This window comes from Engystomops pustulosus, chromosome 8, assembly GCF_040894005.1.
Source record: "Engystomops pustulosus chromosome 8, aEngPut4.maternal, whole genome shotgun sequence".
NCBI lineage: Eukaryota > Metazoa > Chordata > Amphibia > Anura > Leptodactylidae > Engystomops > Engystomops pustulosus.
The window spans coordinates 102,816,840-102,938,446 of NC_092418.1; the positions used below are offsets into that span (position 1 = coordinate 102,816,840).

Genomic DNA, 121,607 nt, shown 5'->3' on the forward strand with positions numbered 1-121,607 from the left:
GGAATTTGTGAAAACCCCAGGTTAAGACACTTTAACCTAAAACCCACTGAAAAAGCCAATATACAAATACAATGCGTTTTTCAAGGATGCAAAAGCCTAATGAAAAAGACGCAACAAAAACGCAGCTTGTGTCTACCCAAAATCAGATCCCAGAAGACCAACAGAGAACAACCCATTTTGGAGGCTACTATAGTCTGTTTCGTAAGGTTTGGCTGCGCCTCATCCACCCACTTTAGGGCGCGTTCACGTGTTGCGTTTGCAGACGTAGACAAAACCGCGCCCACCGGGGCGGTCTGTGGTACGATCGCATCGGCTTTCTATGGAAACGCCTGCGATCGGGTACGAGCCGCCGGTGTTTTGCGTTAAATTATGCAGAACACCGGTGGCTCGTTCCCGTTCGCAGGCGTTTCCATAGAAACGCCGATGCGATCGGACCGCGGACCGCCCCGGTGGACGCGGTTTTGTCTGCGTTTGCAAACGCAATGTGGGACAGCGCCCTAAGGGGCGGCTTAGAAAAGTCCGCATATTTTTGGACTGGGATTTACCTGCATTTGCTATTTCCAGAAACTGAGGACTGTCCTAGCAAAGTCAGAACCGTGACATTCCCTACAAGCAGCACAATGGGGCTCATTTACTAAGGGTCAGAACGCCGCACTTTCGTTGGGTTTCCAAATATTTTGGCGCACACGACCGGATTTTGGCGCATCGTCGCCGGCTTGCACGAGACAGAAATCAGGGGAATGGCCGTCGGACAACCCGACGGATTCGGACAAACAGGAATTTAAAAAAGGATTTGTGTCACAGGGCGCGTTCACACGTTGCGCTTTGGTTGCGTTTTCATTGCGTTTTAAACCGCATTACAACAGCTGAGGAGAGGTGATTTGCCTAATTACATTAGCTCAGCTGTTGTAATGCGTTTTAAAACGCAATGAAAACGCAACCAAAGCGCAACGTGTGAACGCGCCCACAAGATCATGCACGTACATGCACCAGGAAGAAGCAGGTGAACTTCGGCGGACCTCAGCGCAGCAGCGACACATGCAGGATATCGGACGCACGATGTTAGTGAATCGCGCCGGACACGAATCCTCGTTGGACAACGCACCGCGGGATCGCGTCGGGATCGGGTAAGTAAATCTGCCCCAATATGTCCCCCCTTATATGTCCCCCCACTGCATGATGCAGGACCCCCGCTCTGGCATCACTTTGCTCTTGGTCTATATTCACACACTGCAGATGCAGAAGTTTTATGACCGCTGCTTTCATTGAATAGGGGTTTCTAGAAATCCTCGTCTCAGAAATCTGCTGCGTGTGAACAGTCACTTGTACAGACGTCACGCGGCTACAATGTTGCAATGTTTATGTACTGGAGTCTTTGTTTCTATTCTGGTTCCATGTTGTCACCTCTGTCCCCTGACATGCCACAGGTGACTCACTCTATTGTATGTGGCCAGTGCAGGGGCCACAGGGTTGGGCAGCCCCATGATAGGAGCCCAGGAGCTCCCAGCTCTGCAGACACACAGTGACAGATAACCAGCTCTGAGCAAGGAGTGGTTTTCTTAAGGTCGTCCAAGTTCAGAGTCACATTCACATTCCTTCCCCCAAGTATTGAGGACCCCTAATCCTTCGTCTCCCCCTCCATTAATTACTAGTGCCAGCATCACACAGGGATCTACTCTCCCCCTCTCTGGGGGTCTTCATGACACCCCCCCCCAAGTCCTGCACCACCTTAAGAGCAGCGATCTAAGAGCCTAGCTTGTGGACGAGTCCATTGTGTCCAGGAGGGGGGGGAGAATTGTGTGTTTTCTGCTCTCACTGCACACATTTGTTGTATAAGTTGGGGGAAACCTTCCTAAAAAAATTCAAAGGAGGTTTTATGTCATAAATAGCAAGAAATGAGGAGATGAGTGCTGGTTTTTGTGGAGAAGAGAAGGGGTGTCAGAGGGTCCCCCCTATCAGCTTCTATTTTTAGCATCAGCTGTTGCAATATAAAGAATGGTGAGGATAGCCTGGGAGCAGTGCAGAGGCTCCAGCAGCAGGAGGACCAGGGGGCATAGAGCCCTCCAGCCTGGCACAGCATGAAGTGAGGGGCACACATCTGGTGAGTACACTGGCATCCAGCCTGGTGCCCACTGGGGGCACCCCATAGCTGTAGATGGCATCTCCATCAGGATTTAACCCTCCTCCTGCCAGGCCTGACTCCAGGAAGTGGCACAGGGGTCCTGAGACCACCAGAGGAGGGGGCTGCAGAGATGGAGAAGTGTCTGATACTAGACAGCAAGTATTGCACTGGGAAGCTGCTGTCCAGGCATACAGGGGTTAACGTCTTCCAAAACCTTCAGTGTGTGGTGGTCCTGAGACCACTAGGCCCAGAAGCATCTGATATGATGAGGCTGCTGTCCAAGCATCACTCAAAGGCTTCCCAGTACCCCCAAACCAGGGGTGTGATGCTAGACTGCAATGATGAATCTGCTGTCGAGGCATGCAGGGGTTAATGACCCTTAAAGGGTTACTAGATATAGGGATAAGCTCTGTAGAGCTGGTGGGGGGGGGGGGGAACATGTGTTAACTTGGGGGGGCAAACTATCTTTTGGGTGTGATTCCCCTGAACTTGGGGCCATGAAGAGTGAATAGGGGCAACTAATGGGTTAATATTGACCGGAGGGTCTTAGCCCCCTTAACCTAAAACCATAAAAGGGGAATTTGGTGTATGTGGTGATTAAAGGGTTAGTAGCGATTAGATTTCTTTGCGGTCCGATTCGTTGGCGTCTTCTGGTTTTCATAAACTTCACGTCAGGATTACGGGAAATTTGATTTTTTTTCTTTTTTTTTTCACACGTGAAAGTCGTCAATGACTTCTCCGGCGTACGAGGACCTGTCCTCACAGCAGTTTACATGGGACTGCCGCTTTCATCAGGTTTGCTACAATGTTTGATCACATGGCAACATTTTTGTGTAATATTTTGGAACTTCCTTTATGATGCCCCTCCCCCCCCCCCCCCCCACCTCCATCCTGTACAATGTAGAAGGATCTGTGCCCCAGGGCAGGATGGGACTTGTAGTGCTTCATGATGGGTCTTGGTGCTGCTGTAGCTCAGGGATCGGTGCCAGGTCCGGTGATGAGTGAGATCACTGGTGGTTACAGGATGATGAGACAAATATCTTTCACCCGTCGCCTCCGATTTCAACATTTCTACTTTGCCCAAAAAGTAACGAGCTTTCTGGTGAAATCTTCTGCAGGAAGGTTCTCGTGTGCAGTGAATGTTGAACTATTCCTTTGCTTTCTGCTGGACAATTATAACTTTATTATGGTCCAATAAGATGATATTAAAGCTTCAGAACAAGACGCTATATGATCCAGAATCTCCCAGTGCTGCTGCGCCTCCGCTGCCCATATTCTATTCCCATCCTGCAGTACCAGGCACAACCAATGGACAGGTGTGGCGCTGTTTTTCATTCCTTAAATCAAAAGGGGTTTCCAGGAATATGAATCAATGGTCCATCCATGAACCATCACTTGGTGGGGGTTCAGATCTGCAGGACCTTTACAAATCCAATGACCGGGAGGCTCTTCAGGATCTGCAGGACCTTGTCTGAACCCTCAATGATCACCCACTGATGACCAATGGCTGATATTCTTTTCTTTGTGCTCCCTCCAAGAATATAAAGATCTGTCATCCCATCCCTGTCCAGCACAGAACAGGTTAAAAAGACACAACTAAGAAACATTGGAGTTTGTCCGGCACGGCAGTAATCTTGGGAAAATCCTCTCCAGAATCCTGAAATATTCACTTGTTCAGGGTCGGATAAACCGAAGTTATGTAACAAGATCTGCAGATTATATCATTACTCACTTTATATCATATGACATGGGGGCGGGGGTGCTACAGAGGGGCAGAGGGAAGATTTAGCTGATCCATCAGAACTTTGTTTAAATTCCCCTTTTATATACAGTACCCCCATCATCACCCAGCCCCCAACACTAGCTCTGCACCTACATACACAATCTAATGCTGATCCTGTTATACCCCAGAGCTGCACTCACTATTCTGCTGCTGGTGCAGTCACTGTGCACATACATGACATTACTTATCCTGCACTGATCCTGAGTTACATCCTGTATTATACCCCAGAGCTGCACTCACTATTCTGCTGCTGGTGCAGTCACTGTGTACATACATGACATTACTTATCCTGCACTGATCCTGAGTTACATCCTGTATTATACCCCAGAGCTGCACTCACTATTCTGCTGCTGGTGCAGTCCCTGTGTACATACATGACATTACTTATCCTGCACTGATCCTGAGTTACATACTGTATTATACCCCAGAGCTGCACTCACTATTCTGCTGCTGGTGCAGTCACTGTACATACACTGTGTGTGGAAGTCTATTTGGGATGGCTGAGGTTTTGTTAGTTGTATCTATTCTAGACAGTCCGTGAGATAAAACTTAAGCAGAGCAAATCTCTCTCCTGTTTTACTAGTTTGTTACAATGTATCAGTAAGGGAATAATCTCTCTGAATTATCTTCCCAACACTTCTTATTCTGGATATCCTGACCATAGTGACTTTGGGGTCCAGTAGTGACTGAGATGTAGCCGTCCCTTTTGATTCTGGAGGGACCCCACCACATGAGTATCCGGGGGGAGGGGGGGGGGCAGCATCCTCCCAGTATATGTGCGGTGAGATCCGGATGCTGGAGCGGAGTTTGCCATCTCCATGGTGATATCATCAGTAGCACACAAGAGGGTATTCCTGGTCTCCTTCCCTGCAGAGAATGTAACGGTGAAGTGGTGGGGTTGTGGTGCCCACGGAGGGAGATGCTCCCAGAATAATCAATATACTGTATAAAATCCAGCAGGAAGGCAATGGTTTCAGAAGTACAGATTTATAAGAGGACCAGCTTCTATCAAATCCAGTGCAGCCCCCCCTCCAATGCAACTCTGTCCTATGATGTCATCACTACTTGTACTCAGATATGTGATGTCATCACTGCACTTTATTAAAGGGCAACCCACAACTTAAAGGGGCCAGTATAGGTGAAGGGTAGTGGCTTTGCAGCTGGTTATATAGGATTCTAGTTGCATATAATTTCCCTCCCTATCCCTGGAGTTTTGGCCCTTGTGGTTGTCGTTCTTTCTCCCTTCTCTAAGGCTAGTGCTGGGTGTGGGCCTTGGGGTTGGCGCTGCCAGGCAGAGGCTCATCATTCCCTGCATAGCAGCTGCACCCTCCTACAGTCCTAGGCAGTAAGGTAATCCATGTCAGCAGCAAACCATCTATAACTATGTTCAGCCGATTTCCCCCCTGGTGCAGCAAATAAGATTGACTCATGTGCTATAACCCTATAGACCATGGTGGGAGTTGCACGTATGTAATTCCTATAGTGAAGTTTATCAAATATTAAACCTTTCCTGCCCGTGGCACTTATGAAGGATTCTTCCCCCCCCCCCCCCCCCTTAGTGCGTCCCAGATATAAATCTGGCATTAACTGCAGTCACTGTATTCTGGGTAAAACCACTGGACGGCTTGGCGCCAAGCTGCGCACCCTTGGCAGCTGCAGCACCTCCTAATCTGAGATGCAGATGTGGCATCATTGGGGCAGACATCAGTAATCCGCGGGATGATTGGGCCGGCGCCGAGCAGATGGCTCTGGACCTGGCTCAGCTCTTGGGATTCAGAGCAAGAGACGCGGCGCCTGCAGACGGCACATTTTTTAAATTATCAGCTCTTCTGGTGAATAAAGCCACAAATCTATATACACAGGAGGCACCAAAATCTAATTCGACGTGATCAGAAATCCACAGGTTAAAGGGAAACCATCAGCAGCGGTGACCATACAGACTGCAGCCAGTGTATTGTCCCTGGAGATCTGTGATATATGGCTTTCTATTCCAGGATTGTCGCTCCTCACGCTGCTGTGCTCTCTGCTTTCTGAGAAATAGTTCATAAACTTTTGCATGATCAACTATTCAAATCCAAGGGGAAAGGATGTATAGCACAGCAGTGTGAGGACATGTCCCAGGACAATGCTGGAATATAAATCTATACATCACAGTCCTGCTGCTACTAACATACACAAGGCACTGGTTACATGTCTCTCCAGGGACAGAACATAACACTGGTTGCAGTCTGCATGGTGACATCCTGCTGACAGTTTCCCACAGAACGCTATGATGGATCCTGTGTATAAGTGCAGTCAGGGAATGTGTTGGCAGCTGGTAGAGGGGCGGCTGTGCCATGTGGCCTCTTCTACGTCTCCACGCAGAGCAGGCGAGGGTTAACATTCTGCATCTCGCTAACAGACAGCAATTAGCGCCATTTTCTCCGTCATCCATCAGAACATCGCGCACTCTGAGATCTCATTAACATTCGCGCAGCTGAAAGGCGCGTGACGGCGATGTGCAGATCTGTGCCACGTCGCTGGGAGCCTGGATATCGGGATCCAGAGGCCTCCAGGCACCGCCAAGGATCATGGGAGAGAATAAAGGGGAACTCCAGCCCCTGTGCAAGAAGATACAAAGGGGATGGAAAGTAATCAGACCCCTCTCAATTTTACACTTGTGTTTTTTGTTTTGTTGTTTTTTTCTTATTTATTAAACAAGAACCTGGAATCGCCCCCGGTGATGAGTATTCGGCCCCCGGTGATGAGTATTCGGCCCCCGGTGATGAGTATCCGGCCCCCGGTGATGAGTATCCGGCCCCTTTGCTCAGTGATGAGTAGCAGCTTTGGAGCTGGTGCAGCCTGGAGTCTTCTTGGGAAGATGCTACAAGTTGGTGGAGCCCATTTTCCAGTCTCTCCACAGATGCTCCTTTGGGTTTAAGTCCGGGCTCTGGTTGGGCCGGTCAGGAATAGTCAGAGATGTTCTGAAGCCTCTGCTGTATTATTTTAGCTTCTGCTTAGGGTCATTGTCTTGTTGGAAGGTTTGGAGCAGTCTGAGGTAGAGAGCATCTGGAAGAGATTCTCATCCAGGATCTCTTTGTATTTGGCCGCATTAATCTCTCCTTACATTACACTTGATGGTCCTGTCCCCCCCCATATCCTGATGCTGCCCCCCATGTGTCACTGCTGGGATTGTATTTGGCAGGTGATAAGCGGCACCGGGTTTTCTCCACCGCTTAGAATTTACACCAAAAAGTGCAATCTTCATCTCATCAGAGCAGAGAATCTTATTCCTCATAGTCCGGATCCTTCATGTGTTTTGCACACTGTATGCGGCTTTCATATGTCTTATATGGAAGAGAAACTTCCAGACTCTGCCATAAAGCCCCGACTGCTGGAGGCTGCAGTGATAGGAGACTCCAATCTCCCTGCTGCATCACTGGAGCTCAGCCACAGGGATTGTGGGGGTCGTCTTTTTACCTCTCACCAAGGCTCTTCTCCAACCATTGCTTAGATGGCCAGGTCCAGGAAGATTTGGGGTCGTCCCAAACTTCTTCCATTTTAGGATTATAGAGGCCACTGTGCTTTTAGGAACCTTGAATGTTGTAGAAATTCTTTAGTAGCCTTGGCCAGATCTGTGCCTTGCCATAATTATGTCTCTGAGCTCCTTGGGCAGTTCCTTAGACCTCATGATTCTCATGTGCTCTGACATACACTGTGAGCCCTTATATAGACAGGTGTGCGCCTTTCCTAATAAAGTCATTTTTTTTACTAGATTGGAGCAGAGTGCACATTAATGAGCAAATAAAAACTTTTTTAATCTTGTCAATTGGCTGTAGTGAAAAATTTGGATATGTGCCAGGTAGGGACATGATTTGTAATCTGCTTATAGTTATCTGCAAAATTACAGAACTCGCAGTATTTAGCTATGTTGGTGTATATTTGGATAACAAGACAGGAGGTATTGACACACTACCAATACACCTTCATTTTTTTCAGTGAAGGATTTGTGGTGATCAGCTTACTTATTCAGAAGCTGCTATGTAGTAAGCCTTCACCCCAGCAGCAGAATAGTGAGTGCAGCTCTGGAGTATAATACAGGATGTAACTCAGGATCAGTAATGTCATGTATGTACACAGTGACTGCACCAGCAGCAGAATAGTGAGTGCATCTCTTGGATATAATACATGCTGCCTGTTGTATATGTTGGTACGGTGCAGTGATATGTTCCCTCTATCTTGGGTTTCTCTCTCTAGATGAGATCTAGAATACTTATTTGTTTCGTGCAATAAAATCATGGACTTGCTTGATGGTCCATTAGCAGTGTCACTGGTTGGTGGATCGGTGAGGGGTGTAAATGGTCCATTAACAATTCATAGTATTTTTCTTCCCCCTCCCAGTTGCTCCTCTGGCGTCCTGCACGAACACTCTGGATCTTTCAGCTATTTCATTCTTAAGTCATGAATCGGAAGTGAATTAGGCCATTTCACGCTGGCAGCTGCTGAGCCACATAATACCGCACTCTAACGCAGATTTAAATGGAACCTGGCACCGTGGAAAGTGATGGGAAGGATCCGTAATCTAGGAAACTGCAGTAATAGTCCCAACAATTCCTGGATGTGAAAAGCTCGGGGGGTGGAAAAATCTTAATTTTTAACCATTTTCACTACCATGATATAACTACTATAATACTGCCCCCTATGTACAGGAATATAACTACTATAATACTCTGCTGGTGCAGTCACTGTGTACATACATGACATTACTTATCCTGTACTGATCCTGAGTTACATCCTGTATTATACTCCAGAGCTGCACTCACTATTCTGCTGCTGGTGCAGTCACTGTGTACATACATGACATTACTTATCCTGTACTGATCCTGAGTTACATCCTGTATTATACTCCGGAGCTGCACTCACTATTCTGCTGCTGGTGCAGTCACTGTGTACATACATGACATTACTTATCCTGTACTGATCCTGAGTTACATCCTGTATTATACCCCAGAGCTGCACTCACTATTCTGCTGCTGGTGCAGTCACTGTGTACATACATGACATTACTTATCCTGTACTGATCCTGAGTTACATCCTGTATTATACTCCAGAGCTGCACTCACTATTCTGCTTACATTGGGGTGTAATATTATTGTAGTTAAATTCTTGCACATAGGTGGCAGTATTATAGTAACAGTCGGTGTGGATTTGGATATTAGTGCGCCCCCTTAATCAGGGTCTTGATCTGGGGTTAGTGCTGCAGCGCTGAATACTGTGGTACATGGTGTAGGCTGATCATAGTCTAAACCTGATGACAGCTGTTGCCTCCACTTTTGAGGTCTTTGCTCCTCTGGAGGTTGGAGTCTGTCTGTCTGTTTTCTGCAATGTGGTCTCAGATTTTTTTTCAGCTAGCAGAGGGTTAAGATTCTGCAGCTATAATTTGCCTTTTGTGGGGGGTGTATAATGGGATAAGGCAATTTAGACATCACACGTTGCCACAGATACAAGAATTGCTTCTCTGGAAATGTGCATGTGAAGAATTTCTGATGGTCTCTGTGGAATTGAGCCCGGCACAATCATTGCTGGCACATTAACCCTTGTGGAGCCGGTCACTGTCTACCCTAACCATACAGTGATGGTGGGATGGCCTCCTGGAGATGTTATCAGACCTCACACATTATCGGTCTGATAGACGTGTGCTCAGCAGCCTCGGGACGATGACCCCCCCCCCCCCCCATGTGATGCTGACCGTCCTCTTGGTGGCCCAGGGGACAATCTTAACTCATTAGTGAGGATTTTACCTACATTCAGCCTCATAAGGATATAATTATCTTCTCGATGATTTCTCTAGTCTTCCTTCATGGCTCATTAATGGGTCGGATGTTGACCTACAATGTAGTTGCCCGGTTTGCACTGACTCATAGCATTTTGCTTACTCCTCCACCTTTTCTATGGTGCGTCCCCTTAACTGTGCAGTAAATATTACCAGGTGCTTGTCCTTGTGTAACCATTTAGTGACCCCTTGTTTTCCCCCTGACCTTTTATAACCTGGGTTAGTAGTCCCCCTATGTGGTAATGCTGCAGCTTGTACCCTTATTACTGGGTTAGAGGAGTTCTCTGTATCTTGGGGTCCCGGCGTGACACTTCAGCTCAAGGATCTCTGATTTACGTAACATTGACCCTTTCTGTCTTCCACATTTGTAATGGATGGTTTTTGTCTCTGTAGGAAAGGCATTGAGGACAAGATGGCTACCAGCGCGGTGCTGAGCGATAACCTGCCCACCTACAAGTTGGTGGTGGTGGGTGATGGCGGTGTCGGGAAGAGCGCCCTCACCATCCAGTTCTTCCAGAAGATCTTTGTCCCAGATTATGACCCCACCATAGAGGACTCCTACCTGAAGCACACTGAGATTGATGGGCAGTGGGCTATCCTGGACGGTGAGGACATGATCACATGGTTACACCCAGCTTTCCCACTGCCCTGACTGGTAAATCTGCCTTAGGTGGCAGAACTGCGGCTGCAGGAATAATGGCAGCACAATGTCTGTGAAAGATCTGCATATTCCAGAATTTGACCATTTTTAATTAAGATAATTGGTAAAACCTGTCATAAACGGATGCGTTTTTTTAACGGACTGCTTGAAAAGACCAAAAAACGGGTTCAAAACGCCAGGTGTGACATGACCCTAAGATTCAAATCTAGTTGGCAAGATTTTGTTTGCAGGTTTGGCTGTGTGTGCAAAGTTTTCACTCTTGCTGGGAAGTGGTAGTGCATATTTGGCAGTGATGGCTTTGGATGTGACTAGGGTATTAATCTTGCATCCTTGTATATACTCCCCCCATACAGTGTGGCCCGCGGTCATGGAGGCTGTCAGTTTCCGTTGCATCCTCCTCCCCCAGACGCTGTCAGTCGCTCTCGTCACTGCGCTGAAATGCGGCCTGACAACTCTACTCGTTGGTTTACTCTTCCTGCCCTGAAATCGGATCTGACAACTGCTGCTAACGGCTTACATAGAACTCCTGCTACCTGTGCGGACATCTGATGGAGTAGATATTTGGGATTGCCTAGGGTTCTCCATAGTCACATCCCAGACCTCTACAATCTGTGGTTTGTGATGAGGTCTCATCGACGCCCAATAAAATACGAGCTCAAACCTCTATCTGTGGCCATGACCCAATACAACATCTAACCAATGTTCTCCTGAGATAGTGGGGTCATCAGAGGAGACAATAAACCATCACACTGCCCAAGTCACGTCATCAAGGGCCTCCTGTCCCATGAGTGCCTTCAGAAATCCTGCTATACCCGGCCTGATGGAGAGGCTTAAGCCGTCCTGAAAGCTTGTAAAATCTTGCCTTTTAATGGCTAAACTAAAATATATCCCACTCTCTAGAAGGTGAAAGCAATGGGGATTGATACAAATCTCCTGTGCTTAAAGGGGTTTTCCATGGAGTGTAAAGGATAGACCATCCATAATAACACATTGGACCCCCTCCAATCCAGGGGATTGACCATTCCCAGTTCAGTTTTTTGTTAGGGTGATGCCACATATGGCGTTTTGAACCCGTTTTTGGTCCGCTTTTAAGCAGTCCGTTAAACGCATGCGTTTTTTGAAAAACGCATCCATTTTTGACAAGTTTTAACCAATTATCTTAATTAAAACTGGTCACACAGATGTATTTTCAAAAACGCATGCGTTTTTGGGCGGACTGCTTAAAAACTGACCAAAAAATGGGTTCAGAACGGCACCTGTGGCATCACCCTTAATCTTTATCCACTTATATACTAGACTTGTAACAAACTGATTCAACTGGACATATTACAAATAATCAAGATTAATATATTGAGATACATTTTAGGCTTTGTGGGTGGAACTCTCACATTTTCTATTATTTCTTCCACTCCAGCATATAATAGGAAATCCTCTGCTGGCTGTGATCCTTATAGCCACAGACTAATACATTGTAACAAGCTCAGAATGTGCCCTAATAATACAATGTTTTCCCTCTTGATGTCAGTGAGTTCAGCACTGAAGGGGTGAAGTCCTCTGTACATTATAAGCCGTCTGTGCCAAGATCCTGTCGCTTTCACATTTGCGAGTTCTCCTTTTTATCGCAGCCACTCCTTTTAGACGTCATCTCAAGTCCGGCCGCACCCACCCGGCAGCGGTGACCTGTGCGGGCAGGCAAAGGGCTGCTGATTGTGTAACTACTAGAGGATATTGGGATATGATCCACCTGCAGCCGTACAGGGAGCTGCAGATCACAACCTCACCCGCCGCTCCTGAGAATGGAGGGCACTGGGGGGAATCTGGTATTAAAGATTAAGCCAATTCAGTTGCAATAAGCAATATAGCCTGTGGACGGGAATGGCGCTGTTTTACGTCAGGAGGTTTGGTGAACCCTTTGACATAATGGCCAAGATTTTAGGTCATGGCCTTAGATCTGCGGTGATTTCTTCCCCCAGTGCTGGACACCGCCGGGCAGGAGGAGTTCAGCGCCATGCGGGAGCAGTATATGAGAACTGGTGACGGCTTCCTCATCGTGTACTCCGTGACGGACAAGGCGAGCTTCGAACACGTGGATCGATTTCATCAACTTATCCTCAGGGTCAAAGACCGGTGAGAACGAGAGTCAGATGATATTTTATGCCCCCCTCTCCCCGGGATGAAATGGCTGATAACGGAGAACAATTTGGAGTGCATGTAGAGTTCCCATTTCCCGTTTAATTCAGGTTGAGCTGACTTTTTCTTTTTTTTTTTTTTTCTCCCCAGAGAATCGTTCCCCATGATTTTGGTGGCAAATAAAGTTGATCTGATGCATTTAAGGAAAATTTCGAGTGAACAAGGGAAGGAGATGGCGGTAAAGCACAACGTAGGTGCTAAAACACAGTGACGACACTGACCATGTGACTGTCTCCCACCTGCTGGTTGACGTTTCTCTATAAGCCCCTCCCCTTTGACAATGTGTAGTAGGATTAGTAATCAGTAAATCTACTCTAAAACTTGTTCTGTTTGCACTTCAGATTCCATATATTGAAACAAGCGCCAAGGATCCACCTCAGAATGTGGACAAAGCCTTCCACGACCTGGTCCGGGTCATCAGGTGAGAGGCCATGACAGACAGTACTGCCCCATCTCCCTCATTCTTTATACTGCAGCGCTCACATAGAGAAGCAGCCATGTTATATATCACATTAATACATGACTAATACCACAGCCAAGCTGAGGGATTTGGTAATTCTGGGGACCCTAGAAAAGATATGTGCCCCCACAGCTCTGCTTGGCTCTAGTCTTGAATGGCAAAGCTTGATGTTGCCAGTTATGTGCCCCTCACCCCTGACCTTTGAGCCCTATGTATCTGCTTATGTTCCTTATTGGGTGCAGTAGCATCCTACATACAGGTGATGCCACATTGTATCCACTTGTTTACATTTTTTCTTCCTTTTGTTACATTGTATCGCAGGCAGCAGATCCCAGAGAAAAATCAGAGACGGAAGAAGAACACTAAGTGGCGAGCTGACCGCGGGACGGGCATCCACAGGCGATTCTGCGTGATCTTGTGACACCTGGGCAAAGCGAGCTGAGCATGAACACTGCCTGTCCTGTACCCGCAGCTACCCCCGGCTAGGGGGCTGCCTCATCCAATACTTGATGCTGGACCACAAGGTCCATGCAGTGCGTCGCGCCTGCTCCTCGCGCAGATGGTGGCCCGTATTGCCAGTACCCACGGATCGCGGGGCACAGACTGAGAGGCGACGCCCCTCCCCCCACTTGTCGGAGTCTAGATGTATTTATTCCTGTATAATGTGGTACTTTTTTTTTCTTGTAATTTTTATGGCAGGAATGACAGTGATGCCATTTGGGCAGGTCGGAGGACCTGGTGTTAACCACTGCATTGCCAAGGAGCCCACCGCTGCTGGTCTTAAAGTGCCAGGACACAAATTTTTTTTAAGTTGCACTTTTTTAGGTATTTGTACTTTTCTCCGATGCGGCACACGCGATCATACACCCTGGAGCATGGGGACAGCAGGACAATGCCTCTCACCCCGGTGCTGTGTTACCAGGGCTCAGCCGCCATTCTGAACTTTCTCTCTAGGGAACTGGACCACTGCAGGATTTGGTTTTTGTACTTTTTCTTTTTTACCTGCATTTTCCTTAGTGCTTCACGGATAATTCATCGGAAAAATTTCTTTTATATATCTTGTGACTCTCTGGTGCTTACCCAATCTCCTGCAAGCCATAGGTCAATCCTGAAAGGGTTAACCAGCCCATCTGAAATGAATCAGAATTTTAGGGAGGGAGAATACATTCCAGTTGGCGGGGAACCCCAGACAATGTGTCAAACCCTGGAAAGAGGCCAAAGTGAGGCCGGGAGGAATGAGAAAGGCCCTTGTCTTTCCGCAGGACTTGTCGAGTTATAGCGAAACATTGATCTGATGGGAGGAGCCAAGCGCTGGGAAAAGCGACCGCCAAGGGATACGAAACAGCTCATGTCACTTTTTTTTTTTCCTTGTGAATGTATTAACTTATTTCTAGGGGAATAAAACCGTAGAAACATCCACAACGGGAAGTGTCGCTGCTAATTCCACATCCAAGGGGTCAGGCGGGGTCACATATTTATAGAATAGAACTAATACAAAATCCACAAGGGAACGATGAGAATCTGCAACTAACAACTTCCTGAGAAACACTTGAGAATTATAATACAACAGTTATGTATAATAGCAGTTAGCGGGCAGTATTATAGTAGTTATATTCCTGTACATAGGAGGCAGTATTATAGTAGTTCTATTCTTGTACATAGGGGGCAGTATTATAGTAGTTATATTCTTGTACATAGGGGGCAGTATTATAGTAGTTATATTCCTGTACAGAGGGGGCAGTATTATAGTAGTTATATTCCTGTGCATAGGAGGCAGTATTGTAGTAGTTATATTCCTGTGCATAGGGGGCAGTATTGTAGTAGTTATATTCCTGTAAATAGGAGGCAGTATTATAGTAGTTATATTCTTGTACATAGGGGGCAGTATTATAGTAGTTATATTCCTGTACATAGGGGGCAGTATTATAGTAGTTATATTCTTGTACATAGGGGGGCAGTATTATAGTAGTTATATTCTTGTACATAGGGGGGCAGTATTATAGTAGTTATATTCTTGTACATAGGGGGGCAGTATTATAGTAGTTATATTCTTGTACATAGGGGGGCAGTATTATAGTAGTTATATTCTTGTACATAGGGGGGCAGTATTATAGTAGTTATATTCTTGTACATAGGGGGGCAGTATTATAGTAGTTATATTCTTGTACATAGGGGGGCAGTATTATAGTAGTTATATTCTTGTACATAGGGGGGCAGTATTATAGTAGTTATATTCTTGTACATAGGGGGGCAGTATTATAGTAGTTATATTCTTGTACATAGGGGGGCAGTATTATAGTAGTTATATTCTTGTACATAGGGGGCAGTATTATAGTAGTTATATTCTTGTACATAGGGGGCAGTATTATAGTAGTTATATTCTTGTACATAGGAGGGCAGTATTATAGTAGTTATATTCTTGTACATAGGAGGTATGCAGAGAGGATTCTAAATTTTTATTCTTAGGTGTTCTCACTACAGCAAATGTTTGTATGATGAAAAATACAATTTTGCAATATACTTTCTGTATCAATTCCTCATGGTTCTCCGGATCTCTGCTTGCTGTCATTCTATAGAAAGCTTCATTGTTTACTTCCAGTGGATAGAAATATGTCCATGGTCACACAGGTACACGGCTCGTTAGAATCCTAGAGAGTAATTAGGGCTGTGTTATATAACGAGCCGCGCACCTGTGTGACCACGTACAGATTTCTGTCCAGTGGAAATAAACATAGAAGCTTTCTATAGAATGACAGCAAGCAGAGATCTAGAAAATGGAATTGATAGGGGAAAATATTTGAAAATTATAGAACTTTTAATTATTCAAACAATATCCATTACTTGCTGAAATGGGACAACCACTTTTAAAGGACATCTACCACCAGGCTGTATGCAAATAAGCCTGAGGGGCTCCATTAATACCTATGGAGCCTCTCAGGCTCATTTGCATACAGTCCTTCAGCCTGGTGGTAGATTCTCTTTTAGGTCTTTCTGCTTTATCTTGCAGGAGGATCCAGTTTCTATGTACCTGTTGGTTGGGGTTAGAACATGTCTCTGGTGTGTATGATATTGCGTCTTGTCCGGTTGTGGATATTACATGTACATGGATGTGGTTGTTGTGCAGTAAGGTCCCAGGAGGAAGTTTGGGGTAGCTTCAGAATTTTTTTTTTTAATTGAGTTTTTCTGTCACTTACTGGGGGCATAAATAATACCGCACGCCGTGCACAGAGGATACAGGTTCATCTATCTGTAATGTTTAGGGCCCTCCGGGGAGCCGTCCTGTCTGCAGGGCTCTACATGGAAGATGCTTGTTACCTCTCTGACCCTCATCCTGTTACTAGTAATCAATGCTGTGAGGGGATGTTCTGTAACACTGGAGCAAGGGTCAGAGGCTGTATCACACTACCGGATTAGATACAGCTCCTCAGACTATCTCCTAATAATCTCTGTATAGCGTCATCATATTTACAGATTCTCTGGATCATATGCAAATGGAACAATATTCATATGGAACAATGGGAGTGAGGGCCATGATCACAAGAGCTTACAGTCTGGAGATGAAAGGGGGGGGTGGCGCAAGGCAACAGTTTATAAGGATGGGGGGGGGTGACCCAAGAGCTTACAGTCTATAAGGATGGGGGGGGGGGGGTGACCCAAGAGCTTACAGTCTATAAGGATGGGGGGGGTGACCCAAGAGCTTACAGTCTATGAGGATGAGGGGGTGACACAAGAGTTTACAGTCTATGAGGATGAGGGGGGGGGTGACCTGAGAGCTTACAGTCTATGAGGATGAGGGGGTGACACAAGAGGTATATGAGCTTGTATAATGGTCCATCTATTCTTTAAAAAGGAATGGAATAAAATTTAATAACTGGTCGCATCTTATATACAAAGTGTGACTGCAAAGAAGCCTGGAACTTGGTACCTGGATAACAGACAGGAGAAGTACTCAGAATTGGTTAATGAAGAGAGGGTTAAAGTCTCATTCAGTTATGGAGTATGAGAGCTCTGCCTTAAATGTTTTTTTAAGAGCATGATAGTCCAGGGAAGGGCATTCCTGAGAATTGGTGCAGCCCAGGAGAAGTCCTGGAGACATCAGTGGGAGATTCAAATTAAGGAAGGTGCTCTGTACTCTCTGCAGCCATTGTTATGTATTGTCCCTGGAGAGATGTGTAATCAGACCTCACACTGCTGTGCTCTGTGCTCTCTGAAGCCATTGTTATGTATTGTCCCTGAAGAGATGTGTAATCAGACCTCACACTGCTGTGCTCTGTGCTCTCTGCAGCCAGTGTTATGTATTGTCCCTGGAGAGGTGTGTAATCAGACCTCACACTGCTGTGATCTGTGCTCTCTGAAGCCATTGTTATGTATTGTCCCTGGAGAGATGTGTAATCAGACCTCACACTGCTGTGCCCTGCGCTCTCTGCAGCCAGTGTTATGTATTGTCCCTGGAGAGATGTGTAGTCAGACCTCACACTGCTGTGCTCTCTGAAGCCAGTGTTATGTATTGTCCCTGGAGAGATGTGTAATCAGACCTCTCACTGCTGTGCTCTGTACTCTCTGCAGATAGTGCTGTGTATTGACCCTGGAGAGATGTGTAATCAGACCTCACACTGCTGTGATCTGTGCTCTCTGCAGCCATTGTTATGTATTGTCCCTGGAGAGATGTGTAATCAGACCTCACACTGCTGTGCTCTGTGCTCTCTGAAGCCATTGTTATGTATTGTCCCTGAAGAGATGTGTAATCAGACCTCATACTGCTGTGCTGTGTGCTCTCTGCAGCCAGTGTTATGTATTGTCCCTGGAGAGATGTGTAATCAGACCTCACACTGCTGTGATCTGTGCTCTCTGAAGCCATTGTTATGTATTGTCCCTGGAGAGATGTGTAATCAGACCTCACACTGCTGTGCCCTGCGCTCTCTGCAGCCAGTGTTATGTATTGTCCCTGGAGAGATGTGTAGTCAGACCTCACACTGCTGTGCTCTCTGAAGCCAGTGTTATGTATTGTCCCTGGAGAGATGTGTAATCAGACCTCTCACTGCTGTGCTCTGTACTCTCTGCAGATAGTGCTGTGTATTGACCCTGGAGAGATGTGTAATCAGACCTCACACTGCTGTGATCTGTGCTCTCTGCAGCCAGTGTTATGTATTGTCCCTGAAGAGATGTGTAATCAGACCTCACACTGCTGTGCTCTGTGCTCTCTGCAGCCAGTGTTATGTACTGCTCTTGGAGAGATGTGTAATCAGACCTTTGTTTATGTTAGTAGCAGCAGGACTGTGATATAAGCATTTATATTCCAGAATTGTAGCTTTTCAAAGTACACTGGTGGTTACCCTAACACAGTTGTGCTTTGTCCATTGAACCTCTCATCTGTAACTGCTGTAGTATACAACCAGAAGCCTGCCACAACTTTTACCAAAAAAAAAGGGTTAAGTGTGTGGACACTCCATCTCCGGGGACATTACCTAACACTGGCTGTGGGGTTAGATATTCCTCAGCTTAGATACTGACTTTGCTTATAATATAAAATATGCCAGGATTTGATCCATCAGAACAGGATAGACTTAGATACACAATTTGGTGAGGTGGAAATATCTGTTCTATCTTTATCCCTCAGGCTTCTCTGGCCCTGGGATATTTGCTGACAAGGAGGGACATTTGCAGGTCCAGAATCATTCACTTCTCTGTCTAGTTGCATCCCTTTAGTCTATTACATTCACTTTCTCTCGTTGTGACAGATGTAGCAGAGCTGAGAGTGCTCTCACTTCACCCGTAACATCATTTATTAATATTACAGACTATTCACAGCAATCAGGATAAATGGGGGTGGAATGTGCCCCCCGAATCCTTCCTGTGAATGAGCCATTGTGTGCTCTATCCATGTCTCTAGGGGGCAGGATGATCCAAGGATCCCCAGAGCATTTCTCTATAGGATTGTATCAAGGAATATCAATATTTGACGTCTGACGTCTCCCTGTAAAGTCTGGATACTGTGGACAGCACTGGAGCACAGGCTGCACAATAACCTCTTGAGCCGCGCTACCAGCTCTCATATCATGGGGGTCAGAGGAGTCTACAAGTTATTCCGCACAAGTGTAATGTGCCCCCATAAGGTGAATGTCCCAGCAAGACCCCGTGATTCTCATAACCAAGTATAATGCAGGATAGAAGCGGCCCCTGCTAAAGCAATGAGCACCCCCTACTGGTCTTAAAGGCAAACTACACCAAATACAGTAGCTCTTCACACCTGCTACACAACATTGATGAGATGGGTTATTATAAGAATGTGGGACAGCTTATCCTCCTTAGAAAGCAATGAATAATGAGCAGAAAGGAGAAGGAACATGCCCTAAGTTACCATCAGCAGAGATCTAACTGGGCCCCAATGTAAAATTATGTATTAAATATAGCAATAGTCTCTGTATGGGGAAGAGAGAACTTACAGATATCCCTATGTTCACATGGTGCATTAGACATGCGTTTTAAAAACATGTGAACACAGTCTAAGGCTCCTGGGTCTAGGTGCATCTATACCCTCTGCACCCCCTAGGGCAGTGATGGCAAACCTTTTAGAGACTGAGTGCCCAACGTGCAAACCAGAACCCACTTATTTATAGCAAAGTGCCAACACAGCTATTCTAGCATTAAATTATTAAAATCTTCTTGCCCCGTGCTATACCACAGCTTTCAGCGGTGCTGAGGACACCAATATAATTGACAGAAGGTGGGAAAATTCAGATTGCCATTGGAACTTCCCAATGAACAGGAAGAATTGTGGGGCCAAGAGCAGAAGCTTCAATGGCTCCAATGATAATTTGACCCTGTCCACACCTTCTCTTCCTGCAGTCTCATATATAGACCCAGATGCTTCACATCCTGTGCTACCTGGACAAGTCTATGCTGGGGCAACAGCCCGAGTGCCCACTGAGAGGGCTCAGAGTGCCACCTCTGGCACCCGTGCCATAGGTTCGCCACCACTGCCCTAGGGCTATGCCAATCCAGTTCCAGCTTGTCTGTGTCTCCCCAACATGGACATGTCCCAGGCAATGCACTGATGCACAGTCACCATCTCTGTCCTCTGCAGGACTCAGGTATCCTGGTTCATAAGACTCATATCAAAAAATGGCTTGAATCCAAACTAATTTGAAAATAATACAAAAACTTTTATTATTGTAATACATAGACACACTAACATTTAAAAACACTAAAAACAGCACAAACAAATGTTGTGTTGTGTACAGTGCATGGCAATAACATGCTCTGAACTTTCTCCCCCTCTATTTGCAAATCTTGAGGCACCAAGCAGAGATTTACTGAGATTTGCAAATAGAGGGGGAGAAAGTTCAGAGCATGTTATTGCCATGCACTGTACACAACACAACATTTGTTTGTGCTGTTTTTAGTGTTTTTAAATGTTAGTGTGTCTATGTATTACAATAATAAAAGTTTTTGTATTATTTTCAAATTAGTTTGGATTCAAGCCATTTTTTGAATACACATCCAACTTTCTTGTCTCAAAAAAAAAAATTTCCAAATATCGGGATGTGAGTCTTACAGAGTTGCTTATATCTAAGACTCATATCACACATGGCGTTTTGAACCTGTTTTTAAGCAGTCTGTCCAAAAACGCATGCGTTTTTGACCAGTTTTAACCCCTTAACGCTCTGCGCCGTAGCTCTACGGCGCAGAGGTATAGGGAAAGTATGAAGAGGGCTCACGGGCTGAGTCCTCTTCATACAAGGGTGGGGGTTGTTGCAAATTGCAGCAAACCCTCAGCGTTAATAACCGTGGTCAGTGCCTGCACCAGGCGTGGGCGCCGCCATCTTTATTCCGATCGCCGCGCCCCCGAACGTCATCGGGGGGGGCGGCGATCGGTTGCCATGGTAGCCTCCGGTCTTCGTTTGACCCGAGGCTGAATGGCTTCTGCAGATTCGTTACAATGAGCCAGTGGCTCATTGTAATGAATGAGCCTCAAAAATGCCATATATTGCAATACAGAAGTATTGCAATATATGGTAGGAACGATCTGACCATCCAGGGTTAATGTACCCAATGGTCTAAGAATTAGTGAAAAAAAAAGTTTAAAAAAAAAAAAATTAATTAAATATTAAAAATTCTAATCACCCCCCTTTCCCTAGAACTGATATAAAACATAATAAACAGTAAAAATCACAGACACATTAGGTATCGCCGCGTCCCAAAATGCCCGATCTATCAAAATATAAAAACGGTTACGGCCAGCGGTGACCTCCGAGGCGGGAAAAGGCGCCCAAATGTCCGAAATGCGACTTTTACATCTTTTTACATCACATAAAAAATGGAATAAAAAATGATCAAAATGTCGCACAGACCTCAAAATGGTAGCAATGAAAACGTCGGCTCATTTCGCAAAAAATGACCCCTCACACAGCTCCGTGCACCAAAGTATGAAAAAGTTATTAGCGTCAGAAGATGGCAAAAAAAAATTTTCTTTTTTTTACACATTTGTTTAATTTTTGAAAATGTATTAAAACACAATAAAACCTATATAAATTTGGTATCAGCGCGATCACACCGAACCAAAGAATAAAGCTGAGGTGTTATTTTGAGAGCACAGTCAAAGTCGTAAAAACTGAGCCCACAAGAACGTGACGCATGTGCGTTTTTTTTTTCAATTTTTCCACATTTGGAATTTTTTTTCAGCTTCGCAGTACTTGGCATGTTAAAATAAATAACATTACGGGAAAGTAAAATTTGTTATGCACAAAATTAGCCCTCACACAGGTCTGTACACGTAAAAATGAAAAAGTTATGGATTTTTGAAGGGGGAGAGCGAGAAATGAGCGAAAAAACCCTGCGTTCTTAAGGGGTTAATTAAGATAATTGGTAAAACCTGTCAAAAACGGATGCGTTTTTTAACGGACTGCTTTTTTTCCCCCGGTATATACAGCTGTATTTTGGCCATAAATACAGGATGTTCTTCACACTAATGAGCACTTATGGCATAGTATCCGTATAAATGGGCTGGCAAATATAAGGCTGTATTACCCAACGTAATTGGGTAATGCTACACATATATCCGTCCGTTTTTATATGTTTGTGTGCATGAGGCCAAGAGGTGAAGATCAGAGGGTCACTCACGGTGCGGACGCCATAGATATTAATATACAAACCTACTAAAGTTTTCTGCAATCAGTGCAACTCATGTATGTGAGATTTATAGTGGACCCCCCCCCCCCAAAAAAAAAAAAAAAAATCAGTCATGAATAGGTAATAAATATTCCAACTCGTAGGCACCACATAGAGATATTGTCCAGGATTAGAGAAACTTGACAGCGCCACCCCTGTCCATGGCACTAGTCTGGTATTGCAGCTCCCTTGTAATAAATATGATTGAGCCGTAATACCAGACACAACCCGTGGACATCGGTGGCGCTGTTTATAGATGGAAGGAGCCATGTTTCTATCATCCTAATCGTGAAATGTGATTACATCATACATCTATTCATAGTGTATTACCACGGACATTAAAGGAACTTTTCTGTTTTTGGAAAAACTCTTAAAGGGAACTAGGTATGTGATTAAAAAATGCCCACAATTTCATCTGATACACCTCATACACTGGACTGGACGTGACTAACACATCACATAAACTACAATGCACTGATTGTATAAAACATTGTATAAAACAATGGATACTATAAACTTCATACATCACATCACTGATACATTGTATAAAACAATGGATACTATAAACCTCATACATCACATCACTGATACATTGTATAACTTACACTCATACATCGTATACTACACAACAGTGAATAACACATCATGTGGCTGCGCTGATACATTGTATAATTTATGTACACACTCTGTCTCCTCTCTATTACGTCACCGGAGCGCGGCATCAGTGGAACGCAAGATTTTACGACTGCTTCCCGGCATCGCTTGACGGCCGCAGTTTCTGCACATGTGTTGGAGGTCAGTGCCGGTCTGGGGGACGTGAAAGTCACGATATCGGCAGAGTATTATCGCGATAGTAGTTTAGGCTCTAGAGACAGGACATCTACTGCCGTCTACACGCTGCCGGGGTTATATAGAGATGTAGTCGGGTCCTTAGCTTGTGCCCCCACCTCCCCAGCCTCTATATACTGCAGTGCACTGATGTATCCTGTGCCCCCACCTCCCCAGTCCCTATATACTGCAGTGCACTGATGTATCCTGTGCCCCCCCTCCGCCTCTATGTACTGCAGTGCACTGATGTATCCTGTGCCCCCCCCCCCCTCGCCTCTATATACTGCAGTGCACTGATGTATCCTGTGCCCCCACCTCCCCAGTCCCTATATACTGCAGTGCACTGATGTATCCTGTGCCCCCCCTCCGCCTCTATATACTGCAGTGCACTGATGTATCCTGTGCGCCCCCCCCCGCCTCTATATACTGCAGTGCACTGATGTATCCTGTGCCCCCCGCCTCTATATACTGCAGTGCACTGATGTATCCTGTGCCCCCCGCCTCTATATACTGCAGTGCACTGATGTATCCTGTGCCCCCCGCCTCTATATACTGCAGTGCACTGATGTATCCTGTGCCCCCCGCCTCTATATACTTCAGTGCACTGATGTATCCTGTGCCCCCCCCCCCCCTCTATATACTGCAGTGCACTGATGTATCCTGTACCCCCCACCTCCTGTGCCTCTATATACCAGAGCTTTATTTGATGTCAGTGTGGTGTTCCCCAGACCAGTCTCCTGCTGGATCTTGTGCCACTCTAGAGTGGGCGCCAATAGCCCCCCAGGATCACTGGCCCCCTATATGAGTGTGTGCAATGTTACATCCAGTTATAATAGCGTCCTCTTCTCTGGTTGTCAGGTTGTCGGAGCATGGCGTTGCCCCTCTTCTTGAAGTTTTGTGTCTTCACTCGGCAGCATCGGGGGAAGCTTCTTGGGGCGTCTTCCCTCGGACTCTTCACAGTGAACCTCTCCTACCACATTTTCCCGGAGCAGACCTTCAGACGCTTGTACCAGAGCTGGTCTAAGGGCGAGCCGGCGCCCCTCACTGCCAAACTGCGGGACCTGTTCAGCGACATCCTGGAGGAGACACGTCTGGGCTCTTCAGGGTTCACCCCCTTTGCCGCATACGGCTTTCAGCCGGTCAGTGCTGGGGTCCCGAGGCTCCCCGGTGGATGCTTGATCGGAATTCCTGCAAATTATAACAGCACGGAGGAGGACGGAGCCGGGACCAGTGACCGCCTTCTGGTGATCAATGGGCAGGAGGTGGACTGGGCCAGCGAGCCGGGGGCCGCTCTACGAGACACCCTGACCTTATCAGCAAATGCCCAAAAATTCTCCCTGGCCCGGGAAGCCATTCACGCCCAGACCTGTGGCCCCATTCTGCAGGCGTCAGTGGCCCCGGTCTGCTTAGCCGGGGTCTGCGTCTCCAGTGTGGGCATCAAGCAGCTGCTCGGTCTGTACGCGGGGCCCATCTTACTGAGGGGGGTCTTCAATGCCCTGGCGGTCCTCCTGGGATTTACAGGTTACTTCTTATCCTACGATGCTGTCAGTCAGTGGCTGGACTACCGGTCAGATAGGAAAGCGGCCGCAGTCTCTAAGGCTTATGCCCAGGGTGGGCTGGAGTTCTATGAGAAGATACTGGCCCGTAATAGGCTATTGCGGGGGATTATGGGTAAACAGGGTGAGACCATGTATGCTCCAAGCGGCAACCTCTTCCCCAAAAATAAACTGAGGCTAAAGCACGCGCCTTACACCTCCCGGAGAGACCAGATCCTCCACGTCCTGGAGCAGCAGCAGGAGTGACCAGCAGATAAGGGTGCTGGAAAACGTTATCCAGAAACGGACCCTGGTATCATCCAGTGACTAGTGAGTAACCAGAACTGTTCCCAGGATCCACTGCTCTCCTGGACCACCGGGTCGTCATAGTCCTATTGAGAGGGACAGATGTGGCCCCTGTCTGAGGTCTCAGCATTGCTCCACTGGTCTCATGAGATTCTCCTCTCTGCTGTCACTGAGCACGAGGCTGCAGGCTGTCACTGCGCACAATCTGTGCTCCTGGAGCGGCGCTATGTGGGTCATGTGACCAGGGATGCCGCAGGGAATCACTTACCTGTAGCTGATCGGTCATCTGGGGCCACAATAAAAGGTTATTTTCTTGATTTGTGTTACTTACATATTGTTATAATGTCTCATATTAGAATGTGTTTCTGTTATGTGTCTTTATAAAGAATGTCGTACCCCAAGACAAGAACATGCGAGCCTCCAGTAAGTCTTAAAGGGATTGTACTGGTAAGAAAAAAATGACTCATGGGTACAGCACCTCCCCCCTGCTTTACACTGCAGCTCTGATTGTTATAGATACAAGGAGTGAAACCACTAGTGAGAAGTGGGATGAGATGAGATGCAGTGTGAGGGGGGAGGCGGTGACATCCTCCGCGTTACATCAGGAATTCTTGCTGGATATCTCACATTTCTGGAATATTCCTCCGTGATCATGTGACCTGGTTATTGCAGAACATTGCACTGCGCTCCTGGAGGTTTAGGGGATTCATGAATGTCTAGAGGATGCAATCTAACGAAATGTAATCTACATGGCACAGCCGCATGTCACCCGTACTGTGGATATAACTGCAGCTTAGGATACAGGGGCACCTGTAGATGCCCCTCTAAGTGAGATGTAAGTGGTATGATATATGCCGTCATTAATATCCTTTAAAAGGAACCTGTCAGCAGGTGTGACCTCACAGACAGTGTTAGCTATTGTCCCAGGAGAGATGTGTAATCAGACCATTATAGTTAGTAGCAGCAGGACTGTGATATATGGATTTATATTACAATATATTACATTGTAGCTTCTCCAATTGCACTTGGTGTATGTCCTCACACTGATGTACCCTGTGCTCTCTGCAGCCAGTGTTATGTATTCTACCTGGAGAGATATTTAATCAGACCTTTGTGTATGGTGTTAGTAGCAGCAGGACTGTGATATATGGCTATAGATTCCAGTAGAGACTTAACTACAGGCATAGCCGTCATAGCAACTGCCATGGGGCCCGCAGTGTAAGGGGGTCCTAGCATCTGGGGTATTGGGTGCTGATATGCGGCATGTGTGTGTGTGTTGAGTGTATATATGGTATGGGAAAGATTTATCAGAAGTGTCTGAGAGCAGAATTGTTTTAGTTGCCCATGGAAACTAATTAGAGCTCAATTTTCCTTTGCCCACAGCAGTTTATAAAATTACATCTGATCCCTGATTGGTTTCCATGGGCAACTAGAACGGTTTCATCTCAGACATTTCTGATAAATCCCCCCTAATGTCTGTGTATGGTATTATATGTGTGTGATGTATATATGGTGTGTGTGATCTCACGTGTGAGTATACAAATATGTATATTTTTTAAGGGAGACCCCATTTAAAGGTCTGCTATGGGGCCCTGTCTCTCCTAGTTATGCCCCTGTATTCCAGGATTTTAGCTTCTCCGGGTGCTTTGGGGGTCCTCACACTTTTGTGCACTTGGAGAAGCTTTTGCTGCAGTGAGCACAGAGCACAGCAGTGTAAGGGCACAAATATGTCTGAACCAAGCCTGTGAGCGCTGCTGCTTCTCATACACTGCTCTGGACATATATGGCCATGTATAGATTTGGCGTTGTTATGTTGGAGTTTATTAGAGGATCATACATGTAATAATTATGAGGACACAGATTGTTCTGTGATGAGAACATGTTAATCAGGATTACAGTTGAGTGATTGGTGATTGTTATGTAGCAGAGCCCAGTCGGCGCCTCCTCTACACGCGGTTACAATACATATGGACGGGTCTTATAAGGATGAGTGAGCTCCGGCAGTTGTGGTCACATAGCGCTTTCCAGTGCAGGCGCCCCCTATTGTTGAGGTGGGCATCGTAGCAGGAGTCGAACCACCAGCCGCCCCCGTGCTCATTGGCGCAGTTTGTGTTGTACAGTCGGTCGTTGTCATCATCGAAGGTGGAGAACCTCATATTGTCATGCAGGTTTTTGTAGGTCGCGGATGACATGGCATCACCAGCGTCTCCTTCGTATGTTCCCAATCTCAGCCGGAATTTGTCGGTCTGGTTGGTCAGGTAAATGCTGTCGTAGTCGGCGTGCCAGGTCCGGTTCTCAGAATCTGCCAGGACGAAGCTGACCCTGTTCAATTTCTGTGCAGTTAACAGATTGATAAAGCGATTGCCGAGATAATGATCCAACTCGATGTTCCCAAAGCCGTGCTGGTACGCCGTCCATGTCTCGCTCCATGTGATGTCCGTGTCATAGCTGTTCCGCTGGATGACGGTCCAGCCCCCGCAGTCATACATGTAGCACTGGACCACCAGGTACGGGGAGCCTTCAGGGCGGATGACGTAAATCCCGCTCTTCCTGTGCCCCAAGAGGTAGAGCTCTTCACAGTCCCTGGTGAAATAGACTGAAAGAACAGAATACAAGTCATAGCACAGACAGCGGAGGATGAGAATATGCTGGACTACACAGGGTTAAAAGGAACCTGACAGCTGGTGTGACCATGAAGACTGCAGCTAGATGTTGTCCCTTAGAGTTTTTTTTCCCCACTAAGAAAAGTTTCTTAAATGTACTCAGGATAGCAAAATATCACATTCACTGATATAAATGTAACCTGTCTCGATCGCTCCTGGTGTACACAATTTCGGTTGCTTAGACCCGACCCTGGATCTTCTGAGTATGGGGTCGGGTAGACATCTTATTCTTCTGTCTGACACTGCACTGAGCTCCTCTCTGCCTCCAGCCCCCACCCACGTATTCCAGGACGAGCTCACACTGATACACACTGATTTCCTGCCAGCACACAACACAGCATGAGGAGAGAAAACCTACAAGCTACAGACAGAATAGGTCTTATATCAGGGGCGGGAGGTATATAGCAGAACTCTTTGTATGTTATAGGTGAGGTAGCAGAGTTGATGGTATCATGGATTTCATCATCTCTGATCTGTCTCATCTCTCTTTCTATGTGTCAGATACTAGTGAATGTTCAGAAGGTAAATGAAAGTGTAGATAAACCTTGTACCCTGATAATCTAAGCATATTGTCAGCACACAGCATCTCGCAGCACAGAGGGATCATGAATCTTAACCTTATGTGATGATGTTTTTCAAAACTACTATAAAGGACCAAATTTTTATTCCACAAGTGCTGGATCATACATCTTACACCATTTGGAATCATGAAGTGTCTGCTCACACTCTGGAATCTTACACTGGTCATCAATGAGTGACAGGAGCTAAAACACCAATAAAACTGAGTAATGTAGTATCAGTATGTTGCCAAGCAGCTGAACACATTCCACATAGTCTTTCTTTCCTGACCCAGTGCGATGGCATCATCCAGGAAATCAACTTTGAGTGAGATGTAAATTGGTTGTATTAAGTCAAAGAAGCGGAGAATTTAACACTGAAGTCAAGCTCTCTCTTCTACAGAAGGCCCCCTTCACTGTTACTGATGGTCCTACATCCAGAGAAATCACTAACCAGATCTGAAGCCCGATGTCATTCATAGAGGAGGCGCCAATCAGAGTTAAACTCTCCTCCTCCTTGACTTTATACAACCAATTTACATCTCACTCCAAAGTGATATTCTGATGATATTCTGGATGAGGCCATCACACTGGACCATGAAAGAAACAAAAAATAGAAGGTGTTACTTTGCCTGACTATATACTAGTAGGGGTTTATTAGATGAATTGATGACAGGTTCCCTTTAAATGACTGGCTTGTTACAGTTCTCTGTGGTCTGGACTCCAGACTGATACACTGAGGCAGATTTACTTACCCGGTCCATTCGCGATCCAGTGGCGCGTTCTCTGCGGTGGATTCGGGTCCGGCCGGGATTCACTAAGGCAGTTCCTCCGACGTACACCAGGTGTCGCTGCTGCGCTGAAGTTCCCCGGAATGCACTGATATTCACCAAGCCGGACCGAGTGAAGGTAAGCGCGAGTCCCGCAACACTTTTTTTTTTTTAAATGCAGTGGTTTTTCCGAATCCGACGGGTTTTCGTTCGGCTACGCCCCCCGATTTCCGTCGCGTGCATGCCGGCGCCGATGCGCCACAATCCGATTGCGTGCGCCAAAAACCCGGGGCAATACAGGGAAAATCGGAAATATTCGGGTAACATGTCGGGAAAACGCGAATTGGGCCCTTTAGTAAATGACCACCATTGTGCATAGATTTGCAATGTGTAATTCTTATGGAGGATTGTTTAGAAAGGATTGTGTGACTATAAATGTTTCCATTCACTGAACGCAAGCAGAAGATACTGTATATAGTATAAAATCAGTCAATTCAGACTTTTTAGTAAAATATAGAATTTAACAATGTGGATAATATTATGGGGCACATGTGTCATAGTTTTTTGGCTGCCACTTTTTCAAGTTTCCTGAAGTTGTCCTGCTTAATCACTGCAATGTATCTTAAGTTTTTCCCATTTGTGATACAGGTGATGTACTTAGTCTCACTTTAGTTAATTTTTTTGGTGTGCGACTTTTTAGTCCCAAATATTCACTCCCAAAAGAAAGTCTGGATATAGCGTGCTCTGTTTTGGGACTTATTAGGTGCAAGAATGGGACAATTTCAGAGCCCAACAACATCTGAGGTACAAAGATAAATCCGGCCCTTGCATTACATCCTGGGGGCGGCTAACGCTGGTGCGCTGCTCGATTCTGCACCTAAAAAGTGTCAAACTGTGAAAAGCCTCACAAAAATTTGCACAAAAAAAAGAAAGCAATAGGAGTGATACATGTCCCCCTATGACCTATAAATGACTCTACACTCCCCCATAGTCACCGGATGTTGGGGGTCTTACCGTTCCTCTCTTTTAGTTTGTTATAGTTGATAATGACTCCCACATCTTTGACCATCTTGATATTTGCGATCAGCTGCGACGCTGGTTCTTTTGGATCCTTTGCCTCATCCGTCCAGGACACCGAGACTCCCAGTAGCATCAAGCAGCAGCTGGTCCAGAGCTTTCCGTCCACCATCCTGGCACTGGGAGATCTGTGCGTGTCCAGGACCCGGGGACTTGGAAATGGGGGGGAAAAAATCCCTCTTATATCTGGTCATTAATGATCCGTCAGTCATTAACCTGAATACAGGAGACTGGCAGCTGCAAGGTGTCACGTAGATGGCACATAAAACCAGAGCAAACATGACAGAGCGGGCAGAGGGTGTCCGGGCTGCCAGCGGGAGAACCCAATGGGTGATGGGATGGGTGGGTCATTATATCTGACACCTGTTGGTGCCGGAACATTTCACACCTCGTAATTAAAAATGTGATAAAAGTTTATAAGTGAATTAAACAGATTTACACAATATCTGACGTCTTCTTGGAGAAATATAGAAGACACAACACCCTCCCCCCCCCCCCCCTCTTGCCCTGGAGTCATCTTTATCCTCGTCTTCATCGTCTGCTGCCCCTCAGGTCAAGGTTTCTGCCATGGATGATCTTCCGTATCAGCGCGGCTCCAGTCTGGGACCCCCAAGATCACAAGAACATGCATCCTTATCCTCTTGTACGTACGGAGTGACAGGACGTGTCCAGCTCCTTCACTCAATGGCAACAGTGATTAAAGTGTCTGCGCCAGTTTTCTGTCTGACTTTGCACTAAAAGGAACATGGAAACTGATTGTACATGTATTTATAAAGTATCTGCGCCAGTTTTGTGTCACAGCTGCGCTGTGTCCGACAAGATGGAAAAAATGTGCAAATTTATTACTGCCGTGCGCCACAATTCTGCAGCATGAACAAAGTGCAGGAAAAAAACAGTGGTGCCACTTCCCGAGCAGTTCAGGGGGTGCCAGATTAATGAAGACCTGGCGCCAGTTCTGATGAATCTGCCGCCCCCTGCAGACTCCACAGGCAAACTGCACATAGTACAGACTGCGCTGATAAATTTGGACAATGGGGCTCATTTACTTTCCCGGTCCATTCGCGATCCCGCGGCGCATTGTCCGACGTTGATTCGGAGCTGGCTGGGATTCACTAAGATCGTGCACCCAATATCCACTAGATGTCGCTGCTGCGCTGAAGTCCGCCAGAGTTCTTCTTCTTTGTCCTGGTGTATGTGAGTGCTATTCTTGTGACACAAATTTTTTTTTAAATTCCGCGGTTTTTCCAAATCTGTCGGGTTTCCCGATGGCCACGTCCCACGATTTCTGTCGCTGATGCGCCACAATCCGATTGCGTGCGCCAAATTCCTGGGGCAATTCGTCGCAAACCGGAAATATTTGGGAAACCCGACAAAAATGTGCGATTCGGACCCTTAGTAAATGAGCCCCAATGTCTTTGGGGGTGTTGGAAATAGCCGAGTTCAGCGTAAAGGATAAACAGGAGCTGGAGATAGTGGAGCTCGTTAGAACTGTATAGACGTGGCATGGAGCACCATGAACATGGTCCCCCCTGACTGTCCAGTCAGGAGAAGCGAGACCAACTGAAGGACCAGCACAGAGGAGGTCACATGACCATACACATGCAGGTCCTGAGGCCAGAGACAAATCAGAAGATTGAAAGCTGTTGTGAGAGTGTGGGGTCTGTATTGGTTAGGAGAGTTGGTGATAATGTAGGGATCTGAGTTGTATGAAGTGTAAATCCAGGGGTCTGTATTTAATAGGGAAGAATGTGTATTTGATAGTCTGGTCTGGGGTTTTGTTCTGTTTGTGAGAGGAATTATACATGAATTGTTGTTCTATGACTGGTGGAACAATGGGAGCAAAACATTGCACATCACATGGTCATGAAGGTTTTTAATGGGGAAAGCAATGGGGTGGAGGAGGAGAGTGTGAGCTGCTGTGCAAGATGTCATCAACAGAAGTTATCATGGTGGTCTGGAGTGAATGAAGAATAATTAATAATTTAAAACAGAATCTAATCAGAACAGGTGCCCAGTTACTATTGCCATCAATGGAAGATTGGATTGGTTCCTGCTGCCAGGGGTGAATTGCTGTTTGAATAAATCTCCCCTGTCTGCAGCCACCACCAGAGGGAGCTAAGTGCATAGGAATGACAGCAGCCATGAACATAATAGGAGTTGTATGCAGAGTGCGCTCCCTATGTAATGTCTCCCATTGTTCTGCAGTTTTAGGGGGTCTGTTCGCTGTACTGAAGACTGACAGAGGTGAAAGGGGAGATGAAGCTCGATTTATCACATAATGAGGGGACAGAGAATTATGTGCAGACGCAGTGTGAACAGAACACGATCAAGAAACTTTTTGACCAAACTTTTTAGTCACCGTAATCTCGCCTAGCGATCGCCCTTTATATATGAGAACCTGAGGCGGTAGGAATGTTTCTTGCTGAGCTGTGAAGACGATGTCTCTATATATAGCAGATTAACTCTGTGCCAAATCTCACTGGTAATAGGACATTGCTGGCCCCGGGCTAAGTGTCCGAATGATCAAATCCAGATTTACAGGCTGATTACAGCTGAGCTTCATTGAAGTGAATGTAGAAGAGCTGCAGTACCAGATACAACCTATGAATAAGTGTGGAGCTGTTGTAGAAAGAAAGCTGTTATGTCTGGATCTGACAGAAAAGGGCCCCTCAGATCTTTACCCCTTCCTGTCTGTGATTACTGGGGCTCAACATGAGGTGACATTCAATACAAAAATCTTTTGAAGCTAAATCAGATACTAACTCTCTGCTAGCATAATAAATCCATAATATCGATTGCAAAAATATGTGACCAAACCTGTGAGGTAAAAAAGGGCACACTACCCAAACCCCACCCCAGTATTAAAAATCTAAGGAATCTAAGCAGACAACAACCATTAAATCACTCACAATGAAGCCTATATAAAAGAAATCCTAACCAACAGTACATATACCACACACAAAAATCTATACCAGCAATCAATATACTATACATATAAATACCACCAGTAAATATACTGCACATTTTAACATATACCAGTAGTAAATATACTGCACAGCTAAATAAATATCTGTAGTGAATATACTGCACACATAAATATATAACAGCAGTGAATATACTGCACACACAAATATATACCAGCAGTTAACATACTGCACACATAAAGATATACCAACAGCGAATATACTGCACACATAAATATATACCAGCAATGAATATACTGCATACAAATATATATCAGCAGTGCATATACTACACCTGTAAATATATACAAGCAGTGAATATACTGCAAACATAAATATATACTGGCGGTGAATATACAGCAACCATAAATATATACCAGCAATGAATATACTGCACACATACAGTATAGACCAAAAGTTTGGACACACCTTCTCATTCAAAGATTTTTTTTGTATTTTCATGACTATAAAAATTGTAGATTCACACAGAAGACCTCAAAACTATGAAATTATGTTTTATATTCCAGGTCCTTTGCTTTGATTACTGCTTTGCAGACTCTGGGCTTCTCTTGATGAGCTACAAGAGGTAGTCACCTGAAATGGTTCATCAGTTGTGTTGTGCAGAAGTCAGGTGGATACACGGATGATCGTCCTTCTAAATAGACTGGGAGAATTTGTATTATGGCTAGAAAAAAAGCAGAAGTAAAGAAAAATGAGCATCCATCATTACTTTAAGAAATGAAGGTCAGTCAGTCCAAAAAATTGGGAAAACTATGAAAGTGTCCCCAAGTGCAAAAACTATCAAGCGCTACAAAGAATCACCTCTGCTGCGGAGGATAAAAGTCACCTCTGCTGCGGAGGATAAAAGTTACCTCTGCTGCGGAGAATAAGTTAAACTGAGTCACCAGCCTCAGAAATCGCAAGTAACAGCAGCTCACATTAGGGAGCAGGTCACTGCCAAAGTCTAGCAGCAGTAGAAACCTGGGATCGAGGGACTGTGGGGTGAAGCTCCAAGTCCCAACGAATAGTAAAGAGAAGATGCAGAGGAAGAAAAAAACGCAGCTGTCGTGTGATACCGTAAAATATAGATGGAGAAGAGTAAGGCCAAACTCTCACCTTGTAGAGGGTGGTATGGGCATATAGAAAAGTTGCTACCAGCAGCTGGCGCTCCTAGGATGCCACGTTCACCGAGGACCAGGACCCCGGAACGATGTGGAAATGGAAGGAGAGCCCGAAGAGACGTTTAGGAAGGCGCTTGGTGCAATCAGCAAACACAGAGTTCCAGAGCTTAAAGGAATCTCTTTTTTATTTCTACTTTAAAAGTTTGTGATAAAATAAAAGTATACAAACGAATTAAAATAAAATGAAATAAAATGCGACGCGTTTCAGCCCCGATCTGGGGCTTTCATCAGGCATGGTGTGGGGTGACATCAAACGGTCTTATATCTTGCCCTGTTAGGGAAAACAACCCAGAAGTATGTGATCGTGGTCATGTGACTTACCGGGGGTCAAAGTTTGGGGTTTTTCCGTTCATGTACGGGACCCTTTTGTTCTGTTGATAAAAGGTACATTTATCTGTGTAAATCTGTAGCATATATACATAGCTTACTTCACAAGGTATAGTAAATAGAGTTTAAAAACAACTTCCGGGTTGTTTTCCCTTACAGGGCAAGATATAAGACCGTTTGATGTCACCCCACACCATGCCTGATGAAAGCCCCAGATCGGGGCTGAAACGCGTCGCATTTTATTCCATTTTATTTTAATACGTTTGTATACTTTTATTTTATCACAAACTTTTAAAGTAGAAATAAAAAAGAGATTCCTTTAAGCTCTGGAACTCTGTGTTTGCTGATTGCACCAAGCGCCTTCCTAAACGTCTCTTCGGGCTCTCCTTCCAAAGTCTAGCAGCAGACACATCTCTACAACAACTGGTAAGAGGAAACTCTGTGCAGCAGCCTTCATGGTAAAATACCAGCTAGAAAAACACTGCTAAGGACCAGCACCAAGCACAAGAGACACAAGGAATGGACATTACACCAGGGGAAATCTGGGCTTTGGTCTGATGAGTCCAAATCTGAGATCTTTGGTTCCAACCACCGGGTCTTTGTGAGACGCAGAAGGTGAAGGAATGGACTCTACATGACTGGTCCCCCTGTGAAGCCTGGAGAAGGAGGTGTGATGGTGTGGGGGGCTCTGCTGGTGACATTGTTGGGTGTGATGGTGTGGGGGGGCTTTGCTGGTGACACAGTTGGTTGTGATGGTGTGGGGGGGCTTTGCTGGTGACACTGTTGGGTGTGATGGTGTGGGGGGGCTTTGCTGGTGACACTGTTGGGTGTGATGGTGTGGGGGGCTCTGCTGGTGACACTGTTGGGTGTGATGGTGTGGGGGGGCTTTGCTGGTGACACAGTTGGTTGTGATGGTGTGGGGGGGCTTTGCTGGTGACACTGTTGGGTGTGATGGTGTGGGGGGCTCTGCTGGTGACACAGTTGGTTGTGATGGTGTGGGGGGGCTTTGCTGGTGACACTGTTGGGTGTGATGGTGTGGGGGGGCTTTGCTGGTGACACTGTTGGGTGTGATGGTGTGGGGGCTTTGCTGGTGACATTGTTTGGCTTAATGGTGTGGGGGGCTTTGCTGGTGACACTGTTGGGTGTTATGGTGTAGGGGGGCTTTACTGGTGACACTGTTGGGTGTGATGGTGTGGGGGGGCTTTGCTGGTGACACTGTTGGGTGTGATGGGGAAGGGGGCTATGCTGGTGACACTGTTGGGTGTGATGGTGTGGGGGGCTTTGCCAGTAACACTGTTGAGTGTGATGGGGAAGGGGGCTTTGCTGGTGACACTGTTGGGTGTGATGGGGAAGGGGGCTGTGCTGGTGACACTGTTAGGGATTATACTGGACCTGTATGGTTACCACAGCATCTTGCAGCGGCTTCTATTCCATTCGTTATGCGTTTAGTTGCACCATCATTTATTTTCAACATAACAATTACCCCAAACACCTCCAGGCTGTGTTAGGGCTATTTGACCAAGAAGGAGAGTGATGGGGGGGCTACGCCAGATGACCGGGCCTCCACAGTCACCAGACCTGAACTCAATCAAAATGGTTTGGGGTGAGCTGGACTGCAGAGTGAAGGCAAAATGGCAACAAGTGCTCTCTGGGAACTCCTTTAAGACTTAATTTCAGGTGACTACCTCTTGTAGCTCATCAAGAGAATGCCAAGAGTGTGCAAAGCAGTAAACAAAGCAAAAGTAACCTAGAATATAAAACAGATTTTCAGTTGTTTCACACTTTTTTGTTAAGTAAATAATTCCACATGTGTTAATTCATAGTTTTGATGCCTTCAGTGTGAATCTACAATTTTTATAGTCATGAAAATACAGAAAACCCTTTGAATGTGAAGGTCTGTGCAAACTTTAGGTCTGTACTGTAAATATATACCAGCAGTGAATATACTGCACATATAATATATACCAGCAGTGAATATACTGCACACATAGATATATACCAGCAGTCAATATACTGCACACATAGATATACACCAGCAGTCAATATACGGAATATAACTATACAGCAGCAATATAAATGCTGCACACCAGGACTGCAGTGAGGCAGAGACAGACATCACTTACTGTATAAATCAGTGGCAGCAACTGGCATGTCTCTCTGTGCCTTACAGATCTTTATCCTTCAACCAGAACATCCCCTCCCCCCCCTCCCCAAACCCATTTATTCAGATAACACAGCACCCATCATTCAATAATAGAGCACCCAGACCCCAGGAATTAAATACCTACCTGTTCGAGCGCGGTCTTGCGGCTTCCTTTTCTCCTGCCTTTATTAAACAACACAGGCGACACAATTATGTCACCTGCATCATTGGGAGGAGGGCACCCGCTAAGGGATCCCGCTCTCAAGACAATAGGAGAGAGGTCCCTGCTCACAAGAGCTTACAATCTATGATAGCATTTTCCGATCAGAATAGCATAGCTGCAGAATAGCGAGGATCCTGAAGGGCTATTCTATGGCACTGACTAGCCTGGGCACTTCTGTGTAACAGAGAGCAGTACAGGGACCCCAAGAGTGATGGGGCCCCCATCCTGATCACCCCCACTATTAATAGAGGGTCATTAAATGGTTAAATAGTTATCTATGACCCCGTACATTTATGATAGCAGCCGGAGTCCGTACATCGAGGATTTTATATATTTTAGGCCCTCGTAAACGCCTTCCACAAACATCCCTGTATCATCCTGCCAGATTTAACTAACCTATAAAATAATGCAGAGCCTCGTATGATATCAGTGTGGCCGGAGACGCTGCAGTCACATAGAAGGTAAGAGGATATCACACGGTCTATAGATACTATAGTCTGTATGCTGCACAACCTGCTTCCATTCCTTTCCACCTCTGCTTGCTGTCAGTGAATGGGAATATTTTTGTTTACATTCACAAAATAAAGTACAAACCTTATGGGCGCATTTAGTTACCCGTCCGACGGTGTCCACCGAAAGTGCATTGTCCGTGTATAATGCCCTGTGCCGCGATTCACTAAGATTGTGCGCCCGATATCCTGCATGTGTCGCTTCCCCGCTCAGGTACCCGGAGGTCACCTTCTTTTTCGTGGGGCATGTAAGTGCTTGGCTTGCGACACAATTTGAAAGTAAAGTCCTGCGCTCAGTCCGAATCAGTTGGATGCCCCCCCCCCAATCTGCGTTGCATTGAAGCCAGCGCAGCTGCACCAAAAATTGATCGCGTGCGCCAAAATCCCTGCGAAGACATTTGCAAAATACCTGTCCAAGTTGTGAAATCCCCCAAAACAAAATCTGACAAAAGTGTGATCCGCGACCCTTAGTAAATGAGCCCCTATGTATCTCACAGCTGAAGGTTTGTAACAATTGTATCTGTTTCCAGACAAAACATCCTGGACTGATACATTGTAATTAGCTGTCAATAGAGGGAGTTTCTTCTAATTACTACAAACTTTGTGAAATTGTAGCAGCCGCTCAGCTGTGAAAAGTATCAAGTCTTGTTACAGTATATGGACAAGTACTGTATAGTTTATATAACTGATGCAGAGTATAAGGTGGTGGCCTGTGCTGTGTGATAGATGTGGATTTACATTGGACCATTACATTGCAACAGAAAACCAGCGTATGTTGGTACATTGGATACCTATTAGGACTGCGCCCCCTGATGTAGATGATTTCAAATCAGTTTATTTTTAATAAGAAATTTAATAAGAAATACAGCAAGGACCTCACTAATGCGTTAATAGCTTCTTCTCTGAGGTGTGTTTGCGTTTACTGACAGCAAACAGAGATCTTGCAAATAAAGCAGTAGAAAGCCCTTTATCCAGAGCTGTGCCTGTTTCTTCGCAGGATGACCCCGCAGTGGACCCTCGTCCTGTGTTTCCTTCTCCCGTGGACCCTGGTGAGGGGTAAGAGTCTGACATTTGTGTCCCGCACAAGACTGTACACACAACTGGCGAACCGCCACCAGCTGAACGATGCACACCTGCGCCAGCTGCTCAATGTGCCCTTCTCCGGGGTGTACAAAGGTAAGTAGCACCCTCCCGGGAGCAGTGGCCCATCACTGTCACCTCAGAGGTGATGGCTCCCATTGTACGGACATGGATCACAGTGTCCCACTACTATTGATTGTGGTCACATTTAAAGGGGTGGTTAGATCAATTTTCACTATCGTGTACATCTGCCCTTAGACAACCCTTTAAGGTTGCAATTCCTAGTAGCCATCATGAAGCAATGTCCTTCACTTGTAATGAAGGCAGTAAAATAATGCAAAATCTGTCCGTGTAAATGCATATTACATACACAGATCGTAAAGAGTTAACATACAGGTCCAATCCCTGGTATATACATATAAGGGGTTAAAGTATAGCTCCTCTCCCAGGAATATACATACAACAGTTAAAGTACAGCTCCCCTCCGAGAAATATACATATAAAGGGTTAAAGTACAGCTCCCCTCCCAGGAATATACATACAACAGTTAAAGTACAGCTCCCCTCCCAGGAATATACATATAAAGGGTTAAAGTACAGCTCCCCTCCCAGGAATATACATATAACAGTTAAAGTACAGCTCCCCTCCCAGGAATATACATATAAAGGGTTAAAGTACAGCTCCCCTCCCAGGAATATACATAATAATAATAATAATAATTCTTTATTTATATAGCGCACACAGATTATGCAGCGCTGCACAAGCATGTCAAATTGGTCCCTGTCCCCATGGGGCTCACAATCTAAACAACCTAACAGTATGTTTTGAAGTGTGGGAGGAAACCGGAGTACCCGGAGGAAACCCACGCAAACACGGAATATAACAGTTAAATTACCGCTCCCCTCCCAGGAATATACATATAAAGGGTTAGGGTACAGCTATCTTCCCAGGAATATACATTTAAAGGGTTAAAGTACAGCTCCCCTCCCAGGAATATACATTTAAAGGGTTAAAGTACAGCTCCCCTCCCAGGAATATACATATAAAGGGTTAAGGTACAGCTCTCTTCCCAGGAATATACATTTAAAGGGTTAAAGTACAGCTCCCCTCCCAGGAATATACATTTAAAGGGTTAAAGTACAGCTCCCCTCCCAGGAATATACATATCAAGGGTTAAAGTACAGCTCCCCTCCCAGGAATATACATATAACGGGTTATTTAGCCTGGTACTGACTGGGTTAGATCATGTCTGATGCTTCATCCGGCATACAGTAAGATCCAGGGCTAGATTTTAGGGGGCACGAGCAGCCTACGAGAAGGACCACAGCAGAGCCGGGAGTTGAGAGCAGCAGGTATGGGGTGGGAGCTGATACACCAGTCTGATCCTATCCAGGAGTCTGCAGAGCAGTTGGGGGGTAGGAACTGCACCTGGTCCACCAGCACCTGCCCCCCATCCTCTCTCTGCAGGGTCCCAAAGCAATTTTATTTTTAAATTAATTGATAAATCCCCCTCTGCTGCCCACCCTAAGCACTGTGTCCCTGGTGCCTATAGGAAAATACAGCCCTGGCTAAGGTGTGTATTATGAGGTGCTGCAGCTGAGTTATATAATATAAGTTTCAGCAGCAGCTGATATTTGTAATATTAGGTTCTGCAGCAGCTGAGGTGTGTATTATGGGGTTCAGCAGCAGCTGAGGTGTGTATTATGGGGTTCATCAGCAGCTGAGGTGTGTATTATGGGGTTCATCAGCAGCTGAGGTGTGTATTATGGGGTTCAGCAGCAGCTGAGGTGTGTATTTTGGGGTTCAGCAGAAGCTGAGGTGTGTATTATGGGGTTCAGCAGAAGCTGAGGTGTGTATTATAAGGTTCTGCAGCAGCTGAGGTGTGTATTATGGGGTTCAGCGGCAGCTGAGGTGTGTATTATGGGGTTCAGCAGCAGCTCAGGTGTGTATTATGGGGTTCAGCAGCAGCTCAGGTGTGTACTATGGGGTTCAGCGGCAGCTGAGGTGTGTATTATGAGGTTTAGTGGCAGCTGAGGTGTGTATTATGGGGTTCAGTGGCAGCTGAGGTGTGTATTATGAGGTTCTGCAGCAGCTGAGGTGTGTATTATGGGGTTCAGCGGCAGCTGAGGTGTGTATTATGGGGTTCAGCAGCAGCTCAGGTGTGTATTATGGGGTTCAGCAGCAGCTCAGGTGTGTACTATGGGGTTCAGCGGCAGCTGAGGTGTGTACTATGAGATTCTCCAACTTGTGATTTGATGGTGTTATAACCATAAATATTTGTTTATTATTTATGTATTATGTATTAAATATCAGTTTTTGGGAATTACCGTTTTCCTTAATTGGGGGCCCCACCAGTTTTTTCACCCAGGGGCTTCCCCCGCCCCTTAATCTGGCCCTGGTTAGATCTGACCTGTAAGCACCCACTATAAAATGCAGCTCTGGAGGTGACTGTAACATAGTAAAAGATAAAGAGAACCTGCCAGCGGACCTAGATTTTTATTTGAAGTTGCAAACAGTAACTTCCACAGGAGGCTGTGGAGGAGTTCAGTGCACAGAACACAGCAGTGTGAGGACAAGTCCCCGGAGCTCTTGAGAACTAACACATCTCTTCAGGGACAATACCTAACACTGACTGCAGTCTTCAGGGTTACACCTGCTGATAGTTTTCCTTTTAGGATTTGTAAAGTTACAGATAAATAAGATTTCAGGTTGTTTTTTTTTCTTTTTTTAGAACTTGTGGCTAAGGATTGCAGAGCGGCATTTCTCAATATGAGAAGAACGAGTGGCCTCTACGTGGTGTGGCCTAAGGACTCGCCTCCGATGGTGGTGTACTGTGACCAGAGTCTGGCGGGGCAGGGATGGACCTTCCTGCAGAGGAACACGCTCCAGCACAATGCGTCCTTCTGGTCTCAGGACTGGCAGAAGTACAGAGATGGGTTTGGTGATCTGATGGGCGATCACTGGTTGGGCAATGACCTCATCTACCACCTGACCCGGCAGAGCCCGTTCACAGTCCGGTTCGTCCTGGTGGATGGTCAGGGTAACAGATACCACGCAGATTATTCCAGCTTTAGGGTGGACGGCAAAGAAACCGACTACACCCTTAGGTTGGGCGACTACTCTGGGAACGCAGGGGACGCTCTGACCGTCATGAATGAGACAGGAACCCACGACAACATGAAGTTCTCCACCGTGGAGCGGGACAACGACCGCTGGAGCAAGAACTGTGCAGAGATCACCGGTGGCGCGGGATGGTGGTTTGACAGCTGCCGCTCTGCTCTCCTCAACACAGAACACATCTACTGGGGGGGTCTGTGCGACGAGAACAGGTCCTGCCGCGCCGCAAGTATCATGATCAAACCTGCCAGCAAGAACTGCGCCCCCATACCACTACCGGGAGCGGGGCAGTACTACCCCATCCATTCCAGCTAGACCCAGCCACCCCCAGAATGCACCCCCATACCACAGCCTGGAGCGGGGAAGTACTACCCCATCCATTCCAGCTAGACCCAGTCACCCCCAGAATGCACCCCCATACCACAGCCTGGAGCGGGGAAGTACTACCCCATCCATTCCAGCTAGACCCAGCCACCCCCAGAATGCACCCCCATACCACAGCCTGGAGCGGGGAAGTACTACCCCATCCATTCCAGCTGGACCCAGTCACCTCCAGAATGCACCCCCATACCACAGCCGGGAGCCGGGGAGTACTACCCCATCCATTCCAGCTAGACCCAGTCACCCCCAGGATGTGCCCCCATACCCGCGTCCTGGGGGGCAATGCTGCTCCCTGCAGATCCCTCCTTTATTTGTGACTATTTTTGGGAATGTCAGGAGTGGGATCAGGACCCGGTGAGGGGGGTCTGTGCTGGGCCGGGGGTGGGGGAGCACTACCCCATCCATTCCAGCTAGACCCAGTGTCCCCCAGGATGTGCCCCCCATACCACTGCCCGGAGCGGGGGAGCACTACCCCATCCATTCCAGCTAGACCCAGTCCCCCCCCCAGGAGATCTCTGCTGATTCTCCAAGATTCACCCAGTGACAATAAATATGCAGCTTTACAATAAATCTGTGTCTACGCTCTGGTTTTATTAAAGCTGCATCAATGGGAGCATGTGGAGAGGGAGATTTATCATCCAAGGAATATATAATGTCGCTCAAACCAGAAAGATAACATTTCACGCCATCCTCACACCTCTACCCTGAGATGTTCCTTCTCTGCCCCCTACTGAGACTACAAATAATAAGATTTTTGCAACTTTGTGTTGCATTTCAGAAATGTGAGGTGTCGCCTGCTCACCCCAGAGTGTAGCGAGTAACATAACAATGTAAGGCGCACCATGAGTACTGGTAACATGCACACACACAAAAAAAAAGGTAATAAAGAGGGTGTGGCTTGCAGTAAAGGGGTGTGGTCAACTTATTTTGAATAAAATGATTCAGCTGAAAAGTATCTGTCTGCCCCTTCCCTTCTTATTACATATTTCTAATGATGGCCTTGAGCCCATTGTCGCCAATGTGAAACCAGCAGTGGATTATAATATAGGTAGTTTGGGCTGTAGCCCGGGGCCCAAGCCTCCTAGGGGGCCCATGGCCACGCACCAAATTTTATACTCAGTAGGAACTTCACCCATTAAATCCTTGTAGATATAGCTGCTCTCAATACACATGTACACAAAAACCATTTCAGGACCTTTGAAGGTCCTGAAACCACAGATTGATGAGAGAAAGAAGGTTCCTCTATTGCCTGAGAAGCTGATTCTAGTACCAGATGTAGACAGTGACTCCAGACTTGTAGGTTAGGTGCAGTAACATTCCTACAGCCCAGGGCTCATTGGGGTCTTAATCCAAAGTGTGAAACTATGAAGCAAATGGGCTCTGCATGTGAACAATGGAACGTGTGGTCCTTCTTGCGGATCAGTGTAACTGCCCCCCATTGGTAGGTTCTCCTGCATGCACAGGCTTGAGAGCGGCCGGGAAGGAGAAGGTCGCACTCCTGGGATATAGATGGACTTCTGAGGGCAGACAGGTGACAGATCTATGTTTGCTGCTGAGGGATTTTCAGTTTTGCAGCCAAACCATATACAGACCCCCAAACCAGTGCCTAATGTCATACCCCCTACTGATATGGATGACCTATTCCTAAAGTCACCCTATTCTTGTAAAATTAAGCATTCAGAGGATAACAAACTGTTCTGACATAACTTTGCTCCAGTAGCTGATGGTTTGTTACAATGTAGCACTTTTACGTACTCAGCAGGCACTAAAATCTCTGTTCTAGACCAGCGACTGACACATTGGGGCACATTTACTTACCTGGTCCCATCGTGATCCTGCGGTGCGTTGTCCGGCGAGGATTCGGGTTCTGCCGGGATTCACTAAGATCGTGCGCCCGAGTTCCTATAGGTGTCACTGCTGCGCCGAGGTCCGCTCCGCTGGAGTTCACCATCATCTTCCTGGTGCATGTAAGTGCTTGATCTTGCGACACAATTTCGTTTTTTTAAATTCCGCGGTTTGTCTAAATCCGTCGGGTTGTCCGGAGGCACGCCCCCCGATCTCTGTCGCATGCAAGCCGAGCGCCGGCGCGCCACAATCCGATCGCGTGCGCCGTGGCAATTCGGCACAAAAAGGAAATATTCGGGAAACCTGACAGAATCGCGGTCCGTGGACCCTTAGTAAATGAGCCCCATTGTAACAATGTACCAGTTGTGAGCAATACAAGATGAGTTGTCACTTCTGAAAAATTATTCCATTCACTGACAGAAGGCACAGATCTCGTTCAGTTGATGAGTCGTCCCTTTAAGTAGAACATTCTGCAAGTAAAACCCATTGTGGCTCCTGCATAGACATGAGCTGTGCCACTGCTGGTATAATGAGGGGCTGGCGTGATGCCCGCGGTGCCCTGTCAGCCCACCCTAACGGGGAAACAATGAAACTGTGACAGGAGCCTGGACCACCCAGGGCACAGATAAAGGGGGTGACTGCTCAGGGGACACAAATTGCAGCGTTCATCCCTTTATGTCATGTACAGACCCAACTCCCACCCCCGGCCCAGCACAGACCCCCCTCACCGGGTCCTGATCCCACTCCTGACATTCCCAAAAATAGTCACAAATAAAGGAGGGATCTGCAGGGAGCAGCATTGTAGTCTCAGTAGGGGGCAGAGAAGGAACATCTCAGGGTAGAGGTGTGAGGATGGCGTGAAATGTTATCTTTCTGGTTTGAGCGACATTATATATTCCCTGGATGATAAATCTCCCTCTCCACATGTTCCCATTGATGCAGCTTTAATAAAACCAGAGCGTAGACACAGATTTATTGTAAAGCTGCATATTTATTGTCACTGGGTGAATCTTGGAGAATCAGCAGAGATCTCCTGGGGGGGGACTGGGTCTAGCTGGAATGGATGGGGTAGTGCTCCCCCGCTCCGGGCAGTGGTATGGGGGGCACATCCTGGGGGACAGTGGGTCTAGCTGGAATGGATGGGGTAGTGCTCCCCCACCCCCGGCCCAGCACAGACCCCCCTCACCGGGTCCTGATCCCACTCCTGACATTCCCAAAAATAGTCACAAATAAAGGAGGGATCTGCAGGGAGCAGCATTGCCCCCCAGGACGCGGGATGACATCATGTGGAGGAAATAGAGGAACATCCCCTGCAAAAGGAGACCCCAAAATACAGGAGCCTGAAAATCAGGGACATTATCATGTGGCAACAACGTGGCCCCCGTCACACACATCCTGCTACACTTTACCATGGTGCAGGCCCATTCCTCAACATCTCTGCTTGCTGTCAGTTACTTCGCTGGCTGTTGAGTGTCCCAGCAACAAGGCGAAGAATGGAGCCCATAACACCAGGTGCCCGCATGGCAGCGCCCGCTGGATCTATTCTATGTAGACATCCCTGAGATGATGGCATCTGTCTGCCCGCGTCCCAGTCTGCAGCAGGTGGTGAGAGACTGCAGGACAAGGTGCCACATGAGCAACATGCCACACGCAGCACCCCGAGACCTGCCATTTACCAGGAAATATGTGCCTCAAAACAGCCCTAAGACTATCAAGCCCTATCATGGCTTGTACTGGCTTGGGGAGCACTAGGGGGTATTATACTGCATGGGGAGGCACTAGGGGGTATTATACTGTATGGGGAGGCACTAGGGGGTATTATACTGCATGGGGAGGCACTAGGGGGTATTATACTGCATGGGGAGGCACTAGGGGGTACTATACTGTATGGGGGACACTAGGGGGTATTATACTGTATGGGGGGGAACTAGGGGGTATTATACTGTATGGGGGGACACTAGGGGGTATTATACTGTATGGGGGGACACTAGGAGGTATTACACTGTGTGGGGGGACACTAGGGGGTATTATACTGTATGGGGAGGCACTAGGGGGTATTATACTGCATGGGGAGGCACTAGGGGGTATTATACTGCATGGGGAGGCACTAGGGGGTACTATACTGTATGGGGGACACTAGGGGGTATTATACTGTATGGGGGGGAACTAGGGGGTATTATACTGTATGGGGGGACACTAGGGGGTATTATACTGTATGGGGGGACACTAGGAGGTATTATACTGTGTGGGGGGACACTAGGGGGTATTATACTGTATGGGGGACACTAGGGGGTATTATAGTGTATGGGGGGACACTAGGGGGTATTATACTGTATGGGGGGACACTAGGGGGTATTATACTGTATGGGGTTACACTAGAGCAGTGGTGGCGAACCTATGGCACTGGTGCCAGAGGTGGCACTCAAGAGCCCTCTCTGTGGGCACCCAAGCCATCAACCCGAATAGTTCACGAGACAGGATTCAAGGTATCCTCCTGCAGTCCGAGGAAGTCCAGGATATGCCAAACTAGGTGCTATTTTAAAGTATCCGATCCCGGTCCGCCTGGCACTAAAGAGGGAAGGAGAAGGTGTAGACAGGGCTGGATTATCATTGTAGCTCCTGTTTCAGGTCACAAAATTCTTAAACGGAATTTATCCTCCTTTCTACTGTATTCCTGTCCACAAGGAGCCAATATAATGGACAGGGCAGGGAGCAAGGGCCATGTTGGCACTTTACGATAAATAAGAGGGTTTTTATTGTAGTTTGGGCGCTCGGTGTCTAAAAGGTTTGCCATCACTGTACTAGAGGGTATTATACTGTATTGGGGGACACTAGGGGGTATTATACTGTATGGGGGACACTAGGGGGGTATTATACTGTACGGGGGGACACTAGGGGGTATTATACTGTATGGGGGACACTAGGAGGTATTATACTGTGTGGGGGGACACTAGGGGGTATTATACTGTACGGGGGGACACTAGGGGGTATTATACTGTATGGGGGACACTAGGGGGTATAATACTGTATGGGGGGACACTAGGGGGTATTATACTGTATGGGGGACACTAGGGGGAATTATACTGTATTGGGGGACACTAGGGGGTATTATACTGTATGGGGGACACTAGGGGGGTATTATACTGTACGGGGGGACACTAGGGGGTATTATACTGTATGGGGGACACTAGGAGGTATTATACTGTGTGGGGGGACACTAGGGGGTATTATACTGTACGGGGGGACACTAGGGGGTATTATACTGTATGGGGGACACTAGGGGGTATAATACTGTATGGGGGGACACTAGGGGGTATTATACTGTATGGGGGACACTAGGGGGTATTATACTGTATGGGGGGACACTAGGGGGTTTAATACTGTATGGGGGGACACTAGGTGGTATTATACTGTGTGGGGGGACACTAGGGGGTATTATACTGTATGGGGGGACACTAGGGGGTATTATACTGTATGGGGGGACACTAGGGGTTATTATACTGTACGGGGGGACACTAGGGGTTATTATACTGTATGGGGGGACACTAGGGGGTATTATGCTGTATGGGGGACACTAGGGGGTATTATGCTGTATGGGGGACACTAGGGGGTATTATACTGTATGGGGGACACTAGGGGGTATTATACTGTATGGGGGGACACTAGGGGGTTTAATACTGTATGGGGGGACACTAGGGGGTATTATACTGTATGGGGGGACACTAGGGGGTATTATGCTGTATGGGGGACACTAGGGGGTATTATACTGTATGGGGGGACACTAGGGGGTTTAATACTGTATGGGGGGACACTAGGAGGTATTATACTGTGTGGGGGGACACTAGGTGGTATTATACTGTATGGGGGGACACTAGGGGGTATTATACTGTATGGGGGGACACTAGGGGGTATTATACTGTATGGGGGGACACTAGGGGTTATTATACTGTATGGGGGACACTAGGGGGTATTATACTGTATGGGGGGACACTAGGGGGTATTATACTGTACGGGGGGACACTAGGGGGTATTATACTGTATGGGGGGACACTAGGGGGTACTATGCTGTATGGGGGACTCTAGGGGGTATTATACTGTATGGGGGGACACTAGGGGGTATTATACTGTATGGGGGACACTAGGGGGTATTATATTATACGGGGGGGACACTAGGGGGTATTATACTGTATGAAGGACACTAGGGGGTATTATACTGTACGGGGGGACACTAGGGGGTGTTATACTGTATGGGGGGACACTAGGGGGTATTATACTGTATGGGGGGACACTAGGGGGTATTATACTGTATGGGAGACACTAGGGGGTATTATACTGTATGCTGGGACACTATGGGGTATTATACTGTATGGGGGACACTAGGGGGTATTATACTGTATAGGGGGAAACTAGGGGGTATTATACTGTACAGGGGGACACTAGGGGGTATTATACTGTACGGGGGGACACTAGGGGGTATTATACTGTATGGGGGACACTAGGGGGTATTATACTGTATTGGGGGACACTAGGGGGTATTATACTGTACGGGGGGACACTAGGGGGTATTATACTGTACGGGGGGACACTAGGGGGGTATTATACTGTATGGGGGACACTAGGGGGAATTATACTGTATGGGGGGACACTAGGGGGTATTATACTGTATGGGGGGACACTAGGGGGTATTATACTGTATGGGGGACACTAGGGGGTATTATACTGTATGGGGGGACACTATGGGGTATTATACTGTACGGGGGGACACTAGGGGGTATTATACTGTACGGGGGGGACACTATGGGGTATTATACTGTATGGGGGACACTAGGGGGTATTATACTGTACGGGGGGACACTAGGGGGTATTTAACTGTATTGGGGGACACTAGGGGGTATTATACTGTATGGGGGACACTAGGGGGGTATTATACTGTACAGGGGGACACTAGGGGGTATTATACTGTACGGGGGGACACTAGGGGGTATTATACTGTACGGGGGGACACTAGGGGGTATTATACTGTATGGGGGGACACTAGGGGGTATTATACTGTATGGGGGACACTAGGGGGTATTATACTGTATGGGGGGACACTAGGGGGTATTATACTGTACGGAGGGACACTAGGGGTATTATACTGTACGGGGGGACACTAGGGGTATTATACTGTACGGGGGGACACTAGGGGATATTATACTGTATGGGGGGACACTAGGGGGTATTATACTGTATGGGGGACACTAGGGGGTATTATACTGTACGGGGGGACACTAGGGGGTATTATACTGTATGGGGGGACACTAGGGGGGTATTATACTGTACGGGGGGACACTAGGGGGTATTATACTGTACGGGGGGACACTAGGGGGTATTATACTGTACAGGGGGACACTAGGGGGTATTATACTGTACGGGGGGGACACTAGGGGGTATTATACTGTATGGGGGGACACTAGGGGGTATTATACTGTATGGGGGACACTAGGGGGTATTATACTGTATGGGGGGGACACTAGGAGGTATTATACTGTACGGGGGGACACTAGGGGGTATTATACTGTATGGGGGACACTAGGGGGTATTATACTGTATGGGGGGGACACTAGGAGGTATTATACTGTACGGGGGGACACTAGGGGGTATTATACTGTATGGGGGGACACTAGGGGGTATTATACTGTATGGGGGACACTAGGGGGGTATTATACTGTACGGGGGGACACTAGGGGGTATTATACTGTACGGGGGGACACTAGGGGTATTATACTGTACGGGGGGGGGGGACACTAGGGGGTGTTATACTGTATGGGGGGACACTAGGGGGTATTATACTGTATGGGAGACACTATGGGGTATTATACTGTACGGGGGGACACCAGGGGGTATTATACTGTATGGGGGGACACTAAGGGGTATTATACTGTATGGGGGGACACTAGGGGGTATTATACTGTATGGGGGGACACTAGGGGGTATTATACTGTATGGGGGACACTAGGGGGTATTATACTGTATGGGGGGACACTAGCGGGTATTATACTGTATGGGGGGACACTAGGGGGTATTATACTGTATTGGGGACACTAGGGGGGTATTATACTGCATGGGGGGGACACTAGGGGGTATTATACTGTATGGGGGACACTAGGGGGGTATTATACTGTACGGGGGGACACTAGGGGGTATTATGCTGTATGGGGGGACACTAGGGGGTATTATACTGTATGGGGGGACACTAGCGGGTATTATACTGTATGGGGGGACACTAGGGGGTATTATACTGTATGGGGGACACTAGGGGTTATTATACTGTATGGGGGGGACACTAGGGGGTATTATACTGTACGGGGGGACACTAGGGGGTATTATGCTGTATGGGGGGACACTAGGGGGTGTTATACTGTATGTGGGCGGAGTATTGTGTATATGTGAGTCACACAGGGAGCGGCTGTGATTGGCGGGAGAGAGGGGTGTGGGTCACACTGGAAGGGCGTGTCCTGGCAGGTAATTCTCCAGCCCTGCCCCCGCCCCTCGCCGCTGTCATCCATCAGGTGTAATACCCGGGGGCGCAGTTCCCGCCTTGTCCTGTAGATGTCGCCGCTCCCACGTCTCGATGACTGCGGCCCCTGCGCTGGGCTGTGACAAGATGGCGGCGCCGGTGGTGTGAGGCGTCGCTGTGCCCCTTGTGCCGGTGTCCTGAGCTCCTCGGAGGCCTCCCGCTGCAGAGCGGAGCGGATCCCGCGAAGCTCACACGTTACCGGAGGAGCCGGCGGCCGGTGGAGAACGGGTTACAGCAGTGACGTCATCGCCGCAGCCGGATCTCGCGAGACTGTGCGATCACTGCGCCATGTCCCGTTGCTATGCTGCGGCCTGAGGGGGAGGGGAGCAGTGACAAACCGAGGCCGGAGCCCACACGTACCCCCCGGGCCGCGGGGCCCCGGACACCCCCGAGAGACACAGAGAGAGACCCCCGGCAGCCATCTACAGTCACCTGCAGGGAGAGCCCCTCCGGGAGTCGCCTATGGATCCACAGTCTTCCTTCACTGGATACATAGAAACCTCTGCACCCGAGGGCTGGAACGTATAGAGTCGCCTGTAGACATCACCCCGGAACCCGGAGCTAATGATCGCCTGCTGGAACATATAGAGTCGCCTATAGATCACCCCGGAGACCTGGAGCTATACATCGCCTGTATCTCCTACTGCTGGAACATATAGACTGCTGGTGCCTATAGATCACCCCGGGGACCTGGAGTGTATAGATCGACCGTACCTGTCACTGTTGGCACCTATAGATTTCGCCCCGGAGACCTGGAGTGTATAGATTGCCTGTATATACACCCCCGCCCGGTACCTGCCACTGCTGGAACATATAGGATCACGTATAGATGTCACTCTGGGACCTGAAGCTATAGATCACCCTTACCTGCCACTGCTGGAACATTTAGACTGCTGGTGTGTATAGATATCACCCCGGGGACCTGGAGTGTATAGTTCGCCTGTATATTCACTTTTGCCCTGTACCTGCCACTGCTGGAATATATAGACTGCTAGTGCCTATAGATATCACCCCAGGGACCTGCATATATGGACAGTCCTGGAGCCTATAGATCACCTGTATATACACCCCTGGTCAGTACCTGCCACTGCTGGAATATATGTACTGCTGGTGCCTATAGATATCACCCCGGGGACCTGGAGTGTATAGATTGCCTGTACCTGCCACTGCTGGAATATATAGACTGCTGGGGACCTGGATATACAGACAACCCTGGAGTGTAAAGATCGCCTGTATTTACACCACTGGCGCCTATAGAGTCACTGTCTGGAATCTCTAGAATCTCCTGCCTGGATATACAAAGACTTCTGGAGTCCCTGTGTGACCTATAGACACCCCCTGTAGACCACTGCCAATAGAGCTCTTCTGCCAGTCACCTGTAGATCCTTCTCCCTGTCTGTCACCTATATACCTATACATTGTGACTGTCCTGTTAACCCCTTATACAGACTCGTCCCCTGTAGATACATTGTAGCCCCAACTTTACCCGTAGCTCCTGATCTGTGGGCACCTATAGATCTCACACCTCTCATCTATCAGTGACCCCCCATATTGGTCCACCCCTCGCTGCTGCATCCTCCATCATCCGTGGAAGTATGAGGCTCCATCTGCCGAGCCCCCGGTGCCACTGAGGTGCAGAGGAGAGACCCCGACACTGGTGCAGCTGGGAGACCCGTTTCCTCACCATAAACTGCAAGACGTGGCTCTTATATGAAGGTAACGTGTTGTGTGATCAGTGGAGTTTGTGGGGGTCCGCGGCTGCAGGTGACGTCACTGTATATGTGCAGCTCGATGGCCGCAGCAGCAGGAGCCTTCCCTTTGTCATAGGAAGAGGATGAACAATGTGTGCGATCTGCTGCGGTACGTTTATTACCATTCATCGTACAGATGTGCCCCTGCAGGCTATACAGCGCTCTGCACGCCCTCCTGCCATGCTGGGAGTAGTAGTACTTCTAAAGCTGAGGTCACTGGACACAACCCTGATGCACTGGAATTCATGCTGACGTCCTCTGTGCTGCTGAAGAGGAAGCGTTTAGATGAGCATAGACCCCTCTATACCCATGGGGATGGGGGATATAACTATATTTAGGGGGATGACGTAAGACCTTGCCCAACCAGAGTGGGGGAAGGGACGCTCATATAAGTGTCAGCTCTGTGGATGAGTCTGATTCAGACTCAAACCGGTTTTTTTATTTGCTTGAAAATTACTTTAGATTTTATGAACAGATTAATATCTCTGCTTGCTGTCGGCAGATAGAAATACAAACCATCTCTGAAAGCAAATGTGGAATTAAAGGGGAATTCCAGGCAATCAGTAATATAGGATTGGTGGGGTCTGTATTTCTCCCATCCAAGGTTCTGCCGTCTGATGGCATCACATCCATAAAGTACATAACTGAGGGCGAGCTGCAATACCAGGCACAACCACTATACTCTATGTGGCGCTCTGCTTATCTGAATTGCAGGGGTTATGATCTGATATTGATCACATATCCTGAGAATAAGTGATCAATAAACGTTATGGAGAAATCCCTTCACACTCTCCTCTCACAGCTGAGGATTTGTTACAGTTGTATCTAGAGTAGACTTTCCCTGAGCTAAACACGTCACAGGTTTGTTACACTGTCTCAGTGCAGGTAAAATGTATCTGCCTGGAGCCCCTGATCTGGAATTGTCAGGATCCCACTGTAACAAACCCTCAGATGCGAGTTCTTTCCCCTGAGGTGGTTGTGCTGTGATATTGCAGGGATCAGGTGCAGGCAGTTCTGGGGGAGCCCCTGGGGGAGTATTCGGAGATCTCCCCGGCCTCAGCCGCCTGTGTAATCGGAGACGCTTGTTGTCCTGAGAAATATGTGCGCTATGTCTAATGATCGGCTTCCCCTGAGCTCCGAATAACTTGTTTCGGAAGTGGTTAGAGTGGGACGGCCTCTCCCGGGTGCCCCCTCTACCTCCCTGATCCCTTTAACACCGCTTTAATTATGTTTAATGTGTGAATGAGCCTCACGGCTTAGAGCCTCTGCACACGACTGGCGACCTCACCTTCCCTCTGCCCCATGGGCCTGATCACTGGACGTGGACGCCACAGGCACCGGAGCACCGCTCATCACACACAGGCCCATAAGCCAGCAGCACCACGGCTCCAGAAGACCACCTGCAGAAAGATTAGATTGTGAGCTCCTGAGGGCAGGGGTGATGGGAGTGATACATTCTGTGTGATAGGGAGGTTAGATTGTGAGCTCCAGAGATTAGGGATGATGGGAGTGATCAGGAGATTAGATAGTGAGCTACAGAGATTAGGGATGATGGGAGTGATAGGGAGATTAGATAGTGAGCTGCAGAGAGTGGGGATGATGGGAGTGATCCTGTCTGTATTCTATAGCTTCCTCTGTGTGATTTTCCTATGGAGCTGGTTGGCAGTGTTGTCCCGCCCGTCCTCTCCGGAGATCTCCCCTGGTGCTTGTTGCCATCTATAATGCATGGGAGCTCTTGCAGTGATGGCCGGTCGTGCAGATTTTGGCGCTATCTTCTCTTCGCGGTCGGCTCCAGATGCGGCGCTGTGACCGGTGACGAGAGCTGGCGCGGTGACAGATGTCCTCCTCATTCACATTCCTCCTGTTTCATTGAGAAATCTGTGATGAGACGATGTCCCGGCCTCCGCTGTGTGCAAATATCCGGAGCAGAGGGATCGGCCGAACACTGGAGACCTTTGTACCGCAGGTTTATGGGGTCAGAGGCCGCAGCCACCGGCGCAATCTCAGAAATCATTGACAAAGGCCGAGGAGGCGCGATCCGAGGGGAACGGCAGGAATTGGGAAATATTGGCATGAAAACTTCTAATCCTTGTAGAGAGGTTGCTGTGTCTTTATACTCAGATCTGGGACATGTCCGGCATTGTAGGGGAAGGGGATGAGGTTAGGGCCCGACAGAACCATTACATGGATCTTCTCCCAGGGGACAAGGCTCAGAGTTGAGATCACAGCGAGATGATTGTCCTGCTAAAGAAAAGTGGAAGTCTCGGAGCTAGTCTGGATCCCCAATGTGTCTCTGAGGAGGACCCCACAGGCTCCTCCCACCTGACTCTTGATAGTTTTTAGTTGTTCAACCAGAAATGCGGCGTACAACAAGGAGACCGTCCTCCTCGCTGCCCACAGGTGATCTTGTACTCCCCGGCCCTCTCCAAATCTAGCCTGATAACCGAATTTGTCACAACTCCAAAGTGTCCCCAGTGATCCCCATCTCTGACCAAAACTGGGAGTCCTCGGTCTTCAGAAGCCTCGGTCACATGTCCCCAAGGTAGATGGCCCCCAGATGTCACATGTTGTTCTCCACCCACTGTCCCACACCGGGGGACAGAGCTAGACCCCCCAGTAGCTTGTAACACTAAAGAATCCTGGATAAGGTGGGTAACACTGGGTATATACACTCTCCGGCCACTTTATTAGGTACACCTGTCCAACTGCTCGTTAACACTTAATTTCTAATCAGCCAATCACATGGCGGCAACTCAGTGCATTTAGGCATGTAGACATGGTCAAGACAATCTCCTGCAGTTCTCCCGAGCATCAGTATGGGGAAGAAAGGTGATTTGAGGCCTTTGAACGTGGCATGGTTGTTGGTGCCAGAAGGGCTGGTCTGAGTATTTCAGAAACTGCTGATCTACTGGGATTTTCACACACAACCATCTCTAGGGTTTACAGAGACTGGTCCGAAAAAGAAAAAACATCCAGTGAGCGGCAGTTCTGTGGGCGGAAATGCCTTGTTGAAGCCAGAGGTCAGAGGAGAATGGGCAGACTGGTTCGAGCTGATAGAAAGGCAACAGTGACTCAAATCGCCACCCGTTACAACCAAGGTAGGCAGAAGAGCATCTCTGAACGCACAGTACGTCCAACTTTGAGGCAGATGGGCTACAGCAGCAGAAGACCACACCGGGTGCCACTCCTTTCAGCTAAGAACAGGAAACTGAGGCTACAATTTGCACAAGCTCATCGAAATTGGACAGTAGAAGATTGGAAAAACGTTGCCTGGTCTGATGAGTCTCGATTTCTGCTGCGACATTCGGATGGTAGGGTCAGAATTTGGCGTCAACAACATGAAAGCATGGATCCATCCTGCCTTGTATCAGCGGTTCAGGCTGGTGATGGTGGTGTCATGGTGTGGGGAATATTTTCTTGGCACTCTTTGGGCCCCTTGGTACAACGCCACAGCCTACCTGAGTATTGTTGCTGACCATGTCCATCCCTTTATGAGCACAATGTACCCTGTAACATCTGATGGCTACTTTCAGCAGGATAATGCGCCATGTCATAAAGCTGGAATCATCTCAGACTGGTTTCTTGAACATGACAATGAGGTCACTGGACACAAATGGCCTCCACAGTCACCAGATCTCAATCCAATAGAGCATCTTTGGGATGTGGTGGAACGGGAGATTCGCATCATGGATGTGCAGCCGACAAATCTGCGGCAACTGTGTGATGCCATCATGTCAATATGGAGCAAAATCTCTGAGGAGCTTCCAGCACCTTGTTGAATCTATGCCACGAAGAATTGAGGCAGTTCTGAAGGCAAAAGGGGGTCCAACCCGTTACTAGCATGGTGTACCTAATAAAGTGGCCGGTGAGTGTAGATGGTAAGACCGTATATACCTAGAGCAGCCAATGTACGAGGCCCCTTCAGAATGGCGCATTTCAGTCATCGTAATTGTACAACTACCCCATGACCTGGACTTGAGGCATCACAGGGGAGTCCCTGACCCCCCCCCCCAATTGCAGTCGGACAGAGGATTAGTGGCTCCTGGGGCATTGCCCAGTCCAGCGCTGTGGGCTGTGGAAGCATTTGTATAGGTTGTAACTATAATCCAGGACTGACCCCTGGGGGTTATTACTTTCTGCATCTTGGTGTAAGCCCTGGGATCCAGAGAGAAGTGTCAGAGACCCCCACAGCTGCAGAGGGTCTGGGGGCTGCAGACGTCTCCTAAAGATGCATCTAAATCCAGAACAAGCTTAATAACCGTGGTGAGGAGGCGTCTGCGTGGTCACCCTGTCTGCGGGGGATCGTGGCAGATTCCGATGGTTTCTACGGTAACCTGCGGCTCTGGAATGTCACCGCCTTTGGACTCCCATCCTCCATGGGGTCCAACTACAGGCGTGTAATGTGCCCGCAGGCACCGGCATCATCGCGCCTAACACTGGTGATACTGTCAAGATGAAAAGCACTGGAATCGTGGGGGAAAATAAATCTTTTGTTAAAGGGATGGGTCCCCTGCTTACACCAGGACACTGATAATCACTGATTATTGGGAATATTTTTGCACATTGTTCAGAAAATAAAAATAGATGGGAAGAAGTTGGAGACGTCTAGAAAGATCTGATGTGTTGTGCCCCACCATTGGCGCTCGCCTGTTACCCCATCAGTGCTGCGTGCGACCCTTCTCTGTGCGTGTTTTCTCCGGTCCCGTGTGATGTCATGTCTATGCCGTGTGCCGTGTGGTTGCCCACGTGGGGCGGCATCAATGTCTGCGTGCAGGAGCCACTGGGCGCTTGTGCTTACACCCAGAGACACAAATCTAGGTCACTGGGTTATCGGAGAAGATGCGGACATCTGCTGTCACACAGGGGAAGGCAGCATAGACACTCGCTGTGTATAACTGTGCCCTACACAAGTAATAATTATTCATATAGCGCACACAGATTCCGTAGCGCTGCACAGAGTTTGCCAGATCAGTCCCGGTCTCCATGGGGCTCACAACCTATACAACCTACCAATATGTTTTTGGAGTGTGGGAGGAAACCGGAGGACCCGGAGGAAACCCACACAAACACTGAGAGAACATACAAACTCTTTGCAGATGTTGACCTGGGTGGCATTTGAACACATGCATCCTCAGCCACTGGGGGGCACAGGGTCACTTACCTGAAGTGTCAGGCTTCCAGGCTGCGCTTCATTGGGGTTGAGGTGATCGGCTATGATTTACTTTCCCCCTGACTCTCTGCTGTGGGGTCACACATGATGTACATCCGCGCCCTATGATGGGGGGGGGGTTGGGGGGTATGGTGCTGCATCAGAAGACAGGCTTTCTTTAGAGGAGCCCGGGAAAGCTGGGTGACTGTACACATGGCTAGGCCTGGGATTATAGAGGGCACTCCGGCCCCCTCGCTTTAGCCCGGTATCCGTAAAGGAAAGGTAACTACTGATGCTTCACAACTCAGCTTTCCCAGGCTCCAGATGGACAGATAACAAGCTCAGGATATCTCCTTATAGCTGGACAGATTGGATATTTAGTGAATGGGAAAGCTGGATTCTGCCGGGTTATTACTCGCCCAGAACAGGTGAAAAATAAAGACTGGAAAATATATTTCTCATTTTAGTCACAATACATCCTACATCTAGATTTTATGTCGTGTATGGGGGGGGCTCACAGTGTGGGGAGGGGGGATCAATAATGGGGTCGGCAAACAAAGCCCTGCTTAATAAATGTGCATATGCCCAGCAATTAACCAGACTAACGAGCTTTGCTTCATTAGATGTTAATGTGATGCATGAGCAATGCCCAATGTAGCGAATGTGGCCCCCCTATAACTGCTCAGTATTCATAGACGGACATAGGGAGAGATTTATCATTGGTCTCCCTGGGTAACTAGAACAGTTTTGCTTCAGAAACCAATCAGCGCTTAGCTTTAATCTTATAAACACCTGTTGGAAAATGAAAGCTGAGCTCTGATAGGTTTCCATGGGCAAATTATATTTTGATAAGCTCCACAGTCACTTCCCCCACTAGAGTGTAGTAATGTGTAGAAGCTTCATGCACAGCAGTGTGAGGACATGGCCTTAATCCCAGAACCCGCTACAATCCTGGACTATAAATCACAGTTCTGCTACTACTAACAACATACAGAAAGGTCTGATTACACATCTCTCCAGAGACAATACATAACACTGGCTGCAGAGAGTACAGAGCACAGCAGTGTGAGGTCTGATTACACATCTCTCCAGGGACAATACATAACACTGGCTGCAGAGAGCACAGGGCACAGCAGTGTGAGGTCTGATTACACATATCTCCAGGGACAATACATAACACTGGCTGCAGGGAGCACAGAGCACAGCAGTGTGAGGTCTGATTACACATCTCTCCAGGGACAATACATAACACTGGCTGCAGGGAGCACAGAGCACAGCAGTGTGAGGTCTGATTGCACATCTCTCCAGGGACAATACATAACACTGGCTGCAGGGAGCACAGAGCACAGCAGTGTGAGGTCTGATTACACATCTCTCCAGGGACAATACATAAACCTGGCTGCAGAGCGCACAGACCACAACAGTGTGAGGTCTGATTACACATCTCTCCAGGGACAATACATAACACTGGTTGCAGAGAGCACAGAGCACAGCAGTGTGAGGTATGATTACACATCTCTCCAGGGACAATACATAACACTGGCTACATAGAGCACAGAGCACAGCAGTGTGAGGTCTGATTACACATCTCTCCAGGGACAATACATAACACTGACTGCAGAGAGCACAGAGCACAGCAGTGTGAGGTCTGATTACACATCTCTCCAGGGACAATACATAACACTGGCTGCAGAGAGCACAGCAGTGTGAGGTCTGATTGCACATCTCTCCAGGGACAATACATAACACTGACTGCAGAGAGCACAGCAGTGTGAGGTCTGATTACACATCTCTGCTGGGACAATACATAACACTGGCTGCACAGAGCACAGCAGTGTGAGGTCTGATTGCACATCTCTCCAGGGACAATACATAACACTGACTGCAGAGAGCACAGCAGTGTGAGGTCTGATTGCACATTTCTCTGGGACAATACACAACACTGGCTGCAAAGACCACAGAGCACAGCAGTGTGAGATGTGATTACACATCTCTCCAGGGACAATACATAACACTGGCTGCAGAGAGCACAGAGCACAGCAGTGTGAGGTCTGATTACACATCTCTCCAGGGACAATACATAACACTGGCTGCAGAGAGCACAGAGCACAGCAGTGTGGGGTCTGATTACACATCTCTCCAGGGACAATACATAACACTGGCTGCAGAGAGCACAGAGCACAGCAGTGTGGGGTCAGATTACACATCTCTCCAGGGACCATACAGAACACTGACTGCAGAGAGCACAGAGCACAGCAGTGTGAGGTCTGATTACACATCTCTGCAGGGACAATACATAACACTGGCTGCAGAGAGCACAGAGCACAGCACTGTGAGGTCTGATTACACATCTCTCCAGGACAGTACATAACACTGACTGCAGAGAGCACAGAGCACAGCAGTGTGAGGTCTGATTACACATCTCTCCAGGGACAATACATAACACTGGCTGCAGAGAGCACAGAGCACAGCAGTGTGGGGTCTGATTACACATCTCTCCAGGGACAATACATAACACTGGCTGCAGAGAGCACAGAGCACAGCAGTGTGGGGTCAGATTACACATCTCTCCAGGGACCATACAGAACACTGACTGCAGAGAGCACAGAGTACAGCAGTGTGAGGTCTGATTACACATCTCTCCAGGGACAATACATAACACTGGTTGCAGAGAGCACAGAGCACAGCAGTGCGAGGTCTGATTACACATCTCTCCAGGGACAATACATAACACTGGCTGCAGAGAGCACAAAGCACAGCAGTGTGAGGTCTGATTACACATCTCTCCAGGGACAATACATAACACTGACTGCACAGAGCACAGCAGTGTGAGGTCTGATTACACATCTCTCCAGGGACAATACATAACACTGACTGCAGTCTGTGGGGTCCCACCTGCTGTTGGTTTCCTTTAACCCTTCCTTTACACATCTCTTCTGTCATGCTGAGCTCCTGTAATCGCCTTCTGCTCTTGTCTCGTTCCGCTCTCTGCCCATCAGTCATCTGTAAGTGTCTCTCTTCCATCCAGGGGACGGTGTTGGCGGCGGGCTCATTAATATTTTATTTCACCTCCCGCTGGTTTTAATTTCTGGCCTCGCCAGCGTCTCCCCCCTGGTATCAGAGTGTGGATGCGGGGTTTGCACACACAGATCTCCCATCATTCCCTGCTCTCTGCCCGATCCTGGTGACGTCTTCACCGTTCATAGCCGCTGCAGGTCTGATCTCAGGATACAGAGATTCCTGTGGGGGGGTTACGTTGTCTTCATCCTGACCTCCTTAGCGAATCCAAATCCTGGAATACTGTGAGCAGCGCGATACATTGTGTTACATCCAAAATCAGTGGATATTATCCCTGGGAAAGTCACGTAACTACGATTGATGGATAACTGTGGGGTCATCACTGTACTCAAGCGAATTAAGAAATGAAACGGGAAGATCTTGTGACCTATGAATTTGGCAATGCAGCCGAATCTTTACCGATGTCTCCAAAATCGTTAATTTCCCTGGAACTGGAATTCAGATTGAATGTGTGATTGTCCTTTCCCAGTTCTCTGGGTGATGCCGCAGTGTAAAGAATGGCGCTGCTGTATTATATGGCCGTATTTTTATACTTATTATGACATTATGAGGGTTTTCCAGGATAGAAATTGGGAAGGGCACTGATCTCTATGGGCAGTACCAGATGTGGCTGTTACAGGTAGCAGGGGGTGCGGGTGTTACAGGTGTATATGTAGCAGGGGGTGCGGGTGTTACAGATGTATATGTAGCGGTGGGCCCGGGTGTTACAGGTGTATATGTAGCAGGGGGTGCGGGTGTTACAGGTGTATATGTAGCAGGGGGTGCGGGTGTTACAGGTGTATATGTAGCAGGGGGTTTCGGGTGTTACAGGTGTATATGTAGCAGGGGGTGCGGGTGTTACAGGTGTATATGTAGCAGGGGGTGCGGGTGTTACAGATGTATATGTAGCGGGGGGCCCGGGTGTTACAGGTGTATATGTAGCAGGGGGTGCGGGTGTTACAGGTGTATATGTAGCAGGGGGTTTCGGGTGTTACAGGTGTATATGTAGCAGGGGGTGCGGGGGTTACAGGTGTATATGTAGCAGGGGGTGCGGGGGTTACAGGTGTGTATGTAGCAGGGGGTGCGGGTGTTACAGGTGTATATGTAGCAGGGGGTGCGGGTGTTACAGGTGTATATGTAGCAGGGGGTGCGGGTGTTACAGGTGTATATGTAGCAGGGGGTGCGGGTGTTACAGGTGTATATGTAGCGGGGGGAGCGGGTGTTACAGGTGTATATGTAGCGGGGGGCCCGGGTGTTAAGGTGTATATGTAGCAGGGGGTGCGGGTGTTACAGGTGTATATGTAGCAGGGGGTGCGGGTGTTACAGGTGTATATGTAGCAGGGGGTGCGGGTGTTACAGGTGTATATGTAGCAGGGGGTGCGGGTGTTACAGGTTTATATGTAGCAGGGGGTGTGGGTGTTACAGATATGGGCACAGCAGGGGGTGCGGGTGTTACAGGTGTATATGTAGCAGGGGGTGCGGGTGTTACAGGTGTATATGTAGCAGGGGGTGCGGGTGTTACAGGTGTATATGTAGCAGGGGAGTGGGTGTTACAGGTGTATATGTAGCAGGGGAGTGGGTGTTACAGGTGTATATGTAGCGGGGGGCCCGGGTGTTACAGGTGTATATGTAGCAGGGGGTGCGGGTGTTACAGGTGTATATGTAGCAGGGGGTGCGGGTGTTACAGATGTATATGTAGCGGTGGGCGTGGGTGTTACAGGTGTATATGTAGCAGGTGGTGCGGGTGTTACAGGTGTATATGTAGCAGGGGGTGCGGGTGTTACAGGTGTATATGTAGCAGGGGGTGCGGGTGTTACAGGTGTATATGTAGCAGGGAGTGCGGGTGTTACAGGTGTATATGTAGCAGGGGGTGCGGGTGTTACAGGTGTATATGTAGCAGGGGGTGCGGGTGTTACAGGTGTATATGTAGCGGGGGGCCCGGCTGTTACAGGTGTATATGTAGCAGGGGGCGCGGGTGTTACAGGTGTATATGTAGCAGGGGGTGCGGGTGTTACAGGTGTATATGTAGCAGGGGGTGCAGGTGTTACAGGTGTATATGTAGCAGGGAGTGCGGGTGTTACAGGTGTATATGTAGCAGGGGGTGCGGGTGTTACAGGTGTATATGTAGCAGGGGGTGCGGGTGTTACAGGTGTATATGTAGCGGGGGGCCCGGGTGTTACAGGTGTATATGTAGCAGGGGGCGCGGGTGTTACAGGTGTATATGTAGCAGGGGGTGCGGGTGTTACAGGTGTATATGTAGCAGGGGGTGCGGGTGTTACAGGTGTATATGTAGCAGGGGGTGCGGGTGTTACAGGTGTATATGTAGCGGGGGGCCCGGGTGTTACAGGTGTATATGTAGCGGGGGGTGCGGGTGTTACAGGTGTATATGTAGCAGGGGGTGCGGGTGTTACAGGTGTATATGTAGCAGGGGGTGCGGGTGTTACAGGTGTATATGTAGCAGGGGGTGCGGGTGTTACAGGTTTATATGTAGCAGGGGGTGCGGGTGTTACAGATATGGGCACAGCAGGGGGTGCGGGTGTTACAGGTGTATATGTAGCAGGGGGTGCGGGTGTTACAGGTGTATATGTAGCAGGGGGTGCGGGTGTTACAGGTGTATATGTAGCAGGGGAGTGGGTGTTACAGGTGTATATGTAGCGGGGGGCCCGGGTGTTACAGGTGTATATGTAGCAGGGGGTGCGGGTGTTACAGGTGTATATGTAGCAGGGGGTGCGGGTGTTACAGATGTATATGTAGCGGTGGGCGTGGGTGTTACAGGTGTATATGTAGCAGGTGGTGCGGGTGTTACAGGTGTATATGTAGCAGGGGGTGCGGGTGTTACAGGTGTATATGTAGCAGGGGGTGCGGGTTTTACAGGTGTATATGTAGCAGGGAGTGCGGGTGTTACAGGTGTATATGTAGCAGGGGGTGCGGGTGTTACAGGTGTATATGTAGCAGGGGGTGCGGGTGTTACAGGTGTATATGTAGCGGGGGGCCCGGCTGTTACAGGTGTATATGTAGCAGGGGGCGCGGGTGTTACAGGTGTATATGTAGCAGGGGGTGCGGGTGTTACAGGTGTATATGTAGCAGGGGGTGCGGGTGTTACAGGTGTATATGTAGCAGGGAGTGCGGGTGTTACAGGTGTATATGTAGCAGGGGGTGCGGGTGTTACAGGTGTATATGTAGCGGGGGGCCCGGGTGTTACAGGTGTATATGTAGCAGGGGGCGCGGGTGTTACAGGTGTATATGTAGCAGGGGGTGCGGGTGTTACAGGTGTATATGTAGCAGGGGGTGCGGGTGTTACAGGTGTATATGTAGCAGGGGGTGCGGGTGTTACAGGTGTATATGTAGCAGGGGGTGCGGGTGTTACAGATGTATATGTAGCAGGGGGTGCGGGTGTTACAGGTGTATATGTAGCAGGAGGTGTTACAGATGTGGGCACAGCAGGGGGTGCGGGTGTTACAGGTGTATATGTAGCAGGGGGTGCGGGTGTTACAGGTGTATATGTTGCAGGGGGTGCGGGTGTTACAGGTGTATATGTAGCAGGGGGTGCGGGTGTTACAGGTGTATATGTAGCAGGGGGTGCGGGTGTTACAGATGTGGGCACAGCAGGGGGTGCGGGTGTTACAGTTGTATATGTAGCGGGGGGGCCCGGGTGTTACAGATATGGGTGCAGCAGGGGGTGCGGGTGTTACAGGTGTATATGTAGCAGGGGGTGCGGGTGTTACAGATGTGGGTGCAGTAGGGGGTGCGGGTGTTACAGATGTGGGCGCAGCAGGGGGTGCGGGTGTTACAGGTGTATATGTAGCAGGGGGTGCGGGTGTTACAGATGTGGGTGCAGCAGGGGGTGCGGCTGTTACAGGTGTATATGTAGCAGGGGGTGCGGGTGTTACAGGTGTATATGTTGCAGGGGGTGCGGGTGTTACAGGTGTATATGTAGCAGGGGGTGCGGGTGTTACAGGTGTATATGTAGCAGGGGGTGCGGGTGTTACAGATGTGGGCACAGCAGGGGGTGCGGGTGTTACAGGTGTATATGTAGCAGGGGGTGCGGGTGTTACAGTTGTATATGTAGCGGGGGGGCCCGGGTGTTACAGATATGGGTGCAGCAGGGGGTGCGGGTGTTACAGGTGTATATGTAGCAGGGGGTGCGGGTGTTACAGATGTGGGTGCAGTAGGGGGTGCGGGTGTTACAGATGTGGGCGCAGCAGGGGGTGCGGGTGTTACAGGTGTATATGTAGCAGGGGGTGCGGGTGTTACAGATGTGGGCACAGCAGGGGGTGCGGGTGTTACAGTTGTATATGTAGCGGGGGGCCCGGCTGTTACAGATGTGGGTGCAGCAGGGGGTGTGGGTGTTACAGTTGTATATGTAGCGGGGGGCCCGGCTGTTACAGATGTGGGTGCAGCAGGGGGTGCGGGTGTTACAGTTGTATATGTAGCGGGGGGCCCGGGTGTTACAGATGTGGGCACAGCAGGGGGTGCGGGTGTTACAGATGTATATGTAGCAGGGGGTGCGGGTGTTACAGGTGTATATGTAGCAGGGGGTGCGGGTGTTACAGGTGTATATGTAGCAGGGGGTGCGGGTGTTACAGGTGTATATGTAGCAGGGGGTGCGGGTGTTACAGGTTTATATGTAGCAGGGGGTGCGGGTGTTACAGATATGGGCACAGCAGGGGGTGCGGGTGTTACAGGTGTATATGTAGCAGGGGGTGCGGGTGTTACAGGTGTATATGTAGCAGGGGGTGCGGGTGTTACAGGTGTATATGTAGCAGGGGAGTGGGTGTTACAGGTGTATATGTAGCGGGGGGCCCGGGTGTTACAGGTGTATATGTAGCAGGGGGTGCGGGTGTTACAGGTGTATATGTAGCAGGGGGTGCGGGTGTTACAGATGTGGGCACAGCAGGGGGTGCGGGTGTTACAGGTGTATATGTAGCAGGGGGTTTCGGGTGTTACAGGTGTATATGTAGCAGGGGGTGCGGGTGTTACAGGTGTATATGTAGCAGGTGGTGCGGGTGTTACAGGTGTATATGTAGCAGGGGGTGCGGGTGTTACAGGTGTATATGTAGCAGGGGGTGCGGGTTTTACAGGTGTATATGTAGCAGGGAGTGCGGGTGTTACAGGTGTATATGTAGCAGGGGGTGCGGGTGTTACAGGTGTATATGTAGCAGGGGGTGCGGGTGTTACAGGTGTATATGTAGCGGGGGGCCCGGCTGTTACAGGTGTATATGTAGCAGGGGGCGCGGGTGTTACAGGTGTATATGTAGCAGGGGGCGCGGGTGTTACAGGTGTATATGTAGCAGGGGGTGCGGGTGTTACAGGTGTATATGTAGCAGGGAGTGCGGGTGTTACAGGTGTATATGTAGCAGGGGGTGCGGGTGTTACAGGTGTATATGTAGCGGGGGGCCCGGGTGTTACAGGTGTATATGTAGCAGGGGGCGCGGGTGTTACAGGTGTATATGTAGCAGGGGGTGCGGGTGTTACAGGTGTATATGTAGCAGGGGGTGCGGGTGTTACAGGTGTATATGTAGCAGGGGGTGCGGGTGTTACAGGTGTATATGTAGCAGGGGGTGCGGGTGTTACAGATGTATATGTAGCAGGGGGTGCGGGTGTTACAGGTGTATATGTAGCAGGAGGTGTTACAGATGTGGGCACAGCAGGGGGTGCGGGTGTTACAGGTGTATATGTAGCAGGGGGTGCGGGTGTTACAGGTGTATATGTTGCAGGGGGTGCGGGTGTTACAGGTGTATATGTAGCAGGGGGTGCGGGTGTTACAGGTGTATATGTAGCAGGGGGTGCGGGTGTTACAGATGTGGGCACAGCAGGGGGTGCGGGTGTTACAGTTGTATATGTAGCGGGGGGGCCCGGGTGTTACAGATATGGGTGCAGCAGGGGGTGCGGGTGTTACAGGTGTATATGTAGCAGGGGGTGCGGGTGTTACAGATGTGGGTGCAGTAGGGGGTGCGGGTGTTACAGATGTGGGCGCAGCAGGGGGTGCGGGTGTTACAGGTGTATATGTAGCAGGGGGTGCGGGTGTTACAGATGTGGGTGCAGCAGGGGGTGCGGCTGTTACAGGTGTATATGTAGCAGGGGGTGCGGGTGTTACAGGTGTATATGTTGCAGGGGGTGCGGGTGTTACAGGTGTATATGTAGCAGGGGGTGCGGGTGTTACAGATGTGGGTGCAGCAGGGGGTGCGGCTGTTACAGGTGTATATGTAGCAGGGGGTGCGGGTGTTACAGGTGTATATGTAGCAGGGGGTGCGGGTGTTACAGATGTATATGTAGCAGGGGGTGCGGGTGTTACAGGTGTATATGTAGCAGGGGGTGCGGGTGTTACAGGTGTATATGTAGCAGGGGGTGCGGGTGTTACAGTTGTATATGTAGCGGGGGGGCCCGGGTGTTACAGATATGGGTGCAGCAGGGGGTGCGGGTGTTACAGGTGTATATGTAGCAGGGGGTGCGGGTGTTACAGATGTGGGTGCAGTAGGGGGTGCGGGTGTTACAGATGTGGGCGCAGCAGGGGGTGCGGGTGTTACAGGTGTATATGTAGCAGGGGGTGCGGGTGTTACAGATGTGGGCACAGCAGGGGGTGCGGGTGTTACAGTTGTATATGTAGCGGGGGGCCCGGCTGTTACAGATGTGGGTGCAGCAGGGGGTGCGGGTGTTACAGTTGTATATGTAGCGGGGGGCCCGGGTGTTACAGATGTGGGTGCAGCAGGGGGTGCGGGTTGTTGTAGCAGTGACTGTCATTGTGAAGCGTTGCAGGAAGTCTGATTGCACACGTTGTTGACTCTGGGGCTGATAAGCTTCGGGACGCGGCCGCTCCTTTATATCTTCCCCGCACTAAGGAAGTTGTTGAGCTTCACTTTTTCTCCTTCTTGACCACAGGGCGATGAGATAAGGCGTCAGCGAGTGCTTACATAATGGAGGATCCCCAGAGGAATCTGCTGCGGAACCAGCAGTATCTGACAATATAGGATACAACAAGGAATCTGCTGCAGAACCGGTAGTATAAGAGAATATAGGATCCCCCTGAAAACTCTGCTGCAGAACCTGTAGTATTGGAGAATATAGGATCCCCCAAGGAATTTGCTGCAGAACCTGTAGTATTGGAGAATATAGGATCCCCCAAGGAATCTGCTGCAGAACCTGTAGTATTGGAGAATATAGGATCCCCCAAGGAATCTGCTGCAGAACCTGTAGTATTGGAGAATATAGGACCCCCCAAGGAATCTGCTGCAGAACCTGTAGTATTGGAGAATATAGGACCCCCCAAGGAATCTGCTGCAGAACCTGTAGTATTGGAGAATATAGGATCCCCCAAGGAATCTGCTGCAGAACCTGTAGTATTGGAGAATATAGGATCCCCCAAGGAATCTGCTGCAGAACCTGTAGTATTGGAGAATATAGGACCCCCCAAGGAATCTGCTGCAGAACCTGTAGTATTGGAGAATATAGGATCCCCCAAGGAATCTGCTGCAGAACCTGTAGTATTGGAGAATATAGGATCCCCCAAGGAATCTGCTGCAGAACCTGTAGTATTGGAGAATATAGGATCCCCCAAGGAATCTGCTGCAGGACCTGTAGTATTGGAGAATATAGGATCCCCCAAGGAATCTGCTGCAGAACCTGTAGTATTGGAGAATATAGGATCCCCCAAGGAATCTGCTGCAGAACCTGTAGTATTGGAGAATATAGGATCCCCCAAGGAATCTGCTATGGGAACTTTTGTGTAGGAGAATTTTTGAACCCCCTGAGGAATCTGCTGCATACTACATAGTATAGGAGAATATAGGATACCCCCCCCCCCCTCCAAGGAATCTGCTTCAAAGATTCTAAGATATAGGATCCCTCTAAGGAATCTGCTGCTGACTCCGTAGTATAGTAGAATATTGATCCCCCAGGAATCTGCTGCAGAGCCTTTAGTATAGGAGAATCTAGGAACCCCCTGAGGAATGTGCTGTGGACCCCATAACATAGGAGACTATTGAGTCCCCTCCCCCTAGGAATCTTAATAACTATTATGCCATTATTTTATATAGCGCACACAGATTACGCAGCAGATTACGCTGCACAGAGCTTTCCAAATCGGTCCCTGTTCCCAATGGGGCTCACAATCTAATCACCCTACCAGTATGTTTTGGAGTGTGGGAGGGAACCCACGCAAACAGAGAGAGAACATACAAACTCTTGGCAGATGTTGACCTGAATGGGACTTGAACCCAGGACCCCAGTGCTGCAAGGCTGTAATGCTAACCATTGAGTCACCTTGATCTTCTGTGGAACCCCAGTATATAGGATCCCTCTGAGGAATCTGCTTTGAATCCCGTAGTGTATAAAGATATAGGATTCCTCCGAAGAATCTGCTGCAGCACCCTGTGGTATAGAAGAATATATAGGATCCTCCAGAGGAATCTCCTGCGGAATCTGCAGTGTCGGAGAAGAAAGGATCCCCCAAAGAATCTGATACAGAACCTTTAGTGTAGGATGTGCAGGTTGGATGGAGCCTGAAGTATAGAAAGTGCATTACTGATACATCATATAGTGTGTGCCGCCATGAAGTGTAACGCCGTGCAGTGTGTGCCGCCACATAGTGTAACGCCGTGCAGTGTATGCCGCCATGAAGTGTAACGCCGTGCAGTGTATGCCGCCACATAGTGTAACGCCGTGCAGTGTATGCCGCCACATAGTGTAACGCCGTGCAGTGTATGCCGCCACATAGTGTAATGCCGTGCAGTGTATGCCGCCACATAGTGTAACGCCGTGCAGTGTGTGCCGCCACATAGTGTAACGCCGTGCAGTGTGTGCCGCCACATAGTGTAACGCCGTGCAGTGTGTGCCGCCACATAGTGTAACGCCGTGCAGTGTATGCCGCCACATAGTGTAACGCCGTGCAGTGTGTGCCGCCACATAGTGTAACGCCGTGCAGTGTGTGCCGCCACATAGTGTAACGCCGTGCAGTGTATGCCGCCACATAGTGTAACGCCGTGCAGTGTGTGCCGCCACATAGTGTAACGCCGTGCAGTGTATGCCGCCACATAGTGTAACGCCGTGCAGTGTGTGCCGCCACATAGTGTAACGCCGTGCAGTGTATGCCGCCACATAGTGTAACGCCGTGCAGTGTATGCCGCCATGAAGTGTAACGCCGTGCAGTGTGTGCCGCCACATAGTGTAACGCCGTGCAGTGTGTGCCGCCACATAGTGTAACGCCGTGCAGTGTGTGCCGCCACATAGTGTAACGCCGTGCAGTGTATGCCGCCACATAGTGTAACGCCGTGCAGTGTGTGCCGCCACATAGTGTAACGCCGTGCAGTGTATGCCGCCACATAGTGTAACGCCGTGCAGTGTGTGCCGCCACGAAGTGTAACGCCGTGCAGTGTGTGCCGCCACGAAGTGTAACGCCGTGCAGTGTGTGCCGCCACATAGTGTAACCCGGTGCAGTGTGTGCCGCCACATAGTGTAACGTTGTGCAGTCTGTGCCGCCGCGTACTGTAACACAGTGGAGTGTGTGCCGCTACGTACTGTAACGCCGTGCAGTGTGTGCCGCTACGTAGTGTAACGCCGTGCAGTGTGTGCTGCCACATAGTATAACACAGTGGAGCGAGTGGCACCACATAGTGTAACGCCGTGTAGTGTGTGCCACCATGTAGTGTAACGCCATGCAGTGTGTGCTGCCACATAGTATAACACAGTGGAGCGAGTGGCACCACATAGTGTAACGCCGTGCAGTGTGTGCCACCATGTAGTGTAACGCCATGCAGTGTGTGCCACCATGTAGTGTAACGCCGTGCAGTGTGTGCCACCATGTAGTGTAACGCCATGCAGTGTGTGCCACCATGTAGTGTAACGCCATGCAGTGTGTGCGGCTACGTACTGTAACGCCGTGCAGTGTGTGCCGCTACGTACTGTAACGCCGTGCAGTGTGTGCCGCTACGTAGTGTAACGCCATGCAGTGTGTGCTGCCACGTAGTATAACGCAGTGGAGCGAGTGGCACCACATAGTGTAACGCCGTGCAGTGTGTGCCACCATGTAGTGTAACGCCGTGCAGTGTGTGCCACGATGTAGTGTAACGCCGTGCAGTGTGTGCCACCATGTAGTGTAACGCCGTGCAGTGTGTGCGGCTACGTAGTGTAACGCCGTGCAGTGTGTGTGCGGCTACGTAGTGTAACGCCATGCAGTGTGTGCCACCACGTAGTGTAACGCCGTGCAGTGTGTGCCCCCACGTAGTGTAACGCAGTGGAGTGTGTGCCACCACGTAGTGTAACGCCGTGCAGTGTGCGGCCACGTAGTGTAACGCCGTGCAGTGTGTGCGGCTACGTAGTGTAACGCCATGCAGTGTGTGCCACCACGTAGTGTAACGCCGCGCAGTGTGTGCCCCCACGTAGTGTAACGCCGTGCAGTGTGTGCCACCACGTAGTGTACCGCCGTGCTGTGTGTTCCATCATGTAGTGTAACGCTGTGCAGTGTGTGCCCCCACCTAGTGTAACGCCATGCAGTATGTGCTGCGACGTAGTGTAACGCAGTGGAGTGTGTGCCGCCACGTAGTGTAACGCCGTGCAGTGTGTGCCGCCACGTAGTGTAACGCCGTGCAGTGTGTGCTGCCACATAGTATAACACAGTGGAGCGAGTGGCACCACATAGTGTAACGCCGTGTAGTGTGTGCCACCATGTAGTGTAACGCCATGCAGTGTGTGCTGCCACATAGTATAACACAGTGGAGCGAGTGGCACCACATAGTGTAACGCCGTGCAGTGTGTGCCACCATGTAGTGTAACGCCATGCAGTGTGTGCCACCATGTAGTGTAACGCCGTGCAGTGTGTGCCACCATGTAGTGTAACGCCATGCAGTGTGTGCCACCATGTAGTGTAACGCCATGCAGTGTGTGCGGCTACGTACTGTAACGCCGTGCAGTGTGTGCCGCTACGTACTGTAACGCCGTGCAGTGTGTGCCGCTACGTAGTGTAACGCCATGCAGTGTGTGCTGCCACGTAGTATAACGCAGTGGAGCGAGTGGCACCACATAGTGTAACGCCGTGCAGTGTGTGCCACCATGTAGTGTAACGCCGTGCAGTGTGTGCCACGATGTAGTGTAACGCCGTGCAGTGTGTGCCACCATGTAGTGTAACGCCGTGCAGTGTGTGCGGCTACGTAGTGTAACGCCGTGCAGTGTGTGTGCGGCTACGTAGTGTAACGCCATGCAGTGTGTGCCACCACGTAGTGTAACGCCGTGCAGTGTGTGCCCCCACGTAGTGTAACGCAGTGGAGTGTGTGCCACCACGTAGTGTAACGCCGTGCAGTGTGCGGCCACGTAGTGTAACGCCGTGCAGTGTGTGCGGCTACGTAGTGTAACGCCATGCAGTGTGTGCCACCACGTAGTGTAACGCCGCGCAGTGTGTGCCCCCACGTAGTGTAACGCCGTGCAGTGTGTGCCACCACGTAGTGTACCGCCGTGCTGTGTGTTCCATCATGTAGTGTAACGCTGTGCAGTGTGTGCCCCCACCTAGTGTAACGCCATGCAGTATGTGCTGCGACGTAGTGTAACGCAGTGGAGTGTGTGCCGCCACGTAGTGTAACGCCGTGCAGTGTGTGCCGCCACGTAGTGTAACGCCGTGCAGTGTGTGCCGCCACGTAGTGTAACGCTGTGCAGTGTGTGCCGCCACGTAGTGTAATGCCATGCAGTGTGTGCCACCGTTTACAATACACACCTTCTCATTCAAAGAGTTTTCTGTATACAAATTGTAGATTCACACTGAAGACATCAAAACTATGAATTAGCACATGTGGAATTTTATACTTACCAAAAAGTGTGAAACAACTGAAATGTGTCTTATATTCCAGGTCCTTCTGCTGTGATTGCTGCTCTGCACAGTCTTGGCTTCTCTTGATGAGATACAAGAGGTAGTCACCTGAAATGGTCTCCACATCACAGGTGCCCTGCAAGGGGTAATAAGTGGGATTTCTTGCCCTATAAATGGGGTTGGGATCAGTTGTGCAGGAGTCAGGGGGATACACGGCTGGTCATCCTACTGAATAGACTGCTAGAATTTCTATTATGGCGAGAAAGAAGCAGCTACAAGTCTATTCAGCAGGACGATCAGCCGTGTATCCCCCTGACTCCTGCACAACTGATGCCCCCATCCCCATTTATAGGGCACCTGTGATGTAAGGTAATAAGACATTGTGCACATTTGTCTTTGGCGCAGTTGGTGCTGCCCCCATTACCCCGGCATTACACCTGATCTCGCTGTGACACTGGGTCCGCATTGTGGGCATCATACGTAGGATGTCACATGATTGGTGTGCAGCGTCTTTACAGCCTTTTCTCCTCCATCTTTTCGCAGACTTTGTGTGGACAGTAATGAGCGCACGTTTCCGATTGCCTGCCGGCAGAACCTACAATGTACGAGCATCGGAGCAGGCCCGAGACAGACAGAGCACAGAGGTGGTGTGCAACATCCTGCTGCTGGATAACACTGTGCAAGCTTTCCATGTGAATGTAAGTGTACTGCCGGTGTGAACCGCGCCCAAGCCGCTGACACCCACAGCCACCACATGCCCGTCCTCATACACCCACAGCCACGACAGGCCCGTCCTCATACACCCACAGCCACGACAGGCCCGTCCTCATACACTCACAGCCATCACACGCCTGTCCTCATACACGCACAGCCACGACAGGCCCGTCCTCATACACTCATAGCCACGACAGACCCGTCCTCCTACACGCACAGCCACCGCACGCCCGTCCTCTTACACCCACAGCCATCACACGCCTGTCCTCATACACGCACAGCCACCACACGCCCATCCTCATACACGCACAGCCACCACACGCCCATTCTCATACACGCACAGCCACCACACGCCCATCCTCATACACGCACAGCCATGACAGGCCCGTCCTCATACACCCACCACATGCCCGTCCTCATACACACACAGCCATGACAGGCCCGTCCTCATACACCCACAGCCACCACATGCCCGTCCTCATACACACACAGCCATGACAGGCCCGTCCTCATACACCCACAGCCACGACAGGCCCGTCCTCATACACCCACAGCCACGACAGGCCCGTCCTCATACACTCATAGCCACCACACGCCCGTCCTCATACACCCACAGCCACGACAGGCCCGTCCTCATACACTCACAGCCACCACACGCCCGTCCTCATACATCCACAGCTATGACAGACCCGTCCTCATATATCCACAGCCACCACACGCCCGTCCTCATACATCCACAGCTATGACAGGCCCGTCCTCATACATCCACAGCTATGACAGACCCGTCCTCATACACTCACAGCCACCACACGCCCGTCCTCATACATCCACAGCTATGACAGACCCGTCCTCATATATCCACAGCCACCACACGCCCGTCCTCATACATCCACAGCTATGACAGACCCGTCCTCATACACTCACAGCCACCACACGCCCGTCCTCATACATCCACAGCTATGACAGGCCCGTCCTCATACATCCACAGCTATGACAGACCCGTCCTCATACACTCACAGCCACCACACGCCCGTCCTCATACATCCACAGCTATGACAGACCCGTCCTCATATATCCACAGCCACCACACGCCCGTCCTCATACATCCACAGCTATGACAGACCCGTCCTCATATATCCACAGCCACCACACGCCCGTCCTCATACATCCACAGCTATGACAGGCCCGTCCTCATACATCCACAGCTATGACAGACCCGTCCTCATACACCCACAGCCACCACACGCCCGTCCTCATACACGCACAGCCATGACAGGCCCGTCCTCATACACCCACAGCCACCACATTTCTGTTCTCATACACTCACAGCCACCACACAGCCGTCCTCATACACGCACAGCCATGACAGGCCCGTCCTTATATACGCACAGCTATAACACGCCCGTCCTCCTACACCCACAGCCACAATACGCCTGTCCTACACCCACAGCCACCACAGGCCCGTCCTACAGCCACAGCCACGACAGGGCCGTCCTCATACACCGACAGCCACCACAGGCCCGTCCTACAGCCACAGCCACCACAGGCCCGTCCTCATACACCCACAGCCACCACATGCCCCTCCCTATAGCAACCAATCACGGCTCAGCTACTAACTGCCGCAGCAGCAGACGATGGCTCCTCTATATGGTGGTTAATAAGTGGATTTTTGAAAGTGTAGGGTGAAAGTTGCGGCTCAAAACTGAGTCTATGATGTTCCCTGCGTCAGATTGCAGCAAACATTCATACATACATTTACATACACACACTGAGCGGCTCAGACCCTTCTCTCTGGGCGTCTGCCTGGTGACTCCGCACCCGTGAATATTGAGGACTTGCAGGGTTTCTCCATGTGTAGAGCAGGTGCTATCACCATCTGGGACCCTCTCCCCCCTCGCCAGCTCTGTGTAACTGAACCCCCTGGGCTGTTATTTATATCTACTTCCAGGAAAGCTGGGTGCCTCCAGTTATTATGTTGTGTAATATAACATCATCCAGCACTGAAGAGGTTAATCGGCCTGAGACTTGCAGCAATAACATGCGCCGCGCTTTATAGGGACAACTTTTCTGTGTCTTCCAGAAACACGACCATGGACAAGCTCTGCTAGATTTAGTCTTCAAGTTCCTGGATCTGACGGAGAGGGACTACTTTGGGCTGCAACTGGCTGACGATTCCTGCGATAACCCGGTAAGACGCTGCCGTGATGTGCGCTCCATTCACAGCAGCCTCTCATTGGCGCCATCTAGATGCTCATTCAGCTTGTTTTTCTTGCACCAGAGGTGGCTGGACCCTAAGAAACCCATCAGGAAGCAGCTGAAAAGTAAGTCTGTTCCCAAAACGTACTTCCAAAAACCCTTATTGCTGTCACTGAATAGAAACCTCCATACAGTCTGAGGCTGAAGACTGTGTCCTGCCCTAATTCTGGACATGATGCAGTGTATCCAGCCCAGATTTCTTTACCTCTCAGTGCTGATACTACAGTGACCTATTGGAACAAGTCCTAAGTTTTGTGTAGGATTAGGTCAGATTCAGGTCCCCTCTCTCCTGTATGGTGCACGGCTTCTGCTTCTAAACTCGTGTCCTTCCCCATCTTATTTTCCTGGATTATTACTTCTGAAAATGAATGTCCCTTCCTGAACACAAGCCAAACATGGTGTCATCTGGTGCAAATAACCATTCGATTTTGAGTAAATTGGACATTAAAGGGGTTTTCCCACGAATAAAAGTTAGCCCGTATCCACCGGATAGGGCCTAACTTGCTGATCAGTGGGGGTCTCAGTGATGAGACCCCAACAGATCACGAAACAAGGGGTCCGATGGGGTCCCACGTACCTCCATCGGTCCCCTCATCACACCATGAGAGCAATGGAGCGACGGCCGCGCATGAACATTCTGCTCCATTAATCTCTATGGAGCTGATGGAAATTGCTGTCAGCTCCATAGAGATTAATTTAATAGAGCAGAACGGTCATCAGGGAGACCCCCACTGATCAGCAAGTTAGGTCCTATTCCGTGGATAGGGCCTAACTTTTGTTTGTGGGGAAAACCCCTTTAAAGGGAACCATTAAACCCTAAAGGCCCTTTTTCTGCCCTCCCCCATGTCCCCATAGAGAACAGTGTACACATTACCAAAGAGTTTTTACCAAAGGCTTTTTCCGAAAAAAAATGAGTTTACAGTGGGTGTGGCCAGTGAGGAGTGGTCACTCCCTCCACCCACGGGAAACCACTCGATCCCCATGTCTCCCATATCTTCTCCCCCCATCGTTTTCCCCCTTAGGACGTCATACATGTCTGCCCCGCTCCTCGCTGGCCTCTCCCATGAGACTAGGGACACAGCTCTGCATACAGAAAGGTAAAACCTTCATCTAACTTACATTTTTTTGCGGAAAAAGCCAGTTTTACTATAAAAACTCTTTGGCAATGTGTACACTATTCTCTATGGGGACATGAGGGGATGTCTTTTTGGGTGCAGGATGATATAGAACATGAGTGGGCAGCGCTGACTTTGTGTCCCTTATCTTCATGTACAGGGGGATCACCGCACAACCTCAGCTTCAGAGTCAAGTTTTTTGTCTCTGACCCCAGCAAGTTACAAGAAGAATACACAAGGTAAGAGCCACAGCCGAGAAATACACGAGGGACGTCAGGGGGCTGGGCGCGGGACGACAGGGGGCTGGGCACAGGGAGGGCTGGGGGCGGGGGAGGGCTGGGCGCGGGACGACAGGGGGCTGGGCACGGGGAGGGCTGGGCGCGGGACAACAGGGGGCTGGGCGCAGGACTACAGGGGGCTGGGCGCGGGACGACAGGGGGCTGGGCGCGGGACGACAAGGGGCTGGGCGTGGGGCGGGGGAGGGCTGGGCGCGGGACGACAGGGGGCTGGGCGCGGGACGACAGGGGGCTGGGCGCGGGACGACAGGGGGCTGGGCGCGGGACGACAGGGGGCTGGGCGCGGGACGACAGGGGGCTGGGCGCGGGACGACAGGGGGATGGGCGCGGGACGACAGGGGGATGGGCGTGGGGCGGGGGAGGGCTGGGCGCGGGACGACAGGGGGCTGGGCGCGGGACGACAGGGGGCTGGGCGCGGGACGACAGGGGGCTGTAGTCCCTGCAGCTGTTATCCTGGTGGGTTCCATTCATACATAGGGTGCAGGAGCGATCTTCTAATACCTGCTATGATTTCCATTCACATCCATTTCTCTCCTCTCCCAGGTATCAGTACTTCCTGCAGATAAAACAGGACATTGTGATCGGGAGGTAAGTGATCCGCTAATATAATTGCATGTAGGAGAAGGACACATCCGTTGCAGCTTTTGCAGTGACTGGAGTATAAGACGCGGCTAATATCATGATCATTAGGATTGCAGTCGCAGTTCCATGTTGTAGTGAATATAATTATGTAACCCCTTGTATACTGGGCAATAGATGGATAATCTTGTTCTCTTGCAGACTGCCCTGCCCTTACAACACTGCCGCCCTGCTGGCTTCTTATGCCGTTCAGTGTAAGTATTGTCCCCTGGGGAGGATCTTCACCTCCTGTATAATCCATGTGTTTTTTCTAACATTGATTAATTCTTTCTTTTTCTCTCTGAAAAGCTGAAATTGGTGATTACAGTCACTCTGAGCACTTACCTGGATACCTTGCTGACTTCTCCTTCCTCCCCAACCAACCTCTGGACTTTGAGAAGGAGATTGCAAAACTGCACCAGCAGCACAGGTGAGCGTGTAATCCATGGTGTGGACCCCATCTCATTTCCCCTTTAATGTGTCGGGGCCTCCCCCGCAGCCTAGAAGGGGCAGGGAAGATAAGTACAGGTTCTTACCAGGCCTAGAACAGCTCTGCAGGACATCCCTGCCCCCATCGGGGTATTCGCCTATGTCACTGGGGTTCATGCTGATAACCCTGTTTCAATGGAAGTCGGGAAGTGTAAATGTGTCCCGGGGTCACCTTGTGGGGAACATATCATGTAAATAAAATCTGTTTTCTTGTCAGAAAAAATGTAAAACTATAATAAACAAAACATGATCCCTCTAAGAAGGTCAATTAGTTTCCGAAAAAAAACCAAAACAATGCAAATTAAAGAACATTTAGGGCTGATAGACACATCACATCCACAATGTCGCACGTGTTTCACCTTCTGCTCCATAAAGTGTGTGGACGGGACCCTTGTGATTGGGCAGGGACTAGTAGTTTTGTAGACTCTGGACTGGGGAAGGGTCTGATGCGAGCGGCGTTCTGGGGATGGAGGCGGCGGGTCTTCTGGGGATGGAGGCGGCGGGTCTTCTGGGGATGGAGGCGGCGGGCGTTCTGGGGATGGAGGCGGCAGGCCTTCTGGGGATGGAGGCGGCGGGCGTTCTGGGGATGGAGGCGGCGGGCGTTCTGGGGATGGGGGCGGCGGGCGTTCTAGGGATGGAGGCGGCGGGCGTTCTGGGGATGGAGGCGGCGGGCGTTCTGGGGATGGAGGCGGCGGGCGTTCTGGGGATGGAGGCGGCGGGCGTTCTGGGGATGGAGGCGGCGGGTCTTCTGGGGATGGAGGCGGCGGGTCTTCTGGGGATGGAGGCGGCGGGTCTTCTGGGGATGGAGGCGGCGGGTCTTCTGGGGATGGAGGCGGCGGGCCTTCTGGGGATGGAGGCGGCGGGCGTTCTGGGGATGGAGGCGGCGGGCCTTCTGGGGATGGAGGCGGCGGGCGTTCTGGGGATGGAGGCGGCGGGCGTTCTGGGGATGGAGGCGGCGGGCGTTCTGGGGATGGAGGCGGCGGGCGTTCTGGGGATGGAGGCGGCGGGCGTTCTGGGGATGGAGGCGGCGGGCGTTCTGGGGATGGAGGCGGCGGGCCTTCTGGGGATGGAGGCGGCGGGCCTTCTGGGGATGGAGGCGGCGGGCCTTCTGGGGATGGAGGCGGCGGGCCTTCTGGGGATGGAGGCGGCGGGCCTTCTGGGGATGGAGGCGGCGGGCCTTCTGGGGATGGAGGCGGCGGGCCTTCTGGGGATGGAGGCGGCGGGCCTTCTGGGGATGGAGGCGGCGGGCCTTCTGGGGATGGAGGCGGCGGGCCTTCTGGGGATGGAGGCGGCGGGCCTTCTGGGGATGGAGGCGGCGGGCGTTCTGGGGATGGAGGCGGCGGGCCTTCTGGGGATGGAGGCGGCGGGCCTTCTGGGGATGGAGGCGGCGGGCCTTCTGGGGATGGAGGCGGCGGGCCTTCTGGGGATGGAGGCGGCGGGCCTTCTGGGGATGGAGGCGGCGGGCCTTCTGGGGATGGAGGCGGCGGGCCTTCTGGGGATGGAGGCGGCGGGCGTTCTGGGGATGGAGGCGGCGGGCGTTCTGGGGATGGAGGCGGCGGGCGTTCTGGGGATGGAGGCGGCGGGCGTTCTGGGGATGGAGGCGGCGGGCCTTCTGGGGATGGAGGCGGCGGGCCTTCTGGGGATGGAGGCGGCGGGCCTTCTGGGGATGGAGGCGGCCGGCCTTCTGGGGATGGAGGCGGCGGGCCTTCTGGGGATGGAGGCGGCGGGCCTTCTGGGGATGGAGGCGGCGGGCCTTCTGGGGATGGAGGCGGCGGGCCTTCTGGGGATGGAGGCGGCGGGCCTTCTGGGGATGGAGGCGGCGGGCGTTCTGGGGATGGAGGCGGCGGGCGTTCTGGGGATGGAGGCGGCGGGCGTTCTGGGGATGGAGGCGGCGGGCGTTCTGGGGATGGAGGCGGCGGGCCTTCTGGGGATGGAGGCGGCGGGCCTTCTGGGGATGGAGGCGGCGGGCCTTCTGGGGATGGAGGCGGCCGGCCTTCTGGGGATGGAGGCGGCGGGCCTTCTGGGGATGGAGGCGGCGGGCCTTCTGGGGATGGAGGCGGCGGGCCTTCTGGGGATGGAGGCGGCGGGCCTTCTGGGGATGGAGGCGGCGGGCCTTCTGGGGATGGAGGCTGGGAGGGATGTGTGAGGTGGAGAAAAATTATGAGTTCTGTTTTGTCCATGTTAAGTTTTAGAAAATGGGAAGAGAAAAAGAAGGATATGGATGATAGACCCTGGAATCTGGCAGGAAGAGAGGAGATCTCTGCACCAGAGATATAGATCTGTGTGTACAGGAATCGCAGTCTGCACTATATTAGAGTAATATTCCCCGGCTCCGGTGTCATAGAATGTGCTGATCACATGATTGTAACACAAACAATAATCAGATTTTTTTTTTTTGTAAAATGCTACAGAGCCGCCATGGAGGACTGTAAAAAAGGTTGTAAATCATACAAACCTCATGAATTACAATTTGTGGCCCTAAGGTTAAAAGTGAAGAACAGTTCAATAATCTTTGCACTGAAAACGTTCACATTCCCTGCATTTCCTGTATTTGGTGGAATTAATCCAGATTTTTATGGCATATTCCACTCTTGTCTTGTAATATTAATATGAAGATACAGATGCATTCGACTCTTATGTTTTTCAGCGGCCTGACACCAGCGGAGGCCGAATTCCGTTATCTGAACACTGCACGCACCTTAGAGCTGTACGGTGTAGAACTGCACTATGCGCGGGTAAGAGACTATATGTTACATCCTGTATTATACTTCAGAGCTGCACTCACTATTCTCCTGCTCTTGCTGTCACTATGTACATACATGACATTACTTATCCTGTACTGATCCTGAGTTACATCCTGTATTATACTCCAGAGCTGCACTCACTATTCTGCTGCTGGTGCAGTCACTGTGTACATACATGACATTACTTATCCTGTACTGATCCTGAGTTACATCCAGTATTATACTCCAGGGCTGCACTCACTATTCTACTGCTGGTGCAGTCACTGTGTACATACATGACATTACTTATCCTGTACTGATCCTGAGTTACATCGTGTATTATACCCCAGAGCTGCAATCACTATTCTGCTGCTGGTGCAGTCACTGTGTGCATACATGACATTACTTAACCTGTACTGATCCTGAGTTACATCCTGTATTATACTCCAGAGCTGCACTCACTATTCTGCTGCTGGTGCAGTCACTGTGTGCATACATGACATTACTTAACCTGTACTGATCCTGAGTTACATCCTGTATTATACTCCAGAGCTGCACTCACTATTCTGCTGCTGGTGCAGTCACTGTTACATACATGACATTACTTATCCTGTACTGATCCTGAGTTACATCCTGTATTATACCCCAGAGCTGCACTCACTATTCTGCTGCTGGTGCAGTCACTGTGTACATACATGACATTACTCATCCTGTACTGATCCTGAGTTACATCCTGTATTATACCCCAGAGCTGCACTCACTATTCTGCTGCTGGTGCAGTCCCTGTGTACATACATGACATTACTTATCCTGTACTGATTCTGAGTTACATCCTGTATTATACTCCAGAACTGCACTCACTATTCTGCTGGTGGTGCAGTCACTGTGTACATACATGACATTACTTATCCTGTTCTGATCCTGAGTTACATCCTGTATTATACTCCAGAGCTGCACTCACTATTCTGCTGCTGGTGCAGTCACTGTGTACATACATGACATTACTTATCCTGTACTGACCCTGAGTTACACCCTGTATTATACCCCAGAGCTGCACTCACTATTCTGCTGCTGGTGCAGTCACTGTGTACATACATGACATTACTGATCCTGTACTGATCCTGAGTTACATCCTGTATTATACCCCAGAGCTGCACTCACTATTCTGCTGGTGCAATCACTGTGTACATACATGACATTACTTATCCTGTACTGATCCTGAGTTACATCCTGTATTATACTCCAGAGCTGCACTCACTATTCTGCTGCTGGTGCAGTCACTGGGTACATACATGACATTACTTATCCTGTACTGATCCTGAGTTACATCCTGTATTATACTCCAGAGCTGCACTCACTATTCTGCTGCTGGTGCAGTCACTGTGTACGTACATGACATTACTTATCCTGTACTGTACCCCTCTTGTCCTTATATATGAATCTCCAGCCTCCGGGATTTACTAGTGCTCTGCAGTTGCTGTAATGTCGGTCAGAAATAACTAGTAATTGATTACAGCAGAATAGATTGTGTAGATACACACATAATGGAGAAAACAGCAGGACCTCACACTCCGCCATTCCCAGCCAATCAGAGCTATGAAGCCGCCACGTGTGACAACACATATGGGAAAGAGCAGCAACACGAGCCGCCACGAGCTGCAAATGTCAGAGCCAGACACAAGGCGCACACAGAAAGACCCCGCAGGAAGGAAACAATTGTACAAGCAGGAAACATCAGAAGGAAAGGTCAGGACTGGGAGATCAGACACAACACATGCTACACCGTAAGTGACATCACCAGCACAAGAGCGAGTGCAGCTCTGGAGTGTAATGCAGATGTGTTGTATATGAGATTTGTTCTTCGATTATTCATTCAGAGAAGCCTGAAAAATGATTTTGTGTAATTACATTTATTTTTATGTTTTAGGATCAAAGTAACAATGAAATCCTGATTGGTGTTATGTCTGGCGGTATTGTCATTTACAAAAACCGGGTGCGGATTAATACATTTCCATGGTAAGAGCTGGGATCATTCCTGTGAGTCTGTGCCATTGGTTGTAGAGTCTGTGCCCCTGACACAATGACCACCTGCCCCACTGCAGACTCTATACACTGCGTCCATCTTTGCCTTCCTGTAGTTCTCCAGCTAGTGATGTATGTATATATGTAAAGATATAAGAACAGCAACGCCCCGAGCACTATGAGAAGACTGTGACATTAAAGGATTGCTGTGGCCTCTTCTGTCCCCTGCACACAGCATATGAGTGTCACGGCTGCACAGGGGGGGGGAGGGGGGGGGGGTCACTGTCTGTATGAGTGTCATGGCTGCACGGAGGGGAGGTCATGTCCATGTAGTGTCAGTGTATGAGTGTCATGGCTGCACGGAGGGGAGGTCATGTCCATGTAGTGTCAGTGTATGAGTGTCATGGCTGCACGGAGGGGGGGGAGGTCATGTCCATGTAGTGTCAGTGTATGAGTGTCATGGCTGCACGGAGGGGGGGGGGGTCATGTCCATGTAGTGTCAGTGTATGAGTGTCATGGCTGCACGGAGGGGGGGGGGGTCATGTCCATGTAGTGTCAGTGTATGAGTGTCATGGCTGCACGGAGGGGGGGGGGGGGTCATGTCCATGTAGTGTCAGTGTATGAGTGTCATGGCTGCACGGAGGGGGGGGGTCATGTCCATGTAGTGTCAGTGTATGAGTGTCATGGCTGCACGGAGGGGGGGGGGGTCATGTCCATGTAGTGTCAGTGTATGAGTGTCATGGCTGCACGGAGGGGGGGGGGGGGTCATGTCCATGTAGTGTCAGTGTATGAGTGTCATGGCTGCACGGAGGGGGGGGGGGGTCATGTCCATGTAGTGTCAGTGTATGAGTGTCATGGCTGCACGGAGGGGGGGGGTCATGTCCATGTAGTGTCAGTGTATGAGTGTCATGGCTGCATGGAGGGGGGGGGGGTCATGGCCATGTAGTGTCAGTGTATGAGTGTCATGGCTGCACGGAGGGGGGGGGGGTCATGTCCATGTAGTGTCAGTGTATGAGTGTCATGGCTGCACGGAGGGGGGGGGGGGGGTCATGTCCATGTAGTGTCAGTGTATGAGTGTCATGGCTGCACGGACGGGGGGGGTCATGTCCATGTAGTGTCAGTGTCTGTATGAGTGTCATGGCTGCACGGAGGGGGGGGGGGGGTCATGTCCATGTAATGTCAGTGTCTGTATGAGTGTCATGGCTGCACGGAGGGGGGGGGGGGGTCATGTCCATGTAGTGTCAGTGTATGAGTGTCATGGCTGCACGGAGGGGGGGGGGGGGGTCATGTCCATGTAGTGTCAGTGTATGAGTGTCATGGCTGCACGGAGGGGGGGGGGGGTCATGTCCATGTAGTGTCACTGTCTGTATGAGTGTCATGGCTGCACGGAGGGGGGGGGGGGGGGGTCATGTCCATGTAGTGTCAGTGTATGAGTGTCATGGCTGCACGGAGGGGGGAGGTCATGTCCATGTAGTGTCAGTGTATGAGTGTCATGGCTGCACGGAGGGGGGAGGTCATGTCCATGTAGTGTCAGTGTATGAGTGTCATGGCTGCACGGAGGGGGGAGGTCATGTCCATGTAGTGTCAGTGTATGAGTGTCATGGCTGCACGGAGGGGGGGGGTCATGTCCATGTAGTGTCAGTGTATGAGTGTCATGGCTGCACGGAGGGGGGGGGGGGTCATGTCCATGTAGTGTCAGTGTATGAGTGTCATGGCTGCACGGAGGGGGGGGGTCATGTCCATGTAGTGTCAGTGTATGAGTGTCATGGCTGCACGGAGGGGGGGGGGGTCATGTCCATGTAGTGTCAGTGTATGAGTGTCATGGCTGCACGGAGGGGGGGGGGGGTCATGTCCATGTAGTGTCACTGTCTGTATGAGTGTCATGGCTGCACGGAGGGGGGGGGGTCATGTCCATGTAGTGTCACTGTCTGTATGAGTGTCATGGCTGCACGGAGGGGGGGGGGTCATGTCCATGTAGTGTCACTGTCTGTATGAGTGTCATGGCTGCACGGAGGGGGGGGGGGGTCATGTCCATGTAGTGTCACTGTCTGTATGAGTGTCATGGCTGCACGGAGGGGGGGGGTCATGTCCATGTAGTGTCACTGTCTGTATGAGTGTCATGGCTGCACGGAGGGGGGGGGGGGTCATGTCCATGTAGTGTCACTGTCTGTATGAGTGTCATGGCTGCACGGAGGGGGGGGGGGGGTCATGTCCATGTAGTGTCACTGTCTGTATGAGTGTCATGGCTGCACGGAGGGGGGGGGGGTCATGTCCATGTAGTGTCAGTGTATGAGTGTCATGGCTGCACGGAGGGGGGGGGGGGGTCATGTCCATGTAGTGTCACTGTCTGTATGAGTGTCATGGCTGCACGGAGGGGGGGGGTCATGTCCATGAAGTGTCAGTGTCTGTATGAGTGCCATGGCTGCACGGAGGGGGGTCATGTCCATGAAGTGTCAGTGTATGAGTGTCATGGCTGCACGGAGGGGGGGGGTCATGTCCATGAAGTGTCAGTGTCTGTATGAGTGCCATGGCTGCACGGAGGGGGGTCATGTCCATGAAGTGTCAGTGTATGAGTGTCATGGCGGCACGGGTGGGGGGGGGGGCAGGTACGACTTTCACTGTTTGTATGAGTGTCATGGCTGTACGGAGGGGGGGGGGGGGGGTCACTGTCTGTATGAGTGTCATGGCTGTACGGAGGGGGGGGGTCACTGTCTGTATGAGTGTCATGGCTGCACAGGAGGGGGCGGTCACTGTCTGTAGGGGCAAGACGGCTGCACGGGGGGGAGGCAATACAGCTACAGCATTGGATGACGTCAGATCCATGGAGAAGACTTACCTATCATCCATGCTGCAGGGCCTGATGCTGGATCCTCCAGTTTGTTTGTGGTCTCCTCCATATCCTTCAGATCTAGAGAAGGGAACGCTCATGGAGAATGTTTTTAATCTCTGTGAAATTCCTTCCGGGAGATATTTCTGGGCGGCCTCTTCTCAGTTGCACACACATGGATATAAATAACCAGACTACAGTAGGAGATGAAGGGCACTGGACTCACAGAGGGTCTGTTCAGCCGAAAAATAGGTCAGATTCAAGGGGCTTCACATATGTGTCCTGCAGTAACCCTAGAGGGGGGAGTTGGGCAAGTGAAGCGTGAAGGGTCAGTAAATTAGACCCCCACCACCACCACGACTATCCTCATCTCGTCCTCGTCCTGAGACCCCGGCCCCCACCACACCTACCCTCATCTCCTCCTTGTCCCCGGGGCTCGATGCTGCATCCCCTCTGATATCAGGAAGGTTTGAGGATCACCAGTATGAAGATGAAGGCGTCTATACACAGTATAGATCAGTATAGGGTTAGGGTGTGATACACGGTATAGATCAGTATAGGGTTAGGGTGTGATACACGGTATAGATCAGTATAGGGTTAGGGTGTGATACACAGTATAGATCAGTATAGGGTTAGGGTGTGATACACGGTATAGATCAGTATAGGGTTAGGGTGTGATACACGGTATAGATCAGTATAGGGTTAGGGTGTGATACACGGTATAGATCAGTATAGGGTTAGGGTGTGATACACGGTATAGATCAGTATAGGGTTAGGGTGTGATACACAGTATAGATCAGTATAGGGTTAGGGTGTGATACACGGTATAGATCAGTATAGGGTTAGGGTGTGATACACGGTATAGATCAGTATAGGGTTAGGGTGTGATACACGGTATAGATCAGTATAGGGTTAGGGTGTGATACACGGTATAGATCGGATACATATCAGGTTATGTTTTTATCTTATGTTTTCTTCTTCATTTCAGGTTGAAGATTGTAAAGATTTCTTTTAAGTGTAAGCAGTTTTTCATTCAGCTCAGGAGAGAACTGGTGAGTGATCCCCATGGTTATAGATACTGTCCTCCCATAGTATATACAGGGGGTACGGGAAAATATTCATATCTCTTTAAATTTTTCACTCTTTGTTTCATTGCAGCCTATTGGTAAGTTCTTTATTTGACCATTAATGTTCCCTCTGTCTCCATCTTGACAGAAAAAACTGAAATGTAGATATTTGGGCTAATTTGAAATATTACATTAAGTAATCAGCCCTTTTGCTGTGACTCATGTAACTCAAATGTTGTCCATTTCCTTCTGATCCTCCTTGTGATGGTTCTACTCCTTCATTGGAGTCCCGTTGTGTTTACTTAAACTGATTGGACTTGATTAGGAGAGGCGAACAGCTCACAGTGCATGTCATAGCACATGAGAATCATGAGGTCTAAGGAACTTCCCAGGGAGCTCAGAGACAGAAATGTGGCAAGACACAGATTTGGCCACGGTTACAAAAGAATTTCTACAGTACTCAAAGTTCCTAAGAGCACAGTGGCCTCCATAATCCTTACATGGAAGATGTTTGGGATGACCACAACTCTTCCTGTCCCTCCAACCAAACTAAGCAATCGTGGGAGAAGAGCCTTGGTGAGAAGTAAACACGACCCCAAGATCCCTGTGACTGAGCACCAGAGATGCAGCAGGGAGATTGGGGTCTCCTATCACTGCAGCCTCCAGCAGTCGGGGCTTTATGGCAGAGTCTGGAAGCTTCTCCTCAGTGTAAGATATATGAAAGCCGCATACAGTGTGCAAGACACATGAAGGATCCGGACTATGGGGAATAAGATTCTCTGCTCTGATGAGATGAAGATTGGACTTTTTGGTGTTAATTGTAAGCGGTGGAGAAAACCCGGCACCGCTCATCACCTGCCAAATACAATCCCAGCAGTGACACATGGGGGGGCAGCATCAGGCTATGGGGGGAACAGTGCCCAATACTGGGGGGCAGCATCAGGCTATGGGGGGGACAGTGCCCAATACTGGGGCGGCAACATCAGGCTATGGGGGGGACAGTGCCCAATACTGGGGGGGGGGGCAGCATCAGGCTATGGGGGGGACAGTGCCCAATACTGGGGGGGGGGCAGCATCAGGCTATGGGGAGGACAGGACCACTGGGTGTAATGGAAGGAAAGATGAATGCGGCCAAGTACAGAGAGATCCTGGATGAGAACCTCTTCCAGATGCTCCGGACCTCAGACTGAACCGGACCTTCAAAGAAGACAATGACCCTAGGCCCAGAGCTAAAATAACACAGCAGAGGCTTCAGAACATCTCTGTGACCATTCCTGACAGGCCCAACCAGAGTCCGGACCTAAACCCAATGGAGCATCTGTGGAGAGACCTGAAAATGGCCTCCACCAGCGTTCACCATCCAACCTGAGGGAACTGGAGAGGATCTGCAAGGAGGAGGCAAAGGATCCCCAAATCCAGGGGTGAGGAACTTGTAGCATCTTCCCAAGAAGACTCCTGGCTGCACCAGCTCCAAAGCTGCTACTCATCACTGAGCAAAGGGGCCGAATACTCATCACCGGGGGCCGAATACTCATCACCAGGGGAAATTTCAGGTTTTCTTGATTTATTAGATTAGGTTTATTAGATTACAAAAATACCTATATTTCTGTTTTGTCTGTCAGGATGGGGGAAGAGGGCACATTACTGGGGGAAAAAGACATTTTTTGATCTTGCCAATCTGTCTGGGTGGACGCGGGGATCCCTAGTGGGGTCTGGGTGGACGCGGGGATCCCTAGTGGGGTCTGGGTGGACGCGGGGATCCCTAGTGGGGTCTGGGTGGACGCGGGGATCCCTAGTGGGGTCTGGGTGGACGCGGGGATCCCTAGTGGGGTCTGGGTGGACGCGGGGATCCCTAGTGGGGTCTGGGTGGACGCGGGGATCCCTAGTGGGGTCTGGGTGGACGCGGGGATCCCTAGTGGGGTCTGGGTGGACGCGGGGATCCCTAGTGGGGTCTGGGTGGACGCGGGGATCCCTAGTGGGGTCTGGGTGGACGCGGGGATCCCTAGTGGGGTCTGGGTGGACGCGGGGATCCCTAGTGGGGTCTGGGTGGACGCGGGGATCCCTAGTGGGGTCTGGGTGGACGCGGGGATCCCTAGTGGGGTCTGGGTGGACGCGGGGATCCCTAGTGGGGTCTGGGTGGACGCGGGGATCCCTAGCGGGGTCTGGGTGGACGCGGGGATCCCTAGCGGGGTCTGGGTGGACGCGGGGATCCCTAGCGGGGTCTGGGTGGACGCGGGGATCCCTAGCGGGGTCTGGGTGGACGCGGGGATCCCTAGCGGGGTCTGGGTGGACGCGGGGATCCCTAGCGGGGTCTGGGTGGACGCGGGGATCCCTTGCGGGGTCTGGGTGGACGCGGGGATCCCTTGCGGGGTCTGGGTGGACGCGGGGATCCCTTGCGGGGTCTGGGTGGACGCGGGGATCCCTTGCGGGGTCTGGGTGGACGCGGGGATCCCTTGCGGGGTCTGGGTGGACGCGGGGATCCCTTGCGGGGTCTGGGTGGACGCGGGGATCCCTTGCGGGGTCTGGGTGGACGCGGGGATCCCTGCCGGAGGTGATGATGTCCTTTCTTTTTCAGAATGAATATCGGGAGACGGTGCTGGGGTTTAACATGGTGAATTACCGCGCCTGTAAGACTGTGTGGAAGACGTGCGTAGAGCATCACACCTTCTTCCGGCTCGACTCTCCACTGCCACCGCACAAGAACTTCTTTGCCCATTACTTCACGCTAGGCTCCCGCTTCCGGTACTGGTGAGTGTCCTGCATCCAGCTATGGGATAAGGTCTGGATGGCGCCTGTGTACCCGATTGCTTCCATCATGTGTCACACCATGTGCCGCCATCATCTTCATTCATAAGGGTCACACATATCACTGCTGCTTGACAGGACCAAGTGTTCTGGCACAGAGTCCATGTCTAAAAATTCTCACATCTAAAGTCAGCGACCCGGTCACATACTTCTCTTATAATCTCCCGATCACTGAAGAGAGGACATTTTCAGTAGTAATCTACCCCCCTCCCTCATCCTTCTCTGTCTAGTAGTGACACCCGAGACGAGGCTGGGCACCTGCTACTTACCAGCCTCATCTCTTATATATTCTGTTGGCTTACTATGTAACATTGCATTTTAAGAGAGTGTTTCTCCTAGTGGTGGTGTATGATCTGTATGTAGTGACCTCCCCCTAGTGGTGGTGTATAATCTGCATGTAGTGATCTCCTCCTAGTGGTGGTGTATGATCTGTATGTAGTGAGCTCCCCCTAGTGGTGGTGTATAATCTGTATGTAGTGAGCTCCCCCTAGTGGTGGTGTATAATCGGTATGTAGTGATCTCCCCCTAGTGGTAGTGCATAATCTGTATGTAGTGAGCTCCCCCTAGTGGTGGTGTATAATCTGTATGCAGTGATCTCTCCCTACTGGTGGTGTATAATCTGTATGTAGTGATCTCCCCCTAGTGGTGGTTTATAATCTGTATGTAGTGATCTCCCCCTAGTGGTGGTGTATAATCTGTATGTAGTGAGCTCCCCCTAGTGGTGGAGTATAATCTGTATGTAGTGAGCTCCCCCTAGTGGTGGTGTATAATCTATGCAGTGAGCTCCCCCTAGTGGTGGTGTATAATCTATGCAGTGAGCTCCCCCTAGTGGTGGTTTATAATCTGTATGTAGTGAGCTCCCCCTAGTGGTGGTGTATAATCTGTATGTAGTGAGCTCCTCCTAGTGGTGGTGTATAATCTGTATGTAGTAAGCTCCCCCTAGTGGTGGTATATAATCTGTATGTAGTGAGCTCCCCCTAGCGGTGGTGTATAATCTGTATGTAGTGAGCTCCCCCTAGTGGTGGTGTATAATCTGTATGTAGTGATCTCCCCCTAGTGGTGGTATATAAACTGTATCTAGAGAGCTCCCCCTAGTGGTGGTGTATAATCTGTATGTAGTGAGGAGCCCCCCCTAGTGCTGGTGTATAATCTGTATGTAGTGAGCTCTTCCTAGTGGTGGTGTATAATCTGTATGTAGTGAGCCCCCCTAGTGGTGGTGTATAATCTGTATGTAGTGAGCTCCCCCTAGTGGTGGTGTATAATCTGTATGTAGTGAGCTCCCCCTAGTGGTGGTGTATAATCTGTATGTAGTGATCTCCCCCTATTGGTGGTGTATAATCTGTATGTAGTGATCTCCCCCTAGTGGTGGTGTATAATCTGTATGTAGTGATCTCCCCCTATTGGTGGTGTATAATCTGTATGTAGTGAGCTCCCCCTAGTGGTGGTGTATAATCTGTATGTAGTGATCTCCCCCTATTGGTGGTGTATAATCTGTATGTAGTGATCTCCCCCTAGTGGTGGTGTATAATCTGTATGTAGTGATCTCCCCCTATTGGTGGTGTATAATCTGTATGTAGTGATCTCCCCCTAGTGGTGGTGTATAATTTATATGTAGTGAGCTCCCCCTAGTGTTGGTGAATAATCTGTATGTAGTGATCTCCCCCTAGTGGTAGTGTATAATCTGTATGTAGTAAGCTCCCCCTAGTGGTGGTGTATAATCTGTATGTAGTGAGCTCCTCCTAGTGGTGGTGTATAATCTGTATGTATTGAGCTCCGCCTAGTGGTGGTGTATAATCTGTATGTAGTGATCTCCCCCTAGTGGTGGTGTATAATCTGTATGTAGTGAGCTCCCCCTAGTGGTGGTATATAATCTGTATGTAGTGAGCTCCCCCTAGTGGTGGTGTATAATCTGTATGTAGTGATCTCCCCCTAGTGGTGGTATATAAACTATCAAGTGAGCTCCCCCTAGTGGTGGTCTATAATCTGTATGTAGTGAGCTCCCCCTAGTAGTGGTATATAAACTGTATCTAGAGAGCTCCCCCTAGTGGTGGTGTATAATCTGTATGTAGTGAGCTCCCCCTAGTGGTGGTGTATAATCTGTATGTAGTGAGCTCCCCCTAGTGGTGGTGTATAATCTGTATGTAGTGAGCTCCCCCTAGTGGTGGTGTATAATCTGTATGTAGTGAGCTCCCCCTAGTGGTGGTGTATAATCTGTATGTAGTGAGCTCCCCCTAGTGGTGGTGTATAATCTGTATGTAGTGAGCTCCCCCTAGTGGTGATGTATAATCTGTATGTAGTGAGCTCCCCCTAGTGGTGGAGTATAATCTGTATGTAGTGATCTCCTCCTAGTGGTGGTGTATAATCTGTATGTAGTGATCTCCCCCTAGTGGTGATGTATAATCTGTATGTAGTGAGCTCCCCCTAGTGGTGGTGTATAATCTGTATGTAGTGAGCTCCCCCTAGTGGTGATGTATAATCTGTATGTAGTGAGCTCCCCCTAGTGGTGGAGTATAATCTGTATGTACAGTGTAATGGCCTGACCTTTGTTCTGCCATCACTCCTGCAGTGCCCCATCTGTTGGTTGTTGGTAATATCTTTGCCCTTGTCATTGCAGCGGGAGGACAGAGGTGCAGTCCGTGCAGTATGGGAAGGAGAAGGCCAATAAGGACAGAGTGTTTGCTAGGTAAGACTGCTCTAGTGCCAGTCGCTGCCAGGCTTCATTGGTGGTCAGTGATGAATTCTTATTTTTACAACCCTGTGGTTATGGTCTGGGAGACGATGTGCTCAGGATGAGCAGGTGATAAAGGGACGCAAACAAGAATATAACTACTATAATACTTCTCCTATGTACCGGAATATAACTACTATAATAATGCCCCCTATGTACCGGAATATAACTACTATAATAATGCCCCCTATGTACAAGAATATAACTACTATAATACTGCCCCCTGTGTACAAGAATATAACTACTATAATACTGCCCCCTATGTACAAGAATATAACTACTATAATACTGCCCCCTATGTACAAGAATATAACTACTATAATACTTCTCCTATGTACAAGAATATAACTACTATAATACTGCCCCCTATGTACAGGAATATAACTACTATAATACTGCCCCCTATGTACAAGAATATAACTACTATAATACTTCTCCTATGTACAAGAATATAACTACTATAATACTGCCCCCTATGTACAGGAATATAACTACTATAATACTGCCCCCTATGTACCGGAATATAACTACTATAATACTTCTCCTATGTACAAGAATATAACTACTATAATACTGCCCCCTATGTACAAGAATATAACTACTATAATATTGCCCCCTATGTACCGGAATATAACTACTATAATAATGCCCCCCATGTACAAATATATAACTACTATAATACTGCCCCCTATGTACAAGAATATAACTACTATAATACTGCCCCCTATGTATAAGAATATAACTACTATAATACTGCCCCCTATGTACAAGAATATAACTACTATAATACTGCCCCCTATGTACAAGAATATAACTACTATAATACTGCCCCCTATGTATAGGAATATAACTACTATAATACTGCCCCCTATGTACAAGAATATAACTACTATAATACTGCCCCCTATGTACAAGAATATAACTACTATAATGCTGCCCCCTATGTATAGGAATATAACTACTATAATACTGCCCCCTATGTACAAGAATATAACTACTATAATACTGCCCCCTATGTACAAGAATATAACTACTATAATACTGCCCCCTATGTACAAGAATATAACTACTATAATACTGCCCCCTATGTATAGGAATATAACTACTATAATACTGCCCCCTATGTACAAGAATATAACTACTATAATACTGCCCCCTATGTATAGGAATATAACTACTATAATACAGCCCCATATGTACAAGAATATAACTACTATAATACTGCCCCCTATGTACAAGAATATAACTACTATAATACTGCCCCCTATGTACAAGAATATAACTACTATAATACTGCCCCCTATGTACAAGAATATAACTACTATAATACTGCCCCCTATGTACAGGAATATAAATAATTACTTTAATACTGCCCTCTATGTACAAGAATATAACTACTATAATACTGCCCCCTATGTACAAGAATATAACTACTATAATACTGCTCCCTATGTACAAGAATATAACTACTATAATACTGCTCCCTATGTACAAGAATATAACTACTATAATACTGCCCCCTATGTACAGGAATATAACTACTATAATACTGCCCCCTATGTACAAGAATATAACTACTATAATACTGCCCCCTATGTACAAGAATATAACTACTATAATACTGCCCCATATGTACAAGAATATAACTACTATAATACTGCCCCTATGTACAAGAATATAACTACTATAATACTGCCCCCTATGTACAAGAATATAACTACTATAATACTGCCCCCTATGTACAAGAATATAACTACTATAATACTGCCCCCTATGTACAGGAATATAAATAATTACTATAATACTGCCCCCTATGTACAAGAATATAACTACTAAAATACTGCTCCCTATGTACAAGAATATAACTACTATAATACTGCCCCCTATGTACAGGAATATAACTACTATAATACTGCCCTATGTACACGAATATAACTACTATAATACTGCCCCCTATGTACAAGAATATAACTACTATAGTACTGCCCCTATGTACAAGAACATAACTACTATAATACTGCCCCTATGTACAAGAATATAACTACTATAATACTGTCCCCTATGTACAGGAATATAACTACTATAATACTGCCCCTATGTACAAGAACATAACTACTATAATACTGCCCCCTATGTACAAGAATATAACTACTATAATACCGCTCCCTATGTACAAGAATATAACTACTATAATACTGCCCCCTATGTACAAGACTATAACTACTATAATACTGCCCCCTATGTACAAGAATATAACTACTATAATACTGCCTCCTATGTACAAGAATATAACTACTATAATACTGCTCCCTATGTACAAGAATATAACTACTATAATACTGCCCCCTATGTACAGGAATATAACTACTATAATACTGCCCCCTATGTACAAGAATATAACTACTATAATACTGCCCCCTATGTACAGGAATATAACTACTATAATACTGCTCCCTATGTACAAGAATATAACTACTATAATACTGTCCCCTATGTACAGGAATATAACTACTATAATACTGCTCCCTATGTACAAGAATATAACTACTATAATACTGCCTCCTATGTATAGGAATATAACTACTATAATACTGCCCCCTATGTACAGGAATATAACTACTATAATACTGCCCCCTATGTACAAGAATATAACTACTATAATACTGTCCCCTATGTACAAGAATGTAACTACTATAATACTGCCCCTATGTACAGGAATATAACTACTATAATACTGCCCCCTATGTACAAGAATATAACTACTATAATACTGCCCTGTATAGTATACATGTGGATCCATGTATAGGATGTTGCAGTGTGTGATGTGTATATGGAGATGAATGTATTTGTACCATTTCTCTCTCTGTTGTGACACTTGATGTATTTACCCTTCGGTTCCTGTCTCTGGGTAGTGGAGGGTTAATAGCGGAGGTTTGGGCTTGTGGTGACTTCTATACTTGCTGCTGCACAGGAAATACAGAAGCCTGTGTGTTAGCAGCGGCTCCGGCTCAGTGCGGGGTCATCCTGACATAATACACAGGACCCCGGCTACTCATGGAGGTCCAATGCACCCAGCAGGTGAGTCCAGTGCCAGGACAATGGAGTCCGGTTCTGATATCACTATCCTGTGTTTCTTTTAGTTTTGTGATTTGCTTGATCAGAAATCCTTTTAATCTGATCTAATCCCAAAATAATCCTGAAACTCCTGTGCATTATCTGACCCTGACAGCACCCGCCGGTCCAATCAGTGCATAGACCCGGGCGATGGGGATTATAGAGATGTGCTGGTCTAGGCCTTTGGGGCGTGAAGAATATTATAATCTGTCAATAATGTTGTGTTCTTGATGCCGGATTATCAGAGTTTGGTCTGTGTGATAGAGCTGCAGGTTACCTCTGCCGCCCCTCCACCTCTGCCGCCCCTCCACCTCTGCCGCCCCTCCACCTCTGCCGCCCCTCCACCTCTGCCGCCCCTCCACCTCTGCCGCCCCTCCGCCCCTGCCGCCCCTCCGCCCCTACCGCCCTGCCGCCCTTCCGCCCCTCCGCTCCTCCGCCCCTGCCGCTCCTCCGCCCCTCTGCCCCTGCCGCCCCTCTGCCCCTGCCGCCCCTCCGCCCTTGCCGCTCCTACGCCCCTGCCGCTCCTCCGCCCCTCTGCCCCTGCCGCCCCTCTGCCTGTGCCGCCCCCCCCTGCCTCTGCCGCCCCCCCCTGCCTCTGCCGCCCCCCCCCCTGCCTGTGCCGCCCCCCCCTGCCTGTGCCGCCCCCCCTGCCTGTGCCGCCCCCCCTGCCTCTGCCGTCCCCCCCCCCCTGCCTCTGCTACCCGACCCCAGCCAACCCCCCCCCCCCCCCCCCTGCCTCTGCTAGCCGACCCCCCCCCCCCTGCCTCTGCTAGCCGACCCCCCCCCCCCGGTGGGCAGCAATTCCGTAGAACTACAAGACAGAGGAGTTTTCATCTCTGGGTTCTTCCAGTTTTCTGCGTTTGTTTTCACTCCCCTCCTGCACATGTGGATTGTTCCAGAGGCTTCTTATCTGCGGGACACATTGTACTTCCTATTGTCACCAATAATATCCGGTGCCGTGTGCCGAAAACAACTTTGAAATGTGGTGGCATTGGCAAAAAAACAACAGCTGCGCCATTTTCTGATGGGCTTTATTTTCGTGTCCTCCAGCGCGCGGTCCAGATGACTCTTCCTTCTGGGTCGCCACAGAGATCACACATTTATATAGTCTGGTTGTATGTCCTCCCAGTCAGGTTCAGGTTCCACCACAGCACCTAACAGGTTAACTGAGGTCCATAGACAACGCCACCAGCGGACGACTTATTTATACATCGTGTGTTAAACAGTTTTAGTGCCCCCACAGCTTAGAGCCCCCCGATCCTATACCGATGCAGAGAAGCTGCTAATGTTTGTGTTCTACAATGCACAGAAATTTATAGTTTTTGTTACATGAATATGATTTACATGCCTCTTATAGAAAAATTAAGAACCGAGAACTTCACAAGGCAGAAAGACGAATGTGGTTGCTCCTCATCTATCACGGTTGGGATCTTCACTGTGACTACTAGGGTCTTCACTGTTACTGCTGAGTTCACCACTGTGACTACTAGGGTCTTCACTGTTACTGCTGAGTTCACCACTGTGACTACTGGGGTCTTCACTGTGACTACTAGGGTCTTCACTGTGACTACTAGGGTCTTCACTGTGACTACTGGGGTCTTCACTGTGACTACTGGGGTCTTCACTGTGACTGCTGGGTTCACCACTGTGACTACTGGGGTCTTCACTGTGACTGCTGGGTTCACCACTGTGACTACTGGGGTCTTCACTGTGACTGCTGGGGTCTTCACTGTGACTGCTGGGGTCTTCACTGTGACTGCTGGGGTCTTCACTGTGACTGCTGGGGTCTTCACTGTGACTGCTTGGTTCACCACTGTGGCTACTGAGGTCTTCACTGTGACTGCTGGGGTCTTCACTGTGACTGCTGGGGTCTTCACTGTGACTGCTGGGGTCTTCACTGTGACTGCTGGGTTCACCACTGTGGCTACTGAGGTCTTCACTGTGGCTACTGAGGTCTTCACTGTGGCTACTGAGGTCTTCACTGTGGCTACTGGGGGGCACCTCTGTGGCTACTGGGGGGCACCTCTGTGGCTGCATTTACGATTTATAGCAGTAGCAAAATTACAGTGATGGAAGTAGCAATGTAAATAATTTTATGTTTGGGGGTCACCACAACATCGTCACCTTCTTTTTTTGGTGACTGCACTGTTACTGGTTTATTCTGTGTTACTGTTGGGATTCATAACGTTTTCTGATTCACCTTTATTAACAATTTGGAGACATTTATCTTCCGCTGGCACTTTGAGCGGCCGTGCTGCACCCAATGAGCTATTGCACCCTGAACATTCACTGGCAATAGGGAGCGCACAGAACCCCCACACCGGCCCACACCCCCTTCATATCATATAATACAATACTATACGTTTATTTAGTGTTTAACCAGGTTTTTTATATATATATAATTTTTTTTTTTTTTTAAAGAAAGTATACAGTAATTAGAAATGTTGGAAATATTAGTTTTTCCTTTTATAATATCTACACTTATTATTGTGGTAATGTGACAGATGGGGCGGCACTTACACCAAATGTGTGTTTTGGGACATAAACTTGTAATGGAACCAGCGTTGTCTTTGTATAACTTTGTTACCGTCGTCGTCTTTGTTACCGTAGAGCACGATACACACGCAGAGCAGAGTAACGCATCAGGGGTACAGGGGGTGGGGAGATGCTGGTTACAGACCCCTGTGATGCTGCAGTTACAATGACCATGGCATCTAAGAGGTGTAAGAGCAGGAATCTGTGTTTTCACAGTCCTGACCACCAGAGCGGCGCTCTCCGATACAGCTGAGGGCATGCAGTGACAGCTCCAGCTCTGTACATGAGCTGATTAGCTCGTTACAGTGTTTCAGTGTGTCGTTTTTGAGGGGAGGTGAATGTGACAGGTCAGGGGGAGGTCCACCTGTGCTTTCCCTTTCAATCTCTCTGTGATATTGAACATTGATAAGATAAGACGTCTTGTATTTTGGTCTGTGGTTGCGTGGGAGGTGTCGCCCATGAGAGGACGGAGATGAGAAAAGTGATGACAGAGCGCAGTCTGCAAGCCGGGAGGTTGTCAGTGTGGGGTGTGTGGCTATAGTGCGATACCCCTTCAATAGGGGCCTGACATTGTGCATCACTGCGTCAGGTTCGGTCTCTGGTTGCGCCATTGCCAGTCCTTACTGTCGTTGCGGCATTGTGTTCTCAGTCTATGGCGGGGCTCACAGAGCAGATCTGACACTTGATGGTTCTCTCTCCCCAGGTCTCCAAGTAAACCATTGTCCCGTAAACTGGTCAGCGACATGGACTGGGAGGTGGTGAGCCGGAGCTCGCTGTCCAATGAGAGGCTGGAGACCCAGAGCCTGCCGTCCCGCTCACCCCCTGGGAGCCCAAATCAGTACGTAGCCAATTACCGTATGAATGTACACAGCGCACCGCAGGGTAATGAGGACCCTACACTAGATATCCCGGGTTACTGCCATAAGTACAGGGACCCCAGGAAAGCTGGTTCACTGCTCCCAGTGTTATGTGTTGTCCCTGGAGAGATGTGTAATCAGACCCTTGTGTTTGTTGCGAGTAGCAGCAGGACTGTGAAATATGGATTTATATTCTCCAAGTGCACTTGGGGTGTTTATTCTCCAAGTGCACTTGGGGTGGGTACTCACACTGCTGTGCTCTATGCTCTCTGGAGCCGGTGGTAGGTATTGTCCTTGGAAAGATTTATAATCGGATGTTGTGTATGATGTTAGTAGCAGCAGTACTGTTAAGTATGGATTTATATTGAAGAATTGTTGTGTGTCCTCACACTTCTGTCAGCTCTTAGCATCCAGCTGCTCCACAGCTCCTCTCTCCTGAGTGACTGCTGCAGTGTTCAGCCAGGATCCTCATACAGCTTCTACTCAGAAGGGAGGGAATGCATTACTGTACAGTGCTGCAGCAGTGTAAGGGCACGCCCCCAATGCCCTTGGAGAGGCTACAATCTTGGAATATAAATACTGCCATTTTACAGTCCTGCTGCTACTAACAGCAACATACAAATGGTCACATCTACTGACAGGTTCCCTTACTATGCAGAGTTATCATTCTGGGGTCTCTGAATACTGATGCATGACTTTAACAGGGGGTTACCATGGCTGTCACTCACCTTACCTGTAAGCAGATATAAGTATATAAAGCATTAAGCCTTTGACAGCTCTTCGGGAGGGGATGATGGAAGTTTTCCTGCTTGTGTTCTCTTGGTTGTTCTTTGGTGCTGATCTTCTAAGCAGGATTTTCTATTGCAGCCGGAATGCCACGTTCACTCAGGAAGGCACCCGGATTCGGCCATCCTCTGTCGGGCACCTGGTAGAGCACATAGTCCACACTTCTCCAAAAGTCTTCACAAATCATAGATCGCCATCCTCTACACAGGCCAACAGCATCATCCTTGACTCCCCACAGTAAGTCTAACAAGTAATGGAGTTTACTAGTCAGTCACCTTTCCAGGATCCAGGATTGTCCTGGCTGTAACCTTTTCTCTTCTGCTCTCATCATGGTGATGAAAAGCAATAAGGTACATAGAACTGTTCAGCTCTGAATGTTGGCAGAAGATCAAGAGAACTGTGCAGCTGTGACTATAAGGACAGGGTCGAGAGAACTGTGCAGCTGTGACTATAAGGACAGGGTCGAGAGAACTGTGCAGCTGTAACTTTAACGAGGGTATAGAGAGAACTGTGCAGCTGTGACTATAAAGAGGATATAGAGAGAACTGTGCAGCTGTGACTATAATGAGATATAGAGAACTGCAGATGTGACTATAAAGAGAGAACTGTGAATATGTGAGTATAAGGAGAAAATATAGTACTAGTTAGATGTGGCTATAAGAATGGAATAGAGAACTATGCAGGTGTGGCTATAAGGAGGTGATAGAGAGAACTATTTAGCTGTTACTATAAGGATGGGATAGAGAGAACTATCCAGCTGTGGCTATAAGGAGGGAGTAGAGAGAACTGTACAGCTGCGACCATAAGGAGGGATTAGAGAGAACTGTGAAGCTGTGGCTATAAGGAGGGGATAGAGGGAACTGTGCGCCTTTGGCTGTAAGGAGGGGATAGAGGGAAACTCTGCAGCTGTGGCTATAAGGAGGCGATAGAGAGAACTCTGCAGCTTTGGCTGTAAGGAGGGGGTAGAGGGAAATGTGCAGCTTTGGCTGTAAAGAGGGGATATAGGGAACTGTGTGGCTATAAGAAAAGGGATGGAGGGAACTGTGCAGCTGTGGCTGTAAGGAGGGGATAGAGGGAACTGTGCAGTTGTGACTGGAGGGAGAGTATGGAGAGAACTGTGAAGCTGTGACTATAAGCGGGGATAGAGAGAATTGTGCAGCTGTGACTATAGAGGCAATAGAAGAAACTGCGCAGCTGTAACTAAGGAAGGAATAGAGGAAACTGCAGCTGTGACTATAAGGAGGGGATAGAGAGAACTGTGCAGCTGTGACTAAGGAGGGGATAGAGGATACTGCAGCTGTGGCTGTAATAAAAGGGATAGAGGGAACTGTGCAACTTTGGCTGTAAGGAGGGAATAGAGGGAACTGTGCAGCTTTGGCTGTATGGAGGGGATAGAGGGAACTGTGCAGCTGTGGCTATAAGGAGGGGATCTCAGCAGTTCTGTATCTATTTGTTCACACTGGCAGATAGGTTCTTCTGATTTTTTTCGCTAAACTCCAGTTGGATGCATTTCATTTGCACTGATACATTGTAACAAACTTCCAGAAGAGATGTGTGCTGCTGATGTGCCTCCTGGAACCTGGGTCTTGTTGATTTGCTTTCCTTAAGAATATAATTCCTCACCTCGATGCATGTGCGGCCTCTTACTCCTTCTCTTTGAGTGTAATAAGAAAACCTCCTCCTCTGCTTCTGTCTTTTTGCCTTTTGCTGTAGTTTTGTGGAGATTTGAGGCTGCAGTGTTTCATAGAGTGAACATGTCTCCTGCTGTGTACTGCACATCTCCCAGCATGTCCTGCTTGTTCAGTGTCTGCTCTGCTTTATTACATGTTCTCCTTCTTCACAGATCACAAGATTACTCTGTGGGGGGCCCCCCGCCTGCGCTGCCCCCAAAACAGTCCAAGAAGAGCAGCTCCAACCAGATCTACCAGTCCCAGGAGCTGGACAACCACGTGAGCGAGGGCTGGTCACCTGAGAGGTGCACGGTGAGTGGCGCAGCTTTCGCTTCCTCTCCTGCTCTTTATGGAAACCATTGTACAACGTGATGATCACTTCTGCTTCCTCTGCTCGGAGCGGAGCAGGGAACCCCAATGTAACCGGACATAGAGATCAACTTGTGTCAAGTGCAGTCAGATATTTATCTAGTTCCGTTGCTGAGTCCTCTTCATACACAGGTGGAGTTTGGTGCATATTGCAGCAAACACCCACCCCTAATAATCCCGGTCGGTGCTTGCACCGATTGCAGCTATTAAGTCTTCTGTTGCTGGCTGCGCGTGGGCACCACCATCTTTGACCTGATCGTTGCTCCCCCGAACATCATCGGGGGGCGGCGATCGGTTGCCATGACAGCCTCGGATCTTCGTCAGACCCGAGGCTGTCTGGATTCTGAAGATTTGTTACGATAAGCCAGTGGCTCATTGTAATGTATACTGTGCAAGAATGCCATATACTGCGGTACAGTGGTTTCACAAAAAAATTACCCCTCCCCACCACGCCCCACCCCGTACACACGAAGTATGAAAAAGTTATTAGCGTCAGAATTTTTTTTTTATTTTTCCTGTACATTTGTTTAACTTTTGAAAACGTGTGAAAAAACCTGTATAAATCTGGTATCACTGTGATCGTACCGAACCAAAGAATAAAGCAGAGGTGTTATTTGGAGCGCACAGTGAAAGTCGTAAAAAGTGGGGCCACGAGAACGTGACCCGAGCGTGTTTTTTCCCCAATTTTTCCACATTTGGAATTTTTTTCCAGCTTCCCAGTACACCGCATGGAATAATAAATAATGAGACGAAGTAAAATGTGTTACGCACAAAATAAGCCCTCATAAAAAATTAAAAGTTATGGATTTTGAAGGTGGAGAGCGAGAAGGGGTTAAAGGAGTGGTCACACAGCTCTCTGTGTCCAGGATGTATATGTAGTTTGGCGGTCACCAAACTTCCCCATACACAGACCTTCAACTTTCAAAAAATGCTAAGTTTCTGGGAAAGCTGGGTAACCATCAAGCTACAGGATGCACTGGTGTCTCCGAGATTTCCTGGCTACTTACAGGGGTCGTCCATTTTCAGCAAATAATTGATATTGTTTGTGTAAGGAAAAGTTATACAATTTTCCAATATACTTTCTATATCAATTCCTCAGAGTTTTCTAGATCTCTGCTTGCTGTCCTTCTACAGAAAGCTTCTTACTTCCAGTGGATATTATCTGTCCATGGTGATGTGATAGACAGGCAGGTGCACGAGCCGGTGGTATCTCACAACTCCTATTACTCCTAATAGTGCACCTGCATGTCCATCACATCTCCATGGACAGATATCTATCCACTGGATGTAAACATAGAAGCTATATTCTATAGAATGACAGCAAGCAGAGATCTAGAACACCATGATGAATTGATACAGAAAGTACATTGGACAATTGTATAACTTTATTACACAAGTTATATCAATTATTTACTGAAAGTGGCCAAACCCTTTAATGGAAATATGTGTTCCCTCCCTCTCCCTCAGCGCTCCCAGTGTCCTGCTCCCCCTGTCACTGCCGCACCCCTGTTTGTTTACAGCAGCACCTCTGCTCTGACAACACCGCCCTGCCTGGCACCCGTCCCAACGCTGCAGCAGGCACTGGGACAGGAGACAGGTGGAGTTGCCAGGTTGTTGGAGTAGTGATCTGCTCCATTACATCTCATTGGAGTGGTCACCCAGCTTTCCCGTACATCCACCAGTTTTGTTCCGCACAACATCAATGGAACCATTTGTACCCAGAGGCTGACGGTCTATCCCGGCCTCGTCCTGTGTACGCAGCACCAAGAAAAGGGGAATATAACGGAACATAATATCTCCACACAGATATGATATATTCAGGATCTTCTCTAAATTCTTGCAGCCCAATGGCTTCGTACCCCACGACAATCTGGTTCTGATTAGAATGAGACCGGACGAGAATGGGAGATTTGGATTCAATGTTAAGGTAAGAGGCTCTGTGGCCCCTGGTTGTCAGTAATGTGGCTCTATGCATCCGGTCCTGGGACACCAGGGGGTCTCCGTCTCCGCTGACTTGTGGTTCTTTTGCAGGGTGGCTATGATCAGAAGATGCCGGTCATCGTGTCACGTGTGGCTCCAGGAACCTCGGTATGTGGCTCTTGTATTTTATTTTACACTATCCCGGTCTATTCTTGGACGTCTTGTAATGCTGACCCCTTTTTCTTGCACAGGCCGATCTGTGTGTCCCCCGTCTGAATGAAGGGGATCAGGTTGTACTGATCAATGGACGGGATATTTCGGAGCACACGCACGATCAGGTCGTTATGTTCATAAAGGCGAGCTGTGAGAGGCATTCTGGGGAGCTGGTGCTTCTGGTGCGACCCAACGGTGAGTGCCATATCCCCCTCTATGTGGTAAGTACAGGGGGTGGTCCTGAGACCCCCGAGTCATGTGACCTGACAGTGTGGTGTCTCCCTCCTCAGCGGTTTATGACATAGTAGAAGAGCGGATAGAGAACGAGCCGGACTTCCAGTACATCCCAGAGAAGAGTCGGCTGGACAGCGTGCACTCGGATGATGATGTTCTGAGGGAATCCATGATCCAGCTGGCGGAGGGGCTGCTGAACGGGAGCGTCCTGGCACAGTTTGATGTAAGAAGGCGAAACCTCCCCTAATACATCATCTAAGGGGGGCAACATCCCCTTATTCTCCATCACTGGGGGGCCACCACCCCTCGTACACCTCCACCTGAGGGTGCTGCACGTTCTTTGTTCCATTACACGTCATTTACACTTTGCACAATCTCTTATTTTCCTCTACTTCCTATTTAGCAACTGTACCGGAAGAAGCCGGGGATGACCATGTCTTGTGCCAAATTACCTCAGAATATTTCCAAAAATCGATACAGAGACATTTCGCCTTGTAAGTAATAAACCGCTGTGTGAACGAGATGTTAGTCAGGTTTACCCCGGGAGCAGCCATGTGGGTTTCTAGTCCGTAAAAAGTGATTTTGCCTCCTCCTAACCTCCCGCTTTGTGTTCTTGTCTCTGCAGATGATGCTACACGGGTCATACTGAACGGGAGCGACGACTACATCAATGCAAATTATATCAATGTGAGTGCGGAAGAGATTTGGCACCACCAGAAGAGAACTGCAGGGAGTGATAGTCTGCAGGTTGATGTCCTCATAGCCAGGGATGGGGGCAAGGCAATATGGTGCCCTAAGTGGACAGTGACGCCTTCCCCCAATAATATATAGCAAAATGCCACAATACTTAACCCCGGGACAAACATACATATTACAATTATATGAACATAGATTGTGCCCTGAATGTGTATGCGCTGGTGCACATGGCTATGACCCGGAGAGCAGGTCCTATTCCGACTCAGTATCTTCTCCAGAAATGGGGGTGTGAGAAGACCTCACATGCAGATCACAGACCTCAAACCAAAAAAAGACATTGGGGCACATTTACTTACCTGGTCCGTTCGCGATCCAGCGGCGCGTTCTCTGCGCTGGATTCGGGTCCGGCCGGGATTCATCAATGCAGTTCCTCCGCCGTCCACCAGGTGGCGCTGCTGCGCTGAAGTCCGCTGGAATGCCTCGAAATACACCGGCCTACCCAGGATGAAGGTGAGTGAAATTTTCGCGACACAATTTTTTTTTTAAATGCGGCGGTTTTTCCGAATACGTCGGGTTTTCGTTCGGCCACGCCCCCCGATTTCCGTCGCGCGCATGCCGGCGCCGATGCGCCAAATTCCGATCGCGTGCGCCAAAAACCCGGGGCAATTCAGGTACAATCGGCGCAAAACGGAAATATTCGGGTAACACGTCGGGAAAACGCGAATCGGGCCCTTAGTAAATGACCCCCAATGTGTGTGGCGTGTAGACAGCCTTTGATATACAGTAATATACACAGTGTATAACACTGGCTGCACAGAGCACAGCAGTGTGAGGACACAAAGGTCTGATCTCTCCAGAGACCGTATATAACACTGTATGGTTTCCTTGTAGTGATGATCACATGTGGCTGCTGACAGGTTCTCTAGAGTCGGTGCCCGTGTAACTCACATCTACATGGCTGCAGTTTCCGTGCTGTTCTTGACCTTGGGGGTGGGGAATGATGTGGGGAGATCCGGGTCTCTGCTTTCACGTTCCCTGTTGATGCCCTGAGGGGGGATTGATGTGCGCCAGCCCCCACCTGCCCTGTGATATCACATGTACAATAACTTCTTATTCTCTGCAGATGGAGATCCCGTCCTCCAGTATAATCAACCGGTACATCGCCTGCCAGGGTCCGCTGCCAAATACCTGCTCCGACTTCTGGCAGATGACCTGGGAGCAGGGCTCGGCCATGGTGGTCATGCTCACCACGCAGGTGGAGCGGGGGAGGGTACGTACTCTCCAACAAATCTTATACTGCCTGATATATATCAGTCCTGCATCCTGCTCACACAGCTGAGGGTCCGTCACAGTGCAGGAATCGTCAGCATGAGCTGAGTATAGGGAATACTAAACCGATCCATTGTAACAGACCCCCAGGTACAGAGAATACTACACTGATCCATTGTAACAGACCCACAGGTATGAAGAATACTATACTGATCCATTGTAACAGATCACTGGGTCTAGGGAATACTACACTGATTCATTGTAAAAGACCCCCGGGTAGGGAAAGTACTCACTAATCCATTGTAACAAACCCGCAGCTGTAGAGTTGTACACTAATCCATTGTAACAGACCCACTGTTATGGAGAATACTACACTGATCCATTGTAACAGATCCCCAGGTATGGAGAGCTCTACACTGATCCATTGTACCAGAACCTCAGCTTTATGTTATGGTTATTTAACAAAATTGAGATCAATATCAGACCAACAGGCAGTCCGACACCCACCAGCCATGTGATTTGAATATCTGCAGTGGTCCCATCACCTGTTTTCATTTATAAATAAGCTTGTGTGCTACTGCAGTACCGGGCTCAGGCACTATAGATTGTATGGTGCTGTGCTGTAGTACCGGGCTCAGTCACTATAGATTGTATGGTGCTGTGCTGTAGTACCAGGCTCAGGCACTATAGATTGTATGGTGCTGTGCTGTAGTACCAGGCTCAGGCACTATAGATTGTATGGTGCTGTGCTGTAGTACCAGGCTCAGGCACTATAGATTGTATGGTGCTGTGCTGTAGTACCAGGCTCAGACACTATAGATTGTATGGTGCTGTGCTGTAGTACTGGGCTCAGGCACTATAGATTGTATGGTGCTGTGCTGTAGTACCGGGCTCAGTCACTATAGATTGCATGGTGCTGTGCTGTAGTACCAGGCTCAGGCACTATAGATTGTATGGTGCTGTGCTGTAGTACCAGGCTCAGGCACTATAGATTGTATGGTGCTGTGCTGTAGTACCGGGCTCAGTCACTATAGATTGTATGGTGCTGTGCTGTAGTACCAGGCTCAGGCACTATAGATTGTATGGTGCTGTGCTGTAGTACCAGGCTCAGGCACTATAGATTGTATGGTGCTGTGCTGTAGTACCGGGCTCAGGCACTATAGATTGTATGGTGCTGTGCTGTAGTACTGGGCTCAGGCACTATAGATCGTATGGTGCTGTGCTGTAGTACCGGGCTCAGGCACTATAGATCGTATGGTGCTGTGCTGTAGTACCGGGCTCAGGCACTATAGATTGTATGGTGCTGTGCTGTAATACCAGGCTCAGGCACTATAGATTGTATGGTGCTGTGCTGTAGTACTGGGCTCAGCCACTATAGATTGTATGGTGCTGTGCTGTAGTACCGGGCTCAGGCACTATAGATTGTATGGTGCTGTGCTGTAGTACTGGGCTCAGGCACTATAGATTGTATGGTGCTGTGCTGTAGTACTGGGCTCAGCCACTATAGATTGTATGGTGCTGTGCTGTAGTACCGGGCTCAGTCACTATAGATCGTATGGTGCTGTGCTGTAGTACTGGGCTCAGTCACTATAGATTGTATGGCTCTGTGCTGTAGTACCGGGCTCAGTCACTATAGATCGTATGGTGCTGTGCTGTAGTACCGGGCTCAGGCACTATAGATTGTATGGTGCTGTGCTGTAGTACCAGGCTCAGACACTATAGATTGTATGGTGCTGTGCTGTAGTACCGGGCTCAGTCACTATAGATCGTATGGTGCTGTGCTGTAGTACCGGGCTCAGGCACTATAGATTGTATGGTGCTGTGCTGTAGTACTGGGCTCAGGCACTATAGATTGTATGGTGCTGTGCTGTAGTACCGGGCTCAGTCACTATAGATCGTATGGTGCTGTGCTGTAGTACCGGGCTCAGGCACTATAGATTGTATGGTGCTGTGCTGTAGTACCAGGCTCAGACACTATAGATTGTATGGTGCTGTGCTGTAGTACCGGGCTCAGTCACTATAGATCGTATGGTGCTGTGCTGTAGTACTGGGCTCAGGCACTATAGACCGTATGGTGCTCTGCTGTAGTACCGGGCTCAGGCACTATAGATTGTATGGTGCTGTGCTGTAGTACCGGGCTCAGGCACTATAGATTGTATGTTGCTGTGCTGTAGTACCGGGCTCAGTCACTATAGATTGTATGGTGCTGTGCTGTAGTACTGGGCTCAGTCACTATAGATCGTATGTTGCTGTGCTGTAGTACCGGGCTCAGGCACTATAGATCGTATGGTGCTGTGCTGTAGTACTGGGCTCAGGCACTATAGATTGTATGGTGCTGTGCTGTAGTACCGGGCTCAGGCACTATAGATCGTATGGCTCTGTGCTGTAGTACCGGGCTCAGGCACTATAGATCGTATGGTGCTGTGCTGTAGTACTGGGCTCAGGCACTATAGATTGTATGGTGCTGTGCTGTAGTACCGGGCTCAGGCACTATAGATTGTATGGCGCTGTGCTGTGGTATCAGGCTCGGTCACTATAGATCGTATGGCTCTGTGCTGTAGTACCGGGCTCAGCCACTATAGATTGTATGGTGCTGTGCTGTGGTATCAGGCTCAGTCACTATAGATTGTATGGTGCTGTGCTGTAGTACCAAGCTCAGGCACTATAGATTGTATGGTGCTGTGCTGTAGTACTGGGCTCAGTCACTATAGATCGTATGGTGCTGTGCTGTAGTACCGGGCTCAGGCACTATAGATTGTATGGTGCTGTGCTGTAGTACTGGGCTCAGGCACTATAGATTGTATGGTGCTGTGCTGTAGTACCGGGCTCAGTCACTATAGACCGTATGGTGCTCTGCTGTAGTACCGGGCTCAGGCACTATAGATTGTATGGTGCTGTGCTGTAGTACCGGGCTCAGGCACTATAGATTGTATGGTGCTGTGCTGTAGTACCGGGCTCAGGCGCTATAGATCGTATGGTGCTGTGCTGTAGTACTGGGCTCAGGCACTATAGATTGTATGGTGCTGTGCTGTAGTACTGGGCTCAGTCACTATAGATTGTATGGTGCTGTGCTGTAGTACTGGGCTCAGGCACTATAGATCGTATGGTGCTGTGCTGTAGTACTGGGCTCAGTCACTATAGATTGTATGGTGCTGTGCTGTAGTACCGGGCTCAGGCGCTATAGATCGTATGGTGCTGTGCTGTAGTACTGGGCTCAGGCACTATAGATTGTATGGTGCTGTGCTGTAGTACTGGGCTCAGTCACTATAGATTGTATGGTGCTGTGCTGTAGTACTGGGCTCAGGCACTATAGATCGTATGGTGCTGTGCTGTAGTACTGGGCTCAGGCACTATAGATCGTATGGTGCTGTGCTGTAGTACTGGGCTCAGGCACTATAGATTGTATGGTGCTGTGCTGTAGTACTGGGCTCAGGCACTATAGATTGTATGGTGCTGTGCTGTAGTACTGGGCTCAGGCACTATAGATTGTATGGTGCTGTGCTGTAGTACCGGGCTCAGGCACTATAGATCGTATGGCTCTGTGCTGTAGTACCGGGCTCAGGCACTATAGATCGTATGGTGCTGTGCTGTAGTACTGGGCTCAGGCACTATAGATTGTATGGTGCTGTGCTGTAGTACCGGGCTCAGGCACTATAGATTGTATGGTGCTGTGCTGTAGTACCGGGCTCAGGCACTATAGATTGTATGGTGCTGTGCTGTAGTACCGGGCTCAGTCACTATAGACCGTATGTTGCTGTGCTGTAGTACCGGGCTCAGTCACTATAGACCGTATGTTGCTGTGCTGTAGTACCGGGCTCAGGCACTATAGATCGTATGGTGCTGTGCTGTAGTACCAGGCTCAGGCACTATAGATTGTATGGTGCTGTGCTGTAGTACCAGGCTCAGGCACTATAGATTGTATGGTGCTGTGCTGTAGTACCGGGCTCAGGCACTATAGATCGTAATGGTGCTGTGCTGTAGTACCGGGCTCAGGCACTATAGATTGTATGGTGCTGTGCTGTAGTACCAGGCTCAGGCACTATAGATTGTATGGTGCTGTGCTGTGGTATCAGGCTCAGTCACTATAGATCGTAATGGTGCTGTGCTGTAGTACCGGGCTCAGGCACTATAGATTGTATGGTGCTGTGCTGTAGTACCGGGCTCAGGCACTATAGATTGTATGGTGCTGTGCTGTGGTATCAGGCTCAGTCACTATAGATCGTAATGGTGCTGTGCTGTAGTACCGGGCTCAGGCACTATAGATTGTATGGTGCTGTGCTGTAGTACCGGGCTCAGGCACTATAGATCGTATGGTGCTGTGCTGTAGTACTGGGCTCAGTCACTATAGATTGTATGGTGCTGTGCTGTAGTACCGGGCTCAGGCACTATAGATTGTATGGTGCTGTGCTGTAGTACCGGGCTCAGTCACTATAGATCGTATGTTGCTGTGCTGTAGTACCGGGCTCAGGCACTATAGATCGTATGTTGCTGTGCTGTAGTACCGGGCTCAGGCACTATAGATTGTATGGTGCTGTGCTGTAGTACTGGGCTCAGGCACTATAGATCGTATGGTGCTGTGCTGTAGTACTGGGCTCAGTCACTATAGATTGTATGGTGCTGTGCTGTAGTACTGGGCTCAGGCACTATAGATTGTATGTTGCTGTGCTGTAGTACCGGGCTCAGTCACTATAGATTGTATGGTGCTGTGCTGTAGTACCGGGCTCAGGCACTATAGATCGTATGGTGCTGTGCTGTAGTACCGGGCTCAGGCACTATAGATCGTATGGTGCTGTGCTGTAGTACTGGGCTCAGGCACTATAGATCGTATGGCGCTGTGCTGTGGTATCAGGCTCAGGCACTATAGATCGTATGGCGCTGTGCTGTAGTACTGGGCTCAGTCACTATAGATTGTATGGTGCTGTGCTGTAGTACCGGGCTCAGGCACTATAGATTGTATGTTGCTGTGCTGTAGTACTGGGCTCAGTCACAATAGACCGTATGTTGCTGTGCTGTAGTACCGGGCTCAGGCACTATAGATTGTATGGTGCTGTGCTGTAGTACTGGGCTCAGTCACTATAGATCGTATGGTGCTGTGCTGTAGTACTGGGCTCAGTCACTATAGATTGTATGGTGCTGTGCTGTAGTACCGGGCTCAGGCACTATAGATTGTATGGTGATGTGCTGTAGTACTGGGCTCAGTCACTATAGATCGTATGGCGCTGTGCTGTGGTATCAGGCTCGGTCACTATAGATCGTATGGTGCTGTGCTGTAGTACTGGGCTCAGGCACTATAGATTGTATGGTGCTGTGCTGTAGTACTGGGCTCAGTCACTATAGATTGTATGGTGCTGTGCTGTAGTACCGGGCTCAGGCACTATAGATTGTATGGTGCTGTGCTGTATTACCGGGCTCAGTCACAATAGACCGTATGTTGCTGTGCTGTAGTACCGGGCTCAGTCACTATAGATCGTATGGTGCTGTGCTGTAGTACTGGGCTCAGCCACTATAGATCGTAATGGTGCTGTGCTGTAGTACCGGGCTCAGGCACTATAGATTGTATGGTGCTGTGCTGTAGTACCGGGCTCAGGCACTATAGATTGTATGGTGCTGTGCTGTAGTACTGGGCTCAGTCACTATAGATTGTATGGTGCTGTGCTGTAGTACTGGGCTCAGGCACTATAGATTGTATGGTGCTGTGCTGTAGTACCAGGCTCAGGCACTATAGATCGTATGGTGCTGTGCTGTAGTACTGGGCTCAGGCACTATAGATTGTATGGTGCTGTGCTGTAGTACCAGGCTCAGGCACTATAGATCGTATGGTGATGTGCTGTAGTACTGGGCTCAGTCACTATAGATCGTATGGTGCTCTGCTGCAGTACCGGGCTCAGGCACTATAGATTGTATGGTGCTGTGCTGTAGTACCGGGCTCAGGCACTATAGATTGTATGGTGCTGTGCTGTAGTACCGGGCTCAGTCACTATAGATTGTATGGCGCTGTGCTGTAGTACTGGGCTCAGTCACTATAGATTGTATGGTGCTGTGCTGTAGTACCGGGCTCAGGCACTATAGATTGTATGGTGCTGTGCTGTAGTACCGGGCTCAGGCACTATAGATCGTATGGTGCTGTGCTGTAGTACCGGGCTCAGTCACTATAGATTGTATGGTGCTGTGCTGTAGTACCGGGCTCAGTCACTATAGATCGTATGGTGCTGTGCTGTAGTACCGGGCTCAGGCACTATAGATTGTATGGTGCTGTGCTGTAGTACTGGGCTCAGGCACTATAGATTGTATGTTGCTGTGCTGTAGTACCAGGCTCAGGCACTATAGATTGTATGGTGCTGTGCTGTAGTACCAGGCTCAGGCACTATAGATTGTATGGTGCTGTGCTGTAGTACTGGGCTCAGGCACTATAGATTGTATGGTGCTGTGCTGTAGTACCGGGCTCAGGCACTATAGATCGTATGGCGCTGTGCTGTGGTATCAGGCTCAGTCACTATAGATCGTATGGCGCTGTGCTGTAGTACCGGGCTCAGGCACTATAGATCGTATGGCGCTGTGCTGTGGTATCAGGCTCAGTCACTATAGATCGTATGGCGCTGTGCTGTAGTACCGGGCTCAGGCACTATAGATTGTATGGTGCTGTGCTGTAGTACCGGGCTCAGTCACTATAGATTGTATGGTGCTGTGCTGTAGTACCGGGCTCAGTCACTATAGATTGTATGGTGCTGTGCTGTAGTACCGGGCTCAGTCACTATAGATTGTATGGTGCTGTGCTGTAGTACTGGGCTCAGGCACTATAGATTGTATGTTGCTGTGCTGTAGTACCGGGCTCAGTCACTATAGATTGTATGGTGCTGTGCTGTAGTACCGGGCTCAGGCACTATAGATTGTATGGTGATGTGCTGTAGTACTGGGCTCAGTCACTATAGATTGTATGGTGCTGTGCTGTAGTACCAGGCTCAGGCACTATAGATCGTATGGTGCTGTGCTGTAGTACTGGGCTCAGTCACTATAGATTGTATGGTGCTGTGCTGTAGTACCAGGCTCAGGCACTATAGATCGTATGGTGCTGTGCTGTAGTACTGGGCTCAGTCACTATAGATTGTATGGTGCTGTGCTGTAGTACCGGGCTCAGGCACTATAGATTGTATGGTGCTGTGCTGTAGTACTGGGCTCAGGCACTATAGATTGTATGGTGCTGTGCTGTAGTACTGGGCTCAGTCACTATAGATTGTATGGTGCTGTGCTGTAGTACTGGGCTCAGGCACTATAGATTGTATGGCGCTGTGCTGTAGTACTGGGCTCAGTCACTATAGATTGTATGGTGCTGTGCTGTAGTACTGGGCTCAGGCACTATAGATTGTATGGTGCTGTGCTGTAGTACTGGGCTCAGTCACTATAGATTGTATGGTGCTGTGCTGTAGTACCGGGCTCAGGCACTATAGATTGTATGGCGCTGTGCTGTAGTACTGGGCTCAGTCACTATAGATTGTATGGTGCTGTGCTGTAGTACTGGGCTCAGACACTATAGATTGTATGGCGCTGTGCTGTGGTATCAGGCTCGGTCACTATAGATCGTATGGTGCTGTGCTGTAGTACTGGGCTCAGTCACTATAGATTGTATGGTGCTGTGCTGTAGTACCAGGCTCAGGCACTATAGATTGTATGGTGCTGTGCTGTAGTACTGGGCTCAGTCACTATAGATTGTATGGTGCTGTGCTGTAGTACCGGGCTCAGGCACTATAGATTGTATGGTGCTGTGCTGTATTACCGGGCTCAGTCACAATAGACCGTATGTTGCTGTGCTGTAGTACCGGGCTCAGTCACTATAGATCGTATGGTGCTGTGCTGTAGTACTGGGCTCAGCCACTATAGATCGTAATGGTGCTGTGCTGTAGTACCGGGCTCAGGCACTATAGATTGTATGGTGCTGTGCTGTAGTACCGGGCTCAGGCACTATAGATTGTATGGTGCTGTGCTGTAGTACTGGGCTCAGTCACTATAGATTGTATGGTGCTGTGCTGTAGTACCAGGCTCAGGCACTATAGATCGTATGGTGCTGTGCTGTAGTACCGGGCTCAGGCACTATAGATCGTATGGTGCTGTGCTGTAGTACTGGGCTCAGTCACTATAGATCGTATGGTGCTCTGCTGTAGTACCGGGCTCAGGCACTATAGATTGTATGGTGCTGTGCTGTAGTACCGGGCTCAGGCACTATAGATTGTATGGTGATGTGCTGTAGTACTGGGCTCAGTCACTATAGATCGTATGGTGCTGTGCTGTAGTACCGGGCTCAGGCACTATAGATTGTATGGTGCTGTGCTGTAGTACTGGGCTCAGGCACTATAGATTGTATGTTGCTGTGCTGTAGTACCAGGCTCAGGCACTATAGATTGTATGGTGCTGTGCTGTAGTACCAGGCTCAGGCACTATAGATTGTATGGTGCTGTGCTGTAGTACTGGGCTCAGGCACTATAGATTGTATGGTGCTGTGCTGTAGTACCGGGCTCAGGCACTATAGATCGTATGGCGCTGTGCTGTGGTATCAGGCTCAGTCACTATAGATCGTATGGCGCTGTGCTGTAGTACCGGGCTCAGGCACTATAGATCGTATGGCGCTGTGCTGTGGTATCAGGCTCAGTCACTATAGATCGTATGGCGCTGTGCTGTAGTACCGGGCTCAGCCACTATAGATCGTATGGCGCTGTGCTGTAGTACCGGGCTCAGTCACTATAGATCGTATGGCGCTGTGCTGTAGTATCGGGCTCAGGCACTATAGATCGTATGGCGCTGTGCTGTAGTACCAGGCTCAGTCACTATAGATCGTATGGCGCTGTGCTGTAGTACCGGGCTCAGTCACTATAGATCGTATGGCGCTGTGCTGTAGTACCGGGCTCAGGCACTATAGATCGTATGGCGCTGTGCTGTAGTACTGGGCTCAGTCACTATAGATCGTATGGCGCTGTGCTGTAGTACCGGGCTCAGGCACTATAGATTGTATGGTGCTGTGCTGTAGTACCGGGCTCAGGCACTATAGATCGTATGGTGCTGTGCTGTAGTACTGGGCTCAGTCACTATAGATTGTATGGTGCTGTGCTGTAGTACCGGGCTCAGTCACTATAGATCGTATGGTGCTGTGCTGTAGTACTGGGCTCAGGCACTATAGATTGTATGGTGCTGTGCTGTAGTACTGGGCTCAGTCACTATAGATCGTATGGTGCTGTGCTGTAGTACTGGGCTCAGTCACTATAGATCGTATGGCGCTGTGCTGTTGTACTGGGCTCAGTCACTATAGATCGTATGGCGCTGTGCTGTAGTACCAGGCTCAGGCACTATAGACCGTATGGTGCTGTGCTGTAGTACCGGGCTCAGGCACTATAGATCGTATGGCGCTGTGCTGTAGTACCAGGCTCAGGCACTATAGACCGTATGGTGCTGTGCTGTAGTACCGGGCTCAGGCACTATAGATCGTATGGCGCTGTGCTGTGGTATCAGGCTCAGTCACTATAGATTGTATGGCGCTGTGCTGTAGTACCGGGCTAAGCCAATATAGATCGTATGGCGCTGTGCTGTAGTACTGTAAGGCTCTGTGCCTCTCCTAAAGGAGATCCCCATATAGGCCTCTGGAATACCCCTTTAAGTTGTCTTCTTACCTGTCGATGTCAGGTGAAGTGCCACCAGTACTGGCCGGAGACCACCGGGAGCTCGGAATTTGGAAATTTCAAAATCACCTGCCATTCAGAAGAGGGGAACCCGGCCTATGTGTTCCGAGAGATGACACTGACCAACCTGGAGGTGAGGAAGGACGTACACGTGGGAGGGGTCCGATGTACACATGGGTGTGGCAGGAGGTCCTAGGGGGCGATCGGATTCTCATAAGAAATTTGCTTTCCAGAAGGAGGAGAGTCGCCCGCTCACCCAGATCCAGTACACGGCGTGGCCCGATCACGGGGTTCCGGATGACTCCAGCGACTTCCTGGATTTTGTTTGTCTCGTGAGGCAGAAGAGGCTGAACTGCGAGGAGCCGGTGGTCGTCCACTGCAGGTTGTAATATAACCAGGACACTGCCCCCAGAGGCTGCAGATGGTCCTGCAGTTGTACCAGTTCTAGATCTAACATAATGTGACATTTGGGTTGTTCTCTGGCAGCGCTGGGATTGGTCGGACGGGGGTTCTCATCACCATGGAGACGGCAATGTGTCTGATGGAGTGTAATCAGGCGGTCTACCCCCTGGACATTGTGCGGACGATGAGAGACCAGCGCGCCATGATGATCCAAACTCCGGTAAGGCTGCATCATCACCATCACTAGGGGGCAGCACTGATTGATGGATGGAGAAAGCTGCATCATCTCCATCACTAGGGGGCAGCACTGAGGGATGGAGGGAGAAAGCTTCACCATCACTAGGGGGCAGCACTGAAGGATGAGGGAGAAAGCTTCACCATCACTAGGGGGCAGCACTGAGGTCTGATTACACATCTCTCCAGGGACAATACATAACACTGGCTGCAGAGAGCACAGAGCACAGCAGTGTGAGGTCTGATTACACATCTCTCCAGGGACAATACATAACACTGGCTGCAGAGAGCACAGAGCACAGCAGTGTGAGGTCTGATTACACATCTCTCCAGGGACAATACATAACACTGGCTGCAGAGAGCACAGAGCACAGCAGTGTGAGGTCTGATTACACATCTCCCCAGGGACAATACATAACACTGGCTGCAGGGAGCACAGAGCACAGCAGTGTGAGGTCTGATTACACATCTCTCCAGGACAATACATAACACTGGCTGCAGAGAGCACAGAGCACAGCAGTGTGAGGTCTGATTACACATCTCCCCAGGGACAATACATAACACTGGCTGCAGGGAGCACAGAGCACAGCAGTGTGAGGTCTGATTACACATCTCTCCAGGACAATACATAACACTGGCTGCAGAGAGCACAGAGCACAGCAGTGTGAGGTCTGATTACACATCTCTCCAGGGACAATACATAACACTGGCTGCAGAGAGCACAGAGCACAGCAGTGTGAGGTCTGATTACACATCTCTCCAGGACAATACATAACACTGGCTGCAGAGAGCACCGAGCACAGCAGTGTGAGGTCTGATTACACATCTCTCCAGGGACAGTACATAAACACTGGCTGCAGAGAGCACAGAGCACAGCAGTGTGAGGTCTGATTACACATCTCTCCAGGGACAATACATAACACTGGCTGCAGAGAGCACAGAGCACAGCAGTGTGAGGTCTGATTACACATCTCTCCAGGGACAATACATAACACTGGCTACAGAGAGCACAGAGCACAGCAGTGTGAGGTCTGATTACACATCTCTCCAGGGACAGTACATAACACTGGCTGCAGAGAGCACAGAGCACAGCAGTGTGAGGTCTGATTACACATCTCTCCAGGGACAATACATAGCACTGGCTGCAGGGAGCACAGAGCACAGCAGTGTGAGGTCTGATTACACATCTCTCCAGGGACAGTACATAACACTGGCTGCAGAGAGCACAGAGCACAGCAGTGTGAGGTCTGATTACACATCTCTCCAGGGACAGTACATAACACTGGCTGCAGGGAGCACAGAGCACAGCAGTGGCAGCTGGTTTCCCTGTCTCTGGGCAGTGATACTTTGTATCTTTGTGTCTTGTGGCAGAGTCAGTACAGATTTGTGTGTGAAGCGATCCTGAAGGTGTATGAGGAGGGACTGGTCAAACCTTCACAATCATCACTTCATTAGCGGATGGATCCGCGTCCCCAGGACGCCACGGGCGACACGGAAGGACTATGAAGAGATAAAAATACAAATCAGCACTGCTGCACTTTACGCTACGGACAGAAGGATGGAAGGCGACATTTCTCACATCGCGCAGAGACTCGGCTCCTGTATCTCGTCTCTTATTTTTTAGAGGAATAATTCTACGATGGCTTTTTGCTTTGGAAACGAATAGATGAGATTTTTATTTATGTGACGTTGCTTTGTGCACTACGACGCCCCCCTGTACATTCACTGCTGGAGAAACCCACCCCCCCTATACATGTCACCTCCGCCCTGCACCCCATTCCCCCCCACCCAGGACTAATGACTGGAGCTGAGCCACCACCGGGCCCCTCCACCCACCGGCACCAGCCGCCCGCCTGCCACTGATCAGCCGGTGCAGGCGCCGCTCATAATTGTACGCAGATAATTGTGAAATGTTAGTGTGATCAGACCCATCCTAGAGGTAAGTCCTGCAGCCGTGACCCTACAGCTGCTGCAGAACCTCGCATCCCAGCATGCCTGTATGTCTGCAGCAGGGGCAGTGTCGCCGCTCAGGGGACCCTGCCCTAGAGATTCTGGATATTTTCTGTTTCCTTGACCACTAATAGAATAATATATTTTTATTTCTTCCATTAAATGTAATTGTCATGATGGTAGAGGCGAGTGTTTATTACCGTATCCGTAGGATGGCGTCCCCTGACAATGGACTGGTCTGACCCTACAGCCCCCCCCCACCACCACCACTATGATGTCATACTGCAGTCTACAAGTTATGAGATGTCCTGTGCTGCCACCTGGTGGTCAGAGCTGGTATGACAACTCCACTTTTGTCTACCGGTTATTTGTAGAAATGTTTGAATCTGACATGACATCAAATACCTGGAGATGTGATAATCCGGTTCTTGATCAGATTTCGGGTCCCTGAAGGTTCTCTGCCCTTATAAGTGAGATTCTCTCGGTCCAATTATCCAGATAATCCAGGTCTCATTGATGCCAGATTACCAGCAGGTCACCTGTGTCTGCTTTCTCTCTCCTGTGTCCTCATCTTGTTAAGGGTCGTTTCTTCCAGGGCACAACGGGCCCCCAACCCACACACCCAGGAGCCCGGCCACAGTGTCGTAGCTGCATCCGTACATAAGTCTTGTACATAAAAGATGGCCCCTATGATGGCTGCCCCCTCTCTGTGTGTTGGCGGAGTCCAATCACATTTACAATGGTGGTTCTGACCCTTCAGTCTGGATGCAGAGAGTAACAGGTGATGTAGGGTTCACATTAAGCATTACCTCCCCTACAACACAGCACTGCATTGTGTATTCTGTGCAGACACTGAACCAGGAGGGGCATCAGTATTCATCTCTGGATGGAGTATAAAACATACAATCAATATAAGACACTACTCAACAAAATAAAAGGAACACTTAACACAATGCAACAATGTAAGCAAACTGCCATTCTGTACCAGGATGAGACCCATTGTGAGGCCATATGCAGGGGTAGTGGGGCCTGGTTCCTTCTGATGCAGGACAATGGCTGTAGAGTGCTACCAGTTCTTGCAGGATGAAGGTAATTATTCTGTCCTGCCCATTCCCTAGAACTGAAATTAATTAGGCATATTTGGGAGGTCTTGTTTCCTTCCATCCACCACAGACTGTTCAGGATTGACTGATGCTTTTATCCCGGCCTGGGAGGAGATTCCTCATCAGGAGAATGCCCAGGCACTTTATGGAGGTCATACAGGCACGTGGGGGACACACACACTACTGAGCCTCATCAGGAACATGCCCAGGCATTGTAGGGAGGTCATACAAGCACGTGGGGGCCACACACTACTGAGCCTCATTAGTAGCATGCCCAGGTATTGTAGGGAGGTCATACAGGCACGTGGAGGCCACACACTACTGAGCCTGGAGGCAAAGCACACTACTGTGCCTCATCAGGACCATTCCCAGGTATTGTAGGGAGGTCATACAGGCATGTGGAGGCCACACACGTGCTTTGCCTCCAGGCTCAGTAACTACTGCATACCTCCCAACCGTCCCGGTTTCGGCGGGACTTTCACGATTTTTTAGCCTTGTCCCGCCGCCCCGGGAGGTTAAGAGGTTATCACGATTTGTTACGTATTTTCCCGGACCAAGAGACTTTGTCCCGTCTCCTGGTCCCGGGACACTGACTGCAGTGAGAGGAGATAACGCGAGCTCCCAGCACAGCCCCTCCTCCTCCTCCCCCGGGCCGCCCCTCCTCCCCCTGTGTGTGCTGCCGCGATGTGTGAGGATCATCAGGGGGGGTCACCTGGAGAGTGCCTGCTGTCTGAGCTCCCAGCTCTGCACGGCACAGCACAGAACAGCAGAGCCCTTCTCCTCCCCCTGTGTGAGGAGGAATCATCATGGGGGGGTGCTGCTGTGTGACCCGGCCATGGATTTGGAGACTCCTCTGCACCTTCTCCTGAAGCTGTGCAGGGGGAGGGGGGCATCGCAGAGGAGAGATAGCAGCAGCTTGTGGGATGTGCCCCCCTCCAGCAGCTACAGAAGTCTATTAGGAGAATCTACCATCATGAGGTAGGACAGTCAAAGACATGATCATGGACAGCTACAGGTCAGTGTGTGACAGAAGACATCTATCAGGACTTGTATGGCAGCTTTGTGACATACAAGCCCTGAAATAATTATTTTGCCCTTCTCCACACCGAGCTATTAACCCCTAGACGCACCTGGACGTTATACTACGTCCCTGCGGCTAGATACTTAGCGCACCGGGACGTAGTATAGCGTCCTGCTTCTGGTACCGGCTCACGAACGGACACCGCTCTGTAACACCCACGATCGGAGCCAACTCCAATCGCGGGTGTTAACCCCTTACACGCCGCGGTCAAGCATGACTGCGGCGTGTAAGGGTGTTCCTCTTCTGGGCAGCCCCGAGGACTGGCAAGTGCCCTGGAGCTGCACAATCTCCCTGCCAGTCAGACCCCTTCCGGGTCTGACCGTAAACTGTCTGCGCATGCGTCTGCACGCTCAGACAGTTTACACTGCTCTACAATGTATTGTATTGTAGAGCAGTGTATTGGACTTGAACCAGCGAACCATCCGAGCATCACTGGTTCAGGTATGGAAAAGTAAAAGCATGTATAAACACTAACGTTTACACATTAGAATAAATAAAAAATAAATACATAAAAATATAAGCCCCTAAAATGTCACTTTCCCATAAAAACACTAAAGTATAAAACACACAAAAACACAAAACCCTTCCACATATTTTCTATTGCCACGTCCGTAACAATCTGTATAATAAAAAAGAATCGTTACTGAACCTGCACGGTAAACGACGGAGAAAAAAACTTTCATTTTTAATTAATACCTTTAAATAATGCTCTAAAAAGTGATTAAAAAAATGTTCTGCACTCGAAAATGAGACCACTAAAAAGAACAACTTCTCACAAAAAATAAGCCCTTAAACAGATTTGTCAGTCGAAAAATAAAAAAGTTATGCATATGAAAGTCGGTGATGCTAAAAGTAACAACATTTTCACCAAATTACTTTTTGTTTAGTAAAAATGGGAAAAAAAAAATAAATCTATATAAATGAGGTATTTTCGTAATCGTGGCGACCCATGGAATAAAAATAATATACTATTCTTATGGTATGGTTAACGGACAAAAAAAAACAACAAAAAAAACTTCCTAAAAATTGATGATTTTCATTTCCTCCACCAACAAAGAGTTAATAAAATCTCACCAATTAGCTATAGATGCCCCAAAATTATGTACCAGAAAAGTGCATCTCGTGGCAAAAGAAATAAGCCCCTATAGGTCCAAAAATTATAGCCTGTACAATGTGACGATACAAATCTGATCTGGATGGCGCCTCCTTCCCTTCTATGCCCGGCCATGCGCCCATACAGCAGGTTACCAGCACATGTAGAGTATCCGTGTACTCGGGAGAAATTGCGTATCAAACTTTGTGGAGCCTTTTTTTCATTTAACCCATTATAAATGTTTGATTTTCCACCCAAAATGAGTGTATTGTGAAAAAATATTACAATTTGTAGGCTGCACCTCCATTTTGTTTTAACCTCTATAAAACACCTAAAGGGTTAACAAACTTCTTAAAAGTGGGGCCGCGTCCTAGAGGCCAAAATAGGCTGAGTCCTGAAGGGGTTAAACCCTTTCCAACATTGACGTACAACGTCACGGGCGGCAAGGACTTGATGCAGAGTGACGTAGTACTACATCCCGCTTTTGTCAGCGGCTGCTGAACGGAGCCGGTGCCAGATCACTAACGTGTCTCTGGAAACGCATATGTGATCGGGCTGAGGCATAACACAACGCTAGCGGAACCAGTGACCGCTGCCTTACACGCTGCGGGGGAAGGGGGCGCTGGTCCGATGGAGCTGCGTTCTGCCTCCTAGCAGGACTCGGCTTTAACACAGTCTAATACATCAGTATTATTACATCTGTATTATTACATCTGTATTACACTGTTATAAGAAGAAGAGCTTGAACAAG

At 49.2% G+C, this 121,607-nt stretch overlaps 5 protein-coding genes across 7 annotated transcripts; 4 read left to right on the top strand and 1 right to left on the bottom strand.

The window, feature by feature from the left end:
- Positions 1-1,981: 1,981 nt before the first annotated feature.
- On the top strand, positions 1,982-14,469 carry MRAS (muscle RAS oncogene homolog). 2 transcript variants are annotated; one of them, XM_072122033.1, is made up of 6 exons: positions 1,982-2,101; positions 10,111-10,322; positions 12,352-12,505; positions 12,659-12,758; positions 12,910-12,989; positions 13,350-14,469. In XM_072122033.1, exons 2-6 carry the CDS (start codon positions 10,130-10,132, stop codon positions 13,447-13,449), a joined length of 627 nt encoding a protein of 208 aa, XP_071978134.1. In that variant the 5' UTR covers positions 1,982-2,101; positions 10,111-10,129; the 3' UTR covers positions 13,450-14,469. The 2 variants fall into 2 exon arrangements, with proteins under 2 accessions (XP_071978134.1, XP_071978135.1); XM_072122034.1 differs by lacking the exon at positions 10,111-10,322 and having other exon boundaries at positions 2,010-2,101.
- Positions 14,470-22,899: 8,430 nt separating this feature from the next.
- On the top strand, positions 22,900-25,182 carry TMEM177 (transmembrane protein 177). The gene is made up of 2 exons (XM_072122039.1): positions 22,900-22,991; positions 23,883-25,182. The coding sequence occupies exon 2, from the start codon at positions 23,894-23,896 to the stop codon at positions 24,824-24,826; it is 933 nt and encodes a 310-aa protein (XP_071978140.1). The 5' UTR covers positions 22,900-22,991; positions 23,883-23,893; the 3' UTR covers positions 24,827-25,182.
- Positions 25,183-26,670: 1,488 nt separating this feature from the next.
- Positions 26,671-50,448, bottom strand: LOC140075762 (fibrinogen-like protein 1-like protein; the record flags this gene model as incomplete). Its single annotated transcript, XM_072122040.1, has 2 exons — positions 26,671-27,461; positions 50,262-50,448. Coding segments are annotated over 2 exons (837 nt in total), but the record flags the coding sequence as incomplete, so codon positions are not given.
- On the top strand, positions 38,277-41,831 carry LOC140074869 (fibrinogen-like protein 1-like protein). Its single transcript, XM_072120126.1, has 2 exons — positions 38,277-38,454; positions 41,090-41,831. Exons 1-2 carry the CDS (start codon positions 38,277-38,279, stop codon positions 41,788-41,790), a joined length of 879 nt encoding a protein of 292 aa, XP_071976227.1. The 3' UTR covers positions 41,791-41,831.
- On the top strand, positions 50,359-117,761 carry PTPN4 (protein tyrosine phosphatase non-receptor type 4). 2 transcript variants are annotated; one of them, XM_072122036.1, is made up of 27 exons: positions 50,359-51,976; positions 72,552-72,706; positions 74,803-74,910; positions 75,001-75,043; positions 76,254-76,332; positions 76,933-76,977; positions 77,170-77,222; positions 77,317-77,437; positions 80,144-80,231; positions 82,147-82,235; positions 86,057-86,120; positions 88,711-88,883; positions 91,555-91,623; positions 98,021-98,155; positions 99,042-99,197; positions 100,804-100,942; positions 102,843-102,926; positions 103,031-103,087; positions 103,171-103,327; positions 103,423-103,589; positions 103,770-103,860; positions 103,992-104,053; positions 105,186-105,332; positions 114,998-115,126; positions 115,227-115,375; positions 115,480-115,615; positions 117,001-117,761. In XM_072122036.1, exons 2-27 carry the CDS (start codon positions 72,569-72,571, stop codon positions 117,082-117,084), a joined length of 2,763 nt encoding a protein of 920 aa, XP_071978137.1. In that variant the 5' UTR covers positions 50,359-51,976; positions 72,552-72,568; the 3' UTR covers positions 117,085-117,761. The 2 variants fall into 2 exon arrangements, with proteins under 2 accessions (XP_071978137.1, XP_071978138.1); XM_072122037.1 differs by lacking the exon at positions 91,555-91,623.
- The last annotated feature ends 3,846 nt before the right edge of the window (positions 117,762-121,607 follow it).

Coding starts and splice junctions, on each gene's coding strand:
- MRAS (XM_072122033.1), top strand. CDS start 10,130: ATGGCTACCAGCGCGGTGCTGAGCGATAACCTGCCCACCTACAAGTTG. Junction 12,506..12,658: donor ATCCTCAGGGTCAAAGACCG/GTGAGAACGAGA, acceptor TTTTCTCCCCAG/AGAATCGTTCCCCATGATTT. Junction 12,990..13,349: donor GACCTGGTCCGGGTCATCAG/GTGAGAGGCCAT, acceptor ATTGTATCGCAG/GCAGCAGATCCCAGAGAAAA.
- TMEM177 (XM_072122039.1), top strand. CDS start 23,894: ATGGCGTTGCCCCTCTTCTTGAAGTTTTGTGTCTTCACTCGGCAGCAT.
- LOC140074869 (XM_072120126.1), top strand. CDS start 38,277: ATGACCCCGCAGTGGACCCTCGTCCTGTGTTTCCTTCTCCCGTGGACC. Junction 38,455..41,089: donor CTTCTCCGGGGTGTACAAAG/GTAAGTAGCACC, acceptor TTCTTTTTTTAG/AACTTGTGGCTAAGGATTGC.
- PTPN4 (XM_072122036.1), top strand. CDS start 72,569: ATGAGCGCACGTTTCCGATTGCCTGCCGGCAGAACCTACAATGTACGA. Junction 86,121..88,710: donor TTCAGCTCAGGAGAGAACTG/GTGAGTGATCCC, acceptor TTTCTTTTTCAG/AATGAATATCGGGAGACGGT. Junction 100,943..102,842: donor GGTCACCTGAGAGGTGCACG/GTGAGTGGCGCA, acceptor AAATTCTTGCAG/CCCAATGGCTTCGTACCCCA.